General features: G+C 37.4%; 1 protein-coding gene across 1 annotated transcript; it reads left to right on the top strand.

The window, feature by feature from the left end:
• Positions 1–42,115: 42,115 nt before the first annotated feature.
• On the top strand, positions 42,116–115,986 carry KIF20B (kinesin family member 20B). Its single transcript, XM_065893899.1, has 32 exons — positions 42,116–42,179; positions 45,950–46,097; positions 54,285–54,371; positions 54,473–54,589; positions 55,354–55,492; positions 56,379–56,563; positions 58,562–58,598; positions 59,057–59,284; positions 60,819–60,930; positions 61,946–62,017; positions 62,108–62,254; positions 62,908–63,070; positions 63,628–63,918; positions 67,761–67,900; positions 68,184–68,322; positions 69,189–69,417; positions 70,184–70,236; positions 73,198–73,351; positions 81,731–82,961; positions 83,304–83,442; positions 89,285–89,404; positions 91,737–91,797; positions 97,760–97,885; positions 98,521–98,648; positions 100,149–100,304; positions 103,971–104,147; positions 106,158–106,304; positions 107,705–107,902; positions 110,465–110,566; positions 111,180–111,330; positions 114,616–114,758; positions 115,909–115,986. Exons 2-32 carry the CDS (start codon positions 45,951–45,953, stop codon positions 115,984–115,986), a joined length of 5,397 nt encoding a protein of 1,798 aa, XP_065749971.1. The 5' UTR covers positions 42,116–42,179; position 45,950.
• Positions 115,987–126,142: the final 10,156 nt, after the last annotated feature.

Here is a 126,142-nt window from a genome sequence, read left to right as displayed (position 1 = left end):
AGACCAAGTAAACAGAAGCAGTCCCAAGCTATAAAAAGCACTTTCCTCACCCAGAAAGGACGTTTAAGAGACAATGTCACTCTATTTATAGAGTAAGGAGTTGCCTGTGTTTTAAGAAGGGAAGGCAGCATCGCAGGGTAGACAACCCCATAGGCTCCGGAGTCAGAGCTGGGTTCAAATTCCAACTCACCCCTGATCAAACCAAGAGAAAGTCATTGCTCAAGTTAACACACCTGGCGACAGGGGACAGGACTGGAGACGCTCAGTAGGCAGGACAAATTTGGGTGGTGAGGACCTTCCTAAAGCTGTGTAATCCCGTGAGGCCTCAGCTTTTGAATCTAACTAGGAGCTGTCATGAGAAATCTATCTGAAAGTACCTGGTACAGTCCTGGCACACAGTTAAACGCCCACAAGAGGTGGTTATCCTTATTACACCGTTATTATTAGCAGATCACCCTTCACTTCCAACAAGGGGAACAAACCATACTCACAGCCATATTTACTGTGTAACTTATTGTGTGTGATGTTCTCCATCATCTGTATTTACTTAATCTACAGAGGAGTCAGAGGCCTCGGTGCATTCAGCAGCAGCCAGGGCTCGCACCTTGATCGGAATTCCTTCCAGCAGAGCCTGACCTAGAATCAGAGCTTTAGAACCCATGACCACTTGAGTGCTTTGGTCCATTCACACATTTTTTCAGATAAGGAAACGGAGCCACAGAGGGATGGCTGAGGTTAGTAAGAACAAAGCTAAGAATAAACCTTAATTCTCCTATCTTTGCTTCCCTGACCTTATTATACTTTTGAAGACATGGAGAAAAAACCTAGGTGATCTGGCCCCTGTCTACCTCCCCTGCCTCGTCTTGATCTCCTGATGGTCCCTCTACAGAGAAGCCTTTCAGTTCCTCAAACACACGAATATCCCTTTGCATCTGCTGTTTCCGTTGCCTGTTCCCAGACCTCTTTGTCTACTAGATTCCAACTCAATCCTCAGATCTCTGCTTCAACTGCTTATATTTAAAGAAATCTTCCCTGACCCTTAGGACAAGATAAGGGCTCTCTCCTCCTACACTTGACCTTCATGACTCTATCAGTCTGCAATGCTACAATGGGGGTAATCATAGAACATCACTGAGTTGTTACACTGACGAAATGAATATATATGTAAAGTGTCCAGCACATCATAGGTGCTATGAAAAAGTTAGATATTATTTGATTGTCTCCCTCCACTACACTGTAATCTCCATTAAGGCAGATGACTCTCATTCATCATTGTATCCCTAGGAAGCTCTTGGTAATCATTTGTGACTGAATAAATGACTTTGGTAATATTTCACCCAGGGTGTCTCTCACTTTCTACTGTAAATTTGCTAAAAAAGACAGAACAACAACTAAAACCTCCATTGTTACACCTAAATATTCAAACATAAAGTTTTCAAATTCCTACATAATTTAAGCTGAGTAGTTTAGGAAGCACTTTACATCAGAAATGCAAATAGAAGATTTAGCAATGCAGTATCTCCAAGGACATATTCTCTCCAGCTTGGTTCCCAGGCATGGTGAGGAAGGCCTGAGCCAGGTGGCTCAGACCCAGGTAGGGCAGAAGTACTGGTTTGGGGACAGAAAGTCCTCCACCTGCTTCCTTTCTCTCATCATCGTCAGGCTGGTGCCCTGGATCAGTTACACCCTGCATGTGGTAGAGAGGAAGCCAGGAGGCATCTCACAGGTGTATGGGGGCGGGGGGGGGGGAGGGGCAGGGCGGTTTCAGAGGTGTAATTTTGAGGCGTGAGCTATCATGTGCTCCAGCAGGGGAGTTGAACAGATAATATTTGGAAGAGAGGGAGGGAGGAGAGTGCCACAAGGCACTCTCTCCCTCTGTTCATTTTTTTATTTACTAATCATTTATTAAAGCATGTACTATATTGTAGGCGGTAAAACAAATGCAGGGAGTACAAAGCCAAAATAAATGTCTTCGTTGTCCTCTAGGGGCTTACAATTCAGAGAGAGGGAGAGGAAAGTCAATGTTCTCCATCATAAGAATAACCTAGGGAGCTTTTTCCTTTTAAACTTTCTGTTGAAAATAACATACATACAGAAATGTACACATACCCTAAGGGTAAAGCTCAGTGAATTTTGCACAAATGAACACCCTGTGTAGCCAGCACCTGATCAACAAACAGGACACGACCAGTAACCTAGGAGAATTTTTAAGAGCCAGTTTTGGGCCGAGGTTCATAGACCTTCAGTAGGTTTGGAGCACAGGAGTCTGCATGGTGATGATGGTGATGATGATGATGATAAGTATTTTTTAAATTAAAGAAACAAAACAGTAACTTTTTTCAAAACAGGATTAAAAAAAAAATGCAGATGGTCCTTCCTTGGAGCAACAATGAATGAAACAAAGTACGTCACCAATGCCATGGAAGGGAATTCCAGGGGACCCCAGAGAGTGAGCAGTGATGGAATAGGAAGACAGAGGAGGAAGATGGTGCTGAGATGGATGTTAAGACATGCTTCAGAGAGGAAATGACCCGTAAACTGAATTTTGAACAATAATGGGATTTCATCATGGAAGGTGGAAGGAATTCCATTCAGAACTGAGGGAGTGGAGACTCTGCAGGTGTTTTGAAACCATCTGGCATGTTTGGGAACCTGCCAGGAGTTCAACAAGGCTGAAACACAACCTACGAAGGGAGGAGGTAAGTGATGGACAAAAAGGTTAGATGGGGTCCAAATCTCAGATGGCTTTCTGCACCATAGGAAACAATTTGGACTTTCTCCTGAAGGCCATGAGAAACCATTAAAGAGTTTTAGGTTGTGGAAAAACTACTAGATTTGCATCCTGGAAGGACCTCTGGCAGCAGTCTGGAGAATAAAATAGGGGAGGAAGTTCCTAGCTGGAAAGCCTAGATAGAAGACTACTGGAAACAACCAGGAAAGAGGTGAGAAGGGACTGAGTGAAGGACCATTCAGAATGAGATCATCAGGTGGATTTAAAAATTATTTAAAGAATCTATAGGATTTAGTGGCGAATTGCAGGGTGAGGGAGAGATAAGCCTAGGATAATTTCTGTGTTTCTAGTTAGGGCAACTGGGAATGTGGTGGTTTCAGCATGCAAAGATAAAATACGCAGAAAAGGAGCAAGATCTTCTACCTATATTCTCTCTGGGTTTTATACTTTAAGAAGGGTGAGCCTTTAAAAATACAGATCTGATCATGACATTCTTGTACTTAAACTTACATTGATATGTGAGCCATATCAATATTTGCCTATCTCAGTCTAACTCAACTCTTCCTCCCCTCCCCTCCCCCTTCCTTCCTTCCTCCCTTCCTTCCTTCCTTCCTTCCTTCCTTCCTTCCTCCCTCTCTCCCTCTCCCTCCCTCCCTCCCATTAAAAAGAAGGGACGTCAGCACTAGTTTTCTATTACTCTAAATAAGACTTGTAATGTACTGTTATTTTTTGAAGACACAGATAAAACCTGTCCACCATGCCATCATTACACATTATCACTGTAGAAATTCTAGTTCCTTGCTAAAATGGAAATAAAGCCAAATTTGCCCAAGTTTCTACCCCTTAATAGCCACACAGATGACAGTAAGAGCTCGGAGAAAGGGTACTCTTCAAGATATAGTTTAAAAAGAATTACTAGAACTTTAACTGCCAGAATTATATCAACCCCAAATGACTTCTTTTTTGCTTTCTTGCCTTTTTGCTATCGGTGTTGGTACCTTTCTTAGAGATTCGCATGGGGCACCTCACACAAGACACTATTTTTGAGGACAGTGCTACTCTCAATGACCCTGCTTCTCATGCTGCTTTCTTCAGGGCCCCGGGGAGGAGCGCTGCTGCAGGCAGTCAGAGGCCACCAAAAGCAAACGCACGCTGCTCTGGTGAGTAACGTGCTGTGGGGAGATTCTGATGACCCCTGCATCAGAGCCTCCCTCTTTTCCTTTCTTCAGAATTGAGCAGCTACTACACAGCAGGCACCAAGCTAAGTACCAGGGATATACTCTTAAGCAAAAACCAAGTCCCTGTCTTTATCTAGATTAAAGAAAAGACAAGCCTTAAGCACATAATCACCACAAGAGCAAAACTGTAAGTGCATTCCGCGAAGTGCAAAAAATGGTAAGACTTGGGGCTTCCCTGGTGGCACAGTGGTTGAGAGTCTGCCTGCCGATGCAGGGGACACGGGTTCGTGCCCCGGTCCGGGAGGATCCCACATGCCGCGGAGCGGCTGGGCCCGTGAGCCATGGCCGCTGAGCCTGCGCATCCGGAGCCTGTGCTCCGCAGCGGGAGAGGCCACAACAGTAAGAGGCCCGCGTACCGCAAAAAAAAAAAAAAAAAAAGGTAAGACTCCTGGTGCCATGAGGGCACACGCCAGGGGGACCTGGCCTAGTCTTAAACTTTAGTAGCTGAAATGATATTTAAGCTAAATTCTGAATATCGAATAGAAGTTAACTAAGGTGGGGGTGGAAGTGGAGGAGGTATTCTTAGGAGGTATTCTTACCATAAATATGGTAGGCACTTGCTGACTGACAGGATGAATTGACCCTGTCCCTCTCAATAGGGCAAATCAAAAGTAAGGAAGATTATTCACTGGTACAAACCGTTGGAGAGGGTTCAGGCCAATCCCATTCTCTTTACTGTTTTTCTATATGGGTTGATGGAGCGTTTTCTACTCGATACTATTGTTGCCTATTTTAGTTTTTTGTTGTTGGGTTGTTTTTTTTGTTTCTGGTCCAGAGGTGGAAAAATATATCATTAGCAGCTGCCACTACCAGTAATAACCGTGTGTACAGGACTGTAGCCCACCTCACATGAACCAACTTCCTGTCAGTCACTAATATTTTTTGAGCAGCTACCAATTATGATTTGGTGAAGGGAGGTGGAGTGTGGCTGCCTAGAAATTTGATAAGCTATAATCAGAGCGACCCCAAGTACTGGGCATAAGTTTAGGAATGGAGCTGGGTTTAGCAAAATGATAGTAGTCTTCTTATCTAACATTTATTGACTTCTTACATGTACTAAGCACACTATTGTCATCTTTTTAAATTAGCACAGTAGTCACTTGAGTTGGGTACTGTTATTATCCTCATATTTTGAAGGAGAGAACTAGAGCTTAGGGAGGCTAACCTGCCCACTTTCACACAGCAGGAAATGTATAACAGACATTTGAAGTCAGGTCTGGGTGGCCCTAGAACCTGCACGTTTCATAACTCAGCCACAGTGCCTCCCAAAAGGTGGCGTATCTCCGGTCACCTGCAGACTTTACGCCATGGTTGCGAACACCTGATATAGTATTCCACTGCCCACACAGCATTGCTCTTCACAACAATTACTGGGTCCCTTTATTTCTCACTGAAATGTTTTTGCAGTCTAGTATCTTAAATTTTTGTCTCCAAAAGAGCCTTTTTTCCCTTTTTATTTTTTAAATTATTTTTTAAATTTATTTATTTATTTATTTCTGGCTGCGTTGGGTCTTCGTTTGCTGCATGCAGACTTTCTCTAGTTGTGGCGAGCAGGGGCTACTCTTCATTGCGGTGTGCGTGCTTCTCATTGCGGTGGCTTCTCTTTGTTGCGGAGCACAGGTTCTAGGCACACAGGCTCAGCAGTTGCGGCACGTGGGCTCAGTAGTTGTGGCACATGTGCTTAGTTGCTCCGCAGCATGGGGGATCTTCCTGGACCAGGGTTCGAACCTGTATCCCCTGCATCGGCAGGCGGATTCTTAACCACTGTGCCACCAGGGAAGTCCGTCCCATTTTTTAAAATTAATTAATTAATTTTTGGCTGCATTGGGTCTTTGTTTCCCTTTTTTAAAACAATGTCCTAGCGGGCTTCCCTGGTGGCCCAGTGGTTGGGAGTCTGCCTGCCGATGCAGGGGACACGGGTTCGTGCCCTGTTCCGGGAAGATCCCACATGCCGCGGAGCAGCTGGGCCCGTGAGCCATGGCCACTGAGCTTGCGTGTCCAGAGCCTGTGCTCCACAACGGGAGAGGCCACAACACTGAGAGGCCCGCGTACCGCAAAAAAAAAAAAAAAAAAAGTCCTAGCTATTACCATTCTCTATTTTATATACTTATTCAACTAATATTTTTAAATGATGCTACCACGTGTAATCCACTGTTCCCAGTTACAGCGATGAGCAAGGTAAAAAGTCCCTCCCATCATGAAGCACACTTCCTCTGGGGAGGGGGGCAGGGGAAGTCAGAAAATAAACAATTAAATAAATAAATACAGACTGTGTTAAGTAACATAAAAATCAAATAAAATGATGTGAAAGAGAATTATTGGAAGAAAGGAACCAGTTTACATGGGGGTAGTTGAGGAATCCACATTGATACTGGTTCCTGAAGGTTGAGAGACTGAGGTGCGAAGTATCATGTAGAGAGATTTGGAAGAGCATTCCAGCATATGGAAGAGGATAAAAAAATGTGTATCTATATCTGTATCTATATCCATATCCATATCTACATCTCTGTGTGTATGTGTGTGTGTGTATATGTATTCATCTCTTCAACACCAAAGTTCCAATATTTGGGGGGATGCTGGTGAAGAGGGGGTATGCACATTCCTTTGAGAATGATATCAGTGGAAGGGACAGGCTTTGATTAGGGTCCCAGCATTCAGGGCATTCAAATTTGTCTTATAGCTTCCCTGTTGTCTGGGCGAAGTCTCCTATGAATACTGAAGTTTCTTCAGCTGCAAGTGATAAAAGCCACTTTAGCTCATTTCCTCATAAAATGAATTAGTGCAGGGAATTGGGTAAATAAAAATCACTGGAAAGTTTGAAGGAACAGCCTCTAGGCTGGGCTCCCAGTAATGAATCCCAGAATCCCACCACAGGATCAGCTTCCTAAGGGAACTTCTGTAAGGGAACTGCTACTTCTTGTACAACAGTAAACCAAGAAATCAGGGAGGGCTTCCCTGGTGGCCAGTGGTTGAGAGTCCGCCTGCCGATGCGGGGGACGCAGGTTCGTGCCCTGGTCCGGGAAGATCCCACATGCCGCGGAGCGGCTGGGCCCGTGGGCCATGGCCGCTGAGCCTGCGCGTCCGGAGCCTGTGCTCCGCAACGGGAGAGGCCACAACAGCGAGAGGCCCGCGTACCACACACACACAAAAGAAATCAGGGAGTCACTGCTCCTACCGCCGGGTCCAGGACTGACTGTCTCAGGCTGAATGGAAACCTACAAAATTCTTGTCCTGTATTCTGTCTCTCCAAACCCATGATTGTATTTTTGTTTTAATTAATTTACGATTTTAAAAAATTAACTTATTTTAAAAACCACTTTATTGAGCTATGACTGACATATAAAAAAACTGTATATATTTAATGTATACCACTTGATGAGTTTAGAGATAAATATATACCTGTGAAACCATCACCACAATTTTTCACCACAATTTTGGGCATAAACTTATCCATCACTTCCAAAAGTTTCCTTTTGGCCTCTTTCCCTACTATTACATGATGATGATGATGATGATAAGAATACTTAACATGAGATCTACCATCTTAGCAAATTTGTAAGTACATGCTATTATTAAGTATAGGCATTATGTTGTACAGTAGATCTCAAAGACTTAGCTTGCATAACTGAAACTTTGTACCCTTTGACTAATACCTCCCCATTTCCCTCTCCCTCCAGCCCCTGGCAATCACGGTTCTACTCTCTGCTTCTATGCATTTGAGTATTTTAGACTCCTCATATAAGTGGTATCATGTAGTATTTGTCCTTCAGTGTCTGGTTTATTTCACTTTGCATAATGTCCTCTAGGTTCATCCAGATGTTGCAAATGTCAGGATTTCCTCTTTTATAAAAGCTGAATAATATTCCATTACATGTACATACCACATCTTTTTTTAATCCATTCATCCATTGATGGACATCTAAGTTGCTTCAATGTCTTGGCTACAGTGAAGAATGTTGTAAATGACATGGGGGTGCAGATATCTCTTCAAGATCCTGAGATCAATTCCTCTATATATAATCCCAGAAGCGGGATTTTTGGATCATATGGTAGTTCTGTTTTTTACGTTTTTAGAGAACCTCCATATTGTTTTCCATAGTCGCTGTACGATTTAAATTTAAATAGTAACACGTGGCCACTAGCTACCGTATTGGGCAGCAATGTATACAGTGGGGATAACAGTGGCATCTACCTCATTTACTTATTTATTCAACAAATACTTATAGAGTATCTTCTGTGAGCACCTACAGGTATTGTGCCAGGGAAAATATCATGAAGCTTACAATCAGTAAGGCAATCAGACCCATTTAACAGGTGAACAAATAAAATAACTACAGTTTACAGCTAGTAGTATAAAGGGAGTAAACAAGATAGAGCCTTACAGAATAATAGGGGGTGCATTCTTTAGATGAGGCATGAGAGGAAACCGCTTTCAAGAGATGGTGAATGATCCAAACTACCACTACCTTCCAGCTTAGCGTAGCCATGTGACAAAACTCTGGCCAGCGGGACAGAAGTGGAAATGAGCCAAAGGATGTTTCAGGAAAGATCTGGGTTTTTTTCATAGCAAAGGAACTGGTGAACCAATTTGAGGACACTCCCAAAGGGCAAAGATGAGACAATTTTAGCATTAATAAGGATAGTAACTGCAATGTATTGAAACTCATCAAATATGTTTAAATTCAAAAGTTCATAAAGACAACTTTTTAAAAAAGGCTGACTGGTTATCATTGGAGGACACTAGTGAATCAAGTCATTATTTTGAAAACTGGTAAACTAAGGAAAAGAATCAAGCACTTTATCTTTCCTTTATTTTCTGTACCCATTGAGTAACCTAATAATAAAGGCAGGAAGTTTCTCTTTATAGAAGTATTCCAGCTAATAAATGAAGAAGGAATGATATAATTAAAACATCACCATTTTATAACATAATTAATGGAGCTAGGCAGTAATCATCAAAAGCTGCTATTATCACAAAGAGAAACAATCAGACATTAGATGCTTTCAGATAGCAGAACATAACGAAAAACCTGAATCTAATCAAACCTGTAGTTCCAACTATGAACTTGTAAGATATAGAAGGCAGAGGACACCATCCGGATGCAATTAAGAAAATCCAGATTGTAGGAAACTGTACAAGGCAAATGACCTGGTTTCTTCAAAAAATAAATTGAGAGAAAACAAAAGAAAGGGGATCCTACAGATCAAAAGGGACTTCAAGGATATATCAATTGCAAGTAGTAGTCTTATTTGGATACTTTAAACTATAAAAAATATGACTTTTATGGGACACTTGGAAATTTGAACACTGGATATTTGATGATATTAATGAACTGCTAATTTTTGTGTGATAATGGTATTGTGGTTTTGTTTAAAAAGGAAGAGTTTTATCTTTTAGAGATACATAGTGAAATATTTGGGGAAAATGATACAGTGTCTGGGATTTGCTTCAAAATAATAAGGGGAGAGGGAGCGTGTGTGCAGAGGGTATAGATGAAATATGACTGGCCACAGATTGATAATTATTGTAGTTGCATAATGGATCCATGGATGGGGAGTGTCTTCATATCATTCTCTTTGTTATGTTTGGAATTCTGCGTAATAAAAAGTTAAATCAGAAGTGGGCTTTGCTCCTTTACTCTCCTCTTATTTTGCCTTGAAGATAGAGTTAAGGCCTTAAGGTGTACCAGCCATCTGTGACCATAAGGCAGCAAGTATGAGGTCAGACATGAGAAGGACAATACATGAAGGATGGTAGAGCTGAAAGATAGAAAGAGGCTGAGTCCCTATAAGCTCACGGAGCTGCTGTGCCGGCCCTAGAATGCCTACTTCTGGAAATTTTGTTATAAGAGATAAACAAACCTCCACGTGTTTAAACCCCTCTTGGATTTGCGGGCAAGACCGTTCTTAGATCATACTGTTAAGATCCAAAATATGAAAAGCAGCAATCTAGGTGAAGAGCAAAGCAGAGGGCATCACAGTCAGAAGACCCTGGGAGAGTTAAGAATCTGGAACTCACAGAAGGCCTGTGTGACTACAGCATGATGAGGGAGAAGAAGAGTAGGGTAAGATAAGGTTGAAGGTGTAGACAAGGGCTTGAAGGCTTGAGGCACGGTAGTCTCTGGTAAGCACTTTAGATTATTCTAAGCATAATGGGAAACCCGTGACAGTTTTGAGGCAGACACGTGACAATAACTGATTTATTTATGTTTAGAAAGATAACTCTGGCCGCTACATAGAGAAAGGACAAGGGCAGGGGCAAGTGGGAAAGCCTGGAGGCAGCCATCTGGATGAAAGATGATGGGAGTCTGGCAGCAGAGATGGATAGAAGTGGGCAGTTTTGAGACCTATTTTGGAAGTAAAATCCACAGAAATTATTAAATAAATTTATAAAATTAGGGAAGGGGAAAAGTCAAGGGTGGCTCCTAGTTTTCTGGTTTTAGCAATAAAGTAGAATTGGACGAGGTAAACTTCATATGCCAGTTGGATATCCTAGTAGGTATGTCAATTAAGCCGTAGGGATGTGAGTATGGGGATGGTAAGAGAGGCCTGAACTATAGATATACATTTGGAAGCCATCAGCATAATATTGCATTTAAAGCTTGTGATGGATGAGATCACCTAGGGAAACAGTGTAGGTACAGAAGAAAACAGGATCCAGGATCGAATCTTGAGAAATACTAACATTGACACATGGAGCTGAGAAAGGAAAAAAGACTGAGGATGGAGATTCTCACAAAGGAGAAGGAAAACCAGGTGATAATCTGGTTTGGTTCACCATCAGGTATCCCAGAAATTAAGAGCAGGGAATATTTCATAGTCCAAGTGGGCCTCACGCTGCTGAGAAGTGAAATAAGAAGATAACAATAAAGGAGACACTGCTGTTGATCATAAGAAGGTCATTGGTGACCCTGACAGGAAGAATCTCAGAAGAGTGGTGGAGCTGGAATCCAAATCTGAGTGAGCTGAGGAGTAAATAGGTGGCGAAGGAGAGACGATGTGTATAGAAACTTTCTTGAGAATCTGCCATAAAGGGAGCAGAGAAACAAGGCAGTAACTGGAGGGACTTTAGGTGTCAAGTTTTCAAAGACAAAGAGATGCTGGAGCCTGTCTGAATGCCGATAGAATGATCCATTGGTGAGAGTAAAAGGTGATGGGATTTAGAACACAAATGAAGGACTGCTCTTTAATGGGAGGAGGGGCACTTCCTCCATGGTTGAAAGAGCAATGGAAAAGTAGATACAGATGCAGGGAGAAGTCTAGATTTGGTGACTAAAAGATGACATAGTTTCCTTCTCTTTTATTGGTGAAATATGATGTGAAGTCATCAGCTTAAAGTGAGGGAAAGGGTCTGGGGAAGGTGTGAAGAGAGAGGAAGGGTATAAAATAGTGCAAATTCCCCTTACTTCTGAAACTGCCAGGCAGTATTTCTGAAATTGCCAGGCAGTGTTGAGAGACCTCTTGAGGATGGTGATGAGGGATTTAAAGTTATTTGTTAGATGCTCAGTAAATATTAGCTATCGTTATTCTTAAATGCCAGTTAAGTAAGGCTCACTTAACCCTAATAACATACCTACAAAGTTAGGTGTTATTACCCTCATTTCAAAGAGAAAATTCAGTGTCCCCAAATTCATTAAGTTGTCCAGAATCACACACTGGTTTAGGCGGTGGAGTGGCATTTGAACCCAGACTGGGTACCCATAAAAGCCAGAGCCTCCCCCACCAAACCAGGTAAGCTGAGGTAGCATTGTCGTATCTAGCTGCAGAGTGTCTGGAGCACCCTCTGCAAGCTAGAGGAACACCAGCTTTCACAGATCACTCCTGGTCCTCTGAGCTAAAGCAGTTGAAGAAAATTCCGCCAGGGTAAGTTTTCAGATGCCATCCCTGTTGCTGCTCTGCAGAGGTCCCACATATGACTTTGAATCAAAGTCAATGCCAATAACGAGCTACTGTTTTTCTACACAGGAGCCAATTCAGCAGCTAGGGTAGGGATGGCACTTATTTTCAGCCAGTGTTTCTCATTCAGATACCTTTTTCAAATTCCATGGTGGATAAAAAAAGGTTTCGTTTGTTTACTGGCATTAAATAGCATGTATTATGCTCCTGATTTTGTGGATCTGGAATTAGGACAGGGCTCAGGGAAAATAGCTTGTCTGTTTCATGATGACTAGATGGTTGGGATGATTCAACTGGGGCCATATATCTGAGGCCTTAATTCTGATTGCAGTTTAGTTCCTCAGTTTTTCTCCCCATCGTGTCTGCTGGAGCTGAAATGTCCAGGATGACTCCCTCACTTCCACATCTGGCACCTAGGCTGGGGTGGATGGAGCAGCCTGGGCTGGCTGGTCATCATTCTCTTTCCACATGATAAGTCTGCTGGGCTGGCTTGGGTTTCCTCACAACATGGCAGTCTCAGGGTAGTCAGACTTATGTGGTGGCTGGCTTCAAAAATGTATATTCCTGTTGTATGTTCTATATTCATATTATAGAATAGTATAATAGTATTTTTATTTTTTTAATAGCCACTTTTGAGCTATTACAAATAATGCTGCTATGAACATTTATGCACAAGTTTTTGTGTGGGTACCTATTGACATTTTTTTTTTTTTGGCTGGGCCCGCGGCTTGCAGAATCTTAGTTCCCCAACCAGGAATTGAAACTTGGCCCTTGGCAGTGAAAGCGTGGAGTCCTAACCACTGGACCACCAGGGAATTCCCTCATATTGAGTTTCAAAGTATAAAAATGCACAGGGGGATGAGGGATAATTTTGGGGGGCAATGGATATATTCTATATCATGAGTGTGGTAGTGGTTACATAAATGTATATATTGGTCAAAACTCATTAAATTGTACACTTAGATGTATTTGTATTCAAATTATATCTCAGTAAAGCCAACCCCCTAAATAAAGGATGGAATGGTAGGGGGACAGATTTGGAGGCGTATTAATATATATAATGTTTCAAAAATATATAATGCTTTTCTGTATACCAATATCTTCACATACATTTTCTCAATAAAGCAAACAAAAACTATGATCATTTCAATAAGCCAGTGAGATAAGTAAGAAGATATTACTGTGTCCATTTTAGATATGAGGAATTTACACCTGCATAGTTTGGTTGTGTGGATTGTCCAATATCACAGAGCTGCCAATTGGCAGAGGCAGAATTTCTTCTACCTTTTTTTACCTCTAAAGTTTTCAAATGCTTAATCAAATTTGCTTACAAAAATTGAGGGAGAAAGAAGCTACACCTGTACAGATTTCATATTTGGACACAGAATAAAGAAGTTCCCCCACATGCTGGGTCTTCCATGACCTAAAATAAAAAATGAAAAAAAGTGATGACTCAAATCACAACTAGAACAGGACCTCTGAAAAGCAAGAAATTTAAAAATATCCCACCTTTGATTGCAACACTTTTTTTTTTTTTTTTTTTTTTGCAACACTCTTTTAAGTTGCTCTAACACTTGAGCTTTGATTTTATTGAGAATCAAATGTTCTGTATCTCTTCCTGCTCTTACCAGATTCTGTGGGTCCTATGCTTATGTGCTCAGATCCTTTGCCTGCCGTACCTCTACCCTGCTGCTGGCTCCTAAAGGCCGGCTCTCTCAGGATCCAGGGTCAGCTGTCTTCCAGCTGGCTTAGTCAATGGGAGGCGCTGATGAGAATGGCAGAGTTGTCTTCTCCTTCCCTTGCTGCCTTGGGAGGCATCTCCCCGAAGCTGCTGCCCCTCTTCTGAGTCTCCAGCAGGTATGGGACATGCCTGTCTTGACTTTGTCTTCTGCTGGGTGATCGTAACTCCTGGGATCTGATGATACCACCTTCTCGCTGCGTCTTGTCAGCCTAAGGATGGTGGTGGCTTCTTGCTGTTGCTAAAGTCTATGCTGCCTCGCTGTCCTCTGATTAGCTTCTCTGTCTCTTCTTTCCTGTACCAACCCTCTCTTTTGCAGGATGTTTTACAATAGACCATCTGTGATATTGACTTAGGATTGGGCCTAGGACCATACCTGAAAATAGTTTTTTTTGTTTGTTTTTTTTTTGCGGTACACGGGCTTCTCACTGCTGTGGCCTCTCCCGTTGCGGAGCACAGGCAGGCTCCGGACGCGCAGGCTCAGCGGCCATGGCTCATGGGTCCAGCCGCACCGGGACACGAACCCGTGTCCCCTGCATCGGCAGGCGGACTCTCAACCACTGTACCACCAGGGAAGCCCCTGAAAATAGTTTTAACCACTTCCCTTGGCATCCGTTTCTGGTCCACCCTTCAGGCATGTTTAAATATGACATTCATTATTCCATTATGGATGGGTATATTTGTGTCATCAATGCAACCCCCAGAAAATTAAAATTTATTTGTCATATCAGCTAGTCTGCAGTCATCCAACAGCTGAAATAATGTATTTAAAAGTTCTGGAATCTCCGAGTTAACCTTAAGCTGCCCATTGGTCATAATAACATTTAGCATGTTAAATTAGTACAGTGGACATTTTATTAGTCAGCATACTCAATACTAGGTTCTGTAATAAATAAATCCCAAATCTCAGCGACTTAATACGATAAAAGTGTATTTGTTGTTCACAAAGAGTTCAGTGTTGTCAGCTGGGGGTGTCTGCTCTGTGCAGTTAATTAGGAAACTGGTGTTGCCCTAGATGTTGACATCAGCTAGCAGAGGAGTGACGACAGAGAGGATTGTGGAGGTGTTTTAGGAACCAAGACTGGAGACAGCATACATCAACTTTGTCCACATCTCATTGGCCAGAACTCAGTCACGTGCCCCTCCGCCCACCCACCCCAATTGCAGGAGAGCCTGAGAAATATAGTTTAAATTAATGCCTAGGAAGAAAAAGAAATGACCTTGGAAAACACATGGTCAGTCTCCGCCACTATTTTCCCTTTTGGTCAATAACTTTCCATTTCATCCTTCCTCCCACTTATGGAATAAACTCCTCTCCACCCAACTCGCTAGAACATTATCCGAAGTCACTGCTGAATCCAGCTCAAAGCCCTGGGTGATGCTCAGTCAGCTCTATCTGGTTCACATGTGGTTCTTTTTGGTTGAGTAATTTGTAAAGTAAAAAGAGGAGTCATCTGCCCCCTGCTCCTTTCTCCTCCCCAAATATACACTGGTAAGCAGAGACAAGGAACTTCAGTGTCCCATACGGAAAGGGAAGAAATGAAAGACAGAAAGCCGACAGTGGTCCAAAGCAGTAGGTCAGGCACTGTGACATCTCCCTGACCAGGAAGCACTGGGAAATGTCTTTGACTGGACTCTGTTTCTCCTCTACGAGAGGCATTGTTTTGTCCATATTTTTCTGTGACCCCTGGTTCCACTCTTCAGGAATTCTCTTCGTTGTTCATTATCCTCTGTGGCAATATCTGAAGTGGGTGATAGAGGGTAAATTATTTCCGGGACTATGCAGATTTTGGAGTCTGCTTCCTTCTCATGGAAACCTGGGAGTCCAAAGCTGGTTGTTGTTTCCTGCCTTGACTAGGTTTTGTCCCAGACTTCTGTTTTCTTTGGAAATACTATTTCCTCAGAAACCTAACAGGCTTCCCATTGATTTCCTTCTAGACAGTTCCTCTGCCACCAACTACAGCCCAAACACTTTCCTAGACATAGTTCTCAATATCCTTTCTGTCTTTGTTCCCTTATCCTCATGCCTCCCTCTTCTTACTGGCAGCCACCTTGATGCTATCAGGTTGAAAGGGAAAGCCACGTGTGATGTGGCTTGTGCCAAGAGGTGGTGGTGACTGAGCAGTCCTGTGTTGCTCACAGTTTTCTCACTCTTATTTTCTACTATTTGGGGTCTAGAAGTAGTCTACTTCAAGACCCCCAATTTATTTAATTTTCCTATTTTCTTTCATTTCTTGCTGCAAACTGCCAAAACTTGCCAGTCACTTGTGGCCAAAATGCACTAACAGTTTGATTCCTTCTAACTGCTTCTCTTGGAGCCAGCAGTCTGTAAGCATATGGCCTGCCTCTCAAGAGAGAATTTTTGCCAAGTGTTTTGCCATGCACAGCATGGATTGCCACCTTTTCTGCCTCTGGGATCTGTTTCCTTTCTTCCCACAACTGGCACGCTAAGCCAGTGCCACTTATTTTAGGTTTTGGGGTTTTTTTAGGAGTACCCCACTTCAAGGTCCCATTTGTGGCTTTTGTTATAGTATTATTGCTAGTTGCATAAAAAGAACTTCCACATCTCAATCCCGGTACCTTAAGACAGCAAACGCAATCAAATTCATTTCTCACTCCACAGTCCAGAGTAGGGGTGAGGGCGAGTGTGGAGAGAGGGAACTCTGCACCGTGCAGTCAGAGATGAGGCTAACAGAGGCTCTACCATCTTCAGTGCATGACTCGCAAAGGTGCTCTGAGTATGGATATCCAGCCGGCAGCTGGAAGAGGACAGAGAGCACGGACAGCCACATGGATGTTTTAGGAGTTAGGTCTATGAGTGTGCATCACTCTGCACACCTTTCATTTGTCAAAAGTCAATGATATTGCGTAGGAGCCGAGTAGGTTACATAAGTGAGTTGAATGGGAACCAGGATGAATTCAGGAAGTGCCTACTCTTTCTAAGTGAGCGGTAGCCGTTCAACTCCAACTAATCACTGTCATGTGGGAATGCAGGGTTGCCAGATCTGATCTTTCTGGAGCAGCCAGAAATCCAGATTCCTATGTGAAGTCTTGTGATGTTTAAATGTTCATGTGATAGACAGTCCCTGAGATGATCTCCAAGGATCTCGTGTAGTCACTTGTGTAGTCAGAAGTGACTGTATGTCCTTGTGTAGTCACTTACACAACGTATATCATTGTGTCAGGGCTGGTCTGAGTGACCAACAAAATATGACGGGATTGATGACATGTGACCTACTTCCAAGGTTAGGTCACAAAACATATGAAAGACTGTCCTGCCTTCTCTGGGATCACTCACACTAGGGGACGTCAGCCACTGTGAAATGAGGACAGTCAAGCAGTCTGTGAAGAGGCCTACATGGGGTATAACTGAGATCTCCCATCAACAGGCAGCACCATCATGCCGACCATGTGAGTAAGCCACCTTGAAGGTGAATCATCCATCCCTAGTCAAGCCTTCAGATGATACAGCCCCAGCCAACATTACATCTGCAACCTCACAGGAGACCGTGAGACAGAACCACCCAGCTAAGACGCTGAGATAATAGATTCTTATTGTGTTTTAAGCCACTAGTTTTTTTTTAATATTTTGTTGCTCAGCAATAGGTAACTGATAATGGTCATAACTCACTTTAAAAAATTTTTTAAGTTAAACATTGTGTATAGAAAAATTTCCTTTTGCTGAATTCAGGCTACCAGTTTATAATATCTATAGAGAAGAAAGCAAGAAACAGTGGGCTTCCATTTTCTGATTTTTGCTTGCTTTGAACTGAACTTTTCAAGCATCATAAATCCGAGAGGAAAAATGATTTAATGAACTGCATTACTTTTGCCAGATTCAGTAAGACTTGTGTTCAAACACAACTCCACTACTTACTAGTTATGAGACCTTGGAAAGTTTACTTAACCTCTTTTGGCTACAGTTTCCTTATTTGGAAAAGAGGAATAACAACAGAAGTACTTCTCAGGAAAAATTGTGAAATACTCTGAAATGAGTATAAGAAAAGATTAGTGGGTGTCCTATCTAGTTTATTCATCCAGATTATCTCTGCATTTCACTGTCTTTGAGTTAATTCACAACTCTATAATTTGTAGAAAACAGAGTAATGCAATTTTTTTTTTTTTCGGTACGCGGGCCTCTCACTGCTGTGGCCTCTCCCGTTGCGGAGCACAGGCTCTGGACGCGCAGGCTCAGCGGCCATGGCTCACGGGCCCACCCGCTCCACGGCATGTGGGATCTTCCGGGACCGGGACGTGAACCCGTGTCCCCTGCATCGGCAGGCGGACTCTCAACCACTGCGCCACCAGGGAAGCCCTAATGCAAATGTTCTTATTCATAGAAATGCAAATTGTGTCTACTGGTATGCAACTGATTACTGTCCCATGGATAAAGATCAGTTTTACACCAATAAAGTAAGTTCATTTAAGCATTCCTGACGGCTTAATGTATTTGCTCTTTGGATTCTCATTTGGACTGGCTGTAACATCTTAGTTATTATATCATTAATTGATATGTTAAATAAAACCAGAGTCATATGTTTATTTTATATTTGTATGTGAGTCATGATTCAACTAAAAAAAATTTACCCTTTGACAGATATCAGTGTTGTTATGAAGCATAAACACATCAATGCACGTGAATCCCTTAGCACTGCGCCTGACACGGAGTGTTCAATAATAATTAGCTCATTTTATAATGCTAACGAAAAGGGTAGTGAAGAAGCAATGATGCGAGGTCACCAATTTAGATGAAACAAAGGTCCACTGGTCCACCTATTCACCCATTCCTGTTTTCCCAAAAGGATACTCAGAGAAAACAACTTTGCGGATCAACAAAGTAGCACTCAAAATGCTAACCAACACAGTAATTACACAACAAGATCTCTGAAACATCATCTAACCTATCCTATCCTGATGAGAAAGATAATACTTACTTTGACAGTCGCTGGTAAGGCTTGCTAAAGTAACACACATGGAATGGGGTTACTGTGAATGAGCTAGAAGGGGTGTTAATATGAAAACAGATTTAGAAAGCGCACGTCTGAGTGTTCTTTCGATTCTGTGCCTCCTGGTAAGTAACTGAAATGCCTTAAGTGGGCCAGGTGTAAGGAACAGCTCTATCTATCAATTTTTGTTTTAGATAAACATCAAATATTTAATAGAGAGACAATTTTTTATTATAATGCCAACTAAAACTTGTCACTTGCCATCTGCCTCCGCAAGGATTAGGTCACCAGCCACTGCAGTCGTTGACCTGCTTACCCTGAAAGGAGTTCAGGGTGGAGATGAGGAATGAGGTACTCTGTGCTTCGGGAAAAACTGGCAGAACAGGTCTTCCCATAATTAGATATTTTCAGGATATTTTATGAGCCCGATTTCTTGCATCTCCTCACATCTAGAAAAGCACTAAAATCATTACTGGAGACATCTGCTCCTCGTGACCAGCAGCAACCTTCTTGTGACCAGCAGTAGCCTGCCAAAAAGTGTGCTTGATTGCATGTATCCCTCTTCACCAAAATCACATATATATATACTGACCTCTTTGGAGCAGTTCCTCAGAGCTATCTGAGAGGCTGTCTCCCAGGCTATAGTCTTCATTTTGCCCCCAATAAAACTTAACTCACAATTCTCATGTTGTGCTTTTTTTTTCAGTCGACATTAAGAAGAGAACAAACCTGATGATAATTGGAAACAGATACTCTGGCTTAGCATCAGAGAAGCAGTATGGAACGGAATGGTGTACTGGAGTAGGGGCAGCTCCAGTCAAATGGTGCCACCCAGGAATTCAGGCCACGGTTTTGTAAAGAGCAGCAAGAAATCTCAATTATTATGGGATATTTCTTAGCTCAAGCAATTAATTAAGCATCCAAGCCGACTAATCAAAACACATCTACCATTTCTTTGTGACCTCTGACTTAGGCCATGATGTTTTGGATGTGCTCTGTGGGTGGCAACTACTTGTTGGTGACACTCATCAGGAGTTGCTTATCACAGTTTGATGCCTTATTTACTGGCATGAGTAGAAGATGAAGTGTCAGTGGTCATGTTTGCTTACCAGACTGGGATTGCTGGTAGTCAACGAAGAGAACGAATAAGTAATATTTGTGGCTCTGCCGTCAGACATTGGACGTTTTGTTTTGCCCATCACACTTTGCTTTGTCCATCAGACTGTGTGAATGGGGGAAGAAAGAGTTCTGGATATGTTCAGGAAGCTTTGTACTGTAGTAGAAAATAGACGCCTCTGGAGTCATATAGACGTAGATTTGAATCTCAACTGCACTGCTTAAGAGCTAACTGACCGTGGATAATTTGCTTAACATCTCTGGGCTTCAGTCTCCTCATTTATAAAAAGAGAAGACCGGGTGCAGAAGGAACCAGGCTCCTTTAATCTTCCTGCCCTGCCATCTTTAGTATGTGGCTTTCTGCCCCTAGGTTGCAAGCTGGCTGTTACATCTACAAGCATTGCTTCTGAATTCCAGGCAGGAAGAAGCGGGAAGAATGAAGGTTAAAAGGCACATGTCAGCTGTGTCTCTTTTATCAAAATTCAGCAGCTTTCCTTGAAGTCACCTCTAGCAGACTTTTGTTTCCTGGCATATTCGCCACCTCTGACCGCAAGGGAACTTGGGAAATAATTTTTTTTTAGCCCATAACATTTCCACTTACTCATACAGCAGAGTTCTACTATGAATGGGAGATTGGCTCCTGGCTTAAAAAAAAACCCAGCAGTATCTGCTAAAGTGCTCAATAATCCTGGATATTATGTTTATAATACTTTTAATCTCAGCTAGTCTCTCTCCTTTGTCATTACATCCAAAGTGCTGGGCATATGGCACGCGCGTGCAGGCGTGTGTGTATATTCAGTGTGCTTTCTTGCTCATTTAACTGGTACATCAGAAGTATTTTCTTCCCACTGAGATTTAATAAAAGGCTAAAAATTAAAAAAAAAAAAGAAAGAAAAAAGAAAGGGCACTTTTTACTTAAGGAACTAAGCCAAGAAAGTACCTTTGGGTTTTCTTTTTATTGAAGATTCTTATAATAACCAAAATCATTATTATAATAGCTAAAAATTTACTGAGCATTTATGGTATGCCAGAGACTGTGCAAAGTTATTTCTATTCATTATAACCACCATAAAAACTCTATAAGGTAGACTGCTTAAAACCACACAGCTAATACACAGTGGAGCCAATATTTGAATGTGAATCTGTCTGATTCCAAACTGCTCTTTATCACCTGTCAGATTGCGAGATATTCCTCACCTACTTCTGGAGACTTTCCAATTTTATTCTAAAGCCCAAATCTTGGCCTCACATTTGGCCAATACCACAGTAATAATTGCTGTAGGTTAAAACTCATCAAATTAGTGGGACAAAGTTTGATGAGAAATAGGATATATGCATATTTAAAAAGTATCTCCACACGAGATACTTTTAATTATAAAGAGAATAACAGGGGCTTCCCTGGTGGCACAGTCATTGAGAATCCACCTGCCAATGCAGGGGACACGGCTTCGAGTCCTGGTCTGGGAAGATCCCACATGCCCCGGAGCAACTAAGCCCATGTGTCACAACTACTGAGCCTGTGCTCTAGAGCCCGTGAGCCACAACTACTGAACCCACGTGCCACAACTACTGATGCCTGCATGCCTAGAGCCCTTGCTCCACAAGAGAAGCCACCGTAATGAGAAGCCCGCACACTGCAATGAAGAGTAGCCCCCGCTTGCCGCAACTAGAGAAAACCCGTGCACAGCAATGAAGACCTGACACAGCCAAAAATAAAATAAAAAAAAAAAGAGAATAACAGTAACTTTACAGTGGTGAAATCAGGCTCACAACACCGTAACCAAGTAATCAAAGTTAACGTCACTAGTAATGAGATACACCAACATCACATGACTCCTCAAATGACACCCTGAGAAGGACACAGCATCACTTCTGTAGTATTCTTTCCAAAAATGCATAAGCTAAATTTAATCAAGAGGACCTCAGACACACCCAGCTTGAAGGACATTCTACAAAGTAACTGGCCAATATTCCCCCGAAGTATCAATGTCATGAAAGACAAAGAAAAGCTGAGGAACTGTCTTAGCCTGAAGAAGACAGAAAATATGACAACTAGATGCAATATATGATCCTGGATTGGATCAAGGACCATAAAAAATCATTAGTGTGACAACTAGGGAAATTTGAATAAGATCTATATATCAATTAATAGTATGGTATCCAAGTAAATTTTCTGTTTTTCATAATTGTACTATCATTACATAATTGTGTACATTTGGAAACTAGGTGAAGGATATATGATAACTGATTTTTGTTTCCTGGTGACTTTTTCTTGCATCTTTTTATAAGTCTGAAATTATATTAAAATGACAAATTTAAAAAAACAAAACCCTATCTATCCCAGTTCACCTGGTAAAGGTGTTTACTTATCAAAATTATGTCTGAACTACAAGTCAATGGACTGCAAGTACATCTCCACCAGCTTTCTCATCTGCTCGGCATTCTGTGTTCTGTCTCTAAGAGGATGCCCTGCTCTATGTCCAGATGGTACCATGCTCAATGGTGCCAGATATAAGAGAGAACTGTTTACACCCTAGATAGCATACATTTGTATATTCATTATGACAATTTTCTGGCAAATGAGAGAAAAATATTTTGTGCTAACACAATCAATATATTGTGACAGTTTACCATCATATGGAAGTAAAGTGTCTTGGGAAGGGCACTTTTTTTCTAATTCATAGTATGGGTTAGCAGTAGCCATGCCCCCCATTCCCTTCAAAGTCATCAGCAGGGTACAACCTCTCTTCTAGATTAGATCTAGTCATAGGCCATCTCCTGAAGGAGGGATATCCCCTTTCCTCATCTCTCCTTCAGCTACAAAATGGAACTTTCTCTTAGATTTTAAAATGTCCTGGGGTGCGACATCCCCAGGTTGGTGGTGGGAAGACTACACTGACCAGCCAACGTGTAAAGAGGAAATGCAGCAGGAGCAGTTAGACCTCAGAGTTGTAAGATGGATAGGTGATTCTCAAACTTTTCCCCAAGGGTTCCTGAATAGCAGAGAAGAGTTATATCAGGTAGGATGCTTTGGGCTGCAAGTAACAGAAAACCCAGTTCAGACTAGCTTACACTGTGAAGAAATTTATTAACAGGCAATCCAGAGCTCAAAAGGGCTCCAGGCCCAATGTCATAAGGGCTGCACTCCATTTCTTTGATATTCTCTTGGTTCAGTATCCCTTTGTGTATCAGTTTTGTCTCCAGACCAGGGTCCTCACTGTTAATAAATGGCTTACAGTAACAAATAGCGACACACATTTCTTTGTTCATGTTCTATAGGAGAAAAAGACCTTTTACCCATTGTACCACAGAAACTTTTCCCTTCAGTCTGACTGGGCCAACTTAGGTCACATACCCACTCCTCTGCCAGTAACACTCCCCAAGAAAGAGCTGTGCCGTGAATGATTGAAGTCTGAGCTCCTAAACCATGCAATGGCAAGGTTGTGGGATTCCCATGAGCGGTTTAGAGTAAGCAAGATATACTCCCAAAGCTGGGGATGAGGTTAAATTTCTTTGAGTAATGGGCCTTCTGAAGAAAGAATGGATACCTGAACAAAAATCAGGGCTTTGTCAGGGAAAGGAATGGGGACAATTGACATGGGGAAGTGAATTCCTGCCCCTTGTGAATCAAGAATGTTGGTCCAACATGACCTTCTACAAATAGGATGTTTCTTTGTGTGTCTTCTTCCTTTTTAAATGGGTTATACCACTATGGAAAATAACATGGAGGGTCCTCAAAATATTAAAAATAGAGCCATCATATGATCCAGCGATCCCACTGGGATATATATTTGGGTATATATCCAAAGAAGTTGAATGCAGGATCTCAAAGAGATATTTTCACACCCGTGTTCATGACAGCACTATTCACAATAACCAAGAGGTAGAAGCAACAGAAATGTACATCAATGGATGAATAGATAAACAAAATTTGGTTTATAGGAATATTATTATCCACCCATAAAAAGGAAGGAAATCCTATCACAAGCTACAACATGGATGAACCTTGAGGACATTATGCTAAGTGAAATAAGCCAGTTGCAAAAAGACAAATATTGTATGAACCACAAAAGACCATCACATTGCAAATATTGTATGCATCACAAAAGACCACCACATTGCAGGATGCAATGACATTTCACAAATGTTAATATTTTCTCTTCTACCACATTTCATTTAATTAAAAAAATCCTTTTCCTGCTTTATCTTAAAAATCATATACATTTCTTGTTCTATTCCATAATTCTGGACTGGGTTTATCTAGAATGAATCTCCTCTTCCAATTTTGTCAGAAATTGGTTACTTTAAGAAGGTATTTATCCTGTGGCATCCAGAAACCCCTGGCACTTAAGCCACATTTGAGAAGCAAGGTATGGAATCCAGAGGAATGGATTTTCTGGAAAACAATCCCTCTAGTTAAGTGAATTGTAATGCAGCCATATGATAGACTATTAGCCATGAAAAAGGCTTATGAAGACTCTACTTTGTAAATGGGAGAAATACTTATTTTACAATAATAAGTAAAAAATAAAAAAGAGAATGCAATGCCGACCATGACTATAAAAGAAAGAAGTTACAGTAATAATAGTGGGAATCTGAAACACATATGTAGGAAGACACCCCAAAAGAAACCGATGAAAATGTTAACAGTGGTAGCCTTTGGCTGGTGCATCTTCAGGAGAGTTTTTCTTTGAACTTTCAATTTTCTTGTTTTTGTTTGTTTGTTTGTTTGTTCCATAATTTACAACACATCTAGAATGTTTAGTAAAGGAAAAGTGAACTGGGGTAAACACAAAAATTGTGGGTCCAAGGGTCTCACTTATGAAAACATAAACATTATAAACACTATTTTGGCTGTCAGAGGAATTATACCATCTCTCACATCCCTGCTTTTTTATTTTTAATGTGTTTTTGACAGTTGAGGTCAATATAAAAATACCACTGTATACATAAAAATAAAGATAGATCCAAAATTAAGTTGTTCAGTTTTCTCTGTGATTTAACTCCTTGGCCATTTAACATTTTATATCTGAATAATGACAAACTATTCGTATTAGCATTGCAAGTAAATTAATTTAGAACAAAATTAAATTCTTGGTTGTTTGAAGAAGGATTAAAAGTCTTTCATCTAAAAATATGAAATTATTGTTCAAAGGGATATAATCCGAAAATCTGTAAGCACATTTATGTGTAAAAAGTCATTTCCTTTTAACTCTCCCTTACATGATGCATGTACTAAAATCTGAGAAAGTGCCTGGGCTTGTTCCATTTAAATGCTTTTTAATAGTGTTGTCATTCTGTTTCTGGCAAGCAAAGCTTTACATAAGCCTAAAGATGCAGAAATTCTAAGATTAGAATTTTTTTTTCTTTTTCGGTACGCGGGCCTCACTGTTGTGGCCTCTCCCGTTGCGGAGCACAGGCTCCGGACACGCAGGCTCAGCGGCCATGGCTCACGGGCCCAGCCACTCCGCGGCATGTGGGATCTTCACGGACCGGGGCTCGAACCCGTGTCCCCTGCATCAGCAGGCGGACTCTCAACCACTGCGCCACCAGGGAAGCCCTAAGATTAGAATAATTTAGATTCTGTCCTTGGGACACACTGTTTGTCTAGTGTAAGATGATGGAATGTCCCTGTAGGTGAGTCAGCTCTCGGCTCGGACTGCAGACTCTGCTAAGACTCTAGTCCCTGGATCTCATCCACTCGTGATCTCCATCAATGTGGTTACAGGGCCACTCTGAGCTAGAATCTGCAGCTGCTGCTCTCCCCTGCCCAGGAGCACCTGCCCTGCAGCGACTGGAGCTTGGTCTACCCGTGCGTGTCCTAGTCAGGTGGTGTTGGTGTGCCTCTTACTACTGCGGGGCTTTGGGTCAATCAGTGACTTAATTTTTGAGGCAGGAAAACTTAGAATCAATTTTTCATATTCTCTATATCCTGTGCTCACCACTCCCTTTCTCAGCAAAAGACTCATGGTATTTCTTGCCTTGGGGTTTTTTTTGCACAAGGAAAGCAGACATTTCCATGGAGCACTTTTTGTTTTGTTAAAGTTCAAACTCTGCTAGAGTCTTCTACACATTCTTTCTTTTTTTAAAAAATATTATTTATTTGGTTGTGTTGGGTCTTAGTTGTGGCATGTGGGCTACTTAGTTGTGGCTCGAGGACCCCTTAATTGTGGCATGCCAACTCTTAGTTGTGGCATGCATGTGGGATGGAGTTCCCTGACCAGGGATTGAAACTGGGCCCCGGCATTGGGAATGCAGAGTCTCATTAACCACTGTGCCACCAGGGAAGTCCCCTACGGATTCTTAGAAGGAGAAAGGGAGACTCTTCGAGGGCAGCAAGAAGGAAAGGACAAACATACCTGTCACTAAAACTGGGGGTCTGTGGGTGGGAGGGTTCCTGAGATCTGAGTAGCCTCAGTGCAGTGGCCAGAGGAGGAAGCTAGTGCTCAGAGAGGGCGGCTGTGAGGTGGGGTGTACCTTGACCTGCCCCAACCCCTCAAAGATCCTCGACATCGCAAGTCACACAGAAGCCATGGAGTGGCTCACTCCAGAGGAAACTTTTCTAGTACAGAAAATGGGGATCCAGCAGATATACAGGCAGTTGGAAGAGAGAGGACAGGACAGGCCCTCTCCATGCGTTAGCACACTGGGCAAGAGCCAGAATCCCGAGTCAGGTTCCTGAATGGCTGAGATGTCATTTCCTGCCATTCTAGTGGAGTAGTGGAGTCATGCTAGGAGTTAGTTTTAATTAAATTTAAGAAAATAAAATAACTGGACATTTCTTACTCATTTGAATTTGTGTACATTCCTTCTATGTCTGTCTGAGCTCCTATTTCTTCATCATATCCTGGAGATCAAACACTTGCCTCATAGCATCACGGTAAGGATTAAGCCAGGTTAACATGTGAGGGCCTGGGAGAGTGCCTGGGTATATTTAGTAGGTGCTCAACTGCTGTTGATTCTGTAAAAAAAATTTTTTCCTTCTCTCCAAGATGGGACTGCCAGAATGAATGGCAGAAGTTGGTATGAGGACCTACGGAAGGCCTTGGGCTAGGGAAGGTAGAGAGGCAATGTTTTTAACAGTAATAATAGTGATAGTTACTTTTTTTTTTTTTGTCTATTAATTGGGGACTTTTTTTTACTGAGGTATAAGTTGATTTACAATGTTATACGTTTCAGGTATACATTATAGTGATTCACAATTTTTAAAGATTATACTCCATTTATAGTTATTGTAAAATATTGGCTATGGTCCCTGTGCTGTACAATATATCCTTGTAGCTTATTTATTTTATACACAGTAGTTTGTATCTCTTATTCCTCTACCCCTGTCTTGTCCCTCTCCCCTTCCCTCTCCTCACTGGTAACCACTAGTTTTTTCCTTATATATGTGAGTCTGTTTCTTTTTTGTTATATTCACTAGTTTGTTTCATTTTTCAGATTCCACATATAAGTGATATCATACAGTATTTGTCTTTCTCTGTCTGACTTATTTCACTAACCTAATACCCTCTAGGCTCATCCATGTGGTTGCAAATGGCAAGATTTCATTCTTTTTTATGGCTGAGTAGTATTCCATTCCATCTGCACAGCACATCTTCTTTATCCATAATGATAGCTAGTATTTATTAAGAACCTATAATAGGCCAGGCATTCCTGGACTATAAATCTTGTCAATGGTTTTTCATCTGTTCTGCAGAGCTCTAAGATTCCATAGAATCTTAGAATCTTAGATTCCACAGAATCTTAGGGTTGGATTCCATTCCAACCCTAAGTTCCTGAGGGTCTCAGGAACTGCAGTGAAGAGCCAAAGGGAGACCAATGAGTTCACATGCAGGGCTGCTTCCTCTACTTCAACTAGATCAGTTTTGCTTTTACCTGTTTAATATGTTGATCCTCTACATGATATCTTGTTTGAAAAGGAGTATGTCTCTTAAAAATGTTGGAAAACTCCTACAGAGATATTCGATCAATATGGCAATATTAACAAACACATGTTCAACCAGCCTTCCTCCCCTGATCTAAACCCTAAAACTAACCTAAAAAAAATATATATATATATATATATGTAGATATATATATATATATATGTAGATATATAGATATTTGGAGGTCATGTTGACTTACAAGATGAATGGCTCTAAATGGATCAAAAATTCTGCAGAAATTGCTGAAAGACAGAAAGTAGAACTGGGATAACACTGAAGGAGGGATCCACTGCCCAACACTAAAGAAGAGGGCACCTGTAAGTTGTGAGTCAGGCTTCAGTACTGCTCCAAGCTTGGGGAAAGCGAATACAGGGACGGGAGGCAGTCCCAAACTAACATTCAGTGTGATTTTGGTAGCATTATAGCAGTAGGAACCATCAGGCAGTTCTTCTTCTCCTTCCACCTGTGCTATGCAGCAAACAGCAAAGGCAATTCCAATGGGACCCCCTGGGCATTATAAGCAGGATAGTAACCAAGAGGTGTGTGTACCCCAAAAGAAAGTGGGAGTTCCCATGCCCAGAAGATGAGCTACTGATCCACTCAGTCTGGTAGCATGTCCTGCCTCTCCCCTATAACCACAGGAAGGAGAAACATTGAACAGATAAGCACTCAGACATACAGGAAAGGCTAAGAGACAACTGAAAATGCAAACAGAAGGACAATCGAGAGTCACCAAACATTTGAAGAAAAACAAAGAGGAGTCCCAGAAGGAAAGAATGGAGGGAACAAAGAAGAGGAAATATTCAAAAAACAACAGAATAAAACAGCTCATTGTCAATGAAAGATATGACACCTCCAATGAAAGGCCCCATGGGTGCTGCTTAGAATGAACAGAAAAACAAACAAACCCCAGATCACGTCTAGACACTTGATGGTAACATTTCAGAAAAGCTCCATTAGTAACTGGCTTTTCTGTTTCTAGTCAGTCTCCTAAAATTTGGTCACTTTATTGGACAAAGAAATTTTTTTGGTATTGTGTGCCAAGATGATTTGAGTTGGAATATTTTTTTAGCAAAGGAACCTGATACTCTTGGCTGACTGACACAGCCAGTAGTTGAGCCCCATGCTGGATAGTGTGAAGATGTGGTAAGAAGAGGCTGGATAGGCTAAATTTACAGTCATTGAATATAGATGTTTCTTTTTGTCCCAAATGATCTGTTTGGTACTTAATCTGCCTAGTTACTTATTGCCCCACAATGAGTAATCAGAACAAATGAAATAAAACGACCCATTTCGGATCTGTCCCAAACACTCCTATAAATATCCCCTAAATATTCACTCATTTGAATGGTTTTGTTTTTTTTTAACATCTCCACAAATTGTATATCCCAACTGTGACTCAGAATTATTGTTAATCAAGTTCAGAATTAAAAACGTATTTTAGACATTCTACTGAAATATTTCCTTCAACTTAGAAATAATTCATTAGAATTTTGAATGCCTTTTAGGTGTTTGTGGTTTGGGCCCTACACTACGTGTGATTTTATGAGTTCTTTTTGGAGAGCCAGCTTTTCTCCCTCATTCTTCTCATCCTCTCATAATATTTGTTCATATCTTCATCGAACATCTAATATGAACTGAAGACTGTTGATTCAGTCCCAAGTCTTTCGTCTTTTTCCATTAGGTGCAAGAGCAGTCCTTAGGACTGAGGAGTTTGCAAAAATGAGTAAAGCACAGTTCCTGTAAACCCAGAAGTGTTTAAAATCTAGTAAATAAATATGAGAAATGTATAAAATCCAATGAGGATTCTCTCCCTCAGGAGAGGAGAAGATCATATTTGTTATGATCTAGGCCATGCTCATGTTATTTTTCTACATGGGTCTCTCCTGAAAGATTGTAATAAGAACTACCATTTATTGGTACCTTCTGTACCCAAGAGAAGCTGTCATTTGATGACCTAGATGGGTGGGATGGGGGAGGAGTGGGAGGGAGGTCCAAGAGGGAGGGGGTTTATGTATACATATAGCTGATTCACTTCGCTGTACAACAGTAACTAACACAACACTGTAAAGCAACTATACTCCAATAACAAAAAAAAGAAAGAAGCATCAGACTCAGAAAGGTCCGTTGACCTTGCCCAGTGTCACAAACTTCTAAGTGACAGAGCCTGGAATTGACCTGTCTACTTGACCATACAGCCCTACTTATTTTTCCCCCAGCTTAAACATACTCTTTCCTCTGTCTTGAGCATACATTCTATGTTCCCACCTCTCCCTTTACTATGGTCCATTCTCCTACTTTAGAAAAGAAAGGCATACACTCACTTATCTGGAATCTTCTTATGGTGCATTGTCCCAAGAAGTAAAAATCTCCTGGTTACCTAAGAAAGGGACAATTCAAATGACTGGGGAAGCCTCCTTGAATAATTAATCAAAGCACATAAAAAAACTGCCCAATGCCTGTCTTCCTTATACGTATTTCTGATAAGAGCAAAATGTTGCTTTAGAACCAGGGTATTTGGGCTGATGTTGGGATATTCTGAATTAAATCAGAATGGGTAGTGGGGGTGACTGTACTTCTGCCCTTTTTGGACTGCAATCAAAGAATGCAATGCCCTTGAAAATTCTATGAGAGCAAAGCAAACACAGCTTAAAAAAATTTTTAAAGGAAAGCAATTCTTTTCAGATATTTAAAAAATACTCATCCTGGCCCTTGTCATTAGCTAGAAAGGAAAGCACCTTCAAATAGCCTATGAACGGCGGTGGTAGCGATGCTGATTATTTTTCAGTGTAACTGGATTTTTTTAGGAATACCAACTTTTTAAAGATACACTGATTAACACCCACAGGTAAGATTTTTACAAGATTTTTCTCAGATTAGTTGTATATCATCCAATAGGGGAGGTGAACCCTATTTTATCAAATCTAGATCATGAGATATTTATTCTGATTATAGTACATTCCCATTTTATTTCATCTTCTGAATTATTTACTTTTTACTATCTCCTAAGAACAACATGTGAATTTGCTAGCTGCTGGACCAATTAGTTATTAGCTATGTGACAGGGATGGGCTATGTGCTCATCAGCTGGGCTTCTTCCTGATTGTGCAGGAAAACCACATTTCCCTTTCTGCCCTGCAGTTAGATTGAGGCCACATGCTTGGGTTCCTATCACAGGAACATGAGCAGAAGTAATGGACACCACTTTCCAGGCCTCGTTATAAACTCCCCCAGCACCATTATTCAAGCTCTCTTTCCCTTCTTCTGGGCCCATGGAGTTCAGTATTGCAGATTACCAGATGAAAGGAAACAAGCTGCTATTTTGAAGACAGCTGCCCCGGAGTCACCCTACTTTCACTGGGGCTATGAAATGAATGACAAATAAAACAGTGTGGGGCTTCCCTGGTGGTGCAGTGGTTAAGAATCCACCTGCCAGTACAGGGGACACGGGTTCGAGCCCTGGTCCAGGAAGATCCCACATGCCACAGAGCAACTAAGCCCGTGCTCCACAGCTACTAAGCCTGCGCTCTAGAGCACGCGACCACAACTACTGAGCCCGCGTGCCACAACTACTGAAGCCCGTGTGCCTAGAACCCATGCTCTGCAACAAGAGAAGCCACCGCAATGAGAAGCCCACGCACCGCAGTGAAGGGTAGCCCCTGCTCGCCGCAACTAGAGAAAGCCTGCGAGCAGCAGCAAAAATAAAATAAAATAAATTTATTTAAAAAAAAATTAAGAAAAAACACAGTGTGGAGTTTTTTTTTACAGCAGCTAGCTTTAATTACCCTGATTAATATAAGCAGTGTATACTTTTATTAAACATTTCAGATTTTGAATCATGTATTGTACATTTCCTAAAGAATATCATACGTGCTCTCATAGGTCCTCATTCATACATAACTTCTACTCTTAGCTGGGTACTACATTGTATTACTGCAAATTAAGTAATGAAAAATGTATTACTTTGTTTCAATGAACTAATGTAAAATTAATTATATGAGAGTTGTATCATTTTAATCTTGATTGCTTTTAGAAATATATTGTACAACATGGATTCTATAACTTACTTCACAGTGTTTTTGATACTATTGCTTAAAAGAAATATTAACACATATGAACTGAAAAATAAAATAAGACTTTTTTTGAGAGAAAATAAGCCGGATTTTAGTGATTAGCTTGCAAATGAGGACTGGCTTTGTCAATTAGGTCATATGGCTTTGTCATTTGTGGTCTGGTTGACCACAGGATAGGACCACTTTCCATGCATTCAATGAAGGAAAGCTTCAAGTTTTGACATAACTATATTTAAAACATGTGATAAGTTTGTAAAAAATACTGTATAAATGTATAAATTTGCAGGCCCCTTTACCTCTCTAATATTCTATAACTCTGTGACTAAAGACTCAGAAATATTCTTTTGGATGACTGAAAACAAAAAGTATCCAAATATGCATTTCCTCTTTTTCCCCTTTCTCATTTCCCTTCTTCCCTCCCAATATCACTAAGGCCCTGTTGGCATAGAGCAAAGATTGTATGCTTTGAGGGATTTACTAAAATTGGTCTCATTATGTATCAATTAATTACAGTAATTCATTGGCTTCCCTCAACCAAAAAATAATCAAACTATTCATGACATCATTATTCTCTCTAGTAATTGAAATCTGAAAAGCATATAATAAAGATAATATTTTCTAAAATAAAAAGATGATATTGGCACGATCCTGCTTCCTCCTTCTGAGGAAGCTAGAATCTTGAAATAGCTCATCAGAAACAGAAGTCTTTAGAATAGAAAAGTTGACCAGAAAGGCTATAATTGTTGTTAAAAAATATGTATGTGAGGTCCACTAGCACCGCCTTGTGCTATTTATAAAACAATGCAAGATATGATGTATAAATAGTACTATTTTGGTTTTAAATATTTCCATTTTGGTAACAGAATGTTGTGGTTTTTCATATTTGCAGTGAGAAAAGGTCCTGAAATATTAATGCTGTGTTTTTCTTTCTTGCCCCACACTTCCGTGTAGTTACATGTATCCATGTTGACTTGTGGACAACTGAGATTGTTAGATCATGGATTCAAAGAGAAAGAGACATTTAATATTCAATTGACTGACTTCCACAAAAGGGCAGTGGGGAGAGAGCCCATGTGAGATGGTTGCTGACCAACCCTGGAGAGCTATGTGGAAGGGAGGCCAGTGACTGCAGCCCATCCCCACCATTCAAGTGAGCATGCCTCTTTGTGTAGAAGAGCCACAGGTGCTACTGTCATCACTGTCAGGTCATCACAGCACCTGTGCTCGGCCTCTTAGCTCATCCAGGTGAAGGATGTCCACCTGTGTCCTACGACTTTGGTAGCCTCCCACGTGAACTGCTGTCTGTTAATTTTACCCTTGTTAACAGGACACAAAACATCTTTTCAAAATAGTGTGAGATCCTTCACCACCAGAGGACATTGAAAATGAAGAAGAAAGAGAAGCCACAGTTTTGGCACTTGGAAGAGTCTGGACTGGGAAACCCATCTCTGGTGTATGTGTGTGTGTATATATATTTACATGTATATATTTATACTGGAGAAGTATTAGGGTCTTAAGACTAAATGAGATGGCATATAGGAAAATGCACAGTACTAATTCATCTATACATCCAATTAATAAAATTTTATTGAATACCTAATGAATATTCATTGAGCACCTACTATGTGCCATGCACTGTCCTAGGTACTAGGGACATAGTAAACAAGATGGATGAGGTCTCTGTCTCATAAGCTTGCACTGTGGTGGGGGATGACATAGTGTAAACAGATAAATAAGGTAATTTCAGTTATTGTAAGTGTCATGAAGAAAGTAAAAGAGGCCAACTGGATTGAAAGTGACTGGTTGGAGGGTGAAGGGAGCAACTGCAGGGAGGGTGGGCAAAGACAGCCTCTTTGGGGAGGGTAACATTGAATAATGAGGTGGACTTAGTCATGCAGAGACATTTGGAAGGAACAGATAGAGGGAACAGAAAGTGCAGAAGCTCTCAGGCACATAGTAGTTTAGCATGTTTTAGAAAAATGGCAAAAGATGCAACCTCTGCAGACTCAGGAGTGGGGAGCCTCCTTCACTAAGATGATGGGGTCTTACAGCTGACACAGAGTAAGTGCTTAATAAAGAAATGTGTCTTTGCTCTGACACATTACATTAGAAAATGTTTACTGCAAATTTTAAAAAAGTTTATAACGAAAAGCTTCCCCTGCCCACAACTCCAGCCCTGCTTCCCAGAAGCAATCACCCTCATAATTTACTTTTGGTTCTTTTGACATATCTTTGAATATAGCACGCTCTTAATGTTATCTCTTCATGTATCAATTACAGATATTATCTATTTACTTCCTACAATGACAGAGAAGCATTTAGCCAAGAGAATTATGGTTATTTTTCTGCCTCCACTGGTTACCTTTGCACCTATAAATAATAAACTTCTATGTCTTGTCCTTCATATCTTGACTCCCAGATCATGAGACTGAGATATTATAGACCTAATTCTTTCTGCTGCTTCTCTTCCTCCACTTTTCCCTCCATGTCTCTGCTGGGCACAGCCTCCTATGCCCTATAAACTTTAGTAGTTCAACTCCTTTTAGCAGTTATACAGGGCTCTTCATGCTCTAGGTCCCACCTACTTTTTTCATCTCCTGACATTATTCACTTTCGCTATACTCACAGTTTTACAGAACTATGTACTTAACAGTTTTTGTAAACTTTTGTGTGCTCTTGTCTTTTTTCTCATTGCCTCATATGTTTTCATTGCCGGGAAGGGCTTCCCTCTGCAATTCACTGGCAAATCCCATTCATTCATTTTAGCCTACATGCCACTTTATGAGATCTTCCTTGCTGGATGCCATTTATTAATTAAATACAAAAAATATTTATTCAATGGCTGTTATATGCAAGGCACTGTTCTAGGTGTCAGGGCTATAGCAGTCCTAGACAGACATTCATGAGCTTGCATTCCAGTGACTTAATAAGCAGACGATGAAAATAACCACCATAATGAAACACACGATGTGTCAGGACTTTACTAAATAACTCACAAATGCTATTTTAATTCTCACACCTTTATGGGACTTTAAGAAGTTAAATATCTTTCCTGAGGTCACTTCCTGTAAGTGGCTGAGCTTATATTCAAATTCAGATCTGCCTAACTTCAGAGGTGTCACTCTTAAACCATACTCATTCTGCAGCTATTACTCCTTGTACACTTCTACCATAACATTTGTCATACTGTTTTGAAACTGTGCATGGAGTTCCCCATATAAACCACAGGACATAAAAGAATTATTTGTGTCACTATTTTTCCAATTTTCTCAGGATGGTACAGAAGGAATACCATTCTAGAGACACAGGAGTGAAATTAATGCATTACATACAGTGGGTGCCTTAGGGATTAACTACTGAAATCTCAGACTGAGAAAGGCTTGCTCTAAACTGAAGATGTCTTAAGGGTAGAGATACCTGCTGCATAATGGATGCTCGATAAATGTTCATTGAACCTGTTATTCAAACCTTTGTAATCAATACATATCGAGTTTTGGGGTTGAAAAACTATGTTAGTCCTGCGTTTGAAGGTGGCTTTGCAGCAGGAGCTAGGCACTCAGTCTTTTTAATAGAATTCCAAGGGTGTTCAGTCCAAACTTCAAGAGGCAGTAGAATGCAGTGGTTAATGGCACAGACTCTACAGCCAAACTACCCAGATTCCAATTCCAATTCCATTGTTTACTGTTTATACAACAAATTATTATTTAACATGTGCCAGCCACTTTTATAAGTACTTTACAAACATTACCTGAACTAAACCTAACACCTCCACGTAGCAGATACCTTTACTATTCCTCAATAGTGCCATGTCTCAGTTTTCTCCTCAGTTAAATGCAGGATACTAATAACAAAATATAGGGTATGTAGGATTGAATGAGTGCAAAGTGCTTAGAATAGCAACTGGCACATAAAATGTTAGCTATTACTACCAGTAGACGCTGTGACCATCGGCTTGACGTAACAATTTTTTCATCTTATGCTAATGTTCACTTCAAGGGAATTATTTGGAATGGGGACTAAATCTTAAGCATCTCCCAGTCAAGTTGGCTCTATGTGTTTAAGGGAAAACCCAGTGGCTGGTGCTGAAATGGAAAACGTAGGGAAAAAATACCTCTGAAATCCGTCCAGTCTTCTGCATCTGCTCAGGCATCTCCCAAGTCCACATTATTGTCACCTCTTGCTGGGATGCCTGCAGTAGCCTCCCAGCTGGTTCAACGACATTCTCCTTGGCTGCCTCTATTCTCTGCTCCAGATTAACCTTTTCAAAACAGAGGCAAATTGTATTGTAGGGTGCGCACGCTTACAACAGTCCATTGATTTCTCATTGTTCTTAGAATAAGGACCCAAATCAGTAACTGAGCTGACTAAGCCTTGTGGGATCTAGCCTTGGCCTGTCCCTCTCCGTGGTACCTACCCACCCCAGGCACATCAGCCTTCGCTCATTGTTCAGCAAATATTTATTTGATCACCATGTATTTATGGAGTCATTGAGGATACATCAGTGACAAAGAGAAACACAGTTTTTGTACTCACAGAACTTACCTTTAGGAGGTGGGAGAACAACAAAAACCAGACATATAATAATTATTATAAAAAATATAATAATTGCTGGTTGTAAAAAGTAGGAAAATGGAATTGAGCCCACGAATAAAAAGAGGGTCATGTGAGATAAGATGGACAGAAAGTCTTCTCTAAGCAGGTAATACTATATAGATGAGATGTAAAGGAGGAAGAGAAGTGAGCCACATGAGGAATGGGGAGGAGAGAATTCAGGTGGACAGAACCCATGCAAAGGTTCACATATGCTGGAAACAGCCTGGTGTGTTTGCGGTACCCAGAGTAGATCAACTCACTGCGCAAAGGTAAGAAAGTGGGGAGTGAGATTGGCTGGCGCCTGGTCCTGTAGGGCCTGGTAGGCCATTGTAAAGAATTAGGAAGTTTTTTCCCCTCTTCTTTTTATTTTAGAAAAGCTCCAAGCTGTTTTGAAAAGTTGAAAGAGTGGCACAATGTACATCGCTATACCGTTTATTTAGATCCACAAATTATTAACTTTTTGCCACATTTGCTTTTTTGGTTCTATTTTCTCTGTTCTTTTGTTCTCCCTAACATCTTTCTATTTTGTTTTTGTTTTATTTTTTCCCCAAATCTTCTGAAGGTAAGTAGTTGCAGACACTGTGACACTTTGCTGCTAAATACTGAAGCAAACATATTCCCAAAACAAAGACATGGTTCTACATAGTCACAAATTATCACACGTCCAAAATTTAATACTGATTCAGTATCATCTACGTTGTAGTCCATATTTGTATTTCCACAATTGTCCACAAATTGTTTTTTGCAGTTACTTTTTAAAAAAATCTATGAACCAATCAAGATTCATGAATTTCATTTAGCAACACCTCTCTCCTGACTAAAGCAATCCACCACCTTTTGATTTTCTCTTTCCCGAACACTGACATTTCTGAAGAGCCTGGGTCTGTTGTCTTGTAAGATGTTCTACTTTCTGATTGTTTCCTCGTGATTAGATTCAGGTTAAACATTGCTGGCACAAATAGTACCAGGTAATAGATAGTCCCATTACTGGTGATGTTGTTTCCTCACTTGATTAAGGTATGTCTCATAAATAAATCTCTACATTGTAAAGTTACCTTTTCCCCTAATTAAGAGTTAATCTCTAGGGTGATTCTTTGAGATAGTGTTAATATCCTGCTCCCCAACAACCTTTTAGCCAATGGTTTAGCATCCTTTATCCATTGTTTTAGTATTCTTTGATAAGCTTTATCTATGTCAATTTTTACAATGGGAGTTGCAATATGGGGAATATTTTATTATTCTTTTTGCATTCATTTTTGCATTCATTAACTGGCATTCTTGTGTAAAGAAGAGCTTTTCATTGTTAGTCCTTTTCTCCCCCATCCACCCCGCTAACGAAGAGGACTTAAAAAATTAAACCTGGGCTTCCTGGTGGTGCAGTGGTTGAGAGTCCGCCTGCCGATACAGGGGACACGGGTTCGTGCCCCGGTCCGGGAAGATCCCACATGCCGCGGAGCGGCTGGGCCCGTGAGCCATGGCCGCTGAGCCTGCGCGTCTGGAGCCTGTACTCCACAACGGGAGAGGCCACAACAGTGAGAGGCCCACATACCGCAAAAAAAAAAAAAAAAAAATTAAACCTGTTTTAATCTATTACCATCATTATTCTTTTTGAGGTTCAAATTGTTCCAAGCATGGTTAGTGGAAGCCCCTTTAGGCCAGATCCAGTGTCCTTTAGGAATGACCCTATTAATTTCTAAGGACTTCTTTGCTTTCTGACAAGAATGTTCTAGGCTCACTTTATAATTTCCCTGCTCCAGTCCTGGAATCAGCCTTTTCTCCAAGGAGTACTGGTTCCTCTTAGTGATAAATGGTATTTAGAAACCATTTGTGTGGCTTGGTCCTAGGGGTGCTCATTGTTACTGGGGTGCCAGGGCTTCCAGACCTTCAGGTCCTCTCAGTGGACCCAATTAAGATAAAAAAAAAATAATAATGTCATTCTACTACCAACTCAAATCCATCATCATGGGGTTCTTCCTTACTTTCTATCATACCATATTTGTTATTTCCCTTCTCCCACAGTGAGAACCCTGGTACCAAACAACATGAATATATTTACTCCTTTGCTTTTTCCTATAACACATGTATAATAGATTCAAGATTACTAAACCAATACCACTTTAAACATCAAACCTACTAAACCAAGTTATTGATGTCTTTACATTTCTTTTGCTCTTACATTGGATCCCACAACTCCTAACTCCAGTATATAGAGTACTATGCTCAAGTTAATTGAAGAAGTTCTTTTTCTCTGTGTGGCTATGCTGACAATTTGATATACAGGTAAGTTCACCTCTTTCTTTGTGTTAAATTTTAGGGCTTGCTTTTATTTCCATTGTTTTAGATTTAATTTTTTGAAAAGGCAAAACTCTATTTTTAAAATTTATTTTATTTATTTTTGACTGCATTGGGTCTTCACTGCTGCACGTAGGCTTTCTCTAGTTGCGGTGAGCAGGCGCTACTCTTCCTTGCAGTGCTTGGGCTTCTCACTGCAGTGGCTTCTCTTGTTTTGGTGCACAGGGTCTAGGCACACGGGCTTCAGTAGTTGTGGCACATGGGCTCAGTAGTTGTGGCTTGTGGGCTCTAGAGAGCAGGCTCAGTAGCTGTGGTGCATGAGCTTGGCTGCTTTGCGGCCTGTGGGATCTTCCCAGACCAGGGATCGAACCCATGTCCCCTACACTGGCAGGTGGATTCTTAACCACCACGCCACCAGGGAAGTCCTCCTTTTTTAAAAAAGAAGTTTATTCAGAGAGCCACACTCCTATCACTAATCCTTGCAAAATATTCCCATCTCCTATAGATAACCATTTTCAACTAATTTTGTTTTATAGTTTTTGTATTTCTATCTTCAAAAATAGGCCAAAAATGGGTGTGTGGTATACATACATATAAGTATGTAGACTCTCATTTCTCCTTCTTGCTTACACAAGTTAGCATACTTTGTATATTCTTTTGCACTTTTTCTTCACTGAACCATATAAATATTATTTTATTCTAAAAATTCATTGAAGGGCTTTAAGCTAGGGACTGACATGATCATTTCCATTTTAAGATTGGTTTCGTTGCCCTATAAAGAATGGAGAACAGGACCTGAAGCAGGTAGACAGATGGGAGGCTGCAGTGGTCGGAGCAATGAAAAGGGAAAGGAGTATTTATTTCACTTATAACACAAAAGTACAACAGATACATTTATGAGCTGGATGAGAGTGGTGAGGGAAAAGGAGGACTCAAAAATGATTCTTTCTCATGAGTAACAGGGTAGATACATGGTGGTGTCATTTACTGAGACAGAGATTTGGGAAGAGAGGCTTTAAGTTTTGGAATGAAAAATCAAGGTCCCATACTGAATATGTTAAGTTAGAGATGTCTGTTATACATCCAAGTGGAGATGATAAGTGGACAATGAGATATTTGCATTTGGTTGAAGTTCAGAGGAGAGGTCTGGGGAGGATAAGGAATTTAGGAGTTATCAGTATAAAGATATTTAAATCCATGGGAGTTGATGAGTTTGCCAAGAGGAATACTGTAGAGGAGAGAAAAAGGTGGGGGAGGGGGGAAGCTCAAAACCAAGCTCTGAGGATTCCCATAATTTAGAGTTTAGGCAGAAGAGACAGAAAAGAAGACTAAGCTGGGCAGCTAGTAAGGTTAAGAGTAAACAAGGAGAGAATAAACTTTTGCTGACCCAGAGGCCAAGTGAAGTTTCAAGGCTGAAACATTTAACTGTGTGGATGAAACAAACTGTGTGGAATGCTTCTGGGAGCTAGAATAAAGTAAGACAGAGAATCCACTGGATCTTGTATAGTATTTATCCTGCCCCTGTGCCTGATATTATATTCCTTATGCCTGGAGTGCTTACTCGTCTCTTTTTTTTTTTTTTGCGGTACGCGGGCCTCTCACTGCTGTGGCCTCTCCCGCTGCGGAGCACAGGCTCCGGATGCGCAGGCTCAGCGACCATGGCTCACGGGACCAGCCGCTCCGCAGCATGTGGGATCCTCCCGGACCGGGGCATGAACCCACGTCTCCAGCATCAGCAGGCGGACTCTCAACCACTGCGCCACCAGGGAAGCCCTCCTCTCTTTTTTAAACCTAGTTAACGCCGAATGACCCTTGGAGATCCAGATCAAACATTATTTGCTCAGGTTCCCCTGTGACATAGTCTTTCAGCTCTAAACATTTCTTTCAAACCACTCAGTACAGTTGTAATTTCTCAATTATTTGTCTTTGCAATTTTTTCTCAATTATTAGAATATAAGCTCCTGGAAGGTTAGGGTCTGTTTTGCTAGCTCTCCTCCACTGTTTCAACTGACTCCTAGCCTAGTGTTTGGCACATAGAAGGTTTTCAATAAATATCTATTGAACATAAATAAATGTAGCACCTGGAGCTGGAAATCAGTAACAACTAGTAAAAGCAATAAAGGCATTATGAGGTACGGCAGGAAGGGCAGATTTAGGGGTAGAAGTGCCTGAAGGAGAAATGGAGACTTTGACACAGCGGCCCCTTAAAGACTTAAGTTCCAGCCAGAACAGTAAAGCACAGTTTTATTCTATCTTCCCTCCTTTCTTCCCTTTCACACCTACTTTCTCTGTTCATTTTTACTCCTGGTCCTGCATCCTCTTCTCTACTCCAAACTAGCTCACCACAAATATGATTTTTTTGTGGATAAAGAAGGCAAACTGAATAAGGAGGCAGTGGGAAGTTAGAGAAGGAAGGGGGAGGTTATGGGAAATATAAATATAGAATAAGAAAAGGAAGACAGTAAGCTCATCAAACCAGGTACTGTTCTACAAATGCTACTAACCAAGTAAAAGAGTCAAAAATAAGATCACATGTGGGAGGGTGGGTCTTGAAGTCATTCAGCTGAGTTTAAAATCCCAGTTCCACCATTAATAGCTGTATGCCTTTGAGCAAATTACTTAATCATATGAACTCAGTTTCCTCAAAACCTATAAAAGGGGCATAATAACAGTACCTATCTCACAGGGTTGTTCTCAGGATCAGTACGACAATCAGTTTTAAATGCTTAGCACCATGACTGGCACAAGGTAAGTGCTCAATTAACGTTAGCAGTTACTTTTCTTTAAAATGAAGTACAGCAGGGAGAGATGGCCTAAGTAGTAAATACTTGTCATATGACTGTAATAACACCGCATCAAAAGAAGAGGATCACTTTAAAAGAAGCAGATAAGATGTACTGGCACTTACATTTTGGGCACAGCAAAGACCTTGCCTATGCATGGAAGATAGACTGTCACAGTACAGCGCCTCACGCCGGTAGTTGCATTATATTTTCAGAATGGCAAAAACAAGAAAACAAAAAGAGAAAATGCTTTTGAAAATCTTTTCTGGGAAAAATGTATCTCGTCCACGAGGGCCGCTGTGGACGACAGGTAGGATCATGCAGCGAAGGAAGTGACCCTCCGAGTGCGGGCAGCGCTCAAAGTGACTCTCCCGATGCGGAGCCTATTCCGGCCCGCAAGGACAAGGCCTGCCATTCGTTGGCTGGTTCCTAGTTGTAGTCGCGGGGCTAAGTGTGGCAGCTACCTCACCTCGGGGCCTCCGCCACGTCTTTATTGTCTCCAGGATGGAATCCGAGATCCGCGCCGCCGCCAACAGAGGGTGGTACCCACCGCAGCCCCGAGGGAGCGCCCTACCTAGCCCGGCAAGCAGAGCCCCAGGGAAACTCCGCCCACTGGCCGCTCACCAGGCCGCTTCCGCCCATTGGTCGCCCGGCATTCCGAGACCCGCCCCCAAATTTGAAAGCTTCTCCCGGGAGCGGGTGGGAGGGAAGCCCACAGCTCTAGCCGGCTGCGCTCCGGGGCGTCGTTCCGGAAGCTCCGCCCACTCCCAGCGTTCCGTTTGAATTTGAAAACGAAAATAACTTGGTGCTGCTCCCAGGTTGGGCCGGCGGGGCAACGTTTGCAAGTGAGGGTACGCGGAAGGAGGTGGGGGACTGCTCACATACCAGGTGAGGTGAGGAAAGGTCTCAGGCAGTGTGAGCACCTTCCGACGGGGCTCGGGACATCCCTGAGGTTACTCTCAGGAACTGGGTTGCGAAGCAATGAAGACGCCTGGGCCACCGGGTGCGCTTTTGTGGGGGGTTGAGCCGTTGTACTCGCGTTGAGGTTTAAATCTGGTCTCCGCCGCTTATTGGCTGTGTGACGCAAGGCAACGTCTTTAATCTTTCTGGGCCAGTTTCCTCATCTGTATGAGGGGTTAATAATAGAACCTACCTCTTCGGGCTCTTATGAAGATAAAATGATAATATGTAAACCTGTTAGAAAGTGCCGGTGTATAGTAGGCACTAAGTATTTGCAATCATTAATATTTTTATTATTGTTGCTGCTGTTAGTGTTGAGGATCAGGCGTCCATTGCCAAATCTGGTGTCCTGAATCCCCTAAGGTGAGCAGTTTGCTCGGCAAGTGACGTGCTGTTATTTGGGAGGGATGGGGGCCCTGTGGTGGCCGTCTGTGCAGTTATTTACAGGCTGCTGCCGGTGCCCGGGGATCGCCCTTCTTGGGCTTCGCAGTGCTAAGCGGAAGGGGGTGTGTGTGACGAGTGCAGTGACTGCTGTCATCGCCCAGTTTGGGAGGTTTCCCCCATCTCGTTCTACTTTTTGGCTCAGTGATTCCTGCCTGGTGCAGCTCTTTAATATTCCTTACTGAAGGACTAATTGACAAAAGGTCATGCCTTACAGGTTAGCTTATTTTTAATCCCCAAGGTGATCAAACTCAGGTTTGTTTTTGTTCTTAAAACAAGGCAACGTGTTCACCCCGAAGCAGCATAACAGCGTGTACTTTTTATTAGATGTCCAAGACCTGAGACTTCAGCTTGCAAAATAATATAAAGGACTCATCAGTTGTGAAGACTTTTCTTGAGACTATATTTTGTGGATGACATTCAGAAACGTCATTCAGTAGCAGATTTTATTTTTCATCAGTCTTCAACCATGAAATCTCACTGGAGAGAAGATAAAAGATGCTGTTTCTCAGTCGTGGGAACAGCCTTCCGAAATGAGAAATGAGGTCTTGAACCTTGCTGTTGCTAAAGATAATATCAGAAAAGAGTAAGACCAATTTTTTTTTTTTTTTTTTTTGCAGAGACGATTTTATTTATTATTATTAAGCCACTATACAGGGAGTTTTTATCACTACATAAATCTCTGAATTTGTTGTAGGGGATACAGAGTAGTATAAGACAAGGTCCTTGCCCTCAAGAAGTTTCTAGTCTAGTTAGGGAGGCCACACATAAGTAGAAGTTAACTAAAAGTCCAGGAAGTGATAGTATATCTCATTAATTTTATAATTGTTAAGAGGCAGCTTATTCATTGAAAACTGAACATATGAGCACGTACAAACTACTGTAACCTTTTTTAAGGAGGTACAATATTCTTTTTAACTTAGTAATTTCATAAAAGATTTATCAATATGTTTTTTTTTAACCAAAAATTAATTGAAAGCAAAGATTGAAGCTTACCTTCCAGTTTCCTGGGCATTTCTATGAAATTTGAGTTATGAAATGTCAAGCCAGTACTTTCATATTTTTGCACACTTTCCTCCCATATTCTAGATCAGTGATTATTTTTTATTCTATCAGATACCTTTTTTCTTAATTTTCACCCATAAATTGCATGTTTGAAATACTCTATCAAACTGCCTTTAAGTAATTTTCTCATTTTGATTACGTCACTGATTATACAATAAAAAAAGCAATAAAGATATTAAACTTACTTAATTGTATGATTGGTGATCTTGTAGTTTGCTGGGTTTTGTTGAAGGTAAATGTGTAATTTCTTTAACTCTTTTTGCAGTTTAGGAAAAACAAAACCAAAAACAGCCCTGTTGTATTGAATTTGGGGGTTTCAGGACTGATCAAGGAAAAAGATACACCGCAAGGTGGCAGTAACGTACGAGGAGCTTTACTGGGGTAGCACTTTGACAGGCACTTTGCGTGCTTGGCAAGTTGCCCACAGCATGAGACTTTCCAGAGACTAGAGTGAAGGGCCAGTCACCTAGAAGGGGAAGAGGGTAAGGGAATTGGGAGGGGTGGGGGTAATAGGAGAGGGAGCTCTGTGTAAGTGATACATTGCTCAGTAGCACAGTAGGGAGTCACTATGTCAGAGACCTCCAAAGGGTAGCAGTGGCTTGGGGTCTTATAGTCCTGGCTTTTATCTGTGGCTAGCAGATGGTTGGGTGCAGTTTCATGGGATGTGGGAACCAGTTGGGCTCTAAATGGTTAAAAATAGCTTATTTTGGCTATATGTAAAGCAAACAGATGTGTAAAAATTTGAGTTTGACACCTCAGTGGGTTTTGTTTTTTTTTTTTTTTTTTTTTTGCGGTATGCGGGCCTCTTACTGTTGTGGCCTCTCTCTTCCCGGACCGGGGCACGAACCCGTGTCCCCTGCATCGGCAGGCGGACTTTCAACCACTGCGCCACCAGGAAAGCCCCTCAGTGGGTTTTTGAACTAATGATCTTGGCCTGCTGTGAAGAAGTAAACAATGCAGGACCAGTATACAGGGGCCATCTTTGGCTCATTTATTTAACCCCCATGGTTGCCCCTTACTAACTACCTTCTTGAACCAGGAACTCTAGTGGGCAGTCACTGTTCTGAATATTTCATAATATTCAAAGAATAGAGTGCTCTCTCCATTTCTCCCTGGTATTGTTCGCCTAGTAGATTCTCAGTAAATATTTTAATGTTAATATTTTATCAGTGAAGATTACCCCTAAGTTTACCTTTAAATTTAGTGACTTGATGTTTAATTTAGTTGTAATAGTTTACTGATGCATTATTCCATGTTCACCTTAATTTTTAAGACCTGTGATGTATCAGGTACTGTTTTGAATATGTTCACATACGTTATTTCACTTTTTACTTGCATTATTTGGAAGAATTCAGTTGAAAGTAATTGTCCAGATTACCGACTCCTAATTGCTAAAACATTACAAAGTCTGTACGTAACGTTCTTCAGAAGACACTAAATAACTAAAATAACACAAGGTTATAATTTACTCCGCCCTTACTGTTTGATTTCTGAGAGGATTTCAGGCAGAGTCTGAGTGTTTTATACTCTCTTATTTTTTTTTTTTTTATAAATTTATTTATTCATTTATTTATTTTTGGCTGTGTTGGGTCTTCGTTTCTGTGCGAGGGCTTTCTCTAGTTGTGGCAAGCGGGGGCCACTCCTCATCGCGGTGTGCGGGCCTCTGACTGTCGCGGCCTCTCTTGCTGCGGAGCACAGGCTCCAGACGCGCAGAGCTCAGTATTTGTAGCTCACGGGCCCAGCTGCTCCGTGGCACGTGGGATCTTCCCAGACCAGGGCTTGAACCCGTGTCCCCTGCCTTGGCAGGCAGACTCTCAACCACTGCGCCACCAGGGAAGCCCTACTCTCTTATTTTATGGGTTACCTTTACTCATGAAATCTCTTTGGCTGAATCTCCGCATAGGCTGCAGCACATGAATAGTAGTGGTAGGCTGTATCCAGTATTATTTGATTTAAAATCTGTAAATAATTGTCTTTTGTCCTTTCCATGGGTCATCATGTTATAGATGAAATAGTCTAATATTTTCCTTTTGGAAATGTAGTTACATGGCAAGAAGTAGTGGGCTGGACTCACAGACTTTATAAACTATGGATAGCTTATATGCTGATTTATTAAGGTTATCTAAGGAAGTTACTGTTATTCTTGCAGAATGGAATCTAATGTAAATCAAGATGGAGTGCCTAGACCATCTTACGTTTTCAGTGCTGACCCAGTTGCGAGGCCTTCGGAAATAAATTTTGATGGCATTAAGCTTGACCTCTCTCGTGAATTTTCCTTAGTTGCTTCAAGCACTGAGGTAAGTACAAGAAAAGTATTATGTTGATTATCATGATTGAGAGCAAATGGGCACACACACACACACTTGTGGACAGGTACAACTAGAGCAGAGCTTTCCAAACTTTGTAGGTTTAAGGCAAACTTCTATCTCAGCAATTTTTTCATGGTGCCCTAAATACATAACAGTTCCTTTTCACATAGTAGGTGCAGACACCTTAATGACTATTTATGCCCTGACCTAGTAGCCATTTGAGAAAAAAATAACTTAGGAAATTTTTAAATATTAGTTTTCAATAGCCACGGTTAGTTACTAATGGGCAATGTGTGCGTTGGGGGTGCTGTACAACTTCTCAAGCTTTGGGATCAAATTAGACACTGCCACCTGCATTTCCTGTTCTTCATTGTTTTGGGGTCGTACTTGCTTTTTATCACAACCACCACTGGAAAATCCAGCTTCACTAAGATATGACATCATCAAAAGAAATAGTGTGATCTAAGGTTGAAACTGAACTTCTTCAAGCTAATAGTTTGTGGTGTTCAACATGTGTCGAGTACTGCTGTGGTTCCCTCAGAAATGTAAAATATTCCACTATGCCCCTAGGAATTGCAGGCCTTAGTTTAAAAAATAATGCAGATTAAAAAAAAATTAACTTAGTAGTGTTTAAGAAATAAGTCTTTCTACTACCCTACCTACTGTCACTATGTTTGCTGTGTTTATAGACTTTTTCTTATACATTTACTTTCAATCCATTTATATTCTATTTATTACAGATTAGATTATTAATTTCGATGCCTTAGAGAGATGGACTAACCCATTTTATAAAGAAAGATGGAGGGGGAAAGAGGAGTACAGGGAACATAGATAAAAGGATAATAATTATTTAATACCCATCATGTGCTAGGCTCTTTTACTTTAGCTCATTTAATCATAGATAAAGAAGAGAGGAAGGGATAAATGCCTCTTGGTGTATAAATGGAATTATACATTACTAGACTTTTGTGTGTGCCTTCCTTCACATAATACAAGGGTTGGTAAATAATGGCCTGGTTTTATATTTCCTGTTTTTGTATTGCTTACAAGCTAAGAATGGTTTTTATATTTTTAAATGGTTGAAGAAAAAAAATCAAAAGAAAAATCATGTTTCATGACGTAAAAATCAAATATCACAAGTCATCTTCATTGGTTTACTTATTTTCTAGGTCTGCTTTTGCAACAGAGTGGCAGAGTTGAGTAGTTGTGACAGTCTGTAAGAGCCTGTAGAGCCTAAAAATATTAAGTGTTTTTTCTTTACACACAAAAAATTTGCTGATCCCTACTTAGCATGTTGTTTTTGAGATCCATCATGCATCATGTGTCAGTAATTTGTTACTTTTTTTGCTGAATAGTAGTTCATTGTGCAGATATGCCACATATCCATTTACAGTTTGATGGACATATGAGTGATTTCCATTTTGGGGCCGTTATAAATAATGCTTCTCTGAATGTTTATGTGCAAGCCTGTCTGTGAACTTATGTTTTCATTTCTCTTGGGTCGATACTTAGGAGTAATTGTGGGTCACATGGTAAGTGCATATTTAACTTCATAAGAAAACTGAGACTGTTTTCCAAAGCGACTGTACCAGCACCAGCAACGTATGCAGGTTCCAGTTCTTCCACCTCTTTGCCAACACTTGGTAATTTTATGAGTGTGTATAGTACCTTGTTGTGGTTCTAGTCTGCATTTCCCGAAATGAGCACTTTTTCAAGTATTTCTTGGCTATTCCTATACCTTCCCTTGTAAAATGTCTCTTCAAATAATTTCCCTACTTAAAAAAATTAGGTTGTTTGTCTTATTACTGATTTGTGAGAGTTCTTCATGCATTGTAGATACATATCCTTTATCAGATCAATAGTGTCTTGATTAATAGAGGTTTTTAATTTTAAAGAAGTCTAATTTAACTTTCTTTTCTTTTACGGTGATTTCTTTTATAAGTCCTAAGAAATCTTTGCCCAAGGTGGTGAAGGTTTTTTAAAACATTTTCTTCTAGAAATGGTTAGAGCTTTTGTTTTAATGGTTACATTTGTTATCCATCTTGAATTAGTTTTTATGTATAGTTGGTGTAGGGATACAGGTTGATTGGTTGGTTGATTTTTTTATTTTTTTAACCTCCATTTATCTAGTTACTTTAACATTATGTGTTGAAAAGACTTTCTTTTCCCCATTAAATTGGTGTCTTTATTGATAATCAAATGGCTGGGTATCTATGTGTGGATCTGTTTCTGGATTATTCTCTTTCATTGACCTATTTGCTTATCCTTATGCCTATACTTCACTGTCTATTTCTGTAGGTTTATAATAATACGTGGAATCAGGTAGTATGAATTCTCTAAATTTGCTTCTCTTTTTTAGGAATATTTTGCCTTTTCTAGGTTCTCTGTAAATATATTCATAAATTTTAGAATTGATTTACCAGTTTCAACAAAACAGCCTACTGGAATTTTTGACTGGGATTGCATTGAATCTAGAATCAATTTGGAGAGAATTGCTATTTTAATAATACTGGAGAGTTTTAATTCATGATTGTGGTATATTTCTCAATTTATTTAGGTCTCTAAGGTTTTAGCAATGTTTTATACTTCTTTTGTTGAAGGCCCGTGTAGGGGCCTTCAATAGCTTTTGTTAAATATATTCTTAAGCATTTCATGGCATTTGATGCTATTGTAAATTATATTTTTAACAGCTTTATTGAAGTAAAATTAAGATACAATAAGCTGTACATATTTGAAGTATAGTCTTTGACAAGTTTTGACATAATGCATATGCTTGTGAGACTGTCACTACAGTCAAGAATAGTGAATATTTCCATTACTCCTAAAAGTTTCTTTGTGCCTCCTTGTAATCCCTCCCTCCCATCACACCTGCAAGTAACGGCTGATCAAACATTAGTTTGTACTTCTAGAGCTTTATATAAATGTAGTCATAAAGTATGCACTCTTTTCTTACTAAGCATAATTATTTTGAGTTTTATGCATGTTGTGTGTATCAATAGGTAATTCCTTTTTATTGTCCATTGTTTAGATATGCCACAATTCATTTATCCGTTTATCCGTTCACTTGCTGAGGGACATTTGTGTTTATAGTTTCTGGCTATTACAAAGCTTCTAGGAACTTTTGTGTACAAATCTTTATATGGACATATATTTCCTTTATTTTTTTCCCCTTGGATAAATACCTAGGATTGGAATGGCTGGATCATTTTTAAGAAACTACCAAACTTTTCCCAAGTGATAATAGCATTTTATATTCTCAGCGGCAGTGTAGGAGAGTTGAGTTTCTCCACATCTTCACCAACACTTGGTGTCGTCAATCTATTTATTTACTTATTTGTTTTTAAACAGACTATTTTTTAGAACAGTTTTATGTTTACAGCAAAAATGAGCAGATGGTACAGTGATTTTCCATATACCCTCTACCCCCATATAGCTTCCCTCATTATTAACATCTCCTACCAAAGCGGTGCATTTGTTACAACTGTTGAATCTACTCTGACACATGATAATCACCCAGAGTCCTTGCTATATAGTTACATTGTGGTTCACTCTTGGTGCTGTACATTCTGTAGGTCTGAACAAACGTGATGACAGGTAGCCATCATTATGGTATCATACAGTGTATTTTCACTGCCCTAAAATTCATGTGTTTCGCCTGTTTGTCTCTCCCCCACCCCCAGTAACCACTGATCTTTTAACTGTCTCCAAATTGTTGCCTTTTCCAGAGTATCATATAGCTGGGATTATACAGTAGCTATTTCAGATTGGCTTCTTTCAATTAGCAATAGGCATCTAACGTCTTGTCATGGCATCCTCCATGTCTTTTCATGGCTTGATGGTTCATTTGCTTTATTTCTAAACTATATTCCATTGTATGGATGTACTGTATCCTTTGTATGGATATTTTTATGTATTGGTATCAGATAGATATTTGCATTTACCTAATGTCTAAAGATGTTGAATATGTTTTCATGTGGTCATTCATTCACCTATTGAAGGGCATCTTGGTTGCTTCCACGTTTTGAGAACTGTGGATAAAGTTGTTATGAGCATTCACGTGCAGATTTTGTGTGGATGTTAAGTTTTCAATTCCTTTGGTTAAGTACCAAGGAACGTGATTGCTGGAGTGTATGGTACTAATATGTTTAATTTTGTAAGAAATTGCCTATCTTCCAAAATGGGTGTAACGTTTTGCATTCCCACCAGCAGTGAATGAGAGTTCTTGTTGATCCATATCCTCAACAGCACTTGGTGTTGTCAGTGTTCAGATTTTGGCCATTCTGATAGGTGTGTAGTGATATCTCTTTTTAATTTGCATTTTCCTGATGACATACAGTGTGGAACGTCTTTTTATATGCTATTTGTCCTGTGTATATCTTATTTGGTAAGGTGTCTGGTAAGGTCTTTGGCCCATTTTAATCAGTTTGTGTTCTTATTGTTGAATTTTAAGAGTTCTTTGTATATTTGGTAATAGTCCTTTATTTGATATATATTTTTGCACATATTTTCTCCCAGTCTTTTCATTCTCTTTACTATGTCTTTCACAAAGCAGAAAACTTTAATTTTAACGAAGCCCAACTTATCAATTATTCCTTTCATAGATCATTTCTTTGGCATTGAATCACAAAAGTCATTGCCAAAGCCAAGGTCATCCAGATATTTTAAGTTATTTTTGTGAAGGGTGTAAAGTCTATGTCTAGGTTAGTTTTTTTGCATATGGATGTCCAGTTGTTCTAGCACCATTTGTTGAAGAGACTGTCTGCTCCATTGTATTGCCTTTGCTTCTTTGTCAAACATCAGTTGTCTATATTCATGTGGATCCTATTCCTAGGTTCTCTTCTGTTCCATTGCTTCTGTTCTTTTGCCAGTGCTACACTATCTTGATTACTGTAGCTTTATAATATGTCTTGAAGTTGGGTATTGTCGGTCCTCCAACTTTATTCTTTCAATTTTATGCTGGCTATTACGGGTCATCTTTTTATTTTTAGTCATTCTAATAGGTGTGTATTGGTATCAGATTGATATTTGCATTTACCTAATGTCTAAAGATGTTGAATATGTTTTCATGTGGTTATTTGCCTTTTGTATATCTTTGGAGAAATGTCAATTTAAATCTTTTGCCCATTAAATAAAATTGGATTGTTTTCTTATTGAATCTTAAGTGTTCTTTATGTTTTCCAGATACATCTATCTGTCAGATATGTCCTTTGCAAACATTTCCTCTATGGCTTGTCTTTTCATCCCTTAAGTGTTTTTGGAAGAGAAGTTTTTAATTTTGATGAAGTCCATTTTACCAGTTTGTTCTGTTACTATTGTGCTGTTTGTGGCGTATCTAAGAAATCTTTACCTAACTGAAGGCCACAAAGATTTTCTTCTGTGTTTTCTTTCAGAAGTTTTACAGTTTTAATTTTATATTTAGGTCTATGATCCATTTGGAATCAATTTTTTGTATAATGTGAGGTATATATTCAAATTCCTATTTTTTTATTGCATATAGATATCCAGTTGTTCTAGCATAATTTGTTGAAAAAACTATCCTTTCTGTACTGTATTTCCTTTGCACCTTTGTCATAAATTAAATGCCCTTGTATGTGGAGGTTTATTTTTGAATACTCTATGTATTCTGTTTCATTGATCTTTTTGTCTGGCTGCCAATACCCCACTGTTTTGATTACTGTAGCTTTAAAATAAGTGTTGAAATCAGGTGGTAGTGTTAGCCTACCAAATTTCTTCTTTTTCAGAGTTGTTTTGACTGTCCTAGGTACTTTGTATTTCTCTGTGAGTTTTTAAATGAGCTTTTAAATTTCTACCAAAAAAAAAAAAAGCCTCCTGTGGTTTTGATTGCAATTCCATTGAATCTGTAGATCAGTTTTGGAAGAATTGACATATTAACAACATTGAGTCTACCAAATAATGAACAAGGTGTATCTCCATTTATTTTGGTCTCCTTTACTTTCTCTGAGCACTGTTTTTTAGTTTTCAGTATATAGGTGTTTCATATCTTTTGTAAGATTTGTCTCTAAGTAGTTCATAATTTTTGAGGTTATCCTAAATGGTATCGCTCTTTAAAATCAACTTCTATTTCTTGCCAGCATGTAGAAAAACAATTGATTTTTGCATTTTGATCTCCTATTATGCTACGTTGCTAAACTCATTTAATAGTTCTAGTAACATTTTGAAAATGTCAGATTTTTGTATGTTCATGTTGTCTGTGAATAAAGATGATTTTATTTCTACCTTCCCATTCTGGATGCTTTTCCTTTTTTTTCCTTTTCCTCCTCCTCTTCCCTTTCTCTCTCTTCCCCCGCCCTTCCTCCTCCTGTCCCACCTCCTTTCACCTGATTACATTGGCTAAAACCTCTAGAACCTCTAGTACCGTGTTGAATAGAAGTGAGAGCAGAAATCCCTGGGTTGTTACTCATCTTGCTACTCATCTTTGATTCAGTCTTTCATCATTAAGTATGATGTTAACTATAGGTATCTTATAAATGCTCTTTATCAGGTTAAGGAAGTTCCCTTCTATTCCAGTTTGCTAAGAATTCTTATTATGAATGGATGTTGAATTCATATATCAAATTCAAGTCATCATTCAAATGCACTTTTTTTGCATCTATTAGAGATAAAAGTTTCTTCTCATTCTTTTAATGTTTTTAAGTACCCTAATTGATTTTTGAATGCTAAATTGACCTTGCTTTTCTGGGATAAACCATTTTTTGTTAGGATGTACTATCCTGTTTTACATATTAGCTAATATTTTTGTTAGGGGATTTTTGCCTCTTTTTTATTCTGACAGAGAACTTTTATCCAGAATATATTTAAAACAATTACACGTTAATAATAAGAAAACAAACAGTCTAATAAAAGTGGACAAAAGATTTGAACAGACACTTCACAAAAGAAGATATTTGTAGGGTCAATATGCACCTGAAAAGGTGCTCAACATCATTAGTCAAAAGGGAAAGGCATAAATTAAAACCACAATCAGATACCACCCTCACACCCACTAGAATGGCTATAATGAAGAAGACTGGCCACACCACCCCTTGGTGAGCATGCAGAGCAACTAGAATGTTCATCCATTGCTTGTAGGAACAGAAGATGGTACAACCACTTTGGAGAACATTTTGCCTCTACTGTCCCCCCCCTCCCCCACCCCGCTATGCGGGCCTCTCACTGCTGTGGCCTCTCCCGTTGCGGAGCACAGGCTCCGGACGCGCAGGCTCAGCGGCCATGGCTCACGGGCCCAGCCGCTCCGCGGCATGTGGGATCCTCCCGGAGCGGGGCACCAAACCGTGTCCCCTGCTTCGGCAGGTGGTCTCTCAACCACTGCACCACCAGGGAAGCCCATGCCTCTATCTTAATGAAGGATATTGTTTTGTAATTTTTTTCTGAGGGTATCTTTGTCAGGTTGTGGTGACCAGGTTATGGCAAACTCAAAATTCGTTGAAAAGTGTTCTCTCTTCCTTTATTTTCTTAAAGAGTTTGTCTTTAATTTGTGTGATTATATCCTTAAATGTTTGAGAGAATTTACCAATGAATTACCAGGGTTTGGAGTTTTTTTGTGGGATTATTTTGTTTGAATGTAAATTTAATTTCTTTAATAGATATAGGGTTATTCAAATCGTCTACTTCTTGTGTCTTGTTTGGTGAGTTGTGTTTTTCAAGTCATTGTTTCCTTTTTTAAAAAAAACTTTAAAACATTTATTTAAAATTATTTTTTAAAAAATGAACTAAGCTCATTTCTTCCTCAAAGGAAGCAGTAAAGAGAATGCCATACAGCAAAAAAAATTCTAAGTGTGTGATACAATTGAGCATTTGGGTTAATAGACTATTCTGGTTACTTGTGATTTATTCTACATTTCTGTGTTTTAGTGACTTAGAGCCTTGTTATTTGTATTGGTTTTAAAGGTTAGGCTCTTATGGCAAAGAAGCATATTGTAAACTTCAAGTATAAATATAGAAGGCAGAGGAAATTGAGTCTTTTGTGGTATTTTTGTTTTTTTAAAAACAGATTTGTTTTTCTTTAAACATATAAAGTGGTTAAAACAGAAGAGTCACTGTTTGCTTAGAGGTTTTGTATAATCTCAGATTGTTTTATAGCAATCAGCCACTTTAAAGAAAGATGATCTCTGAAAAGACATATTTTTTATTTTTAAAATATTTTCTCCTTTTAAGGCAAGCAGTTTGGAATCCAAAGATTATCTCCAGGTTTGTCTTCGAGTAAGACCATTGACACAGTCAGAAAAAGAACATGAGTCTGAGGTTTGTGTTGAATTTAATATGTTTTACTTCCATTAAATGGGCAAAATACCATTGTTTTAATTTACTTATTGTTAGTTTTTATTTATTTATTTGTGTTCTAGGGCTGTGTGTATATTCTGGATTCACAGACCATTGTGCTGAAGGATCCTCAAAGTATCCTTGGTCGATTAAGTGAGAAAAGCTCTGGGCAGATGGCACAGACATTCAGTTTTTCCAAGGTAGGTACCCATGTGAAATGGAAGATTTTTCTTTTCAGGAAAAGAAACTTGGCTTAGGCTAAATTGCTACCTAATTATATATAATGAACTATATACATCTTGTGCTTATGAAACTTAGATCTTAGGTACTGGTATTTTTTTCTCAATGGTAGGACTCAAATTTCAGGTGTGTAAATATATAATTGGAAGTGAGAAAATCTTTGTAGAGTTCTTGCAATCTTTTTTTGGTGGAGGGAAGTATCCTTTTCAAAATCTAGGTGAAAAGTTATTGGTTGGGGGCTTCCCTGGTGGCACAGTGGTTGAGAATCTCCCTGCCAATGCAGGGGACACGGGTTCGAGCCCTGGTCTGGGAGGATCCCACATGCCGTGGAGCAGCTGGGCCCATGAGCCACAGCTACTGAGCCTGCGTGTCTGGAGCCTGTGCTCCGCAACAAGAGAGGAAGCGACAGTGAAAGGCCCGCGCACCGTGATGAAGAGTGGCCCCCGCTTGCCACAACTAGAGAAAGCCCTCGCATAGAAACGAAGATCCAACACAGCCAAAAAAAAAAAAAGTTATTGGTTGGGTCAGATTTCTATCTTGAAAGCTTTTTGAAAGTAGTTAAACTAGCAGGTGTATTTGTGGGAATTGGGGATATGGCAACTATTTTAAGAATGAATCTTGTAGGACAAATCTTTTAAATATTAAAAACATGAAAGGGTAGAACTCATTGTGGATATTAACTTGAACATTCTAAAAAGATTTTTTTTAAAAAATGCTTGTTTAGGTTTTTGGCCCAGAAACTACACAGAAGGAATTCTTCCAGGGTTGCATTCTACAGCCAGTTAAAGACCTCTTGAAAGGACAAAGTCGGCTGATTTTTACTTATGGGCTAACCAATTCAGGAAAAACTTATACATTTCAAGGTAAATAGTTTTATTTTTGCTAGAAAGGAAGAAAGAGGCACTAATAATGTACTCATTTTCATAATACTTCTTATAGTTATGTTTCCTTTGCCTAGCACATTTGCTCCATTTTTAATAGTAATAGCATATTGAATGTGTATTGCCAATGGCTTTTAATTCAGATCGACTACTTTACCCATATGTAGAGAATTACATGATGATAAAAACTCAGAAGGGGGCTTCCCTGGTGGTGCAGTGGTTAAGAATCCACCTGCCAATGCAGGGGACACGGGTTCGAGCCCTGGTCTGGGAAGATCCCACATGCCACGAAGCAGCTAAGCCTGTGCGCCACAACTACTGAGGCTGCACTCTAGAGCCCGTGAGCCACAACTACGGAAGCCCACACACCTAGAGCCCATGCTCTGCAGCAAGAGAAGCCACTGCAATGAGAAATCCACGCACCACAACGAAGAGTAGCCCCCGCTTGTTGCAACTAGAGAAAGCCCATGTGTAGCAACGAAGACCTGACGCAGCCAAAAATAAATAAATTAATTAATTTAAAAAAAAAAAACCTTAGAAAAAGGATTGATGTGACATGGGGAATTAAGCATGGATAACCATGGAAACACTTTATATTTTATTTTACTTTTATACTTTGTGATAATGAATGATAGCCAATCTTAAAGCCTGATCTGAATGTAAAATTTCAGGTTTTGCATCAGAATAATAGTTGATAAAATGTCAGTTATACAGTGAAGACCAAAATGATGGAAAACCGAGTAATCCTTCAACTTCTCTCACTTTTGTCTCACCTTTTTACTCTTGCCTGTTAGTGGTATAAAAGGAGCCTTGGTAGTTCAAGAATGTTTTTTTCTAAGAGAGTATAAAACAAAAATTCTTTTCATAGGCACAGAAGAGAATATTGGCATTGTACCTCGAACTTTGAATGTATTATTTGATAGTCTTCAGGAAAGACTGTGTACAAAGATGACCCTTAAACCACACAGGTCCAGAGAATACTTACGTTTATCACCAGACCAAGAGAAAGAAGAAGTAGCTAGCAAAAGTGCATTGCTTCGACAAATTAAAGAGGTATGGGAGTATTTTAGTATGTAAAATATACATAATCCTGACCTTTTAGTAGCTCTTTAGTTTGTTTCAGCCTATATTAGACTGTTTTGTGGTGCTTGTGGCTATTGTCTTTTCTTTTTGAGAAAAGTATTAAAAGCTTTTTTGAAGTCATCTCTTCTTATTTCATACTGTACAAACAGCAGAAATGTTTAAACAATACAAATGTAAATGGTTCTTAAATCTTTTTTGGTTGCTGTAGAAACAGCAGCTTTCTATATAATGATTTTTTTTAATTCTTTTTTTTAATTGTAAAAGTAATATGTATACACAAAATCTAAACAAGAGGATGTGAAAAATAAAAGTGAAAATTTCCTATAATTCCATTCCTGAAGAGGAAACCAATATTAGCAGAAATGAACATATCCTTTTTGATCTTTTTCTCTCTGTACACACAAAAAAATCTATGTACAGAGCTTTCTGTATGTGTCTATATATACACACAGAAACATAGTCATATATAGTTGCATGTATCTTCATATCTTTTTCTCTATATGTAGGATATGGTCTTTTTTTTTTTGCGGTACGCAGGCCTCTCACTGTCGTGGCCTCTCCTGTTGCGGAGCACAGGCTCCGGACGCACAGGCCCAGTGGCCATGGCTCACGGGCCCAGCCGTTCTGCGGCATGTGGGATCCTCCTGGACCGGGGCACGAACCTGTGTCCCCTGCATCGGCAGGCGGACTCTCAACCACTGCACCACCAGGGAAGCCCTGGTCTTTTTTTTTTTTTAACAAAAATGAGATTTTATTATACAGACATTCTGTAACTTGCTCTTTCATTTAACATGTCGTAAATCTTTTACTACCTTAATTCATGTGTCTTATCTGTTAGGTTATGTTTTTTCCTCTTTTCTTTCTTCTTTTTAATAGTTTTTTATTTAATAAATTTTTTTTTATAAAGTATTCTTGTCTATTTATTCCTTCTTTGCCTTGTGGATTTTGTGTTATGCTTTCAGACATTTATTTTATCTATTTAAAATTGTTAAAAACTATTAACAGTCTTTATAAATATATTCAAAACACTGATGGGGATTTTCTTCTTAAAGTAATTTAGAAATCAGTGTTTCAAGGTAATAAAATATTGTTGCTCAGTGGAGAGCAAAGTTCAGAATCCATGATTATGGTCTCTGCAAGTAAAATTGTGAGTATTTTAACAAAATTTATGGAGATTGGTGGATAATTGCATGGATAATTCATAGAGGAAATTAAAGTCATTAATAATGAGAAAAACTTTCCCTAACAAGTTACCTGGTTAAAACAAAGTATTATTTTGCCTATGAAATTATTAAAATTTTAAAAACTTGAGATATGCACTTTTTTTAAAAGTTCTTTTTATTGAGGTATAGTTGATGTACAATATTATAGAAGTTTCAGGTGTACGATGTGAAATACACACTTTCACTTTCATATATTGGTTGTAAAATGTCTCTCTCCAAAGCAATTTGGCAATACTATACTAAGAGTGAGAACTTTAAAATAAGTTCATATTTTCATCCACCAATTCAGATTTAGGTATATGGCCTAAGGGAACAATTAAATTACAGAAGAAAAAAATAATATATTAAGATGTTTATCTTAGTATTATTTAGTTAAGTCATTTCACATCACATCTCTTCAGTTAGGCAGCCACCAAATGTTTACAAATAATTTTTAATTATAGAGAGAAAAAGCTTACAATGGAATAAGTGTAGGGAAAAATATAGAAGGGACTATATTGAAATTTTACTAGTAATTGCCTCTGAGTGGCAGTGATTATATATGATGATATTCTTTTTAATATTTTCTGTGGTTTCCCAAATTTCCTATTATTAGGATGTATTATTTCACTAGGAAGGAAATTAATAGAGGTCGTTGAATTGAGTAGATGAAAGGCAGGTGGCTTACTTGGATAGGTAATTAATAAGCTGGTTATTTAATCTTAACTAACAATGTTTTTTAACTTTTCAAAAAAATCTTTTTCAGGTTGTTATGCATAGTGACAGTTATGATACTCTTTATGGTAAGGTTTCCTTTCTCATTTACTTTTAAAATGTTGATTATTTGAAAAGCTTTTAATTTTTGAATCACTTCTGGTGATTTAATTTCTTTAATAAACAGTAATACTTGGAAAATGGTACATAACTATATCAGTCATTGTAAAGTTTTATTTTGACTTAATAAATAAGTCCCTTTCACTGGTTAACTTTCATGTTGTTTCGAGAGAGACACTATTTTTCCTTTGTCCTTTATGTTTAATTTTTACGTAAAATTATTTTTACATTTATTAGCGTACTTGCAGAAAAGAAAAGAAAGATAAGCGGATTTTGGTTAATACAAATATTTATATCTGCTTTGGTCCAAAAAGTTTTTAACATTGCTGGTCAAAAGATTAAGGATACTTAGTTTTTCAAGTTCAGGAGTCTTGATCTATCCTATTGTCTCATTTAATTTTGTGATTATCTTTTTTATTTTCTGTAGGAGGTTTAACAAACTCTTTGAATATCCCAGAGTTTGAAGAGTCCGTGAGAGATTGTGAACACGCGAGCTTGAATATGGATAATAATATAAAATTTTCTGTGTGGGTTTCTTTCTTTGAGATTTACAATGAATGTATTTATGATTTGTTTGTTCCTGTCTCATCTAAATTCCAAAAGAGAAAGATGCTACGCCTTTCCCAAGATGTAAAGGGCTATTCTTTTATAAAAGGTATACTAGTGAGTATTTTTTACTTTATTGCTCTGAAATTCCTTTCTAGGCTTTGTTATAGGAAAGCAGACTGGAAATTGAAAATTTTTATACTAATTATTTTTCATTTTTTAATCTATTTATTTTTGGCCACATTGGGTCTTCGTTGCTATGCACAGGCTTTCTCTAGTTGTGGCGAGCAGGGGCTGCTCTTCGTTGCAGTGCACGGGTTTCTCATTGTGGTGGCTTCTCTTGTTGCAGAGCACGGGCTCTAGGCACGTGGGCTTCTGTAGTTGTGGCACACGGGCTCAGTAGTTGTGGCTCGTGGGCTCTAGAGCACAGGCTCAGTAGTTGTGGTGCTCGGGCTTAGTTGCTCTGTGGCATGTGGGATCTTCCCGGACCAGGGCTCGAACCCGTATCCCCTGCGTTGGCAGGCGGATTCTTAACCACTTCACCACCAGGGAGGTCCTGTATACTGATTATTAACATCAAAATAATAGTTTGTGCTTTGAAAGTATGTTTTGGTATGTTAATTAAACTTGAAGGTGAAGGGGTCTAGTTTAATGTTGTATTTGCTAGAGTATTATTGATTGGATTTTAGGGGATGGGAAAAGCTATGTGTGTGGGTATTCACATTATTCTGCTGCTTTGTAACAGTATTTAAACTTCAGAGCTATGTATCAGTAAATGCTTCTGTTCCATAGTGCTGTTTTTCCAACCTTTTAAAAATCACTACCCCACAGTAGGAAATACATATTAATAACATCATGATCCTGTACCTGCATGTGTATATATATACATATATACAATTGAAAAGTTTCATTAATTATACTTACCCTTACTACAAGGAATGCACTTTGTTGTTTTCTATATTGTACCTCATTTTTACAAAATGCTAGTTGTGACTCAATAAATTTGACTTCATGACTCACAAATGAATTGCAGTCTATAATGTCTCATAGCTAGGTAATTTTCTAGGTTTAATCTGTAATGTATTTTGTCTTTTTTTTTCTGGATGTCTAATTGTAAGGAATCTTACCTATTTTTAATTTTCCCTTTGGCAGATTCTGTTGAAGAACATTTACTTTCTGTGTTTGTACTACTTAAATACTGGAAAATCATTATAATATCCTCTTCGTGCATACTTCTTTTTTTATATTTATTTATTTGGCTGCATTGGGTCTTAGTTGTGGCATGCGGGATCTTCATTGCAGCGCGTGGTCTTCTCTCTAGTTGTGGCATGTGGCCTCTAGAGCGTGCGGGCATAGTTGCCCCATGGCATGTGGGATCTGAGTCCCCCGACCAGAGATCGAAACCACGTCCCCTGCATTGGAAGGCGGATTCTTAACCACTACACCACCAGGGAAGTCCCTTGTGTAATTCTTTTCTAATGCAGTATGGAATAGCTGAGTTGACTGTACCTAGGGCGTGTTATTAAAAGAAAGATTTTATTATATGTCTTTGGGAAAGAGATTACATATCTTCAAAGAGATTACATTGTACTGCAAATGCTGTGTTTTTATAAATTGATATGTGTCCTCTTTATTTTTTAAAGATCTACAGTGGGTTCAAGTATCTGATTCCAAGGAAGCATATAGACTTTTAAAACTAGGAATAAAGCACCAGAGTGTTGCTTTCACAAAACTGAACAATGCTTCCAGTAGAAGGTAAGGAGTAAACCCTGTGGTGTAAGCCTGAGGTGTGCTAATTTAAACACAACTAATTTAAGATTAAAGTGGACAGTAGGTTCTCTGATATATTAAATGAATTCATAGGCATAAAAACATTCTGTAAACTGAAGAGCACTAAACACATAAGATTATCAGGACTGTTTCTTGTTCTAATGTAAGATTTACTAATATACACTCAGTCTGAGGTATTTTTACTCTTTCTGAATGTGAATATCTAAGCTCAGTATTTTAGTTACCTGTAACGGTGGACTTTTCTCTGTGTTTTTCCTACTTACCCCATGAACACAGACACTATATGCATACTGAGTTGGGCCAAAATCTCAAAGGGCTAAGGAAGGATTTTTTTTAATGTTTATGATATATGATATACATATCACGTATCATATATGATATGTGATATATATATCACATATCATATGTATGATATATGTTTTTGTATAGCTAAAGGAAAAGGAAGGATGTTTTTGATGGAAGGGATTGGTGGATGAGAGGCAAAAGAAAATAAGTTTAAGTTTATACTTAAAACAGGTTTTCTCTTAAGGGGGAAAGAACCCTGTCCCCCATGTGTGGAGTGAAGGTAATATATAATCCAGATAAGCCTGTATTTAGGCCAGATATATACTTTGCTTTAGGTATATATTCAAAGTAGATTAGCTGTAAATAATACCATTTTAACTAGTAATATCTCTGCAAGCAAATTGAGACTTTATTATAAATGATTTCGTTAATAGAAATAAGAAGAGGAGTAGGTTTGAAGGATTTGGGGCTAAGTGCAAGAAAGATAAGATATTTTGTTTTAGGTAGTTGGGTGGTATGTAGGTGATAGTGGAGCACTGAATTGAAATATCTGACAGCTAGTTGGAGAATGCAGTGCTGGAGCTATGGCTAGTATTAGGATATAAATAGATGTTGATTTAGATGCTTGTCTCCTATTTAGAATGCAGAAATTAAAAGTGAACGATAATATTTGATCTTTGTTTACTTCTTTTAGTCACAGCATATTCACTATTAGAGTATTACAGATTGAAGAATCGGAAATGCCTCGTGTAATGCGAGTCAGTGAGTAAGTTGAGCATTCTTTAAATTGTAATTATTCTGAATTGTTTTGTTTTGAAGAATTTTTTTAGGTTTTTTTTTTTTTTTTTTTTTTTAGATTGTCTTTATGTGATCTTGCTGGTTCAGAACGAAGCATGAAGACACAGAATGAAGGTGAAAGGTTAAGAGAGACTGGGAACATCAACACTTCTTTATTGACTCTGGGAAAGTGTATCAATGTTTTGAAGAACAGTGAAAAGTCAAAGTAAGAGTTGCTGAACATGTTATTAGCATATTAAGTATTACAATATTTAGACCTTCAGCTTTGCTGGTTTTAGAAAGTTCTCTTGTTTTTAACTTGCTTCTTATGACTATATATGGATTGTAATTAAAATTACTTAGAAATCTTGGATTAAAAAAATGATAGAAATAAAAAAAATGTCAGTCAATGCCAGTGGCTCATCAAGTAAACACAATATTTTCCATAGCAAATATATATCAACAGACATCTTGGATAGTGCTTCTGATGATGCTGGTTTAGCATCTAAAACCACGTTATTCTTATTAATGCATTCTGTTTTTCTAGATGTGATAGATTTCTGCATTAATTGTGAATCAGCCTATACCATTTCTAGTTAAGGTGTATATATTGTGTGATTGGCCTACACTAGAAAACACAACCCGATTCAATATGACTTTCTTTACATTTTGCCTAGTATTAGAATTACTATTATAACTAGTAGTAGTATTTAAAGAAAACAACATGAATAAACAGAAAATGATTATTATGGGTGGAACTAATTATTAACCTAGAATTTAAGTCCATGATAGCTATATTATTTCTTTGTAAAATTTATCAGCATACTGACTTCATGAGACATGTTTTAACTTACAGGTTTTTGAAAAATTTTTCCGTAGGTTTCAACAGCATGTGCCTTTCCGGGAAAGTAAACTGACCCACTATTTTCAAAGTTTTTTCAACGGTAAAGGGAAAATATGTATGATTGTCAACATCAGCCAATGTTTTCTTGCCTACGATGAGACACTCAATGTGTTGAAGTTCTCAGCCATTGCACAAAAAGTAAATATAATTAAATTTCTGCACAATTTATTAAGCTTCTTATCATTAGAGTATTAATTATTTTTTTCTTGGAGTAGTTAATACATTTTGCAATAGCTCTAAACCTAGAAAATAACTGAAAATTTAAAATGTAATGCTTGATCAAGTAGTAGGACATAGGAAAAATATTGAAAGTAACCCCTGCTTAAGAGTAAAATGACCTCAGTAATAAATAAACTTACCCATTACAAATTTCGAGTAATTCTTGCAGCAAATTGTCAGCTCTGCTGTCCATCTGGTTCATTTAGTGGCTAATCAGGAAACCCCCTGCTAGGAATAGTATTGATACTAAGGACTTAACCCAGGAAAGTAAATTAATCTGTAGTATACATGTATAATTAGCTTTTTTCTTATCAAATATTTATTTAAGGATGCTGATTCCTTCTTGCATGTTCGTTTGCATTGTTTTTGTTTTTTAATTCTCAAGTTGTCATTTGACTTAAATTTATAAAATTTTTGTTTTGTGTGGACAGTTCTTGCCTTTTCTGTTTTAAAAGTTACATTGAATATTTTAACAGGTTTGTGTTCCAGACACTTTAAATTCCTCTCAAGAGAAATCATTTGGACCTGCCAAATCTTCTCAAGATGTATCACTAGATATTAATAGTTCAGATAATAAAATACTAAATGAAAAGAGATCCACAATTTCATGGGAAAATAGTCTAGAAGACGTGGTGGAAGATGAAGATTTGGTTGAGGATCTAGAAAAAGCTGAAGAAAAGCAAAATGTGGAAAGTGAATTTACTGATGAAGATCTAGATAAAACATTAGAGGATGATAAGGCTTTCAGTAGCCATGAGGAGAAGAGAGTATGTATTAAGAACTCATATTCTAAAGTTGGCTTATTTATTATTCTGAAGTTAGGGTTAATAATTCTTCAGGCTGTTTCTCTCATTTTTTTAACAATACACTAATTTTGTCTTTCATCTTCATGTTTTGAAAATTTTCACATCCACAGAAAGAATAATACAATGAATATGCATTTGCACTTCACCTGAATTTGCCAGTTGTTAACATTTTATCATATTTACTTTAATTCTCTTTCTGTGAGTGTGTGAATACACATCTTTTTGGTGTATCATTTGAAAACAGGATGCAGACATAATGACACCTTACAAATAACTACTTCAGCATGCTTCCCAAGAACGTGGACATTTTCCTCATGATCAAAAGACCATTTTCATACCTAAGCAATTTCACATTGATACAATAACGTAATGTTATATTGTCCATATTGAGATTTATCCAGTGGTCAGTATTTCCTTTATAGCCACTTTGTTATCGATCTACAACCAAAGTTAATGCATTGCTTTTGATTATCATGTTTCTTTAGTTAATCTCTAATCTAGTGTAGATGTTTTTGAAAAATTGTGGTGAGTTGTCTTGTAGAGTATCTCCAGTCTGGATCTGTCTTATTATTTCCTGATTCAGGTTTAACACTTTAGATAAGCCTATCATATAGGTGAAGTTGTGAATTTCCCATTACATCACATCAGGAGGCAGCTGATGTCTGATTTCCCCATTTTTGGTGATGCTAAATTTTGCTCATTTGGTTAAGGTTTTGTGTTTAGATCTCTCTTCATTGTAAAAGCGTATCATCTGTGAAGATGCTTTGACACCATGTGAATATCTTGTTCCCCAGTATCCTTTCACCCAGTGATTTTAGCATACTCCACCAAACTTTTACTTTGCAGTCTTAAGTACAATTGTGCAAAATGTCTGCCCAGTACTGATTATCCTATTTATTCAAAAACAAAAATTATTTGGCTGTCTTATGTTTATGGTAAACAAGATTTAATGCTGGTTCTTTTTTTTAAATTAATTTATTTTTGGCTGCGTTTTGTCTTGGTTGCTGCACGCGGGCTTTCTTTAGTTGCAGCGAGCGGGGGCTACTCTTAGTTGTGGTGTGTGGGCTTATTGCGGTAGCTTCTCTTGTTGTGGAGCATGGACTCTAGGCACGCGGGCTCAGTAATTATGGCTCACAGGCTCTAGAGCACAGGCTCAGTAGTTGTGGCTTATGGGCTTAGTTGCTCCGTGGCATGTGGGCTCTTCCCAGATCTGGACTTGAACCGGTGTCCCCTGCCTTGGCAGGCAGATTCTTAACCACTGCACCACCAGGGAAGCCCAGTGGCAGTTCTTTTATCCTCTGTCTGAATACAATTCACACATATATTTAAGTTGTTATTAATCCTGAAATGTAGATCATGTCCACAGTACCAGTTCCCCTCATTAACTGCTCATAACTATTACATATGTATACATGGAGTATTCTTACCAGCGTCACAGGAACACTAGTAATCCTGTGCTCATGGATGTGCTTCAGTGGTATTGCCTCATCTGACATCATAGTACTCTTTTGGACTGTAGAAGTCTAAGTAGATGGATGATGTATTGAGTTAAATACTCTCATTTTAATAGTTTATTTCAGTGTCCCTGAAAGCTATAGTTGTGCCTGTGTTGTTAGGAAATGAAAATGAAAGCTTCAGATGCCACTAGTCTCAGTTAATCTGGTTACTATGTGATTGGACCGTGTTTACCTTGGATCTCTGTAATGTAGTACTTCCCTCAGTGACAAAATGAGCCGTTAATAGTCCTATTTTAGGTTTTATTGATCTTCTCAAAACTGAAATTTATATAGAATATCCATTAAACTTAAAATGTTAGTAGAATTTCAGAATTTATTAGGGAAAAATAGTGTAGTTTATAAAGGATTATATAGTGTAAATGCATATCTTATAATGTTGACTAGGTACTTTATTTATTTATTTATTTTATGACTAGGTACTTTAAAATTTAATCGAGGTTTTTTCCTAATATTTAAAAAAATGATTATAGACTTTGCATGCTTTACATTATTAGCATTTTAATTAGAGGATTGTATTAAAGATCATTATGAAATATATTGATATTAGCATATTTACACTTAGAATTCATTTAACTAGGCTAATCAACCAGAATTTTTTTCACCAAAAACTTTGTCAGATGCTAACAATGATAGAAAACTAATTGTTGTTGAGAATTATTGAAAGAAACCAATTTTCCAAGGTTTCCCACATTCATGCAGATTTCTCTAAGTCTCCCACATTTCTTCTTCAGTAGTTATTATTTATTATTTTAAACAGTGGGAAAGTCTGTGGTTATTCAAAATTATAAAAGTATTATATAATCTTGGTGGAATCTAGAAAAAGAAAAAGAGGAAAATAATTAAATATAAATCTCTCTCTAATCTACTGCTCACGTTAGTAGGTTTTTACTATACATTATAATATTGTAACCTAATTTTCTTCACTTAAAAATAAATTGTGAAAAGTATGAATTATAAATACGTCATCATAATTCATTACAGTAGTTTACTGTATGATGGTACCATAGTTGAACCCATCTCTTTGACTGTTGAGCTGGGTTTCACTTTTTCTTTGTTTACATACAACCACTCACTGTTGCAAAAAACACAGTGACCATTCTTACAGCCAAAACGCTGGGTCCTATTATATAATTAATTCCTCAGTATAAGTTCTTAGAAGCAGAATTTCAAAGTCAGGATATCTATAGAAATATTTTCAAATACAAAATTGAAAAACTGAAAGATCTGTAACTTTGAGAGAGTTTATTAATTTATTATTGAGAAACTTTAATCAAAAACCTTGAAAAAGAATATTAGGCTTTTTTCTTGAATGCTATAATTTATTACATATCTATGCTGGCTATGATGTCAAGTTGTAATTGCCTTATTGTTCATTGTCTGTATTACGTGATTAATTATGTATGTGCTTTCAAAGACAGAGTTGTTGCTCACATTTGAATAGTTACAAAAGCCCAATAGGATAAGTTTTTAAATTTATTTTATTATTTATTTATTTATTTTTGGCTGTGTTGGGTCTTTGTTGCTGTGCACGGGCTTTCTCTAGTTGTGGCGCGCGGGCTTCTCATTGCGGTGGCTTCACTTGTTGCAGAGCACGGGCTCTAGGCGCACGGCCTCAGTCGTTGTGGCTCGCGGGCTCTAGAGCACAGGCTCAGTAGTTGTGGCTCACGTGCTCTAAGCCCCGGACCAGGGCTTGAACCTATGCCCCCAGCATTGGCAGGCAGATTCTTAACCACTGCACCACCAGGGAAGTCCCCAATAGGTTAAGTTATGTAACATTCTCTTTGTCATTTTGGAACGTGTTTGGGGGTTCTTAGTAACCACTCCATATAATACTTCAACTTTATATTTTGACAGACTAATTTTAAACTCAAACTTAAGCATGTACCACAGACCTGGTCTTTACTTTCTCCACCTAAGAAATGTGGATGCTGCTACCAAGCTTACAGAGGGTTGTGTGGATTAAATGAAATAAAATATGAACTCCCCAAAGTAGTTTCTGGTAGATAATAGATGCTCAAATTTTATTTTCTCTTCTTTCTTTGTGTAGCTAGACAGTGAGACATTTGAATTACTGTATATCTGTTTCTAAAACGTGGAGAGGCGTATTTGATTTTTCAGATTATTGAATCTCTGCAAATACATAATTTTCAGTGAAAATATCATCTCCAACAAAAGGGTGCATAATTACAACCTAAATGGAAAAAGTTTTATTTTTGAACACTTGGACAGTCTTTCTCTTGGAATATATTTGTTTTTTTAATTAGAATTTTAATATTTATATTTTAGAAACTTTTGGATTTAATAGAAGACTTGAAAAAAAAACTAATAAATGAAAGAAAAGAAAAGTTAACATTGGAATTTAAAATCCGTGAAGAAGTTACACAGGAGTTTACTCAGTATTTGGCTCAACGGGAAGCTGACTTTAAGTAAGTTTTTTCGTTCATGTCCTGGTAAAAATTGAGAATTTTATTTACTTGTTTAAATTTTTTTTTGGGGGCTTTTTATTTTATATTAGGTGACTTCTGAATTATGACCTTCATGCAGGCTTAAAAATAGCTGTTACTAATCCCCATGGTGATTGTGAATTATACATGAATGATTATTTAAACTGACTTTTAATTTATAATGTACTTAATCTTAGAAATTTAAAATAAAAGCACGAAGTAGTGCTTTTTCTGTTTCTTAATGGGATTAATTTCTGTTATGAAGGGAAACTCTCCTTCAGGAACGAGAGATATTAGAAGAAAATGCTGAATGTCGTTTGGCTATCTTCAAGGATTTGATTGGTAAATGTGACACTCAAGAAGAACCAAACAATGAAGATCGTGCCGTGAAAGCTGAAACTGAAGTATGTTAACTGAAATATTAAATCCATGAGGTTTAGGTACCAGGATTTAGTATACCACATCAATGATGAGAAATATTAATATACTTTAGAATTAAAACAAAAAACTTAATATGTAGCTTTATTATAATTAAGCATGCTTTGTTAAGAATGTAAGCACAAATAGTTTAAATATAGCTATTGAACTTATAAAAATATATATCTGTTACATTTATATCTCAGTTTGGTGTTGATTGAGTCATTGTGTTGATTGTAGGTAGATACCTTTTTGTCTGATTATGGGATACCCCTCTCAGATTTGTATTAAACTTAAAGAATTTTAAATGGCTGAGAGATCTAAAGGGTCATTTAGTTCTGTTCTGATTAAAACAAAAACATTTATATATAGAAAGATCACTGTTGCTTGGCTGACTGACGATTCCCTACTGTTGAGGAAAGTAGGGAAACAAAGCCTTTGAAGGCTCATTATATAACTGAAAGTACACCTGAAACATTATTTCTCCATAAAAACAATGTCATAAACTATGATAAGTCATTACAGAACAATTACGATTACCTAGTTCAGGTTATATAATGAGCCTTCAAAGGCTTTGTTCGGCTAGCGCAGGAAACAAATTTCCAGTTTCATAATTCAGACCAAATCCCAAACTATGTCAGGGACACATAATGTTTCATGTTCCATAGAACAGAAAATGAGTAATGGAGCACAACTTTTTCATAATTGGAGGTAGTTCTATATAATCTATTTAAAAATTTTAAAGTTGTGAATTTTTTTGCTGTTTATTTTTAAAACTCTCAATCAGATGATACCACACTGAAATAGTGAAAGCCACTGTTAACATTAGGTATGTGGTTTTTGCTATTTTTAGGAAGGACAGAATTATGTAGGAATTGAAGATATTATTGGTTCTCTTCAAGATGATGTCACTGATATTAAGAAACAGGCTGAAATTGCTCACTTATGTATTGCATCTCTTGCTGACCCCCAGGAAGCTATTGCTTGTTTAGAATTAAAGTTTAATCAAGTTAAAGCTGAATTAGCTAAAACCAAAGAAGAATTAACCAAAACCCAGGAGGAGTTAAAAAAGAGAGAAAATGGTAAGTGGATGTATTTTACCCCTATGTAGATGTTATAAATTCATAAAAAGACAGTTGGTAAGTATGAGATTTATGCAGCTTATTTACCAAGTGGCCAGAAAATGATGGCGGTAATGTATTTAATATTTTACCATTTGTATGAGTTTATAGTAACTTACTAGTACAAATATTTTTTTGCTTTTCTTTACTTTTAGACCAATATTATTAGAAAATGGGCTTCTCAGAAAAAACCAAAAACTAAGTATAGCTTTATCAGCAAATTAAGAAATCTCATAGGAAATTGTAAAGCTGTAAATTTTGTTTATATATATATTATATATTTACTTAAATATAAATATATATTTATATAAATATGTATATATATATATGGTTTGTCACATCTGAGTTTCAAGTGTTAGATGAAATACTCGGCCCTTTTCTGTGTGAAACAAGATGGGTGGAAAATAACAGGTAAGTGATGTCTCATTCTGAAGTGTATCAGAAAGGTACCAGCTAGTTCCTTTCTGACATTATACCAGAAATTTTTTACTATTGAGCATACGTGTTTCATTTTTACCCTGAGTTTTGAAAGTGGCTTTTTCAGAAACATTACTCTCTGGTGGTAGAATTTGTAGCTAAGTGCTTGTGTGCTTCTAGTGCTGTGAAAATTCTTTTTCCTGAGTATAACAATAAAGCGTCTACTATAGCAGCTTATGTTTCATGATTATTCAGTGATATATTTTTTTAGGTGCTTAGATATTCATTTTTAATATTCTTATTTTTTCAGAATCAGAAATTAATTTAAATTCATTGGTTCAAGAGCTTGAGAAATCTATTAAGGTAATACTTTTAAGTTTTATTTTGTCTTGATAAGGAAATTAATAATTAAGTAAAATAAGCAGCATGAATTATGACTAGGTACGTCTATTTTAAAAATAAAGTAATAAATGAATGTGATAAAAAAAATTGATGAGCATAAATGCCTTCACCCTCATACCTCTTTCCAAAGATGGCCTCTGGAAAGTTTCTTTAGTCTTTCCAGAAAAGATTTATGTGTGCGTGTGTGTGTGTGTGTGTGTGTGTGTGTGTATATATATATATATATATATATATATATATATATGAAACAAACACACTTTTAAAAAAATTTGTACAAATGGGATTGTAGTTCTGTGTCTTGCTTTCTTCCCTTAGAAGACATCTTAGAGATAATTCTATGGCAGCACATACAGATCTATGTCATTCTTTTACTAGGTTTATTGTGTTGGTTAGATATATTTAAATGGTGTTTATTTTGTCTGAAGTTACTGAGTGTTTTAAAATTTAGGATATGGCCTGAGCAGTGTGCAGCATTGGAATCCTGAAAATCTCTAGCACTTTGTACCTTCATATCAGATAATTACTCTAAATGATTGTAGATGAATTTGACATTGATAGATATAAATATGAAATTGCAGGTATACATAGAGGTGAAGTGAATTTAAAATTCTAAACTTAATATTTTTCCTGACCTTCTCTTAACTTACATTTGTCCTTCTAAAGAGCTGAATATTTTAAGATATGATCAGATATAAATAATTCAAGATCTTGGTATCTAATACCCAGTACTTAAAAAGGTAACCAAAATAATGTACTTAGTACAAGACATTACAGCTATTGTTTACACAATTCGTGATCTTTTCCTTTTCCTTTATTTTTTCTAGTTACAAAAATAGCTGCTAGTTGTAAAAATTCAGCTATATTAAAGTATGTAAAGTAGAAAGTACAGTAGTACCCCATAATGTCTCTCCTACATCAAAAACAAAACAAAACCAACTTGGCTGGTAGCTCTTTGAGACTTTTATATATATCCATTTTTATAGAACATTTACTATGAACTCTTAAGTTCTTTACATATATTTACTTGTTTAAATCTCAGAACAATCTTATGATGTAGATACTGTTATTTTTTATTTTTATGGAGGTGTCAAATAACTTGCCTAGGGTTAAGAGAACTTAACCTCATGGTGTTGATTAACTGTTGATCTAGGGTCACTGTTCCAAAGGTTGTTTTGAAAGCAGACTCTTTTAATGATTAAAAGTTTGTTTTGCATGGTTCTTTAGCATCCTTCCTACCAAGCATACCCTAGGCAGAAAACATTCCTTTGAATAACTGAGATTTGTGGAGGATGGATTTTCTTGGTGAAGATTGTATAATTTGAAGGAGGAAAAAAATGACTAGGTGATTATGATAGGTCTGAGAGTGGAAGAGGAGACAACTTGAAATTGTCATGGTCTGTTTGAAAACTCAAAGTTTGTCAGAGGTCTGATCCCTCTACCCCAGGATTTTGTAATTTATCAGCGACACAAAGAGACTAATTGTGAAAAAGCAGGGAGGTTGTTCTTCATGATATCCTTTGTTTAGGGATATCTAAAAAGACTTTGCTTTTTTTTAATAATGCATTACTTTTTGACTTAAAGTCATTTTATCTATATCTCTTAAGAACATTTGCTGATTTTACGATGTAAAATGATGTTTTGTTTTCTCATATAGTTTTTTTTTCCCCAAAAAATGGATTGCTACCAGTATGTAGGGATTTAATTAATCTCTGCTTTTAAAAAAATCTCTACCTTTACCATACTTTTAATTACTTTATAAACATACACTTAACTGCTGAGGTTTCACCCTTCCTCTTTCTGGGTACCTTTTCTTCTTCTGTCCTTTTAGGGAGGCATAGTCTTTGCCTTAAAAAATAAAAATCTAAATGGCTTTTATCATCTAGATAAACTAGGAGCTCATTTTTTTTGGTTTTTTTGTTTGTTTGTTTGTTTCCACGTGCAGAAGGATTCACATTTATTGGTTCAAATACAGTACCTAACATTTGCTAAACATGCATTTCACACTACTTGGTCACATTTCCACAGGTAGTCAATGCACAGAAGAGGGTCCATCCTTTGCCAGATGGTAGGGTGGGAGGTAGCAGAGGGACTGGGTAGCAGAGCTTGCCAGCTATCATTTGGTCATGAAGGGTTGATGGAGCCAGGTTGGCAGGCAGCCCTTTGTCCAGCCCACTAGGGACAAGGGCCCAGAGACATCCTGTTTGCTCGACTCATATATAGGACTGTGGGTAGAGGTGGGCCTCGGGTAGGCAGCCCAGGGGTAGGCTCACGAATGCATGTTGCCTCCGGAGCTCTGAAGGTGGTGTCATGGGAGGTAGGGCTAGGAGTTCACTTTTAAAGCAGTGTGTAGACTGTGTATCTTTGATATACATAAGCTAGAAGCTAAGGCTAGAACCTTTTCTGCGACTTGTGAACAAACTAACAAAGACATTGTTACTTTGAGAAGCTTTGGTTGTAAAACAATTGATGAGTTTCTCCAGTTACTCAAGATTACTCAAGATTTTAAGTAAAAGCACCTATAAGAAACAATTTTGTCATAGTGTTTTCATATTTTTCTTTTCAAAGCACATTTTGTTTATGACTTAGGGTAAGTGTTTTTAGGGTTCTGTGGTTATCTGTAAATAAGTCTCTAACCCACCTGATTCCCTTAGAAAATCTAAAGGTGAATTTGTTTTTAGTATCGGGGCGAAACTACACACTTAAGTTTTTTTTGTCCTTAGTGAATGTACAAGTTAGTTAATATTGCTCACTTCCTAGAGTCATTGGTTATTTTAGGGTGAGATTTAAGAAATAACTTAGAAAATGTTTCAATAAACTTGAAAATAAAATTTTTATGATACAGTATTGAATCATAATTTATATAGTTCTTAAATGTATTATAGCTTTCTATATGTGAACTAATTTTAATTTATTTTACTTTAGGACAATGCTGGTACATCTACTTTAATAATAAACAATAAATTGGTTTGTAATGAAATGATTGAAATGTCTAAGGACTGCAAAACTAAAACCTATTCAGGAAGAAAAAGATTAAATGAAATTGAACTTCAACAAGATGAACCACCAGCAAAGAAAGGTACTCTTCAGGGGCTAGCAGGAGGCTTTTAAGAAAGCTAACTCCTAAACCAGGAAACAGAAGAGTTGTAAAGAGAAGGAAATTTACTTATCTAAGGAAAAAAAAACTGAGAAAATATAAATGTCCCTAAGTTTTACACTAACATGTTATAAACTGTCTAGAGGATGGGTATATTTAAAGCTGCCTTTATTTTAATAAGTATGTTTTTAGATATTGTGCTTTTATCACTTTAACATGACAATAATTCTTTTACTTCTGTGCCTATAGTAGTTAAAAGTCATCACTTTCATCTTCATGATTATAGTACATTTTCTGCCAGAATTTCTCCACATTGTTTTTTCATTTGAAGGAAAAGCCATTTGACAGTAAGGCTTTGAGCTAAACATTACTAAAGACAAATGTGGTCAAGTTTTGTTTTCTATGAAGTTACTAAAAAAAAAGTGGTCACATGCTTCTCTATACTATACATCCCTGGTTATATGGAAGAACATGGCAGCTTTCACCTTGTCTCTAAGCTATTCATTCTATCTTTTGGAAAACTTTTACAGTCTGATACAGGGAGGGAGGCCTTTCTAAGAGAAGGTGCATTAGCTTTAGAAACCTAACTAGCAGAAAGAGAAAAACAAATCTCGTATATTAATGCATATATGCGGAATCTGAAAAAATTGCTATAGACGATCTTATTTACAAAGCAGAAATAGAAACACAGACGCAGAGAGCAAACATATGGATACCAAGGGGGAAGGGGTGTGTGGGATGAATTGGGAGATTGGGATTGACATATATACACTACTGATACTATATATATAAAACACATAACTAATGAGAACCTACTGTATAGCACAGGGAACTCTACTCGATGCTTTGTGGTGACCTAAATGAGAAGGAAATCCAAAAAAGAGGGGATATATGTCTACATCTAGCTGACTCACTTTGCTGTACAGTAGAAACTAACACAACATTGTAAAGCAACTACACCCCAATAAAATTTTTTTAAAAGATGGATTTAGAATGTTATTAATATTTATGAGTAATAATATATTATGAATTATGAACCAAAAAAAACCAAAGAAACCTAGTTAGCTGCTTCACCTTGAGAAAAATGGATAAATTAAGTCTTTCTTTGGTCATTAGTAAAATAAGTTAAATATACCTGCCTCCTGAGGTTGTTAAGAATAAAAACAATTGGGTAATACAACAATATAATAAACACCTCATAGAACCTCAGTAAAATTAATGTTTTCAAAAGTAGATAACTTAAAGGATAATATAGCACTAGATATATTAATCCAATAAAGTGTGAGCTAATAGATTGAAACTAATATGCATGGTCACCTTCTGTTATCATTGAAGGAGTGGTGCCTTAGCTACAGGGAGTATAACCTTGTTATGATTTCCATAGCACTGTTCCTCTAGTTTTTCACCTTGATCGGTGCCACAGAGTAGTTGAGAATATAGGGTAGTTGAGAATGCAGGAACAGTAGATCACTAGGAAGTGGAAGTGAAAGTTGGCAGAAGCGAGTGATCTACGTGGTATGACTAATCCTAAGGGTAACCCATTCATGAAGAAGGTGATTGTATAATAACTCTAGTTGTTAGTGACAAATAATTTGGATATGGGTAGATTTAAGTAAGTTTAGGTAACATAAAGTATTTTTTTTTCCTCCTTAAATTCGTAACCACTGTGGCTATTTCTCAATTTGTTGTTAGAGACTAAAGGGACTACATAAAGGATCATAAAACTGTAGCTATAGCCACCCTTCTTCCCCTCTACCTGCTACTAAAAAATCTCCAGAACAAAATATGTGACTCCTTATAAATACTAGGATAGGATTAGGGGGTTGATGGTTTTACTGAATGTATGTTTTCTGTTCTTAAAGGGAATGCAAAGCCATTTCCCTATGAAAGTGAATTTACTTGTTTGAGGTCAATGTATCTGTACTTTGGGAAGCTGATAACCATGTAAACGGTTCAAGAAATAAGCCTTCAGAATAGTGATAAAGGAGACAAACCAGAGATATGCTACAATCTGCTTACCTGTAACTTTTCAACCAGAACTAATTTTTGTAGCAAAATATAGGTACGCAGTATATGTATAGGTTGAATGTGATAGAAATATTGAATTAAAGTAATTATCTATTTATGTTTACTTTTTATGTTAACCTATATTAAGTTTATATACAGTAAAACCTATTTCATCTTTATTGCTAGACTAATGCTTTAATTTCTCACTGACAAGGCTGTTCTGAATATGTTCTATGAATCTTTTGATATAAAACATAAAAATTTCTGAAAGAATATGAATATCTGAACAAGAAAATCAGGTGCAAAACAAATTTTCTGAAGTACCTTATGTAATTATCCTAGTTATTTTTATTTTAAATAAATTTATTTATTTATTTTTGGCTGCATTGGGTCTTTGTCGCTGTGCGCATGCTTTCTCTAGTTGTGGTGCGTGGGCTTCTCATTGCGGTGGCTTCTCTTGTTGCGGAGCACAGGGTCTAGGCGTGTAGGCTTCAGTAGTTGTGGCACACGGGCTTAATTGCTCCACGGCATGTGGGATCTTCCTGGACCAGGGCTTGAACCCGTGTCTCCTGCATTGGCAGGCGGATTCTTAACCACTGCACCACCAGAGAAGTCCTATCCTAGTTACTGAAATATAGTAAAATTAAGAGAACAGCATTACTTGATCACAAAAGCCTTATTGCACTTACTATAATTCACTTCAGGGTTTAGGGACTATATCCATATAGTATGTATGACTCAAATCTCTTCTCAGGATATTCAGGATTTATTTGTGAGCTCTGAATTTCTGATTGTTGTCATTTTTAACTTGCTTAGATCCCATCTTTTCTCCTGATAAAGGGTTCAGACATCTTTATAACTTGTCTTCTTAAAGGGCAAAAGGATTAGTCATTTCCACTGATGAAGTCATAGGTGAGAAAATTACATCATAAGTTCAGAATTACTTAAAGGGAAAGTAGAACAGAGGTATGAATCAGTGGAAAATCCAGTTATTCCACTTTGGGATGACTTACCACAGCTTTGTAAGATGTTAGGAGACAATCTGATAAAAATAATGCACTGGTTGAACATTATTTTTAAAAATTCGTAAGAGTAAATGGGCAAGTTTGTTGTAAACATAAATAGGGGTAAATCTCTAAGTCTCCAGAGTAGATGGAATCCTTAGAATAAACTGAAGGAACTAAATTAGGAAAATATAAGTACAAACATAGGAAAATCATCAAAAATAAACTCAACAGCTTTTCAGAAAGCAGGCTATAGAGCAGGGGTAATGCCATGTTTTTCCTGTCCTTTTTGAGGCAGAAGAGACAATGTAAGTTATAGGTAGTAAAACCTTGTCCAGTGAGCTTTTAAAGTTAGTCTGTTAAAGAGATCTTGGAATCCTGTTATGGGATTACATAATTACTGCTGCCCAAGAGCATTTAAACAATCCGGTGAAGGAAAAGAATATGGATTGTATTTGAAAAATGGAAACTTACAAATAAAACTTGCTTTTACATATATACTACTGAATGTAAAACTGGATAAATTCTTGGATGGAGTAGGGAGGTGAGATTTCCAGATTATACAGTGATTTTTGGGGTGAGGGGATACTCTCACTGGGGACATCAGTATCTTGAGAGGACTGGGATTTTTTTCTCAGCCTTACTGAGGTACAATTGACCAATAATTTTGTAATATATTTAAAATGTTTAACATGATTTGATATACATTGTGAAAAGTTTCCCACCTTATCACCATTAATTAATACATCTGTCACCTCACTTATTCACCTATTTTCCCCCTCTTTTTTCTTTTTTGGTGAGAACAGTTAAGTTATACTCTCTAGGCAAATTTCAGTTATACAATACAATGTTATCAATTATAGTCACCGTATTATACTTAGATCCTATGATCTTATTCATCTTAAACTGAAAAATTATACCCTTTTACAAGCCTCTCCCTATTTCCATCACCCCTCATCCCCTGACAACCACTGTTCTACTCTCTGTTTCTATGAGTTGGATCTTTTTTTCTCCTCGTATTGATACCACACAATATTTTTCTTTCTCTGTGTGGCTTATTTCACATAATGCCCTCCAGGTTGATCCATGTCATTGCAAATGGCAGGATTTCCTTCTTATTTAGGCTGAATAATAATATTCCATTGTATACATATTTATTCCACATTTTAAAAAATCCATACATCCATCCACGGACACTTAGGTTGTTTCCATGTCCTGGCTATTGTAAAAAATGTTGCAATGAACATAGAGCATGAACTTGCATGAACTTTGAGATAGTAATTTCATTTCCTTTGGATATATACTCAGAAGTGGGATTGTTAGCTCATAAGATAGTTCTATATTTAATTTTTTGAGGAACCTTTATACTGTTTTTCTAGTGGTTGTACTACTTTATATTCCCATCAACTGTGTGCAGGTTCCCTTCTCCCCTCATCCTTGCCAGCATTTGTTACCTCTTTTTGATAATAGACATCCTAACAAGTGTTAAGTGATATCTCACTGTAGTTTTGATTTGCATTTCCCTAATGATTAGTGATGTTGAACACCTTTTCCTGTACCTGTTGACTATTTGTATGTCTTCTTTGGAAAAGTGTCTGTTTAGTTCCTCTGCCCATTTTTAAATTGGATTGTTTGGTTTTTTGGCTGTTGAGTTGTATGAGTTCCCTATATATTTTGGATATTAACCCCTTGTCAGATAGACGGTTTGCAAATATTTTCTCCCATTCCACGGGTTGCCTTTTCGTTTTGTTGACTGACTCATTTGCTGTGTAGAAGCTTTTTAGTTTGATACAGTTTCACTTATTTATTTTTTGCTTTTGATGCTCAAGCTTTTGGTGTAATATCTAAAACCTGTTGCATAGTTCAGTGTCAAGGAGCTTTTCCCCTATGTTTTCTTCTAGGAGTTTTATGGTTTCAGGTGCTATGTTTTAAGTCCTTCATCCATTTTGAGTTAATTTTTATAAGTGGAGTAAGATAGGAGTTCAATTTCATTCTTTTGCATGTGGATATCCAGTTTTCCCAACACAATATTGAACAGACTGTCCTTTTCCATTGAGTATTCTTGGCTTTCTTGTTAAATAAGTTGGACATACGTGTGTGGGTTTAATTTTGGGCTTTTGAAACTATTTCATTGGTCTATGAATCTGGTTTTATGCCAGTACCATACTGTTTTGATTACTGTAGCTTTATAGTATAGTTGAAATTAGAAAGTGTAATGCCTCCAACCTTGTTCTTTCTCAAGATTGCTTTTGCTATTCGGGTCTTTTGTGGTTCCATGTGAATTTTTAGATTGCTGTTCTATTTCTGTGAAAAATGCCATTGGAAATTTGATAGGTATTGAATTGAACTTGTAGATTACTTTGGGTAATATGGACATTTTAACAATATTAATTCTTCTAATCCATGAACATGGAATATCTTTCCTTATTTTGTATGTCTTTTTTCATTCTCTTTCACCAGTGTTTTATAGTTTTCAGTGTAGAGGTTTTCACCACCTTGGTTAAAGTTATTCCTAAATATTTTATTCTTTTTTATGCTATTGTAAATAGGTTTTCTTTTCTTATTTTCTCTTTCTGATAGTTTGTTGTTAGTGTACAGTTTTTTGTTTTGTGTAGTGTTTCTTGTATATTGATTTTGTATCTTCCAACTTTAGTGAATTTCTGTATTCTAAAGGTTTTCTGGTGGAGTCTTTAGGATTTTCTATAATATAAAATTCTGTCATCTGTAAACAGACAGTTTTACTTCTTCCTTGCCAATCTGGATACAGTTTGTTTCTTTTTCTTGCCTGATTCTCTGGCTCAGATTTCCAGTACTAATGTTAAATAGAAATGGTGAGAGTGGACATACTTGTTTTGTTCTTGATCTTAGAGGAAAAGCTTTCAGGTTTTCATGGTTGAGGATGACATTAGCTGTGGGTTTGTCATATATGGCTTTTATTATGTTGAGGTATGTTCCCTCTCCAGTCTGTTGAGAGTGTTTATCATGAAGGATGTTGAATTTTGTTAAATACTCTTTCTGCAGCTAGTGAAGTGATCATATGATTTTTATTCTTCATTTTATTAATAGAGTATATCACATTTACTGATTTGCATATATTGAACTATCCTTGCATCTCTGGGATAAATCCCCCTTGATCATGGTGTGTGATCCTTTTTAATATGCTGTTGAATTCGATTTGCTGATATTTTGTTGAGGATGTTTCCATCTATGTTCATCAGTGATATTGACCTGTAATTTTCTTTTTTCTAGTGTCCTTGTCTAGCTTTTTTATCTGGGTAATGCTGGGAGAGAGCTGTGATTTTAATTTATCAAATGGGGTCATAAGATTAAAAATCTTGTACAGTCACTTAAGTTTTTTCCCCCACATTATATAATAGTATCTGAAAGACCTTTCATAAATGCTTGTGCTTTTTCTTTATTTTTCTCACAATGTCAACTGTGATTAGCATATAGGAAGATAGAAACCTATTTGTATGTAGGATAGTAGATTTAATTTTAAATATCTTTTTATGATCTTGAAGATGCCTTCTTAATTGAACAGATTCATTACATAGGGTACTATGATCTCTCATCTAGGCTGCACGAGAGCCTGCCACAGACAGGAGGAAAAACTTAAGGGCTTGTATGTCATTACTATGTGATATTTGACATTTATCTCTTATGGAACAGTTACATGTAGGGCTGCCATATAGGGGCTTAGTAATGAAGCAAACTGATATGTTAGGATCCTAAATGTCATTACTCGGGTGACTATCAAGGTCTTCCAGAAATTTAGAAAAATAGATTCCTGGAGTAGTGTGCATGCACCCTCAAAGTGTTTGCGTGTACAATACATTCCAGATTTATCAAGTCAGTATGTTTGGTATTTGTTCTCAGGAATCTATATTATAAGCTCTTTTGCCAATTCTCTAAAACTAGAGAACCACTGTTATAAAAAAGGCGCTGTAAAGAGAACAGCTTAAAATTTAAAACATAAAATTGCACTAAAGTAACCAAGTTAATATAACTGAGGCATGTTAGATTATAAATTTGCACATATCTAGAACCAGAATAGTTTACTGATGACAAAAGTTATGTTTTTCTGATATAATGATACGTCTTAGAGATAGAAAAGGAGGACATAAGCTATGTAGCTAAATTTCAAAAATAATTCATTTACGGGGACCTCCATGGTGGTCCAGTGGGTAAGACTGCAGTCCCAATGCAGGGGGCCTGGGTTCAGTCCCTGGTCAGTGAACTAGATCCTGCATGCATGCTGCAACTAAGAGTCCGCATGCTGCAACTAAGAAGCCCCACATGCCGCAACTAAGAAGCCTGCATGCTGCAAATAAGACCTGGCACAGCCAAAACAAATAAATAAATATTTTTTAAAATTCATTTAGGATTATTGTTCATGTATATAAAGATGCATTAGACACAGAGAGTCTGCCGTCAGGAAGTTTGGAATCTAGTAAATGAGAGTGACAAGTAAACATATTATTTCAGTATAATCTAATGTGCTCAGATGCATAGTATAATTATTTGGCCCTCTTACCGCTATCCTGTAGTAAGTAGTGCAGAAATATCCTTATTTTAGAAATGTAGATATTAAGCCTGAAAAAGACAAACTTTTATTTATTTTTAATTAGCTGAACTCTTCTGTACAGATTTTCAGTTTCTAATAATATCTAACTATATCCCAAACACAGTGTGTTCTAAGCTCATTGATTATCTTGATCTTCACAATAACTCTGAGATAGGTGGTATTATTGCTATTATTTTCCATTTTCCATTTGAGGAAGCAGCCATGGGGTCAGGCAGTTTATTGACAGTTATGCAGCTAGTGAAGGGTAGGGCTACATTAGACTTGGCATAAATTTAACCATTTTTCTCCTAATTTTACCTGTGAAAGTATCAGGTACTCAGTTTGCAAATCACTAATTTAGTAGATCTATAGTATAATTGTACTTCAAGACTGTTCTTTAGTCTGCCTTAGGGTATAATTCCCTACCTTCTATCTCATAGTAATAATAAAGATTTGTAGTAGACAATTTAAATAACATAAAAGCTATAAAAAGAAAGTAGAAGTAACTAGTAATCCCACTCAGAAGTAGTTACCAGGATTTTCTTGCACATCCTTTGCTAACTTTTTCTGCTGTGACTTAATGGAACTACAATTTTTACATAAATTGGTGTATGCTATGTATGTTTTGCAGCCTGATTTTTCTTTTTTACTCAATAGCTTATTTCTGTTTTTCATGAAAAGTGTGCTTTCATATGTTTCCTATGTTTGAATATTGGCTTATATGGTAACTTTTTGATTTTTATTAAGGTTTGCTAGATTAATCATAATTTTTTTTTATTTTTAAAGGACCTACACATGTTAGTCCAACCATCACTGAAAACCAAAAGAAAAGTGAGGAAATGCAAGAGAGCATTTCAGAAGATGAGGAAAACATTAGAGTTTTACAAGAAAATAATGAAGAGCTGAAAACACGTTTACTCATTGTTGAGAACGAACTTAAAAATGAAAAGGAAGAAAAAGCAGAATTAAATAAACAGATTGTCAGTCTGCAGCAGGAACTCTCTTCTTCTGAAAAAAAGAGTTGTAGTTTTAGTGTAGAGGTCCAACAAATTCAGTCAAATTATGACAATGCGATTTCTGAATTACATGTTCAGAGAGGTATAAATCAAGAACAGGAGGAGAGGATCATGAAATTATCAAAGGAGATAGAAACTGCTAGAAGAAACATCACAAATAATGTTTCACAAATAAAATTAATGCAAGCAAAAATAGATGAATTACGTACACTTGATTCAGTTTCTGAGATCTCAAACTTAGATTTACTCAATCTCAGGGATCTGTCAAATGGTCCTCAAGAGGAAAATTTGCCGAATACACAGTTACATCTTTTGGATAATGATTATTTGATAAGTAAGCAAGTTAAAGAAAATGGTATTCAAGAACTTGGTAGGGAAAGGTCTTTCCACTCTACTGTTGAAGCCATTTGGGAAGAATGTAAAGAGATTGTAAAGAGTTCCTCCAAAAAAAGACATCAGATCCAGGAACTGGAAGAACAAATTGAAAAATTACAGGCAGAAGTAAAAGGCTGTAGAGATGCAAACAATAGACTAAAAACGGAGGAGAGGGAGAATAAAGATCTACTGAAAGAAAAAGAAAGTCTTATACAGCAGCTGAAGGAAGAATTGCGAGAAAAAACTGTTGGTCTTGATATTCAAGTACAGCATGTAGTTGAAGGAAAGAGAGCACTTTCAGAACTTACACAAGATGTTACTTGCTATAAGGTGAAAATAAAGGAACTTGAAGCAATGTTAGAAACTCAGAAAGATGAATGTAGCCGTTCAGCCAAGTTAGAACAAGAAATTATGGATAAGGAATCTATCATTTTAAAGCAAGAAAGAAATCTGAAGGAATTTCAAGCAAATCTTCAAGATTCTATCAAAAACGCCAAAGATTTAAGTGAAAGGGAAGTCAAATTGAAAGAAGAAATCACAAAATTAACAAACAATTTGCAAGATGCAAAGCATTCACTTCAATTAAAGGAAGAAGAAAAAGAAACAAACTGGCAAGAAACAGAAAAGTAAGCTAAAAGTTATTAAAATGTTTGAAAATATGGAAAGCATTTATTGATTTTTCTGTGTAGCTTTTAAAGAATCTGGGTGGGCGTATCTTAATCTGGTTAAGTATAACATGTATGATGACTGAAGAGCTTCAATTTTGTTTATATAAACCTTTGGAACCAAAAGTTATATGCAAAGATCTGTTTATAAAATCTCCTGAAATCCTCCTTGAAAGATTTCTTCATGGTTTGGACATTCCAAATTTGTGAAAAGATCTAATTTTGTATATTATTAGTAGCTCACACATATGATTCTAAGTGATTAGTGATATGTCACTATAGATAAGTGATTTTTTTTTTTAGGTTGAAAGAGGAGCTCTCTGCAAGTGCTGCTCTTACCCAGAATCTGAAAGCAGATCTTCAGAAGAAGGAAGAAGATTATGCTGAGCTGAAAGAGAAACTGGCAGATGCCAAAAAGCAGATTGAGCAAGTACAGAAAGAGGTAGGTTATTTGAAAAAGTGTGTGGCCAATTTAAATGATAAAGATTGTTTTCTTTATATATCAAGTTTAGACACTAAGTTTAGTGTTGACCAGAACATTTGTCAACTCCATAATTTTTCTTAAATGATGAGAAAAGTTATTTCACAAAAGAAAATTTAGTCAGATTAAACAAACTGAAGGATGTCTAATATTAAGAAAAATATGTGCCTTATGTAAGATTAGAACCTTTTTTTTTCTTTTAAGAGCTGCTAAGTTCAAGTCCCCCCAGAAAAGTAAATAGCAAACTTTTGTTTGCAGATAGTATTTAGGAGAGTATGTAGTACAATTGTAACAAGTTTTTATTATAATTTGATTTAAAAATAGGAAATATAATCACGATTCCAAATTTAAAATATATGAAAATATGTATAGTGAGGGAAAAAACTGCCTCCCAGCCATCAAGTTTCCCTCCAAGGCGTCAGATGTTACCAACTCTTTCTTTTTCTCTTCACTTCTCCCTCCTCCCTCTGTTTTTCCTTCTCTTCCTATAAAAAATGGAAACATCCTATAAACACTATGTGAACCTTGGTTTTCTTCTCTCAATATTTCCATCTCAGGATATAAAGAGTCTCCAAATGAGCTTTTTTTCTTTTTTATGACTCTGAACATTTATTTACCATTAATCAGCCCCATATTGTTGGACAATTAAGGTAATTTCCAGTCTTCTGTTAATCATGCAGTGATGCCATTTTGAATATTTGCAAGTCTTCCTTTGGTATAAATTCCTAAAAGTGGAATTTATGGGTCACTGGTTTGTACATTTGTAATTTTGATATTTATTATGCTTTTTAGAGATTATGCTAGTTTACTCACCAGAACTAATGTATGAGAACAAGAGAGTATTTTTCTCTATACTCTTATCCACAAAGTAGTATTTTATCTTTTTTTTGTTGTTTGTTTTTGTTTTTGTTTTTTTGCGATACGAGGGCCTCTCACCGCTGTGGCCTCTCCCATCGCGGAGCACAGGCTCTGGACGCGCAGGCTCAGCGGCCATGGCGCACGGGCCCAGCCGCTCCGCGGCATATGGGATCTTCCCAGACCGGGGCACGAACCTGCACGTCTCCTGCATCGGCAGGCAGACTCTCAAACACTGCGCCACCAGGGAAGCCCCTATCATTTTTTTTTTTTATATTTGCTAATTTGACATGTAAATAGTGTATCTCAACTATAATTCTAACTTGCATATCTCTAATTATGAGTGAACATTTTTTGGTTTAAAATTCATTTGTATTTTTTTTTCCTGTGGTCTGTATATTCATATTCATTGTATTTTAGTTTGGGTTATTGTTTTTCTTTTTATTATTTCTTTGTGGGAGCTTGTTACATACTTAGGAAATTAACTTTTTTTTTTTAATTTAAGGGTGATTTATTTTACTTAAGGGTGGCAGTGGGAATTGTCATAGATTTCTAATACAAACCAAATACAAAAATCAAACAACCATAAGCATAATGAAAATCTAAATATGAAAAGCTAATCTTTTAGGAGAAAAATAAGGAGACTATCTTTTTGTTTGTTTGTTTGCTTTTGCCAGTGGTAATGGATATGTAAGGATATTGACAACAGCATTGGAATAGCAGAGGAATTGAAAATGCTATACATTGATCAATGGGAAACTAGCTAAATTAATTATATTGCATATACACAATAAAATACCATGAAGAAAGCAAACACATATATAGTGTTTGGTTGAACCATATACCATTCTAAGTGCTCTACATTACATATACTATCTCACATAATTTCCCAACAATACTACTACTATCCCATTTTACATATCAGACAAGAAGTTAAGTAACATGCCCAAGATGACACATATATATATATATTTTTTTTCTATGTCATAATATTGACATTCAGTCCAGTAATCCTCCACTGTAGCAGCTCCTTTACTTTGCAGTGAAAATTGATTTGTATATTTTCTGGAAATTAACTTTTGAAGGATATTAATTATAGATATCCCCCTATCTCTCCCCCACATTGCCATTTTTCTTCATTTTGATTATGTTCTTTTTTTGCCTTGGAGCAACTTATTTTTCTTTTATGACTGTTGGATTTTGAATCATAATTAGACTTTTTTAAAAAGCTGAAGTAATTTTAAATATTTTTCATTACCTTGAGTTAGTTACAAAAGAATACTTAAATGTGTAAGGTCTGAAGAATATTGATACAACAAATGCTTGTGGGTCTCATCGATTTTCTATGTTTCCTACCCCCACTGAGGTTACTGTAATGAACGTTTTGTGTTTATCTTTTTTTAATCTTTTAAAAATATACGTTAAATCATATTTGTTTTTTTATCTCTAAGCATTATGTCGTGTTCTGAGCATTTTCACATCATATTCCTGACATTTATGTATGGTTATAATTAATCACTTTCACTGCTGTGTAATACTCCACGTGTGACTATACAATTTAGTTATCTATTCTATAGTTATCTATTCTATTGTATTTAGTTATACAATTTTTGATTAATGGAAGAAAAAGCCAAAAAATACCACCATAGATAAAATGCAAAATATATGTTGTTTCTGATAATTATACACAGAAAGTTTCTAGGCCACACAACAAGTATTTCAAAGTGGACTAGATTAGAAATGTAAGACAGTAAAGACGACCTAAACTGTAATTAGGCATAGGAAAATGTTTAGTCAGATCAGCAAGTTAAAAATCATAATTTGGAAAAGCACTTGTTTGTCATTCAGAAGCCTGAATTGTTTGCTTTCTAGGAATGTAATTTTGGCCAGGGCAGCCTTTGTTTCTCCCCTCATTGGATATAAATTACTTACCTTTGGATCTAGTGTAGATTCTAAACTTGTAAAATAAATTTCGAATGACATTTCGTTTTTAACACCTCAGGATCAAGACTAGAGTTCCTATAGGTGGTAGACAGGCTTGAAAGCTTTATAAATTCTGGGCAAATGACAGGTAAATGGATTAAATTACTCCAAAATATAAACTGCAGTCCTAGCCCTATGCACCTTATTGCCTTTTGTTAGGTTCCTTTCACTTAGCTAAGTAGTCCAGAGGGAACTTTGGATTTACATTCCTATTATCAGTCCACATGTTGTTCATAGTATCCTCAACAAAACAAATAAGGAAATAACCATTAGGCTGTATTTAAGCCTTCATACATTTTCCTCATTTCTATCAAATGTAATGTATGAGCGAGGCCTGTGTAGTTTGATTTTGAATTACTGATTGTGAGATCTGGTCTGCCTCTCTTGACTTTACTACAGGATAGGCTAGAACACCATTCCTTTGTCTTTTCTGATCTATTTAAAAAAAATTTTGGCGGGGGCTGTGTTGGGTCTTCATTGCTGCGCACGGGCTTTCTCTCTAGTTGTGGTGAGCGGGGGCTGCTGTTCGTTGCGGTACGTGGGCTTCTCATTGCAGTGGCTTCTCTTGTTGCAGAGCTCGGGCTCTAGGCATGCGGGCTCAGTAGTTGTGGCTCACGGGCTCTAGAGCGCAGGCTCAGTAGTTGTGGCACACGGGCTTAGTTGTTCTGCGGCATGTGGGATCTTCCCGGACCAGGGATCGAACCCATGTCCCCTGCATTGGCAGGCTTATTCTTAACCACTGCACCACCAGGGAAGTCCTCTTAAAATGTTTTTTGTTTTAGATTGTTGTAATATAGGTTGTTTATTTCTGTTAAGTGATATCCTGGCTGAAGATTCTTGGAGTATAGAAACTTCCTGGTTTAAGATACTATTTCTGAACACCATGATGATCAGTAAGCATTATCAAACATGGTATAATTGACTTGTGTTCATATGGAGCCAGTTACACAGTTCTTTAAAAATGGCTTATTTTTCCAATTAAAAACTTTTCATTGTAATACATTATTAGGAAATTTTTTAAAAATTAATTTATGCATTTTTGGCTGCGTTGGGTCTTCCTTGCTGCACGCAGGCTTTCTCTAGTTGCGGTGAGCAGGGGCTACTCTGTGTTGCGGTGCATGGGCTTCTCATTGCGGTGGCTTCTCTTGTTGCAGAGCATGGGCTCTAGGCACGTAGGCTTCAGGAGCTGTGGCTCACGGGCTCAGGAGTCATGGCTCGCAGGCTCTAGAGCGCAAAGTGGCGCACGGGCTTAGTTGCTCCACGGCATGTGGGATCTTCCTGGACCAGGGCTCGAACCTGTGTCCCCAGCATTGGCAGGCGGCTTCTTAACCACTGAACCACTAGGGAAGCCCAGGAAATATTTTTTAAGAAATGAAGGTAGAAGTGAAAGCCTTCTCCCCAGTCTCATTTTTCTCTTCTTAAATATGACCACTCTTGACAGTCAGTCCTTCTGTGTTCTTTTAGATCTTTTTATATGCATTTTACATAATAAATATATGTAAATAGTGCTTGTATGGTTTTATTTTTATAAATGGGATCAACTATATATACATAATTCCTTTAAAAATATATTATAATTTTAAGATTTTTTTATAGCAGAATTTAGGTATCTCTTTTTAAGTAATGTTTTATTGTATAGATGACTATTTAACATTCCTCTAAGGGTGGGTATTAATAGTGTTTTCTGTTTTTCAAAATAAACAATGTATGATGTCAATGCTAATAATAATAGAAGCTTAGTCTGGATTGGTTGTTCTGAGTTTACATGTATCATCTCATTTAATTTTCACACAAATGTTAGGGATAGGCATTTTTTTAACTTCCATTTTATGACTAAGGAAGTAGGCATTGAGAGAGAACTTGTCCAAGTTCACTTGGCCAGTAAATGTTAGAGCCAGGATGGAAACTGAAGCAGTCCTTATGTGCATCTTGGTGCAACACGTAGTTTCTGTACTTTACTGGCAGACAGTTTATATCTGTAAAATTGATGAAGATGGTGTTTATTACTGGAAGTCCCATATTTTTGAACAAAATAAGCCAATAAAAATAAATATTATTAATGTATGATTATAAAAGGAATATATATTTATTGTAGTAAATTTGGAATATACAAAAAGCCTAAAAAGAAGTGTAAAAATCACCTGAAACCGAACCCCTCAGAACTACTATTATTTTATTATTATTTATTTTTATTATTTTATTATTATAAAAAGCTTGGAGATACCATGCTTTTTATGAAGGGGAACTTTGTTCAATTAACTTCCTTCAGTTTTTGAGATCTCTAGGATTGGTATCATGGAAATTGGACTAAAGGTGTACATAGATTACCTGCTATCTCTCCTCCCATCCCCTTCCCTTTCCCCTCCTCTCTCCTCCTCTCCTCTAAGATTTGCATACTAATCATAGTGCTTTTTTATTTCTTTAATAGGTTTATAGAATTAAATTACCAGTAATACCAAAAATCAATTGACCTTCACTTGCATGGGTGCCTTTTGATCTTGTAATTGTTCCATTTTCATTCTCTATGTGCCATTATTAGCTTTTGAAGTATTTCTTATATTACTGGATCACATTACTTAATAGATCTTGAAAATCAGAGCCAGTGTTTTTCCCCTAGAGTATCTCTATTGATTTTTCCATGATAATGATTTTGCTGTTGCATTCAAGGGTCTATGTTGTTTCTTTTTTGAGAGCACTTACAGGGTTTGAGAGTCTTAAAATATTGTAAAAAGAAAATGGCCTCTTCATATGTATCTCCCTTGGAGTATCAGGAAATTTTCTGATAATCTGAAGCCATATCATCAAGAAATTTTCTGATAATTTGAAGCCATATCATGTATGTTAGAATCTGTAATTTTTCTCATGTGATTTAAAAGACATGAATCTTTGAACGAGTGGCCATGAATCTTAAACAAAAAGCAATTCGTATTTCTAGAAATATTTAATTTGATTTATTACTTTGTAGGTATCTGTAATGCGTGATGAGGAGAAATTGTTGAGGATTAAAATTAATGAACTGGAGAAAAAGAAAAACCAGTGTTCTCAGGAAATAGATATGAAACAGCGAACCATTCAGCAACTTAAGGTAACAGTTTTGTTTTTAAAGGTGATTTTAGTAGATTCTGTTGGTATATTTTAGTGTTTAATTAAATGTATCCGTTCTTTTTTGTTTTTTTTTTAAGTAAGAAATGGATAGTTTTATTTGAGCCAATCTGAGGATTATAACCTGGGAGACAGTCTTTCAGAAAGCTCTTAAGACTGTTCTACTCATTAGAGGTCAAAGCAGGGTTTACATACCTTTTGAGACAAAGGGTTGTATATCAAATGGTATATTGTTGACAGTTTACACAACCCAGATCTGCAGTACAAAGGGAGTAGTGGGTAGTCATGGCCCCTTTCACCATAAGAAGGAAGGTTATCTCCTAAAGCGATATCTTGCTGGCACCAGGAGAAAATAGCTCTTTACAATCCAGCAGGCATTCCTGTGTCTTCTAAGGAAGGGTTAATGCAGATGCATAATGCACACTAAAGTGGGGTAGGGGGTGGGCAGAGAGAGAACCTTATATTTGAAAACAAAAAAAATTTTTTTTTCCTTATCCTGCCTTAAAAATGTTTTGTTTTATCACAACTTAGTGAGAACTCTCAGGTGGTAAACCCAGCCCAGTTGTCTGGTCAGGGTGCGGCAGCACTGCTGGGGTTGCAGCAGAGGTGCGTTTGCATTTGCGGTCAGGGAAGGGTCCTGGAGCCCCAGCTCTGCCAGGGTCAGAATTAGCTGGGGAGCCCTGCCCGCAGTGCCCAAGTTCGAGGCCTCCCCACCCACCCTGGATTTCTCGGTATCCTGGGCACCGCCTGGACAGCAGGTGGCTGCAACGTGTGGGCTGCGGCTCCCAAGCACCACACCCTCTCCCCGGTGGAGCCAACTCCACAAACCCCAGCTTCTGGGTCTCAGACCAACCCTTTCTCCATCTGTCACTGCAGTAGGACGTCCCAAGGTTTAGGGAGATTTCCAGTCCTCGGGAGCAGGGTTTCGGGGGGACCGTCTCCTAGTCTGCCTGCATGTTCCCCTACACCCACAGAACAAGAGTCATGGTGTTTTCAGGAGACTTTTTGGAAGCCTTTAGGAAGATAAGCTGTTAAAAAAAATCCTAGGGACTTAAGGGTCCAGTAAGATCCCACATGCTGTGGAGCAGCAGAGCCCGTGCTCCACAACAGGAGAAGCCACCGTAATGAGAAGCCCGCGCACCGCAAGGAAGAGTAGCCCCCGCTCGCCACAACTAGAGAAAGCCTGCGCGCAGCAACGAAGACCCAGTGCAGCCAAGAATAAATAAATTTGTTAGTTAAAAAAAAATCCTACTTTCAGGAAGACAATTATTTCACGATTCCAACACCTTAGGGGACTTTGGGGAACAGCTGTGAGTACTTGGTGATAACAGATGATTTCAGTGTCAACCCAAAGGTACGGTGAGGTTTCGAAACAGATTGAAAACCTGTTACAGTGCGCCCCTATGTAGCCAGACACCACCTATTGATAAGTTCTTTCCATCACTGCCCGAGCACCTCCGTGGTTCTCTGTTTCCGTCCTCTTCCTTCCACCTCCGTCGCTCTCCCTCTGTTTCCCTCCCCGTCTGTCCACCTCTGTCGTTCTTCGTCTTTTTCCGTCCCCATCCGTCCACCTCAGTCCACCTCCTTCGTTCTCCGTCTGTTTCCGTCTCTGTCCGTCCACGTCCGTAGTTCTCCGTCGTTTTCCTCCTTCATTCTTTGTCTCTTCACCGTCTTTCCATCTCCAGCTGATTTCATAATAGTATTCAGAGATTTCCAGGTTCTGTAATGATTATTCTAAAACTTATAAAATGAGAAGATATTGCTGAAGTTAGATGAGAGAAGGAGTGAAGGTTGGATTACCTGGCAGGTTAAAACTAGAATTGAAGGATTTCCAGTGCCCAGAAATTAACCTTGCGTCCTTTTCAAACCTCCCAGCTACTTTTTACATGTATGGCATGTGGGGATTCTATTTTTTCTGCATTTTGAGTTTACTGTTAAGGAATTTATTTATGGTTCTCTTTGTCCCTCCCACATTAAATACATAGTAAACTTTCATTTCTCTCTCTTTATGCTTTTTGTGTTGTGTAAGAGAACATACATGCTAGCTTGAAATGTTGAGTGAAGAAGATGATTTGGCATTTTGGGGGTAGATTAAAGGTTTAAAGTTTGGGGGTTTTGTTTTGTTTTTTCTTATTACCACTCTCACCCTGCCCTTTTCTCTGAGGTGAAACAAACTTGGGAGCTTGAGACTATTAGCCTTCTAGGAGACAGATTTCAAACTTAATATTAAGCCCTTTTTTCAAGTCCCACTATTAAATAATGGGGTGTGTAGTTAAGTTACATTTGCATTTAATTCATATTCTTTTATTTTGCAGGAGCAGTTAAGTAATCAGAAAGTGGAAGAATCTATACAGCAGTATGAGAGAGTGTGCAAAGGTCAGAAACAAACCTCTACTTCCAGTACTAAAATGACTGCAAAATAAGTAGTTAAAATAACAATTGGTTTAATATTTTCCTTTGAAAATTGTAAAGTTAAAGAAGGGTGACATAAGATGTAACTTTACTAAAAGAGAAAAGCATTAATTCTAAAGAGTAACTTACCACCATAAAGTTTATCCTTGGAGAAGTAAAACATTAAGAAATATTCAGTCAGGGCTTCCCTGGTGGCGCAGTGGTTGAGAGTCCGCCTGCCGATGCAGGGGACACAGGTTCGTGCCCTGGTCTGGGAAGATCCCACATGCCGCGGAGCGGCTGGGCCCGTGGGCCATGGCCGCTGAGCCTGCGCATCCGGAGCCTGCGCGTCCGGAGCCTGTGCTCCGCAACGGGAGAGGCCACAACAGTGAGAGGCCCGCGTACCGGAAAAAAAAAAAAAAAAAAGAAATATTCAGTCAAAGCAACGTTGATTTCTAGGTGTAATGGCCAGTATTTTGTGAAAAATAAAATTAAAGTTATATAGGTCACAATGAATGGAATGGATTTCTAGTCAAAACAATAAAAAGGTTATACTTCAAATAAAATATCTTTAAAATTAAAAAATGTTTTTAAAAACTAATACTTTAGATTGAAATTGTATGTGCTAAATTTTTTTTCTCAATTTGGATTGATTTTTTTTTGAAATATTACAGAATTATCTTTGTAGATGATATAGGCATATTTCTGTTCATAAAATCATGCAGATTCCTCTCCTTCCCATCAGTCACCCCTTGACTTCTTAGTTGTGTGAGTAGTAGAGCTGGGATCTGAACCCATGTCTGTTTCAGTCTTAAGTTCCAGACTGTCTTCACTAATTCATGCCATTTGTACTTGGCCAACTAAAGAGCAGGTGTAAGACAACAAGATTATTACTTATTTGGATGACTTGGACTTTTGTGGGGTTCACTTGGATCAGTAACTTCGATGTGAAAATATATCTCTGCACACAGTCCTATTTTCTCCTACCTTTTTAGGCCACTGTCCTCTAATATCTCCTATTTCCGTAATCTTTTTGGAGTTTCCCTTTACTTTGGCTGCTTTGTCATTGTTGGTAGATGTGAATAGATATTCTGAAAAGCATTCTTTGGACCAGGATATAGTTTATATCGTATTTTAATTTTTTCTTTCTCTGCCAGATATTGAGACATGTGGCATAGGCCCATTTTGAGTACTTTTTTTTTTTTTTTTTTTTTTGCGGTATGCGGGCCTCTCACCGTTGTGGCCTCTCCCGTTGCGGAGCACAGGCTCCAGACGCACAGGCCCAGCAGCCATGGCTCAGGGGCCCAGCCGCTCCGCGGCATGTGGGATCTTCCCGGACCGGGGCACGAACCCGTGTCCCCTGCATCGGCAGGCGGACTCTCAACCACTGCGCCACCAGGGAAGCCCCATTTTGAGTACTTTTAATCTTCCATCTTCTCCATGCTCTTTAAACTTTCTCCCAGATCACTTGTAACCTACATATTTTCAAATCTTTTAGCTTTTTGCAATCTTTCCTTTATTTTTTAATTATTTTGAATTATCGTCTACTCACTTTCTTTCATTTTCATTTTTTAAGTAGTATTTATTGTGTATGAGCATATTTTTTCTAAATATAAAGGTAAGGCGTAGCTTGCCCCCTTTTGAAACTCTTACCTCGGCTTTTGTGATCTATTCTTAGGGTTACTGCCTTTCTCTCAGAATGAGCCTCAGCCACTTTGACAAATTTCCTGATTAAGCCATCATCATTTTTTTTCTTTGTATTTTCTCTCTTGAGAGTTCATTCACTCTTGTGATTTTAAGTATGTATGAGACATTCCCTGACCAAAAAAAAAAGTGCATTTTTAGCTCTTGAGGCTTTCCCTGGCTTCTACATTTCTATTTAAATACTGAATGCCATTCAGTTAGCTATCTTATTAATTTTTTAAAATGGAGATATACATACCATAAAATTTACCCTTTAAAAGTGTACAGTATGGTGGATTTTAGTAAATTCACAAGCTCGTACAACCACTACCACTATCTAATTCCAGAACATTTTCATCACCCTAGAAAGAAACCCTGCACCCATTAGCAGTCACTCCCCATTCACACTTCTGAGATAACTCCAATCTCTGCCTCTGTCTTACCATGGACATCTTCCCTCTGAATGTGTCTGTGTCTTCACTTTATCTGTCTCTGTCCAAATTTCCCTCTTATAAGGACACCAGTCATATTGGATTTAGGGCCTACTCTATCCAGTATGACCTTATTCTTAACTTGATTACATTTGCAAAGCCTCTGTTTCCAAGTAAGGTCATATTCACAGGGAGTAACAATCAACATATCTTCTAATCTACTCTCCAGTAATATAACCCCTTTTATTAACAAAAATTTTTTTTGGGTTATTTCAGACATTACTTTTTGTTACAGACATTAACATGAATATATTTGTATAAAAGTCTTTGGGCACACGTAAATATATTTGTATGGGAAATTCCTAGCAGTGTAATTGTTGGCCCACATGTTGTGTTTAAAATTTTGATGAATATTGCTAAACTGCTCCCCAAAGTCATTATACCAGTTTATATTTTCAATAACAGTGTATAGAGTGCCCATTTCCCCACATTTTTGCCAGTATTAGGTGTTATCACACTTTGAACTTACAGCCAGTGTGATAAGTGAAACAAGGTATCACATGGTCTCAATCTTTTGTACTTGTGTACGTCTGGTATACTGGTATTCTGAAGTACATTTGAACTATCACTGAGTGTTTTTTTTTGTTTTTGGCCACGCCGGGCAGCTTGGGGGATCTTAGTTCCCCAACCAGGGATCGAACCTGGGGCCCTGGCAGTGAGAGTGCCGTGTCCTAACCACTGGACCGCCAGGGAATTGCCAGTCACTGAGTGTTTCTAATGCAGAGTTTGACATGACATTTGTGTGTCATTTCTTTATATAGCTTTCAGTGATCCTCTCCCCTGAATGTTAAACACTTGATTGCTTGTTCATTTGCCAGGCATTTATTTAGCTATGATAGTTCATAGATATCTTTAGATAGCTTTGATGAGCTGTCTCATTCCTGTCTTTATGTTGCTTTATTTTCTGTTTTATTTGTTGCATATTTCTGGATTCTTTGCTGAGATAAAATGTAAGTTATTGGAGGCAGTGACTGACATAAGAATGCTCTTGTTTCTTTTACTGTTCCTGCCTTTCAAATAATAGGTGGATAGCCACTAGCAAAGTTAACATTGGTGTCCTGGGGCCTTACTGATTGCTATCTAGATACTTAAACTCCTTCTTTTGAGCCCTCCAATTTAGAGCAATAGATAGGGTGTAAAAGGAACAGATTCTTTGAATAAAATTATAATTAATTGTATAATCTGAATATATTTGCAAATCATGCTTTTTGAAAGAAAAAGTTTTAGATAGAATACCAGTACTCCTTTAATCCTAAAGAGGAATTCTGTTTCATTAGCTCTCCTGGCAGCTTACATCAATGAACAGAAATACTGAAAATTACTCGTTAAAATTTTTTCTCACTGTTTTGTTTTAAGCTTGCTTTATATTAAGCATTTTTAAGGGAGCCATCTTTTGATGTTTGTGTCATTTTTTTTTGTCACTTTTAGTGCCCTGAGTTTGAGCTATGCATTTATAGATGATAGATCTCTGACATTCATAGCAATCTTGGTAAGAGGTGTCAGAAGTGAGCCCTGCTACTACATGTCTATCACCAGAGATGATAAACCAATCTTTCCTCCTTATCTCTTTCTATCAGGCAGGATTAGAATAGAATTGTTTATAAGCCATTATTGTAGTCATTTTTCAAGGGCCAGAAACAGTTTTGGTAAGGTTATAATAGTACAGTTATTCCTGATGAGTTGGTTTTAAAAACACTAGGAGTAAATACTTGGCTTTGAAAATGTTTCTAGAAAAAATAATTACTTGAGATTTAAATTTGGGATTGAGAATTTATTGTTTTTAGGAGGTAAAAGTTTTAGTTTTGGTTTGAGAATATTAACACTAAAAGTAAGTGTTTTGACAAATAATGTTTTTTCTAAATCCCAAGATCTGTGTTATTAATACGGGCATACCTCAGAGATGTTTCATGTTTGGTTCCAGACCACCACAATAAAGTACAGATCATAGTGAAATAAGTCGCACAATTTTTTTTTGGTTTTCCAGTGCATAAAAGTTATGTTCACGCTATATTGTGGTCTGTTAAGTGTGCAATAGTATTATGTCTAAAAAGACAGTGCTCATACCTAATGAAAAAATACTTTATTGCTAAAAAATGCTAACCATCACCTGAGCCTTCAGGGAGTTGTAATTTTTTTGCTGGTGGAGGGAAGGCCTGGCCTCGATGCTGAAGGCTGCTGGCTGATCAGGGCGGTGGTGGCTGAAGGTTGGGGTGGCTGCAGCAGTTTCTTAAAGTAAGACAACGAGGAGATTTGCCACATGAGTTGACTTTTCTTCTTTTCGTGAACAATTTCTCTGTAGCGTGCACTGCTTTATAGCATTTTACCCACAGTAGAATTTCTTTCAAAATTGGAGTCAGACTCTGCCACTGCTTTATCAACTCAGTTTATGCTATATTCTGAATCCTTTGTTGTCATTTCAACAGTCTTCACCAGGAGTAGATTCCGTCTCAAGAAACCACTTTCCTTGTTCATCCATAAGAAGCAACTCATCATCTGTTCAGGTTTTATCATGAAATTCCAGCAGTTCAGTCACATGTTCTGGATAACTTGCTGCAGCTTCTACATTAGCACTTGGCTGCTTCACCTTGCACTTTTATGTTTTGAAGACAGCTCCTTTCCTTAAACCTCATGAATTAACCTCTGCTAGCTTGAAACTTTTCTTCTGCAGCTTCCTTACCTCTCTCAGCCTTCGTAGAATTGGAGAGAATTAGGGCCTTGCTCTAGATTAGGCTGTGGCTTAAGGGGATGTTGTGGTTGGTTTTGATCTTCTATCTAGACCACTGAAACTTTCTCCATATCAGCAATAAGTCTGTTTTGCTTTCTTATCATTTGAGTATTCACTAGAGTAGCACTTTAAAGTCTCTTCAGGAACTTTACTTTGCATTCACAACTTGGCTGTTTGGTGCAAGACGGCTAGCTTTTGGCCAGTCAGGGCTTTTGACATGCCTTCCTTACTAAACTTAGCTTAATCCTTTCATTTCTAGCTTTTGATTTAAAGTGAGAGACATGTGACTCTTCCTTTCACTTGAACGCTTAGAGGTCACTGTAGTGTTACTAATTAGACTAATTTCGGTATTGTTGTGTCTCAGGGAACAGGGAGGCCGGAGGAGAGGGAGAGACGGGGCACAGCTGGTCATTGGAGCAGTCACAGCACACACAGTGTTTATGGATTAAGCTTGCTGTCTTACATGGGTGTAGTTCGTAGTGTCCCAAAACAATCAAAGGAGTAACATAAAGATCAGTGATCATAGATCACTGTAACAAATACAATAATGATACAGTTTGAATTATTGCAAGAATTACTAAAATGTGATACAGAGGCAGGAAATGAGCAAATGCTGTTAGAAAATGGCACTGATAGACTTGCTTAATGCAGGGTTGCCACAAACCTTCAATTTGTAAAAAAAACACAGTATATGTGAAGCACAATAAAGCGAAGTACAGTAAAATAATAGTTTTTATTATTTTTATTAATAGTGTAATTATATTGAAAATTGTTAGTTTTATCTGAAAAGATTCCTTTTCCATCCATTTATTCTTGCATTCATCTAAGCATCCATCTGTACATCAGTTATTTAGTTGATCCTTCAATATGCCAGTACTGTTCTAGACATTGAAAATATAGCAGTGAACAGGACAGAGTTTCTATTTGGAACTCATATTCTATTATAGTTAATAAAAGTGTATTTTAATTTTAGAAGAACTCAAAGGAAAAATTGGATATCTAGATGTAGATGTTAGTAATTTCTAAAATGTTCTTTCCAAATTTTTAGATCTAAGCGTTAAAGAGAAAATAATTGAAGACATGCGAATGACCCTAGAAGAACAAGAACAAACTCAAGTAGAACAAGATCAAGTGCTTGAGGCTAAATTAAAGGAAACTGAAAGACTGGCCACAGGTGAAACAAGATTGCTTAAATATCTCAAAGCATACTTTCATTTTCTTTATTTTCCTAGATTTCTTTCCTTTTTAAACATAGTTTAGTGTTTATAATAATTCATAATGAAAAAGTATTTGGTGTGTTTGTGGAACATCCTGTCCCTTGTCATTTTTCATTATGATGAAAATTGTTGTACCTAAGTCAGAGAAGGAATAAGGACACTTTCATAATAACTGGATGATAGCTTGCAGTGTTCCCCAGATGTTAAGAATAAACTTTCAACTGAGTTTCACCTCTGTATAGCAACTGGTATCATCTTATATGTTTATCTCAATAAATGCTCTGACTCTATCCTTCAGAATACCATCAGCCGGTTGTTTTTGTTTTTAATTTTTGAGAACATGAAGTTTCCTATATATTGGCATGCATTTATACTGTATAGTCAGAACACTATTCAGTGGGTTTATTGAGAGGTTTTTATAGTTCTTCTCTAAGAATTTGGTAAGCTCTTAGAAGGGTCTCGGTTCTATCTTGGTCTGTGTACTTCTGCTTCTGGGCTCTGCTGATTCTTGTCTGTATCCCATGCCACATGTAGCTCTATGTGGTATAACTTTTGCGTGTACTTTAAAAATAATTTTATGTTTTCAAATCAGAATTGGAAAAATGGAAGGAAAAATGCAAAGATTTGGAAACCAAAAGCAATCAAAGGTCAAATAAAGAACTTGAGGATAACACAGATGTACTTAATATAAAGCTCAGTAAGCTTCAAGATGAGTTACAGGTATGATTTTTATCTATATATGTAATTGTATCTTTATATATATTCATTATATTTCTCATAAAAGGATAATTTAGTAAATATTTTATAATTAATTTAGATATGGATGAACCAATAGCTGGGCAATGTTAATATATAATTTTTCAGTATACACTCAAGTGACACAGGGAAGAAATTCCCAAGATACAAGCTGCTAAGTAAGTGCCAATGAAAATGCAGTGGTTGGGTCTTCAGTTTTACATATTTAATTTTTAAATCATCACTTCTTATGTCTTTGTACCTATTTTCTACGCTTTAAACTTCTAACTCATCAAGTACTTCTGTGGAGAAGATGACTATTAGGAAAATTATTTTGATTATTGTAAATTTAATTATTAAGCTGGAAAAGAATAGAGTTGAATGTCTGAACACTGGAATACATTTGAAACTATACTACTACAGAGAAGATATTCTGTTTTGTGTTTATATGTTTTCCCATGTTTAGCTTTCACATACTATGTGTAGAATACAACATATGGGGGAAATATTTTTTTAATGGGACTTAAAAATACTACGTAAAATTTTGTACATTTTATTTATTAGGAGTTGCAATCCAACTGTAGTTTTGGGACTGAAGAAAACATAACAGTGATTTTGAAAAGACTGCATCTAAATTATTTTCTTAAATTTAGGCTGTATATAATCAGATACTGAACAAATACAAAAGAAATCAGTTACTTTCTTTTTTTAACTATTAATTATGTACTTTAGAATTTATCCTTTCTACTCCATTAATTTTGAAAAAATAACATTAATTACATCGAGAATGTTCATATTAAGGAATACCAGTATGTTCTATATTGTTCTAAAATAATGTGATCACATATCTTAGATAATAAACGAGATTTTTAAATACATAGCTTTTAATGTGGTATTACTGTTTTTGTTTCAAATGAAGTTTTACTTGAATTTTGAATGTATAAATTAGACATTTTTGAACCCACAGGATCTATGGAAACCTCTTTGAAATTTACTGATCAACTATATTTTCTGTCCAGCTGTTCCTTAAACTAATAAATGTTTGCCCTCTTGCACAAGTTATTCTTTATTTGGCATCCTGTATACCCAGGAAAATTTTAGTTTTGGAACCATACAATTAGAAATGACTACCATAAATCATTTTTTTTTTAATCTGGCATTTAAGAAGGCTTGATTCTCTGTAACTCTTTCAGAAATTTCAATTGTGTCTTCTTACGCTCACTCATGATGGAAAGTCCTCAAGTGCACTTTATAGCAAAGTAAAGTTTATAAATGAAATAACTATTTAGGAAAGCAAACCAACAATGTTCTTTTGATAATCTAAAATAAACTCAAATCTTGTCATTATTTAAAGAAAAACACTTGTTTTTAACTTTTTGAAGAGGTGAAATGAAAGGTGCTGGATTACATGGAAATGTTGTAAATACAGATTTATTAACTGCTTTTGAAGCATATGATAGTTACTTATGCTATGTATACATATAGGAATCTGAACAGAAATATAAAGCTGATAGAAAAAAATGGTTAGAAGAAAAAATGATGCTTCTCACTCAAGCAAAAGAAGCTGAGAATCTACGAAACAAAGAGATGAAAAAATATGCTGAAGACAGAGAGCATTGTTTGAAGCAACAAAACGAAATGGTTGGTAACAATTATACTTTTTCTTCTATGTATTTCGCCTGCTTTCTTTGGTTTCTTAAATTTTTCCCTGGGATTCTTATATTCTTATCAGTATCTACATGGTTGCGTGGTTTTGTTTTTTGTCTTTTTTTTTTCAAAGGCAGTTTGTCTGTTTGTAAGATGACTTTTCTAGCCCATTTTATCTTGAAGTTCTTATTGTTGGGAAAATAATTATATCTCAATATTTAGATTCAGAGCTTAAAAATCTCTTCTTTTGACTGCCACAGGGTTATCCCTACGGTATTGTAAAACATTTACATTTTGAACTGTAGATTCCACTAACATGGTGTTTATATTTTACCTCAAAAGCTCATTTTATCAGGTCTTTTTTTTAAAGTCAACTAAACAGTCTCTAGAAGACTATAGGTAGAAATAACCTTCAGTTTTACATTGACTGGCTCTAGTTCTTAAGTGATTCTATCTTAGCTTGTCTTTTTTCCTCCTGTTTAAATCGACAACTTAGTCTGTTTGACACTGAATCAGAAAAAAGAAGTTTAAAGTCATCATTGATCCGAGGAAAGCTGTTGAGTAATACATTAACATTATTTTTAAATGAAAAACTAGTTCTCTATTTACAGTAATAGTAACGTGGCAGTATCACATTGTCATCTATTGGCATTTCCTTTGTTAATGACAGAATTTTACTTATACCAGCTAAACTTTCCTGTACAAACAGGAATGTTAATTTTCAATAAGTTAGGGATGATTTTTTCCAATGATTTTTAAAATTTTTTTATCTTTTTATTTTGAAATCATTTTATTTCCAGAAAAGTTGCAAAACTAGTACAGGGAATTTCTGTATACCTATCACCCAACTTCTGATGTTAGATCTTACATAACAACAATACAATGATCAAAACCAACAAATCAATATTATTATAGTACTGTTAGCTAACTTATGGACCTTACTAGAATTTCACCAGTTTTCCCACTGTTTTTTTCTGGATATAGGATCTAATCTAGGACACTACGTTCCATTTAGTTGTTGTGTTTCCTTAGAGTCTTGACTCTCTTTGTCATGTGACAAGTTATGTGAGACTAATACTTGTCATTACTACAGCAATGAGATGGCAATATATTTCACTTCATGTGCGAACTCCACATGACTGGAGGTACCTTCAGGAAGTGTTGGGTTGAGCGAGATTGTAATGCTGCATTTATCTTAACAGGAAATGTTACTGCTGGTTCTCTTTCTGTCCACAGCCCATCCAACCTTCCTGGACAGTAATAAGAGGCAAGAAGTGAAATCAAAGCTCTTGGCTGTCATAGTCAGTCACTCTACCTCCAACCTAGGAATGGGCCTACTTTCTTTTCCTAATCAGTAGTCCCTGTAGCAGCAATGCCAGCAAGTAAACCTCCTTTGAGTTTTTAATCCTAGAGAAAGCTAGCTTTCTCCTTTCTCCCATATATTTCTTTACAGTCATACCTAGGATATGTGTCTATGATGTTTAAGAAATAAATTGTTGATGTTTTTTAAAGCTTTTAAAATTGTAACATACATAACACAGTAAGTAAACAAAACGTATAGTTCAGTGAATTATTATAAAGCCAGCCCCTACTTAACTACCACCGAGTTCCTAAAAAATAGAACCCTCTTCTGAATGGTAATAACTGTTCTATCTTTTAATGTTAAACTTTAGTTTTGCTCATTTATGAATTTTATATAAATGAAAACATAAATATATAGAATGCATTTCTTGTGTCTGGCTTCTCTCACTCAGTATTATGTTTGTGAGGATCATTTATACTATTGCAGGTAACTGGAGTTAGTCTGTTTTCATTGCTGAATATTTCAGTGTATAAGTATACCTCGGTCTATTCAATTTAAAGTTGAATATATGTGGATTGTTTCCTGTTTTGGGCTGTTAATGCGTAAGATCTCCTCTTAACATTTTATATATTTCTGTTAGTGCACATGTGTATACATTTCTATTGCCTATATAGCCAAGAATAGAATTGCTAGTTGACAGGGTAAACGTATGTGGAACTCTAGTAGAATGCCAGACTGATTTTCAAAATAGTTGTATCCATTTATACTCCAACTAGTATTGTTGGATGTTTAGTTTATTGGCTCTGCCTATCCAAGTCCCCTTGCTTATCTTCTATTGGACTATCTTTATACTTTCTGGATAGGAGCGTGTTGCAGTTACCTTCTTTCAATCTCTGGTTTACTTTTTTACTCTCCTGTTGCCTTTTTAGAACAGAAATTCTTAGGTATTGTAATTCATTTTCCCAATCTTTTCCTTTATGAACCTCAAGGGCATAAAGATGTTTTCTTACATTATTCCTGAAAAGTTGGGGGTTTTACCTTTCATATTTAGACCCTAGAATTAATTTTTATGTTGGAGTGAGATGGGGTAAAAGCAGTTGTTGTCACTGTAAATGTGTATTAACGATTGACCTGGTAGTACATGTTGAAGAAACTTTCTTTTTTACTGCCCTGCAACTTTTGTCATAAATCAGTTGTCCAAGCGTTAACTTTCATACATTGTGTGAGATTAAAATTAAGGTTTTTTTTCTTTTTTTCCATTTGGCTCTTCAGTTGTTCCATCACTCTTTGTTGAAAAGACTGTCCTTTCCTCCATTGAAATTCTTTGGCATTTTTATAGAGTATCAATTGACCATAACATTTGTGGACCCTATCCTCTGCTTTCTGATGTCTGTGTATCCTTACACCAATATCACGGTCTTGATCATTATTATTATTATAGTAGTCTTGAAATGATGTAGTGTGATTGCTCCTACTTTTTTTCTTTTCTTTTTTTTTTGCGGTACGCGGGCCTCTCACCGTTATGGCCTCTCCCATTGCGGAGCACAGGCTCCAGACGCACAGGCTCAGCGGCCATGGCTCACAGGCCCAGCCGCTCCACGGCATGTGGGATCTTCCCGGACTGGGGCACGAACCCGTGTCCCTTGCATCGGCAGGCGGACTCTCAACCACTGCGCCACCAGGGAAGCCCGTTCCTACTTTGTTCTTCATTTTCAACATAATTTTGACTTATGTCATTTGCATTTTCATATTATTTTTAGAGTCAGCTTTTTCATTTCTGTCAACACACACACACACACGTGCGCGCACTTGCTTGAATTTTGAAGTTGCTTTGATTCTAGATCTTTTGATGCCAGGGGAGACCTGGCATCTTAACAATATTGAATCTTTTGATCCTTGAACACAGATTCTCTCTTTGTTTCAGCAATGTTTTGTAGTTTGTCATGTTTAGGTCTTGCACATATTTTCTTTAATTTACCGCTAACTATTTCATGATTTTTGAACCCAGTGAAAATGGTATTTTTAATTTTCATTTCTCTATTGTTTGTTGCTATTAGTTTTGTCATTTGTTTTATTGTAATTTTACCATCTCATTTCTCAAATATTGGGGGAAATGCTAGGTTTAGTTTAAAAGCTGTAATTTTTTATTGAAAGAAGTGCCCAATGTGAACATTTAAGATATATGAAGGCATTATGTGTTTGGCTTTATAAGTAAATATTTTATCGAGACTTGACTACGTAATTTGTTATATATCCTGTTCACAGTTGTATTTATTGTGTTATTTAGAAATTCAGAAATTTCTTATATTTATAATTTTGCAAGGTTTATTTTAACATTTTGTCCATATTCTGTTTAGGAAATGCTTCAGGCACAGTTGGCTGAGAAAGATGGTAACCTCCAACAGTGGCGGGAAGAACGTGATCAACTGGTTGCAGCTTTAGAAATACAGCTGAAAGCACTGATCTCCAGTAACATACAGAAGGATAATGAAATTGAACAATTAAAAAAGATCACATCAGAAACTTCTAAAACAGTCAGTAGAATCATGTTCTTTCTATGCCTTTTTAAATTAAACATAGGAAGTATTCAAAATTATTTAATTGATTAACTTTTAAAGAATAAAAATGTAAGTAGATCAGTCGGGAATCATAGTTTGAAAAAATTATTTGGATAGGGGCTTCCTTGGTGGCACAGTGGTTGAGAGTCCGCATGCCGATGCAGGGGACACAGGTTCGTGCCCCGGTCCGGGAAGATCCCACATGCCGCAGAGCAGCTGGGCCCGTGAGCCATGGCCTCTGAGCCTGCGCGTCCGGAGCCTGTGCTCCTCAACGGGAGAGGCCACAGCAGTGAGAGGCCCGCGTACCGCAAAAATAAATAAAAATAAATTATTTGGATATTGGTCATGAATTTTGAGTTTTCAGAGTTTATCATTATGGTTGACTCATCAATGACTAATTGAGAAATAGTACTTTCTCCAATATTTTGGTCATATCTCTTAGATAGAATAATTAGAAAATAAACAACTGATGATTTAGTCCCTAATCTGCCTTTAAAATGTGGAAATGTGACTCAGCCTGAATGCTTGGTGATATTTAAATACTTGAACCCATCCTAAATTTATGATAAAAATACAAATTGTTTTTGGAAATAAGCACAATGGTGAGGAGATGTGAGTCATTCAGGAGCTGCTTTTTTTTTCCCCCCCTCTGGCTGCACCACGCGGCTTGCAGGGATCTTAGTTCCCCAACCAGGGATTGAACCCAGGCCGCGGCAGTGAGAGCACCGAGTCCTAACCACTGGACCACCAGGGAATTCCCAGGAGCTACTTTGGTAATATTGCATTGGGGCTAGGAACCCTAGATAAAGAAAATATTGCATTTCACAGATAGCTATTTCCCAGGTAAATTGAATCAGGGTACATCTGAAGCTAGTCTTTTCAGAGTAAATAATGTGCATTTGAAAATCTGCTGTTCTGCAGCCTTCAGACAATAATAAAATTAAACGTGTTTGTGCGTATATGTCTCTTACATCAAAAGACTTCATGATTCTAAGATAAGAGAAAGACTGCTCAAAACAGAGGTATTAACATGTGGTATAAATTGCACAGAATAGAAAGTTAGAAAAACTAGGTATCAACTGCTGTCAGTGTGGTTTTGGGACCTTTAGGAAAATTACTTAACATTTCCAAACTTTAAAACAGAGATGAAAAAAAAAAACAAAACAGAGATGATAATGTCTTTCTAATAGAATTGTGAAAATTAATCGAGAGCATTTGTAAAACAGTTAGCACAGTTATTGCCACAGTGGAAGTCAGTACATGCTAGTTGCTTTCCCCATTATGAATGCAATAGCATCTTTTTTATTTGACAATTATGGGTAGGTGACATAAGGGATGTATTTGACTTTTGATTTTGATGGTGGTGATTAGAAGGTGCACGTTGGAATTTATCAAGTTTAAAAATGTATTCTGATTTTTTTTATAGATCCCTTAAGTAGGGTTTAGGAATAGAGCATACCCTATGACTGACTGAGATGAAGAGTGGGCAGCGAGGAAAGGTTTAGTTATCAGTATGGTCTTTTCTACTCTAATGCTATAGTTGCATTCCTAAGACACCTACTTTTTCAAAATTGTGTTACCAAAGTGGTTTTGGGGGTTCAAGCTCCAACTCAGTACAGACAGTGGTCATGTTATTTAATTTCTCTCTATTTCTTCATCTGGAAAGTAGGAATAACAATTCTTGCCAAATCTCAGAGTTGCAGTGAAAGTAAAATGAGAGAATATATGTAAAACACCTTGGAAGTTGAAAGTAATCTTTCAAATTTCTCTTTAGATCAGATTCAGAAGAGGCTGGAAAGTTGCCCAGCCTTTCCTAACTCTCTGAGGATGAAAGAGAAGAAGAAGGAGAGTTAGTTGGTCATTGAAGAAGTGTTTAATTACTTCCACTATTTAATTCACCCAAATCTTGATATTATATTCTTTAGGTGAAGTATTTTAATGTATATTCGGTTACGGTGGCTTGTTGCTTTAATATTTCCTTACTAGGAAAAACAGACCATGGATATCCAGCCCAGGCATATGAGTTCAGTGGATCTTGGCAGGGTTGAAACTGAACCTCAGTCAACAAGTTTTGGCAGGGTTGAAACTGAACCTCAGTCAACAAGTTTTGAAATTTCCAGGGATGAAGTAGAAGTGAGTATTTGATAACACGGTCCACTTTTTAACCCTCTTTACCAGTGACCATTAATTACTAAATAATACTTGCAAGTATAATTTAATCAGTTGTTGTAGGTATCTTGCTATACCTACAGTTAGCTGTGTGTGCTCTTGGCTATGGAAAGGAAAACTGAAGGCTTTTGAGGGGAGATGCAATTCTTTTGGGGAAATTTGATCCCCAAATGGTATTAATTTCCTCTCAAAATGATACTGATCTCAAACAGATCTTTGATTATAAACAAATTTGATGGTCAGAGATAGGAAATCCCACAAAAGACAAAATATGGATGACTATTTTCCCTCATAAGCAGTCCATTTAATAAGCATTCTATTAAATAGCATTTTTTGGAAATTTTACCCATTTTATAACTTTATCACCAAATCCCAATAACCTCACAATGAGTTTCCTTAGTTTGAAGTGGGCTTAGGGTTCTGTGACTTGCATTGGATAACGTAGTTTCTCAGATTGCCTATGAAATAGATACAAATTCTATGTCACTTGTTGAAAATAAAATTACTTTTTAAATATCTATTTTAAAAACACATTTATTGGGAGCATTCATTGTTGGAAACCTTGCACTGAGGATAAAGACATAAGTAAGATATGATCGCCATCCTCAAGGAATAAGAAGTCTAATAAGACAGGTATTTAATGACTATCTTGTTTCACCTTATGGACTAAGTGTTATAAAGAGAGTGCTAAGAAGGAACACTGATGAGGAGGATATGATGAATTTTGCCTGAGTGGTTGTGGACGTGGATTAGAAAAAGTAACATCGTACTGGGTCTTGAAGGTGAATAGAAGTTTACCAAGCAGAGAATGGGAAGAGAAAGGCATTTTGATCTGGGGAAATAACACAAGCCATTCCTTACAAGGCTTCAGAAGAATCATGTGACTTCCACCACATGCTATCAGTCATGGAAGCCATTAAGGCCAGTCCCAATTCAAGGAAGGGGAATGAGACTCTATCTCTCAGTGGGAAGAACAGTAAAGAATTTACAGCAAACTTTAGTTTACCATAACTAGGGCGCTTATTAAAAATCATTGACTCTTTCCTTGGAGAGTTCTGATTTAGTAGGTTTGTGGTAGGGTCCAAGAATCTTTTAAACAATTTCTCTATATAATTCTTACGATGACACAGGTTTGGGAAATACTGATCTCTAAGTTTCTCTCAATTTTAACATACCGTGTATAAACCTGGAGAAAGTAGATGATAACTCAGTCTTTCTGTCCTTGCTGTAGCAAATTTGGTCAAGCAAACTTTATCTTTTCCAATTTATTGTTTTTAATAGGTAATTGAGACAGTTAATTTTTGGCAATTTAGAAATTCATATTCTGCAAATAAGATTTGTTTTCCTTTTAAATTCTGTTGTAGGATGGATCTGTAGTCCTTGACTCTTGTGAAGTGTCAACAGAAAATAATCAAAGTACTCGATTTCCAAAACCTGAGTTAGAGATTCAATTTACACCTTTACAGCCAAACAAAATGGCAGTGAAACACCTGGGTTGTACCTCACCAGTGACGGTTAAGATTCCCAAGGCCCGGAAGAGGAAGAGTAATGAAATGGAGGAGGTAAATACTTAACTATTAAGTGAATTAAACAAGTAAACCTTATTATTATTAAGCTCAGTGATAATATATAGTTAAACTCTGTTACATTGCCCTTCTATTCATAAGCACTGCTATTAGAGACCAAAATCATAGTTTATGGTATATTTAATACTGTTTTAAGAATATTACTGTGGTGAATAGTCCTCACACAAAAAGCTTATAGACTTTAAAATATATAGATTATTCCTTCTTTTAGTGAAGCTATGACAGGTCAAATGGTGGTGAATTTTAGTAGCGAGCTATTTCAGTATACCGGTCCTGTTCAAACTCAGTCACTTTCCCTCCAATGGAAGAGAAAAGGGGTTGATAAAAGGAATTAGAGAAACTGAAACGACTAACTTGCTTGAATATAATCTTTGTCATTTAACTAAAATCTTAGGTCTCTGTGATCATAGTTGGTTTCAGAAGAGGAATTCTTGTTCTATGAGCCAGTATTAAAATTTGGGTCTCGATTTAGTGGTAGGCCAAGAACTATTTACTTCTTCCTGCTGGAGCTTTCTGATCGTGGGGTTACCAAACCTTCTGTCATATTCTAGCCAGTCACATAAAGTTTCCGATCCTCACTTTCCTCCTTTCGGAAATGAAGAATTAGATATAATATGTTTAAAATGTTTTGCTTTTGTTCCACATGTGGTAGATACATAATAAATGGCAATATTTATGTTAACAGAAATATTTATGTTTAAAACTATAATTATAAACTCTCTGGCACAATAACTTTTTTTCCAACTTGTCTTTTTCACGCCTTTAAAGAGTAGTATATTTTCAAGTTGGTGGAAGAGCAGGAATAATATTAACCATACTCGTGAGGCTCTCTGTCAGGTAATACATTTGCTGAACGAATATTATTTAGCATATTTCCTTCTACACATAGAACACCTTTAGCGATTGTTTTGGAGCGCCTTAGTTAACTTTTATTCTCTATTTATTTAATTTATATTTAGTACACTTTAGATATTATTAAGATACAGTTGACCCTTGAACGACATGAGGGTTAGGTGCCAGCCACAGCACAGAAAAATCTTGTGTAACTTGCAGTTGGCCCTCAGCATGTGAGGTTCCTCATCCATGGATTCAACCAACTACAGATCATGGAGTAATGAAGTATTTACTATTGAAAAAAATCAGTGTATAAGCAGACTCATGCATTTCAAACCTGTTTTGTTCAAGGGCCAACCGTACTAAGTAGTTTAATTTCATCATCTTTGTTAACATGGTGACTAACATCTATGTTGACTTGATTCATTTTTTTCAAAGGAAAAGGAAAAATTGGTTGTATACTCGGGGGGTTAAGATAAAATTATTTTATTCATTTTACTGCCGGCATATCCTCCCAGTTTCAGAATAGATACACAGATTGTTGTAGGGTAAACCATGTAGAAACTTAAAAGTTTTAACTGATTTTGCTAGCTCTTTACTGCTGTAATAAACTGAGTGTTGTAAAGTCCTCAGGAAAATAATTTATACAGTGCTATATTCTAATCTAGTGAAGACTCCAAAGAGCTCTTTATTGAACGCTACAAGTATGATGGAGTTACAATCTTTCTTCCTTTGCTTCCCCTGATTACCATCTGTCTTTCCTCTTTTACGAAATCTTCTTGTGATCCTTAAGACTTTACTGGGTAACTTGAATTCTGAGGTTCAGTCATGATCTCTCTGCTTCTGTTCTTGCCTTTTTTTTTTTTCCCTTTTATGCCTGTAATCTTTAGTACTATTGATATTTGCACAAGTTCAGTTCAGTTAATGTACTACAAAAGACTTTGTCTTAAGATTAAGTGGGGAAAAGAAGAGTGAGATGTCATGCCTTTTTAGTAGCAAAAACAGATGGTAATTCTTAACCTTCACATTTTACCTGTGCTTATACCGCAGTTTTGCTTTGTTTTCAGTGTCACTAAGTATCGATGAGGGGTTATGCTCAGCATGATTTGGGAGTTGGGAAAAGGGTAGATAAGTATGTTGCTATGTTGTATCGTCAAGATGGGGTTCAAATAAAAGATGTCATCCCTTCATTTAACTAATGTAATTTCATCATGATGCATGTGAAAAATTCATACCTTCAGTCATTTTCTGATAACAACGTGTATTGCATCATCATGCTGTGTGCCTAAACTTACATGTGTTATATCTGAGGAATATTTCAGTGAAGTTGGCAAAAAACATTGTACCTTCAGTCAGGGTTTCTCAACTTCAGCGTGATTGACAATTTCAGCTGGATATTTCTTTGTTTAGGAGAGTTCAATGCCCTGTACATTTTAAGGGGTTTTTAGCAGTATTCCTGGCCTCTACCCACTAGTTTCCATGAAACCTTCCCCTTATCCCCAGCAGCGACAACCAAAACTTATCTTCAGACAACGCCTATGTCCCCTGGCATCAGAATGGCCCCTGGTTGAGAACCATTTTCTCGTTTTGTTGTTGTTTGTTTGTTAGTTTGCTTTTGTTCTTTTTTTCTCCTCCCCTGGAGTCTAGAGAGAGAAAGAAAACACTGTCAAGAAATTAATCAGTGCTGAAATTCATTATTTTTAGGACTTTGTGAATTTTGAAAATAAGAAGAATGCTACACCCAGAACTAATTTGAAGTCCCCTGTTTCTGAGCATAGAAATTCTTCCGTCAAAAAGGAACAAAAGGTTTGTCATCTAATTTGTCCAAAATTGACCATTTTCATAACTTACATTTATAACGTAGCAGATGAAAATAAAAATGTCAAATTTGATTAGTAATAATTATTCAGAAGTTGGGTTTTGTCCAGTTATAACTTATTTGTCTTTCATTTTCTATTCATCTAATTCAGCTCTGAATATATAACCTTTGGCATTTGGCAAGTAGCAGGTACCCCTTGATGTGTTCACCTCTGACTTATCATTCTGTCACACTCATTCTCCGGCCCTTTCATCCCTCTCCTTATAGTCTTTTTTGTGTGTGTGTGGTACGCGGGCCTCTCACTGTTGTGGCCTCTCCTGTTGCGGAGCACAGGCTCAGTGGCCATGGCCCACGGGTCCAGCTGCTCCGCGGCACGTGGGATCTTCCCAGACCGGGGCACGAACCCGTGTCCCCTGCATCGGCAGGCAGACTGTCAACCACTGCGCCACCAGGGAAGCCCCCCTCTCCTTATATTCTTAATCTCAAGTTCCCTGCCTGAGAATTCATAACCTGTGCCTGACCTCTTTAATTCAACTATGGCTATAACTGTTTCCTTCTAACATTCCTCATCAACAATAACAAGAACTGTTTGTTTATTAGGTTTCCACACGCCCATCATCTAAGAAAACGTACTCTTTACGGAGTCAGGCATCTACAATTAGTATAAACGTGCCTGCTAAGAAAAAAGATGGAACGCTACAGAAATTTGGAGATTTCTTACAACATTCTCCAACTATTCTTCAATCAAAAGGTTTGCAGAATATTAATTAAATGACCTTTTACGTTAGGTATATGGTGTTTTCTAATATCTGATTGGTGTATAAACTCAACAACAGTGACTATTATATTTCCAGTAGACAGTGTCTTATGTTAGGTATTTAGGGAGGAAACATGAAAGGATGATATGCCTTGGTGTTCACTGGGTAATGGAAGAGAAAGATCTGTAGTTAAGTAATTGATGCAGAGAAGGCTGCTTAATGTAATAGTTGCAGAGATACAAGGAAAGTGCGTGGTAGTATTGGAGGAAGAGAGCTGTTTGTTTGGGGGCTATGGGAAGATTTTATAGAAGAGATGGGATTTCACCTGGGTGTTGAAATGTTGGAAGATTATACCTCCTAGAGATAACCACTGTTCGTATTATGGTATATTTTCTCCTACTGTTTTTTTCTCTGCATGTATAAACATTACCTAATCATATATATCAAAAGCATATATTTCTATAAATATGTATTGAGTTTAGTTGCTTAATGCTTTTTTCTTTATAATATAATGTAGACATACTAATACTTTTGTATAAATATGTGCTAAGATATATATTCTCTCTATACACGTATACATAAATATATATTTATATACACATCTACCAGAGGGAACAGTTTTAACACAAATAGAGTACCAGGAAAGTGTAGGGAATGTGCAGGCGATTACAGGTAGCAATATGCATCTGGCATCTAGAATGTGGAGAGATTATTGGGAGGAAGGGGGCAGGAAGGAGTAAGTTTTCATTAGAGTACCTGAATGGTAGCAATAGGATAAATTGGAGACTGGAGGTGGGGAGAGTGAGGAGGGAAAGGGACTGAAAGCAGGGGCAGTTGAATTTAGTGATTGGTTGTGTAAAAATACTTTCTGTAAAAACTTAACCACAGAGCTTCCCAAATTTTCTTGGTTCACAGTGCCCTTAATGTCTCAGTAATTTTTTTCATTGTGTCCATGCACCCAAAGAAACACCTAATAGTTCCATCCGTTAATACTTAAGGCCAAACAATCACTGAAAATTCAGCTCCTGAAAATCCAGGTTGCCAAAATATGTAATCATCAGAAGGAAGGTAATGTGATATCTTTTTGAAACTGAACTACCCTGAGTTACAGAGTGTCACTGTTTTCCTCAAAAATTTAAAGTATTCAGAGCTGCTCTCGTGAATTTGCTGCAGCATGTCTTGGTACACAGTTTGGGAACTTCAGACTTAGACCCATTTGTATATATTTTTCAAAAAATATATACATTCTTTGGAAGGTATAGTTTGTATAAGCATAGAAAATATCTGAAGAGACAAACAGCAAACTGTTAAATGTCTAAATTTGGAGAGGTGGGACTTGTTATTTTAGATGCTTCTGTATTTTATTTAAATTATGTTGACCGTTGCTTATATATTAAAAAGAAATATGTTTTCAAGGAGAGGGAGGTACCCACCTGGTAATGACTCCCTTGCTTGGTTGACTCAGCACCTTAACAGCTTCCCTACCTATATACCCGGTGTGGAATTTTTAAAAACTTTTTCTAGTAATATAAAGTATCCCTGTTTGGGATTGTAACTGCAATACATGTCTGTTGTTGATCACTTGGAAATAAAGGGAGAAAAGAAGAAAACAGAGATCAGTGCTTAAAATTCTGCTGCTCTGGTAACTACTGTTAATCCATTACTCAGTAACGCTGGTTTCCCAGTTTATCCCTTTCGTCTATCTCTTATCCATTCAGTACATGGAAGCCAGAGTGATCTTTTCAAAGTGCAAAATGAATTATTTAAACTATATAATTTTTTGTTTTCTTATTATCTTTTCCAGTAGAATATAAGCTCTACAAGTGCAAAATGTCTGTCTAGTTTACATCCTCAGCTCTTAGTATAGTGGTTGGCACACAGTAGTGAGGAATTTCGAAGCTCCAGGCCAAAATCCTATGTGTGATTTGTTTCAGGCTGACCTTAGGCAATTACAAAGGTTTTACCTGTTAGGTCTCATGAGGGAAAGCTACCGTCCCCACATCAAACTTGGTACACAGCCAATGCATCCTAGTCTGTGAAGGGAGTTAGTCAAGGACTCAGGTCTCTTGCCAGCCATACTCTTACACATATCTGCATTCCTAGCCTAGGTGCCTTCATTTGTATCCTATTAATTGGGAGTCTTCAGTAGAGAACGTCCTCAGGCATCTCTGCCAAAGACGTTATGACGGGGAAGTGGAGGGAAACTTGAAGACACTTTTCTCCACTCTGACTCTACTTTTCCGCTCCTAGCCCTCCCCACTGGTCTCCGGCACCAAGGTCCATAAAACTGCAAGTGCAAGAGCCTTTTGTTTAGGGCTCACTTGGCAATAAGATCACCCCAACTTCTGTGCTGACCCACCTGACCCAGACTGTGCATTATTCCACGGGGGAATGTAGAAGGGCGGTGGGAGTTGGCGCTTTCTCAGGTTTAGCCGCTTGCTTATTCAACTGCAGTTAAGCGGTTAAAGGCTTTAACTTTCATTTTGACTTTTCTTAATTAGCCACTCTGACATCTGGCGGCTCAGCTCTCAGGCTCAGCTCAGCCCTTGACAAGTAGATCTCAGTTCAGCATGTTTCCTTAAATGTGTTTTCTATTTTAAAAAATATATAGTTGATATCATATGTACATGGATTTTCTATCCAGAAGTTTTCCCAAATGGAAGTATGTTTTCTGTTAAAATCAATATGTGTCTATTAAAAAAAAAAGCATATGTACAAAGTAAGAAATTTTAAAATTCCTATTGAACTTACCAGAAGCAATCAACTGTTAACAGTTTGGTTTCTTTCACTCTATGTGTGCATGTGCACACGTTTGTTAACTAGAATAAAGGGCTCACAAGTTACTTTCACTTAATATTCATTGTGGACGTCTTTACGTGTGAGTACTGAACTAGCTCTACCACCTTATTGTTCTTAGTGATGCGTGGTCCACTATACGCGTATCCTGATCTTTTCCTTAATGTAGTATAAACCTCTTCCAAGTCATTAAAGATGCCTGAGTTTTACTGGTTGTACTGTAATTTACCAAACCTTTTCAATATGTTGAACATTAGTGAAGTGATATTTTATTTAGTTGCCCTTTTATTTTTGCTGTTGGTCAGTAATTTGTGTGTTTATTAGGCATTTAATTCTTTTTTCTTTGTGAGTTTTCTATTCGTGTCCTTTTACCATTTATAAATTGCAGTGCTTTTCTTTTTAATATGGTTCTTTAATAAGGATTTCAAATATTTGCAGTTAGAAAATTATTTCAAGATTTAACTAATGTATTTTTTTCATAGCAAAGAAGATAATTGAAACTATAAGCTCTTCAAAGCTCTCAAATGTAGAAGTAAGTAAAGAAAATGTGTCTCGACCAAAACGGGCCAAACGGAAATTATACACAAATGAAATTTCATCTCCTATTGATATATCTGGCCAAGTGGTAAGCTACTATTTAAGTTTTCTTAAAAGTAAAACTGTTTATGTTCTTCTTAATTCTGAAGTATTCATAACAATTTGAATTATATAATGGTTTGAACTTTTATTCTGTAGACCATATCTCTTAAAACACGCTTTAAATGTTGTACTTTTGGTACTGGATGTGTTAAATTTATAGTAATTGAATATAAACGCTGCATTAATGTATACAAGTGTCACATACATCTGCATTTATAAACTCATAAGAGGAATTTTAATTCCATCAATAGAATTATCACTATTTAATAATTTATTGGCTTCTAACATCTGTTTTTCTTATTATCTTTATCACAAGAGTTGTACAAATCTGGGCCTAAGTCTGCCTGCTAAAAATATAGAACTGACATTCAGTCATTTCCTCCCACTTTCCCTCTAAGGCTTCCAGGTTTTCTTAAGAAAAGACTATATAGATTGTCACCCTGACTTTATGACTCATTCTCCTTACTTAGAACAGGCTGTTCTATTACAGGGAAAGTTCTAATTCTCTATCATTTTTGCATCTGCCTAGTGGATGGAAGTGAAGATAGAAAAGGAATTAAAGAAAAAGCTTTCAACAGAAAATGGCCAAGAAAAATCGGGAGAAACCTTTTGCAACAGTAGCTATCAGATATAAGATAGACACTTGAAGCAAGTAGTAAAGAATTAGGATCGTTAGGTCATGCTTTTGGAAGTACTGTTCTCTTGGTTCCTTTTCTCCATCTGTCTGATAAGTACATAATTTGCTCCCTTGGCTGAAGTTATTTCTTTTCTTAGTTGCAAAATAATGCTGTTTCTACTTTCTAAGTTATATACTTGTTACTGCAAAAAATCATTTCCTAAAAATTATTTGAGGCACTTGTCTCCAAATATTTTAGTAATTATTTCAAGCTATGAATTCAGTGAAAGTGTGGATTATTTTAATTCCAGAATTAGGTAGTGTTGAAAGAATCTTTTATAAAATCTACTACCTTAGGCATGCTTTTTTATAGAAGATTGTATATCTGCAGTCCAGGAGGACAGAAAGTACTGTCATGTACTTATTTCAGTTATTAAGAACGTGAACATAGCTTATTAATTGTAAGTAAGCTTTCATTTTTATTTTTATTTATAAAAAATTATGAAATTGTTAATTTCAGATTTTTATGGACCATAAAGTGAAAGAAAGTGATCATCAGATTCTCAAACGACGACTTCGAACCAAAACAGTCAAATAAATCACTTATGGAGAATGTTTTAATATAAAATTTATATTCATAATCATTATAACTTGCATCCTGACTTTTGAAAGATAATTGTATATACTATGATGCGTCAAATCCCTTTGTATGTACATTGCTATTTTATAATAGTGTGATTTTAATTCAATAAAGAAAATAAGTCAACAGTAAGTTTGCTTGTCTACTTTTCTAAGGCTTTTAAATAATTGCTTCTTTTCAAACTGTATGTTTTTTCCTGTTATCCCAGGCATGGGACCAGTGAGGAACCTAGGAAAGATGCTGTTATTTTTTGTTTGTTTTTCTATACATAGATTTCACAGGTCAGATATTTAGTTTACTTATATTTAACAGTGTTTTAGGAATTGCTTTTACTGTATGTGTTAGGAAATACAGGTAATTTTACATATCTGTTTGGATTATGGCTGAGATTCAGGGAGTAAGTGTGTACAGGTCTTCTAGTTGCTAAAATATGTATGCACATAATTTAGAAAAGCTCTCAGGCCTTTAATTAGAATGTCTTTTATTTTTAAATAATTGAATAGAGTTGGTTTTCTGATTTTTTCCAGGACACAGAAGATTAGAAGCAAAAAGTTAGAAGGGAAGAGGCGATAACATCTAGAGGCCAAAAAATTATACTGTTACCTAGGGAAGATAGAATTTTAGACCTGGAGAGACCTTAGAAATACACTTTCCTCGTTTTATAGATGAGAACACTGAGACCCATAAAATTTACTTTTTCAAGTTCACACAACTAACGTATATTAAGCTTTGGTTTAAAAAAATACCAACAAGAAACAAAAAACAAAGCAGAGGCCTCAAGAATTGTTGCCAACTGGGGCTTTTTAAGAGCACACATTTATGCATCTGAAACCTTTAAGATTTCATTGGATTTTAGCATTGTTTACTATAATCATGTCCCTGAGACAGGAATAAAAGTTACCTTTGGTGTCTTGTTTAGGAGACACTTATATGTGTTTGGGGAAAATTTCCATCAAAATAGTTAATTTAAAACTGAAACCTCTTTAAGCATGAACATGTTTTTATTATGCTACATGGTTTCATGCTAATATATATATATATACACACACACACACACACACGTGTATATATATAATTGATCCTCATTATTCACAGATTACATGATTACAAATTTGCTTATTTGCTAAAATTTATTTGTCATCCCCAAATCAGTACCTAGGCACTTTTGTAGTCATTCTCAGACATCCCCAGAGTGGCAAAAAATTTTAGTCACCCAACATGCATGTTCCCAGCTAAGGTTGAACAAGATTACACTGGCTTCTTGTTTCAGCTCTCATACTGTAAATGAGTGTCTACATCCCAGAATGTAGACTGAAATCAAGCCTCAACAACATCTGCAAAGGAGACAGTTTGACAATTGGAAGGGCTTGAGAAATACCTTGGGCTTTCCACACTCTTATACTAACAAAGCATAACACCAAGTCTGCATAAGTTGAAAGCAATCAGTAATCAAAATGCCTACTGGAACAAAAATCAGCACTTCAGAGGAAGATATAGCACAGATTCTCTTTAAGATATCTTTTATAATGTGTGACATACAGTCAAAAATTAGTATATATGGAAAGAAACAGGAAAATGAGTCCTATGGTAAAGAAAAAAAACATGAAAATAAATCTTGACATGGCACAACTGTTGAATTTTGCAGAAACTTTCAAGCAGCTGTTGTGCGCATGTTCAGATTTAAAGGAAATGCTATCTCAATGAGTAAGGCCAAGGGAATCTCAGCAGAGAGATGGAAAGAATAGAGAAAACAAGTGGAATTTTTAAAACAAAAATAACTGATGTAAACAATCTGGATAGATTTAACAGCAGATTAGAGGTGTCAGAAAAAAGTATCAGTGAACGTGAAAACAGATCAATTAAAATTGTCCAATCTGAGGATAAGGGAGATTGGAGAAAGAACAGAGCCTGAGGGTCCTATGGAATAATATCACATGGATTGACAGGTGTAATTGGAGATCCAGAAGGCTAAAAGAATGAAAATAGGGCAGAAAAATATACTTGAAGAAATAACGGCCAAACATTTTACAACTTTTATGAGGAAACATTGGCTTTGAAGCACTGTAAACTCCAATTAAGATAAATCCAAAGAATAGTACACCTAGGAGAATCACAGTCAAACTACTAAAAACCAACAATAAAGAGAAAACTTTGATAGGAAAACCAGCAAAGTCTTGAGAAATACAACAGGTTGCAGATAAGCCGCTGACCTAGAGAAAATATTGGAGTATGTACAGGCAGAGCACGTATATATAAAAATATATTAAAAACTCTTAAAATTGTAGTGAGAACACAACCAACTCAACAAAAATCTGGTAAAAGACTTGAATAGGTGCTCCACTAAAGAAGATACAGGCAGTGATCAGTATACTGTATGTATATTGTATATTGTCACTGTACATATGAAAAGATACTCAAGGTTATTGGTTATCATGGGAAGGCAAATTAAAGCCACAAGTAGAAAGAAAACTGCAATGAGAGAAGGAAGATCAGTGATTGCCTTGAGGCTGCGGTCAAGAGATGGGATCCGAGGACATGAGGAAACTTCTTGGGGAAATGGCTATATTCTATGCCTTGATTGTTTTGTATTCTGTATGCAATTTCTAAAAATAAAATTGTCTTTGAGGGCTTCCCTGGTGGCACAGTGGTTGAGAGTCTGCCTGCCAGTGCAGGGGACGCGGGTTCATGCCCCAGTCTGGGAAGATCCTGCATGCCGCGGAGTGGCTGGGCCCATGAGCCATGGCCACTGAGCCTGCGCGTCCGGAGCCTGTGCTCCGCAACGGGAGAGGCCACAACAGTGAGAGGCCCGCGTACTGCAAAAAAATTAAAAAATAAATAAATAAAATTGTCTTTGAAATGAATGAATTTTATTGTATGAAACTTTACCTCAATAGAAAGATTTTGGCTTCTAGCATGATATTTAAAAGAAAAAAATTTTTTTTTTCCCTGTAGAGTAACTGCACTCGTTCTTTATTGTGGCAAGAGATCATATTTTGGAAAATGTTTTGGAGGCATATTTTGACAAAGAACTGTAAGGTATGGTGACTTAAAAGTAATAGAATTATAAATGAAGCATTTTATTAAAGCTCACTTTAGAATACAGGTATTAATAATTCCACTTGATGAAGTGGTTGATAGCAGATTTGGGCGACAGTTTGAAAATCTGTAGCTGGAACTCAAAATGGAATATAAGACAAGTGTAAGTTGAATTAATTCTAAATGCCTTAGGGGAGATCATTAGAGGAATCTTGTTGTGAAGCCTTTTGTAAAGGAAATAATAAGTGTTAATACTTAGGGTAATCACTTTCTAATTTATGTGTTTTATAAGTTTAACTTTTTTCTTATGTAAAGTTATACCTGATTTGTGATTACAAGTCAGGATAGCAAATGTTTATCAAAAGCTGATGATAAATACTATTTAAAAGCATAACAAGAACGCTAAATGTTGTATATCTAAAAATGGAAAGAGGATGTATACTGCCGAGTTCTCCTTTGGTTACAGTTTTTTTCATCTTCAGTAGCATTCAAGAGAAATAAAGACTTTATATTAAAGTTAACGGAACAACTTCAAAGAAGATTAGTAAAATATTATTGGTAGTATGTTAAACAAGACTGTTATATTTTGTCCCTACGGCTTTCAGAGGTTTGTTCATCACTTGATCCAATTATACCAGTTTTTGCAAAGTCGTAGTCCAATATTCTGAATATTCTCACTGATCTGAGTCTCGAATCTCAGCCAGAAGGAGGAACCCACGAACGTGATGTTCTGATTACTATAATCCACCAAACCAAATCGTGCTTCACTTCCCAGCTGCCCAGCTTCCCTAACCTTGGTCGTCTTCACTACTTTGGAGCAAGAGGAAAGTACTGTACTTTACATATTTGATCTCCGCCTACAGCCATCACTGCAGATGTAATTTCTATGATTGCAGTTTGGTCAAGATGGGCATTTTCCTGCCCCTCTACATATTTGGTAAAGCATAGTAGCTATCAGTATATCTGCTTTGGCCAAATCCCAAAGAATGACCAGACTGGGCACTAGACTGGAATTTTACTGGCTAATTTGAATCTTCAAAGCTTTTAATTTATTACAGGTGACTAGCAGCTTTGAACCAATATCTGAACTCTGTCTCAGTGTCATACACACAGTCAAGTCCCTAGTTTCCCCAAATATGGAACTAATTAAGGAGCTACTATGTATAAAATAGGTAACTAATAAGGACTTACTGTATACTACAGGGAACTCAATACTCTGTAATGCCTATATGGGAAAAGGATCTAAAAAAGAGTGGGCATATGTGTAACTGATGCACTTCTGTACAGCAGAAACTAACACAACATTGTAAATCAACTATACTCCAATAAAAATTTTAAAAATTAAAATCAGTAAGAAAATATCTATATTCCCCCCCAAATAAAAAGGAAATTTAGGTTTTGCTTAGACCTGTTTCATGGCCAAGTAGGCTAAACTTTCATAAATGGGAGGCTTCATTGTGGCTTTTTGAACCTAAGGCTTGAGCTAGCAGAGACTAGTATAATTAATAGTTAGCTAAAAATTTGGTCTTTGGTTCTAAAGCTCACTTTTTATTTTCTCTGATTATACCTTCCATGTGCATCAAGAACATAAGTTTATGTAAAATAGCAGATGGGCCTCGTGGTATGGACTTGGCATGACTAGGTTCTATATACAATCTAAATTGAGAGATATAATTTCTGTGCAATGTGTACACCAATTCAGCAATATGATGACCGATGGCTAGTCCCACGAAACTAGTGCAGTTAGGCCAGTAGTCTAGCAGTGTATGCTTCAAGAATACGATTTATATATTAACACTTAGCCCTGCAGTGTATGCTTCAAGAATACAATTTATATATTAACACTTAGCCCCCCTGTATTATCATTCTGTTTATCATTTGTTTTGGGACACTGCTTGTCCTTAGAAGACCATTTTAAAACTTTAGCAACGAATAACCATGAATAATCACTTACAACGCCAAAATGATGTTCTTGAGATAAAATATGCACATGGATTAGTGGTAAAAGTTAAAACTAGTTTTTGAAAATTTTAATAAAAAACAAATGAGAGATTTAAAATATTCTCTCATAACACATTAAGTGGAAATTTGAAGACAAGATACATATCGTTGACCAGTGATCCAGTAGACCAGGGATCTATTTAGTAGACCACAGCCATGCCCTTCACTTATATATCTATAGTTATATTCATACTATAGTGACAGAGTGGAGTGGCTGTGACACCATGTGGTCTGCAAACCCTAAAATTTTTACCATTTGGCCCTACACAGAAAAAGTTTGTTGGCTCTTGTAGTAGTAGTAGACAGTCCAACATACCTAATGCCAGTTGGTAACTGGTACATATCCATCAAGGTGCCAAACATGTTTGTTCAGCATAAATAAGAGGAAGAGCCTAAAAGTGCTTAGTATTATTTTTTAAAGTAAATTTTGATTAAAATTTTAATAGATTTAATAACATCTATAAATGATTTGTGAAGCATTACTTTTTGAGGAACATAGTTTGGAAGGACTGCCTGAGGTCCTTGTTACTTAAAGTGCAGTCAATGGCCCGGCAGCCTGGGAATCCCTTGGAAGCTTGCTAGAAATACAGAAGCTTGGGCTCCACCCTAGACTCCTGGAAAAAAGCTGCCGTTTCAAACAGGATCTCCAGATAAGTCATGTACAGTAAAGTTTGAGGAGCACTGCCAGTTACATCTCATCAATTAAAACTCTTCCACTGGGCTTCCCTGGTGGCACAGTGGTTGAGAGTCTGCCTGCTAATGCAGGGGACACGGGTTCGAGCCCTGGTCTGGGAAGATCCTGCAGGCCGCGGAGCGACTGGGCCCGTGAGCCACAACTACTGAGCCTGCGCGTCTGGAGCCTGTGCTCCGCAACAGGAGAGGCCGCGATAGAGGCCTGCGCACCGCGATGAAGAGTGGCCCCCGTTTGCCACAACTGGAGAAAGCCCTCGTATAGAAATGAAGACCCAACACAGCCAAAAATAAATAAATAAAAAGCCAAGCATTTGAAGCCCTTTAAAAAGAACAAAAACATAAACAAAAAAATTCCTCCACTTAAGGAGAAAAGCACAAGGAAGACTCGATTCTTAACGAAACTATTTTTTAATATCCTGGTTTTTAAAAATCTTTTAAAAATTTGAAGTACACAAAACTGTATACAGCTCAATGAATTATCACAAAGTGAATACATCTATCTAATGAAAACTCAAAGCAAAAATCCTATCATTACTCTCTTTCCCCGTCCCAGGCATGACATCTCCCTATTACTGAAAGGTACGCAAGAGAGAGGAGGTATGGGGATACATGTATAGTTGATTCACTTTGTTATAAAGCAGAAACTAATACAACATTGTAAAGCAATTAAACTCCAATAAAGATGTTTAAAAAAAAAAGGTAAAGGTAACCAACTATCTTTTTTTTTGGCCGTGCCACTAGGCATACAGGATCTTAGTTCCCCAACCAGGGATCCTCGAACCCAGACCCCCTGCAGTGGAAGTGAGGACTCTTAACCACTGGACCACCAGGGAAGTCCCAACTATCTTAATTTCTCACAGCATAGAATTCAAAAAAATGTATGCATTTTTTCTGTCTGACACCATTTGTGCTAAATTATACTTGTCAGCTTTATCCATGTTTTTCTTTATAGTTTTTTCACTTTTATTGCTATGTGGTATTCCATTATATATCACAATTTATCCATTCTACAATTGATGGACATTTAGTTTTCTAGTTTCTTGTTATTTACAAATAATGCTGCCATAAACATGCATATTTATGGGGTGTACCTGGAATTGAAATTGCTAAGTCATAGGATATATTTGTATGTTCAACTTTAGAAGATACTACCAAACAGTTTCCAAAAATGTCTGTAGAAAAGTACATTATCACTAGCAGGGTATGAGAGTTGCAGTCACTCACAATCGCTTAGTATTGTATGGTTTTATTTTGCATTTCTTTGATTACTAATGAGGTTGAGATATTTTCATATATTTTTTGACTATCTCCTTTTATTAAGTCCTTTGCCCATTTTTAAATTGTGTTGTCAGTCTTTTCCTTATTTATTTTTAGGAATTCTGTATCTTCTAGATATGAGCTCTTTTGTCATTTACATGTGTTGCAAATGTTTTTTCTCACTCTTTTCACTCTTTTAATGATACATATTTTGTATAATTTTTAAGTAGTACTTAGTGAGAGAGTTGATCAGAACCATCTAGTCCAGTATTGCCAGAAATAGAACTGGTCTCCTTTGTAATAACTAAATTTTGTACCAATAATGCATGTATTATGATGAAAACAGCCATTATCAGTGGGAATTAGTTTGAGAAGATTTTAAAAAGAACAGCAACCAGTTTCAATCTATATATCTTCATTTGAAATCTTCTAGGATATGTAAAAAGGAATAAATAAGATGTAGCTTCCATGTTACATGTGTAAGAACGTCTATAGTTGTATATATGCCTTTTTTAAAAAAGAAATTTATTTGTTTATTTTTGGCTGCATTGGGTTTTCGTTGCTGTGCACGGGCTTTTTCTAGTTGTGGCGAGCAGGGGCTACTCTTCATTGTGGTGCACGGGCTTCTCATTGCGGTGGCTCCTCTTCGTTGTGGAGCACAGGCTCTAGGCGCGCGGGCTTCAGTAGTTGTGGCACAGGGGCTCAGTAGTTGTGACTCACTGGCTCTAGAGTGCAGGCTCAGTAGTTGTGGTGCACGGGCTTAGTTGCTCCATGGCATGTGGGATCTTCCTGGCTCAAACCCGTGTTCCCTGCGTTGGCAGGCGGCTTCTTAACCACTGCGCCACCAGGGACCAGGGAAGTTCAGATTTAAATTTCTCATATTCTTAAAAAGTCCTTGGTGATTTCCCCTCAAGAAATTGTAAAAGGGCCTTTGGAAGATTATAGAATTTGCATACATAGATTCTCTTTTTCCTTTGTGGCAATATTAGAGGAGGAATGAATGTCCAGTATTCATCATTGATTTAGAGCTTCTTTTAACTCAGTGTTTCTTAACCCTAATTGCACAGTAAAATTACCTATGTATCTTTTAGAAAAAATACTGATGGCTGGGTCCTATTCCAGACCTGATTGAATTGGTCTGGGTTGGGGCTTGGGTATTGGGATTATTGCAACCCTGGTGATCCTAAAGTGTAGCCGGGCCTGAGAACTACAGCTGATGTTGCAAAGCTAAGTTTGTTCACCAGAGGGAGACAAAGCACTTCTTTAGGAAAAAGCCCCCACATAAACAAAACCCATTCTCTGACTTCACAGCTGCATCAACACCAATTTATGTAATGTGCCAAGCAGGGCAAAAATGGGGGAAGATAGGTAAAATTATCTTTGGTACTGTTGCTTGCCAACCAAAGAAGTTCTTGCTATCACTGAGGAGAATTCCAGGAACTAATTTTAAAAGTAATGTGGTTAAAAATATATCTTATTCACCCAATTACCTGGACTAGCATCTAGAAATATTTTCAATCCTTTCCTACCTCACTTTGATAAAATAGACTATATGATAGAAGAGGGTAATATTGTTCATATAAAGTGGGAAATTTTGACATAAGATTACTCCAAGAATCTTGCAAATAGAAATCAACATCAGCAAAAATAAATTAAGATGTGCTTACAAGATTTTAGGAAATATGCAGATATGATAATGTGACTTAGAAATATTTTTAAGTCTACAAGTACTTGATTGGCATCTCCCAATTTTCATTTCTCCCATCTCATGCCTACTTCCATCATAGAAGCCATAAAAGCTACAAACTTGATCTCTGTCCCCTTGTAGCTGGAAATGGTCAATGAGATGGAGGTGAAAATCACTGGGGAGGGCTTCCCTTCATGTATAAAATGACAAAGAAGTTTCTTTTCTCTCTTTTTTCGTCACCTCATTTTCTCCATCTTCTTGGGGACATTAAACTCGGAGGTGGAGCAACCATCCCCATCCAAGAGATGACAAGTGTGAGGATAAAGCCAGTATTGCTAAGGATGGCAGAGCGTACAGGCAGGGGGAGCCTGTGTCATCGGTCCTGGGCAGCTACTATGCTAGTGAGGGACTGCCTGTCTCTGAACTTGTTCAGGGGAAAAGGGCTTCCTGTTATTTGCAGATAAATTCAGTCCTAACTGACCCATCACTGAAAACTTATATAGTGGTACATAGACATAAATATATTTATTGTATTGACCTTGGGTATTATCCTTTCTAGTTATTGTTTTTTTAAAACTCAAGTTAAAAAAGCCCTGTGGGCTTTAGACAAAGCCAGGAATTTAGAAGCCCAACTTCCTTTTTCAGTTGTTATTTCTAAAAAGCATATATATTTCTAAAACATAAAAATTATAAATACCAGGCAATTTACCAAGCATTCCTGCCCCAACCACCTATTCTGAGCCAAAATACATAGTTTGACGTATCACCTGGCTATAGGGTGAATATTTTTAATAGGATGGTGCTCAAAAATCCAGGAGGTCTGGTCACCTTAACTGACATAGCCTGTGGTTTCTTAGGGTCCAAACTAGGTCAAAGCACACAGACCCCTGCTGTGGCCAAAAACACAGTCAACCGACTAGAAACAATAAACCAAATAGTAATAGACCAATAGGACATCAAGACAGGCTGAATCTGATATTAAAGGTAGATGTCAAAAAAAGGTATCTAATTTGAAAAAGAACTGGGAAAGAGTAAGATTTCTACATTTTTTTTTTCTTGCGTTATGCGGGCCTCTCACTCTTGTGGCCTCTCCCATTGCGGAGCACAGGCTCTGGACGCGCAGGCCCAGCGGCCATGGCTCACGGGCCCAGCTGCTCCGCGGCATGTGGGATCCTCCCGAACCGGGGCACGAACCCGTGTCCCCTGCATCGGCAGGCGGACTCTCAAGCACTGCGCCACCAGGGAAGCCTGATTTCTACATTTTGATTAAGCAGAGTGGCCGGACTTCCCTGGTGGTGCAGTGGTTAAGAATCCGCCTGCCAATGCAGGGGACACGAGTTCAAGCCCTGGTCTGGGAAGATCCCACATGCCGCGGAGAAACTAAGCCCGTGAGCCACAACTACTGAGCCTTCGCACCTAGAGCCCGTGCTCTGCAACAAG

This window comes from Phocoena phocoena, chromosome 16, assembly GCF_963924675.1.
Source record: "Phocoena phocoena chromosome 16, mPhoPho1.1, whole genome shotgun sequence".
NCBI lineage: Eukaryota > Metazoa > Chordata > Mammalia > Artiodactyla > Phocoenidae > Phocoena > Phocoena phocoena.
Note: the sequence above shows the minus strand (reverse complement) of the source record. Positions and strands in the feature narration are given on the sequence as shown.

Excerpts from the sequence above, each read along its gene's own strand:
- KIF20B (XM_065893899.1), top strand. The coding sequence starts at position 45,951 with ATGGAATCTAATGTAAATCAAGATGGAGTGCCTAGACCATCTTACGTT. Across the intron at positions 104,148-106,157 it reads CATCAGAAACTTCTAAAACA|GAAAAACAGACCATGGATAT; the intron begins GTCAGTAGAATC and ends TTTCCTTACTAG. Across the intron at positions 107,903-110,464 it reads AGAGTAATGAAATGGAGGAG|GACTTTGTGAATTTTGAAAA; the intron begins GTAAATACTTAA and ends CATTATTTTTAG.